The following is a 141,490-nucleotide window of genomic DNA, read 5'->3' as shown; positions in this document are numbered from 1 at the left end:
CGACCTTCTAGCTGGGTACCTGGGAAGAAAGGGAGCTCAAGGGAACAAGCGTGGTTACTTAGAGCTTCCCTGAGCCGCCTCCTTGAGAACTCCACCACCATATTGCACCCTGCTGTAGGGTCTTTCTGCCACCCACTTGGGCTGGCACAAGGGTTGAGAGGCGGTAGAGTTCCTGCCCAACACGTGCTCCCACCAGGCAGCTGAGTGGGTTTTAGCTCGCAGGAATTTGTCCAGAGACTTGAAAGGGTCCCCGAGAGAGCTAGGAGCATAGTGTCCCAGCTAGGGGTTTTTTGTTTGCCCCAGGGATGCTGCATGATCTCTGTGGGACAGCAGGGATGGTGAATCTGGGCCTGTCTTAGGGACACTGAGCCTGACTATAGGTTGAGACTTGGGTCAGCTTTTAGGTTGGGGTCCCCAGACCACTTTCAGGCTGGACTGCATACACTGCCTTCCCATGATGATTCTGGCACTGGACTTCCCTTGTTAAGCACATTCCCATCATCTATCCCTCACTCGGGTGGTGTGCCCCTCGCTTGGGCGCTGACCCAGCTGTACCTCGATTTTGGCAATAAAAGTATTCTGGATGCTGTAAGGTGCCCTGTTGTGTGCTGTGCATGGGAGGAGGGAGGTGTGAAGTATGAGGGTGCTATAGAGGTGGGCAGTTGGGCTGCAGCTTTACTGGGGACTTGCCAGGGTCTCAGCCTTATTCTTATTCTCTGTCTTTGCTTTACCCTCCTGTCTTCTCTGGAATCCATTTCTCCACTGGGACCAAGAAACAGACCCAGAGCTGTATCTCTTGGAGTTGGGCTCTTGTCCTCGCCCTGCTTCTGCCCGATCAGCGGTCCCCAAATGATGTCCCAAAGCTGATGGTGGGGATAAAGGGTGGTCCTGCAGATGAGCCTGGTTGGACTCTCCAGCCTCTGTCTTCCCTCAGCTTCTGGTCTCAGCGTCTTTTGAACTTAAAGATCATTTTAGGAAGTTGCCCTTCCTTAGATTCAGCATCTTGTCTCCCTGCCTCCTGAGTCTGGACGGGAGGTCACAGAGATCAGGCACTGGCCAGCTCAGCGTCACCACAAGACGGCTTAGAACGTGGCTTCAGATGGTAGGAAACGATTGCTAGCCCTGAAAACCCAGGAGGAAGACATGGAAGTCCGTGGACCCCTGTGAGCTTTCCTGTTCTCAAGGATCCTAGTAGGGGGAGAGAGGTTAAGACTAGGATGGGCAAAGAAGGATGCGAGAAGATGATGACTAAGACATGGGAGCACGCGGAGATGGATGGATGAAGGCAGTGTCTGAGATGGGGAAGCATGCAGAGGGATTGGGCCCCAGCCTGAACTTTGTGGTGTAGAACCTGGGGCCACTGAAGATGGTTAGTTCCAAGACCAGTTTCCCAATTGAGTTGGTCAGACTAGACTGCAGGTGTTGATATACTCTGGGGCCACTAGAGGGCGACCTAAGCCTCGCTGTACCAGGTACAGACTGCAGAGTTAGCCAGACCTGGAAGGAAGGGGTGGTCAAGAAGGGGGAACGAGCTGAGGACATACAAGCCCAGCTGTGGCACCAGCCCAAGTGTCGTCCCACCTCTTTTTAGCTCTACTGGGACCTCATTTTCAGAGATGAAGAGAAGGTACTCCGCCAGCATCAGCCAATTTTCCTGAGCCTCAGCTTCCTCCCTCCTTCCTTCTTCCCTCCCTCCTTCCTTCCTCCCTCCCTCCCTCTCTCCCTCCCTCCTTTCTTCCTTCACTTATTTATTATGTATACAGTGTTCTGCCTGCATGTATCCTTGCAGGCCAGAAGAGGGCACCAGATCTCTTTACAGATGGTTTTGAGCCACCATGTGGTTGCTGAGAATTGAACTCAGGACCTCTGGAAGAGCAGCCAGGGCTCTTAACCTCGGAACCATCTCTCCAGCGCCCCCCTCCCTCCCCAGCCTCAGCTTCCTTATCTGATTAATGAGGATAAATAAATATATCCTGCAGGGATACTCCTGTAGAACAAGAATGCATGCTGATGTTGGAAAACCTCTGATCCTATGTCTTATACATAGTGAGCTTTCAGCTGATGAGCTTTATATGTGAATGTGAGACAGCAAAGCCAGAGATCTGGATGAAAGTCAGCAGGCTTCTTTGTGCAGCTACTGCAAGGACAAATGGGTGGCTGTCACTGAATGGAGGGAGTGTTGGATCAAGCTCAACTGACCTAAATATATGCAGATTTACTTACACTTCCAGAGGTGTGTAAGGATGTAAGGGGATCCAGCTGCTGCCCAGGCTTCAATACCTATAGTACACACACCCCCAACACCAACAGGCATTGTCCTGACACCTTGTCTGTGGAGCTCTAGGGTTTCTCACATGGGGCAGGGAGTTTACATCAAAGGAGTAATGGTGGCCTCATATCCTGCTCCCCGACCCTCTACCCTGCCTCTTGCCTGGGTATCCGAGGGTCTGGCTGCAGGCTTGTGCGGGAAACCTCCCTCATCCTCTGAGTGGTGCAAGAGATCACCTGTTGATTTCTTTAGACATTCTACCATGCTCTTTCTAGATGCTGGAGCCTGAACTCTCTCCAGAGTCCCTGACATGCTGTTGTCTGTCTGTCTGTGTTGCCCATGGTGTTAATGACTCTTTTGATAAACTCCATACACCCAACCATCCATCTCAGGGCCCTCTTGAGCCTGCATCAGAGGCCTTTCTAGGGTTCTAAGCAGAGGATACAAAAAGGGATGGCACCAACAAGGGTTCCTCAAGGACTGTCATCCTATAGGTCTATAGGTGTTAAGTCTCAGCTCGGGACAAATGGCTAACTGAGATGCCTTTTGACATACCACATCAGACCCTGACTGCCAGGCTCTCCCAGAACCGTTCCTCCCAGTCAAGAGTCCTTCTCGCCACCCTCCTTGTCCCCTACCCTGACCCCTCCAGCCCTGAGCTGCTTTCCTTCCCTCAGCTTCTCTTTATAGATAAACCCAGCCGTTTTGGCCATGTGCCCTCTTGGCCTCTTAGTCCTCAGCTCGTCTCTTTGCCCATCTGTCTTTCCCTGTTTCCCTCTCTCTCTTGCTCTCCCCCACTCCCTCTCCTCTCATGGCTGGGTCTATTCTGCTGGCCATGTTCAGTCTAGAGTCTTCCAGATCCCTCTGGCTGTGCCCTCCCTTGTATCTACAATAAAAACCTCTTCAGCCATGCCTAGGAGTGGTCATGTCTTCATTTTCATTCATCAGGGAGCAGAAAGGAAGGTTTTAGGAGAGTTGTTTTTTTTTTGGGGGGGGGTGGTTTCGAGACAGGGTTTCTCTGTGTAGCTTTGCGCCTTTCCTGGAACTCACTCTGTAGACCAGGCTGGCCTCGAACTCACAGAGATCCGCCTGCCTCTGCCTCCCAAGTGCTGGGATTAAAGGCGTGCGCCACCACCACCCGGTGGTTTTTTTTTTTTTTTAAGATTTATGTATTTTATGTATATGAGTGCTCTATCTGCATGTATCCCTGCACACCAGAAGAAGGAAGGCGTCCGATCTCATTATAGATAGCTGTGAGCCACCGTATGGTTGCTGGGAATTGAACTCAGTACCTCTGGAAGAGCAGCCAGCACTTTTAACCTTTCAGCTATCTGTCCAGCCCAGTCATTACAAATTTTGCACTTAGAACAACCCAATCATGTTACAAAAGTTCACACTTTGTAGAATTTCAAAATCAGTTTACAAAACAAACATGTAAAACCCCCACCAATCTCACAGTATTTTAAGTAATTTTGGGTGGGGCATGGAGTGTGTGTGTGGCTGCAGGTTAGACTCTGAGGCAGCTGGCCGGGGATTGGCATGTAGATTGGGAAGAGAGAGGTTCAGATGCTGTTCATTTCCAGCTTCCCCACGGAGTGAATGGGAGTAAGGGTTTGCGAGCCTGAACCAGGACACCTGGCTAAAAATGACTGGGAAGCAGTCAGAGTGTGGTGAATCTTGGACAAGAAGATCATGGTACCACATTTTGGGGTACAGCATGTTCCCCAACCAACTAGTTTAGCCACACATACTCAATAAACCGATAAATGGAGCTAAATTAATAGTGAAAAGCAGAAGGAGATTTATTCAATGTGAATAAATTCACTTTGGGAAGAGGGACAAAGAGATTCAGTGTCTCCCCTAAGCCTGGTTTTTGGGGATCCTGATATGAAGATAGGATTTATTTACTTACATTTTTCAAGATAGGTTTTCTCCGTGTAACTGGAACTCACTCAGTAGATCAGGCTGGCCTGGAATACACAGAGGTCTCTGCCTCCCAAACGCTGAGATTAAAGACTTGCTCCACTTTGGGGGGGGGGGAGGTGTTTAAATTTTTTTATTCTTTGCTATTGTTTTGAGATGGGGGTGAGTGGGTGGGGAGGTCTAACTGTGTAACCTTGGCTGACCTTGAATTTAGAGATCCACCTACCTCTGCCTTCAGGAGGGCTCAGATTAAAGCCAGGTGTCACTAAGCCCTGCTAAATTTTTTTTTTTTTAGATTTATTTTACCTTATGTGTGTATGTTTTTGCTTTCCTGCGTACATATGTACCACATGTGTGCTTGGATCCCCAAGAATTAGGGTTACAGGTGGTTATATCATGTGGGTGCTGGGAATTAAAATTCCCTCCCTCTGCCAGTGATCTTAACTACTGAGTCATCTCTTCTGCTCCCAGGATAGGGTTTACATCTTAAACAAGAAGTTCAGAAACCAGATGTAGTCCCTTGTGAATTCCAAGCCTCTCTTTGAAGGTCCATCGGATCAGTTGTAAATCTTTCTGTAAGAGGTAAGTCCCTCCTTTGATGCTTCAGACACTTCCTCTCCTAGCAGGAAATTCCTGGAGGAAATAGTGGTTTCTTGGGGTCCATTTTTTTAAAAAAAGTCTGATAGCCTAAGAGGAGAGCACAACTGTCTCTTTGGAATATATTTATTCCTACCAGACAGGTCGGTTAGAGGGTCCAGTGGAACATAAAAGCAGGTCTTAGCCTGAGCGCCCGCGCTAGCAAAGAAGATAACCTAAAGTGAGATAGAGGAGGAGGCTGTTCCCTGAGGGGGTGTCAGCAGGCTTGGGCGAGACCAGGACAAAGCCCCGGGTGGCTAAGGGAGCTAGAAGTGGCTGTGCCTTCCAGGGTCGAAGTGAGTTTGAATGGCAGAGCACACAGGTCCTGGGTGTGCGTTTCTCCCTCGATTCCATAGGCGGAAGGCTGGCAGCCCCGCGGGGAGGCGGTCCAGCGGTCTTTGTGTGAACTGGCTGAGGTCCCATTGGATGTGGAGTCCCCACCAAAAGCCAAGAAGGAAACGGAGCGTGGGGACCCTTTAGAGCTCCACGCGGCAGCATCTCCACGGGCTTCAAGTGACTGCGTGCAGAGTCCGGGAGTGGCCATCCCAGGTGAGGGTGACCGGACCCCAGTCACAGTCCGCGGGGGGTCCCCGGCGCGGCCTGCCGGAGGCTGCTCCTAACGGTACGCAGATCGCCTCGGGCCCCGGCGTGCTCTGGTGCCCGGAAGCCACGCCGCCGGAGGCCCCCGCTCCGAGCCGGGTCCCCAGGCGGCGCGCGCTGTCGCGATCCGGTGCGAGTGACGTGGCGTGGGCGGGGCTTGAGCGGCTGGCGGCGGCGGCGGCGGCGGCGCGACCGAGCATCCTGGCAGCGCGGCGACCCGGGGAGCTCACTGGTGGGAGCCAGGAGGTGAGGGGCTGCCCCTGGTTCTGTCCGGGGCTGGTTGCGGTGCGGTCCGGGCCGTCCCGGGTGCCACCGAACGCTCTGCCCGGCCGCCGTCGCCGCGGGCTGGATGCGGGGCCGGAAACCGCGTGGGGCGGAGGGCGCGGGAGGGACGCGGCGGCCGAGAGGAGGACGCCGGGAGCGTGGAGCCCGGAGCCGACCGTGGTGTGAGGGAGGCGTGCGCGCGCTCGCTCGCTCGCTCGCTCGTGTGTGAAAGACCCTAAGTGTGAGGGGCGGGGGACACTTGTGTGTGAAAGAGAAAACTGCGAGACAGCGAGTGTGAGGGAGATCCTGTGTGTGTGTGTGTGTGTGTGTGTGTGTGTGTGTGTGTGCGTCTGCGAGTGACGGAAAAAACCCAGAGTGTGAGGAGAAGAACTGTGGGTGGGAGGGTAACTCTAGAGTGTGTGCGACCCTGAGAGAGACGGAGACGGTGAAGGAGGGCTGAGTGTGAGGGAAACGACGGGTGGAGAGACGGAAAGACGGGGTCCTTCGCGGTCTGTGACCGCGTGAGCCTGAGTGACCCCCGGGAGCATAGAGACGGCGGCGGCGGCGGCGGCGAGCTAGAAGCCGTTGTGAGAGGGACCGCAAGCGAGGAGGGCAGAGATTGCTGGGCGGGGTGTGTGATCGCAGGAATGCAGTTTCTGGGGGCTGTTGAAACCTCTGACTCGTGTTGGGACTTAGAGTGGCGAGGTATTGGCGTATGGGAACACGGTGCTCTTGGTGTGGCGCTTTTGAGTGTCTCCATATTTTGTCATCTCATTTGACCATCTCATTGTCACAAATGTCAAGACATACTTGTGAAACATTCTGAAAATTCTGCACTGAGCGCTAAGCCCAAAGGCTGCTCACCGTGTTGTGTAATGGGTCAGTATAAATAGAAATCAACATCTAATTTAACAAGTCGTGGGGGACCAGTGGTGAGCACGGGGCTGTGTGGGGGAAAGAATTCAGTCTCTGCTGTTGATGGGGGGAAAACCGCTCAGATTTGGGCAGCTAATCTTACAGGCTGTGTAGCAGGATGCTCAGCTGTTTGGCGCCTTGTTTTTGAGAGCTGCTGTGGGATTTGAAGGGTTAGCAGGAGCAGATCTGAAGGCTGCAGTCGCTTCCTGAGGTCATTTTTACCTCTTTACCTGGTGAGGCCCGGTCAGGAAGCTGCCCAGGCTTCCTGCTTGGTTGAGGTTCCGTTGTGGTTTCATACAGATGGCTTTTGCTCCCCGACTTTGGTCTTGGGCTGTTTACTTGAGTTATATTTGGTTTTCCTTTCTTGGCAAATGTAAAGAAAAATCACAATCCTGATGGGGATATAGTGCCTCGGACAGTACTTTCCTCCTTACTTTGGGGAAAGCTCTGAGTGTCATTTCTAGTTCCTCAAACAAGAGAGAAAAAGACAGGAAGGCAGACAAAGACAGAAAGAAAACCTTAAGCTTGATTCCCCCCCCCCCCCCCCCCCCCGCCCCTTCACCCTCTTCCTTTATTTGGCTGTGGACTTTTTTTTTTTTTTTTTGACCAAATATATGTACCAGTTATGTGACTGATCTTGGAGTATCTTGATAGAGGAAATTTCCTGATTTTTATGCATTCTTGCTGTAATGTCTAGAATGTGCAGATGTAAATGATGCTCTTAGAACCTGGGCGCGGGAGCAATAGCTCCCTAGTGACTTGAGGGTAGTTTTCGGACACCAAATTTGGGCTCATCTTGTCTGTCATACCCTCTATGTGGTAGAGTTCAATTGAAGGCTGCCTTTAATGGGTATGTAAAATTTAGATTTTGCAGGAGGAAATATCATCCTGATGCTTTCTATAAGTTAATTTTTTTTTGGATCAGTAACTAAGAACTTATTCTTTGTTACAGAGATTGAATGGCCAAAACAGAGAAGTGGAATTAACCCTTACTGTAAGCATTTATTTTCTTCTTGGTACCTGACTCATTTGTGATTAAACAACTTAAAAAGCTGTGAATTTTCACTTATTTCGTGACAGATGTTACCACTCTGTTCTTCATTTTTCCCATTTATTTATTTATTTTTGTGATTTATAAAAAAGGAATCTGTTATTTGCATACTTTGTGAATATGATGCTAATAAAAAGGCTTTAAAGGCCAGCTTGGTCTCCAGAGAGTGTTCCAGGACAGCTAGGATTACACAGACAAACCATGTCTCAATAAAAGAAAAGAGAACAAACAAACAAAATCATAGTGTTATGAAATATCATAACATATATAGTTTGTTTTGTAAATAAATTATGTATTTATGTTTTTAATTTTTTTTTCAAGACTGGATTTCAATGTAGCTCAGGCTGGCCTCAAACTCTTTGTAGATGAGGATGACTTTTAACTTCTCAAGTATTGTGATTATAAGCCTGAGCTATGATGCCTAGCTCTATTTTATGTGTGTTTTTTTGTTTGTTTTTGTTTTGTTTTGTTTTTCAAGACAAGGTTTCTCTGTGTAGCCCTGGCTGTCCTGGAACTCACTCTAGACCAGGCTGGCCCCAAACTCACACACCTGCTTCTAGTGCTGGGATTAAAGGCATAGACCACCATGCCTGGTAGGAGTCAGAGTATCTTATCCATTGAGAGGTAAATTGTATCTCAGTTACTTGATATTCTCCATAAGATAAACATAATTTTTGTTAATTGAAAAAAAGTTACAATAAATGTATTTATAACTTTCTTTGTGATTGTTTTTTTTATATTAATTTACTTTTTTCTTAAAAATTGCATATGATAGTTTCCTTGTTAAATTTTCTTTAAGAAATTTTAGGGGTCTGGTAAACTTTACTACCTGCTGCAGGATTCTGGAAAATAGGATGAAATCCTGTTAGAAACTGCTGTGTTTAGCTGCAGGGTGGTAGTTCACGCTTTTAATCCCAGCACTTTGGAGGCAGAAGCAGGCCACTCTCTGTGAGCTCCAGGCCAGCCTGGTCTACAGAGTGAGATCCAGGACAGCTAAGGATACACAGAGAAACCTTGTCTTGAAAAGCCAAAAAAAAGAAAACTAAAACAAAAAAAAAAAAACTGCTGTGTTTTTTCTTTTTTATTAGTGCTGGGGATTCAGCCCAGGGTCTCAAGCCTCAACTCTGCTAAATATGCACTCTACCTATTCAGTCATACTCTCAGCCCCAGGGATGTGTCTTTCCATGTAGGGTGTAACATTCTATTATTTTTAAGATAGATCTTTTGGGGATACATTGAATGATTTATAGAAATTGTTGAAAACAATGATTTTAGAGGTGTCAGCATGTTAGAGACTGAGACTAGTAACTATGTATGATTTTTAACTATTGTATAAAATTGAAGGCAGTCAACTCAGATAGGTGATTTGGTAGAATTTTGATAATCCACTTCTAATACCAGGCTTAATGTTGGCTTAAGATGGGTCCTTAAACCAGCAGTTTTCATCTCACTGTTTCAGAAGGCCTGCAGATCTCTGGGGATGGGATAGATAATGCAAATGAATTAAAAACTATTACTGTAGTCACGGTAACTTTTTGTCATTATCTTCCTTTATCAGCTTTTACCTGAAAAACAAGCACAATGACAGAGAATGTCTGGTCTAAATAATGTGTTCTAGGACAGTTTGGCTTCTGATTCAGAGTGAGACATTTTCTCAAAAGGAAAAAAAAAACCATATATGTATGTTTATGTGTGTGTATTTTTTTGAATGGCTGTTAACAAAAGCATCTTTTTGCTTTGTTTTATTTATATATACTTTTAAAATTCCACTTTTTAAAGATTTATTTTTATGTGCATTGGTGTTTTGCTTGCATGTATGTCTGTGTGAGGGTGCCAGATCCCCTGGAACTGGAGTTACAGTTGTGAACTGCCATGTAGGTGCTGGGAATTGAACCTGGGTCTTAGCAGCCAGTGCTCTTAACTGCTGAGCCATCTCTCCAGTCCCTCCATTCATTCATTCATGTATGTATGTATGTATGTATGTATTTATGTATGTATTTATGTATGTATATGTGAGTGTGGGCACATTAGAGCCATGGATGCATGTGGAGGTCAGAGGACAACTTTAGGGAGTTGGTTCTCACCTTCCACCTTGTTGAGGCAAAAATCTCTCTTGCTGATTGTTACTGTTAGCATACTCCAAGGCTACCTAGCCCACAACCTTCCTGCTGGTTCACCTATCTCAGCCTCCCATCTGGCCATCCAGTGCTGGGATTACAGATGAGCATCTGGCCTTTTCATGGATTCTGGGGATTGAACTTGGTCATCATACTTGTGCAAGTGCTGAGCCATTTTTCTGGCCTCTTTATTTTGAGACACCGTCTCTCTGTGTAGTTAAGGGTATTCTTTAGTTTGTTATCTTCCTACCTTAGTCTCTCTAGCTTTTAGGATTATAGCGATGTACAACTGTGCTAGGCTCCCAGCTTTCTTTTGATTTATGCTTATGTTTGTTATTTTTTAAAAGTCTTCCTTTTAAAAAATAATTTATTTAACTTTATTTTATGTACATTGGTGTGAAGGTGTTAGTTCCCCTGGAACTGAAGTTACAGTTACCCTGGGTTCAGTCCTCAGCTCCATAAATAAATAAATAAATAAATAAATAAATAAATAAATAAATAAATAAAGTGATTTCCTATAGTTTGCATATTGGGATTTGCTTTGTAGTCAATCTAACACTATTAGCAGTATCTTTTACTTGGTGTATTTAGATCATTTATATTAAGTATAGTTATATAATTTGATTAAAATCTGCTGTTTTAGATAGACTTGATGAATGCCTGTAGTCCCAGTCCTCAGGACTGCTGCAGAGGCAGGAAGATTGCTGCAAGTTTGGGGCCAGCCTGGTATATAGACCTGTGTAATCACACCCAGCTCTCTACTGTTGGCTTATTCCTTATACCTCTTTAATATTTTTTTATTGTTGCCCTAATTTTACAGTGTAAATACTTTCACTGGCCTCCAGGATATAGGGACATAATTATACATTTGGCAAGTTCTCTACCACTGAGCTATACTTTAGCCTTATGAGTCTTTAATTACAGTCTACCCTTAAATAATATATTCCTTCACTATAGTGTAAGAACTTTATAACAATATTCTCCCAATTTTTGTCACTTTTGTTTTTGTTTTTGTTTTTTCGAGACAGGGTTTCTCTGTGTAGTTTTGGTGCCTGTCCTGGATCTCTCTCTAGACCAGGCTGGCCTCGAACTCACAAAGATCTGCCTGGCTCTGCTGGGATTAAAGGCATGCACCACTACTGCCTGGCTTGTCTCCTGTTCTTTATGATAGTATTGTTAGGCATTTTTCTCCTTTGTGCTGTAAACCCACACTACATTTCTGCAATTTTTGCTTCAGGCTTCATTTATAGTCTCCCTCCCCCTGCTTACTTCATATCATTTGATATTGATGTCCTACAGCTTTTATATATTTCTCATAGTTTTCTACCTTTGTTCCCCTTACTGTTGAGCTTTTTTTTTTTTTTTTTTTTTTAAGATTTATTTATTATGTATACAGCATGTATGCCTGCACACCAGAAGAGGGCATCAGATCTCATTACAGATGGTTGTGAGCCACCATGTGGTTGCTGGGAATTGAACTCAGGACCTCTGGAAGAGCAGTCAGTGCTCTTAACCTCTGAGCCATCTCTCCAGCCCCTACTGTTGAGCTTTTTCATTAGAGCCTTTAATATATTAATCACAGTTATTTTATTGTTACTATTTGGCAGGTCTAGGATTGAACTCAGGGTCTCATGCAGTCTCTGCAAGCACCCAAACACTGAGCTATATTCCCAGACTCATTGTAGTTATATATTCTGCTTTTTGTGCGTATACATATGTGTGTTTGTGTAGAGGTCAGTAGTCATTTTGTGGGTTTTGTTTTTTGAGAAAGAGTCTGTGTAAGTGCTGGCTGGCCTGGTACTCAATCTGCCACCTGAGTGCTAGGACTAAAGGCTAGTAGCCACTATGTCTAGCCCCCTTATGTTTTTGAGAAAGTGTCTCTCATCATTATACAGGAAGCATGGAGCTATCTCCTCAGCCCCCACTAACCCTTATTTTTTGCTCTTGCTTTTTTTTTTTTTTTTTTTTTGAGATGAAGTATTGCTGTGTTATACAGACTAGTCTTGAACTTCTGGGCTTAAGTGATCCTTTTTGTCTCAGGGCCCTAAGCAGCCAGGACCACAAGCAACTGGTTGCATCTGACCGCCCCATCATAGTTATTTTAAACAGTCTATTTGATGTTTCTAATATATGGTTCCTTTCTAAGTCTGGTCATGTTGAATACCTTGCCTCTTGATAGTAGGTTGTTTTTTTTTTTTTTTTTTTTTTTTTTAACTTTTTTTTTAATTTATAATTTTTTAGTGATTACCATAGTTTGTAGAACAGGAGACATTTGGGGTGTATAATTTTTATTCTGAAAAATAGGCATGACTTTTGCAAGGCTGTTGGTAGAAGAGTTTGAGCCAATTATACAGAAGAATTGCGTAGGATCTTGTTGTTGCTATGGTGCTTTAGGTAACCTTGCCTTCAAATTCCTCTGGTGTTTCTTTGTGCCTAGGGTTGGTTTGCTTTGCTATAGGGAAGACTTTTTCTCAGTTTCTCTTCTATTCTCAGCTCCAGCCCTTCTCGGTGTCCAGTTTGCCACACTCTGGTTGTCATACTGCTGTTGCTTTTTCTGGGTGCAAACTCCTAGTCGGGGTGCAGAGAGGCGCTCTTTTTGTTCTGGTTCAGCCTCAGTTTCCTTGTGTCTGGGTGGGATTGATCTTTCTGGGTTATTTTGCCGGGCACAGATGTTGTACTTCCTAGTGGTTTTGACCAGAATTTCCTGTCCCTTTCTCAGACACAAGGATTTTTTTTTTTTTTTCAAGATAGGGTTTCTCTGTGTGATAGTCCTGGAATTCTCTTTGTAGACCAGGCTGGCCATGAATTCACTGAGATCCGTCTGCCGCTGCCTCCTGAGTGCTGGGTCAAAGGTGTGTGCCACTACTGCTCAGAGACACAAAGGATATTTTGCCGTTACTTTTCTCTCTTTTGGTTTTTGAGACTGTGTATAAATTATCTCCTAATCTTTCTCAAGAATCTGGCCCAACTTTATCATAATCTGGCCCAACCTTTTATTATGTTTGTATATATATATTTGTGTGTGCACATGAATGCATGTGTGTAAAGGTCAGAGACAACTTGTCGTAGTTTGTTCTCTCTACCATGTGGGTTGTGGGGGTCAAAATCAGGTCATCAGGCTTGGTGACACGTGTCTCTAACCACTGAGCCATCTCTCTGGCTGAAGCCTTTACATTGTATTGAAGAGTTTTATATTGTTTAGTGTAATACTTAACAGAAGGTCAGTGAGGCTTTTGGAAAGAACAGCTGAAGGTTAGGGAATGCTGAGGTACAGCTAGCTGGTGAATTCTCTGACTATGAGATTTCTGATCTCCATTCTGCCATATCACACTGTTTTGTTCTGAGGACATGATCCATACCCTTATTGATTTTGTTCATTGCTGTCTTTACATACAATTCTAGCAGATGAGGTGCTTGGCAGGTTTTCTAGAGGAATGTGAGATGGGAGTTAGATTTAGAGGAAAGGTAAGGAATGGTCTTGGGTTTTGTGGCCAAGCAAGCCAGGAATTTAGCCATCTGTCCTTAGGGAGTTTGCTGTAGTTATTTCACAATTTTGCTCTTGCGTTAAAAGAGACAGAGGTTTTAATTAACTTAGCAAAAACAGGCTCATAGTGATAATTGGAGCTGGCTATTGAATGAAGAAAAGAGCTTTCTTCTTCCTAAACTGCTTGTCCCTGATTCAGGTGCTGGGACAGCTATTCTAGGCAAGAGGTGTTCTGGGACTGTGACTGATTGTAGCACATTTTCCCAGAACAAACCACTGGGGAGTTTGTCTAGTGTATCCAGACACACTGAATAAAGCCACATCAGACGCACTAGTGCCAAGATGTACAAGTACAAAAAGGGTACCTGGTAAGCCTCACTCTCATCTAAATTCTGATGGAATGAATAGAAGCTGGAGTAGTCTCTAGGGCCAGGCTTTTCTGCCTATCTGTATGTTGAATATTGAGACCCTGAAAGTCTCTTTGTACCTCACTCTTACATGAGTTCAGACTCCTAGCTATTTACTGGATTTGTTCCCATGGAAACCTGGACTCACTTGACAGACATGTGAAACAAACATGCTTCCACATGCTTGCATAGGAAAACCTGCATAGAGCTTAGTGCCAAGAATGAGAAGTGTTCTGAAAGTCTAGTCTTATTAAAGTAGAGGTAGGCTGACTCTAATCTTCTCATGTCCCGGACAAGCCTAGGTCCAGACTCTTGGAACACACTGGGACAAGTCAAACAAGAGTTTTGGGTGGGGTCTGTGGAGGTATGAGTTTTCCCTGAGAAGTCTGCACGCTCAAATGATCTTGGGTTCCTTTGCTTTTAGCCCTGTGAAGCAGGCCTGGTATAGACATTTTGTTTTATTTTTGTTCTTTTTTCCTCCAGCTCCCTGCCCCGCCCCCTTTTTTAGGACAGGGTCACATTATGTAGTCAGTGCTGACTTTGAACCTGTGATCCCCACTGCCTCAACCTCCCAAGTACTGGAATTACATGTCTGTGCCACTCTGCCTAGCTTTATTAGGAGAGGATTTTAAAAAGCTGAAGTACTGATTCCATTCTTTTTTTTTTTTTTTTAACTTTTATTCTTCTCTCATACATTACATCCTGACTGCAGTTTCCCCTCTCCTCCTAGTCTGTCATCCCCAGATCAACTCCTGTTTCCCTTGAAAAAAAAAAAAAGAGGGGGGCTGGAGAGATGGCTCAGAGGTTAAGAGCACCGACTGCTCTTATAGAGGTCCTGAGTTCAATTCCCAGCACCCACATGGTGGCTCACAACCATCTGTAATGAGATCTGGCACCCTCTTCTGTATACATAATAAATAAATAAATCTTTAAAAAAAAAATTAAAAAAAAAACAGGCCTCCCAGAGCTATCCACTGAACATGGCTTAACAAGATACAGTAAGACTGGACACAAACCCTTATCATAGCTAAAGGTGGCAACCCAGTAGGAGGAAAACGGTCCCAAGTGCAGGCAAAAGAGTCAGAGACACCCCCCACTTCCCTTGTTGGGAGTCCAAAAAGAACACCAAGCTACACAACCATAACAAGTTAGGGTGCCCCTGGATGTCCCTTTTCCCTTCTCTCATATAATCTTGTAATCTCTTGGATTCTTGAGAAAAGAAAAGCATTGAATCAGCCAGCAGTAATATGAGGAGTAAGGTTGTATACATGTGGTATTTGGATATGTGGTGTTTTTTTTTTTTTTTTTTTTCTTTTCTTTTTTTGAGACAAGATTTCACTGCATAGTCCTTGCTGTCCTGGAACTTATTCTATAGATCAGGCTGGATTTGAACTCAGAGATCCGCCTGCCTCTCTCTGCCTCTCAGGTGCAGGGATTAACGGTGTGCACCACCATGTGGGACTCCGGATCTTCCTGATCTTGCCTCAATCTTCTGAGTGCTTCGATTACGTTTGTGTGCCACCCCACAAAGCTCTGTATTAGTGATGATATAACTCTTCTCTTAGCATCTTCTTAACCTTCTTTCCATGTAACTGCAGATTTTTCACATGTAGTTGAATGCCTGTAGAAATCTCTATTTACAGGGCTGGAGAGATGGCTCAGTGGTTAAGAGCACCAACTCTTCCAAAGGACCCTGGTTCAGTTCCCAGCACCTACATGGCAGTTTACAACTATCTGTAACTCCAGTTCCAGGGGATCTGGCATCCTCACACAGACATACATGCAAGCAAAACCCCAGTGTACATTTAAAAAAAAAAAGATAGAAAAAGAAATCCCCTTTTATATAGAGCTAAGTGGCAGGATTATCTGGTATGGTCTTTCTAGTCTTTCACTAGGGTCTCACTAGTCTTTCAGGCTAGGAAGTGCCATGTATCTGTTACAGGGACTCTGTTTTTTTTTTATGAATGACAGGTTTGAGTTTTAAGCTGTTAAATGGAGGAAGAAGCTGGATGTGGTAGCACATGCCTTTAATAGTTCAGCTTGATCTACATAGTGAGTTACAGGACAGCCAGGGCTACATAGGCAGACCTTGTCTCAAACAAATGAACAAATAGAATTAAGCAAAACTAGGGAGAATCTACTGTGGATAAATACAGTTTTGCTGGCCTCTGCTTAGTAAGACAGATCTCTTGTTGGAAGCTGTCATTAGTTTGGGGCTGAGCACTCACAGTGTCTTTCTTAGAAGCATTTGATACTGCCTACCTCCAATTCCCTGTGTCTGAGATCGAAACTGAAACAGACCTGTTGTGTTGTGTGTTGCATGCTCTGCCTAAGCAGATGGTGGGCAGGGAAATCTATCTGACAGGCAGGTGTTAACTAAGCCAGAGTCACACTAGCTCCTGCCCTAGACTTGACACACTTGTTTTCTTTGCCAGGCCTCGATAAACACAGGTGTACAGGAACCATTTACCATGGAAGCCAGGGAGATTGGGATTCCCACACCCACCTATCATCTTCTCCCCAAGGCCAACCAGCACACAGTAAAAGAAGATGCCAGCTCACCATCTCAAGGGTCTCCAGAAACTATGCAGCTGAAGAAGGAGATCTCCTTGCTGAATGGGGTCAGCCTGGTGGTGGGCAACATGATTGGCTCAGGGATCTTTGTCTCACCCAAGGGTGTTCTCAAATATACTGCTTCCTATGGGTTGTCACTAATTGTGTGGGCCATTGGTGGGCTCTTCTCTGTTGTGGGTGCCCTTTGTTATGCAGAACTGGGAACCACTATCACCAAGTCAGGGGCCAGCTATGCTTATATTCTAGAGGCCTTTGGGGGCTTCATTGCCTTTATCCGTCTGTGGGTCTCACTTTTAATTGTTGAGCCCACCAGTCAGGCCATCATTGCCATCACCTTCGCCAACTATATCATCAAGCCCTCCTTCCCCACCTGTGATCCTCCGTATGCCGCCTGCCGTCTCCTTGCTGCTGCCTGCATATGTAAGTATGGGGGTAGGGCGGGGGCATATGTGGAGGTGTGGGTGCTATATTACTTGTGGGTGCTATATTATTAGTATATTACTAATACCTGAATGTTATATTTTGCTCTTTTGGGAGTAGGGAAGGTGTGAGGCATCACACCTTTTGAAAAAATAATTTCATCACTTATTTGGTTCTGAGAGATAAGTAAACATAAAGGATGGGGATAGGAGAAGTTTGAATCTGTGCTTTTCCTTTTCTTAGCTGCCCCATATTTCTTTTCTCTTCCTTTTTTTTTTTTTTTTTTTTTTGGATTTTTGAGACAAGGTTTCTCCGTGTGTATTCCTGCCTGTCCTGGAACTCTCTATAGACCAGGCTGGCCTTGAACTCACAGAGATCCAGATCCACCTACCTCTGCTTCCTAAGTGCTGGGATTAAAGGTGAGCACCTCCGCCACTACCACCACCAGGCTAGCTGTCCCATATTTTTTTCTCTTCCTTGCTCTGTATGACAGCTTGGTGTACATGCCTCACCAAGGTTTTTTTGGGGGGTGGGGTGGGGTGGGGGAGGGCCAGGTTTTTTAATGGTGTCAGTATCACTATTTGTAACTTATCTCAGGGAACAGGTCAGAATTAAGGCCTTGTTGTGCCCTCAGTTTTTCCTAAGAAACTAGTTTAAAGGCATCAATGAGGAAATAGGCTTCCCTAGATAATGGGGTCCCAAGTCCCACAGGCCACCCTCTTTCTTGTCACCGCTGCTCTTTGTGGCCTGTTGTAAGCAGCAGGCACCATCCAGATGGCCTTTCCCGCTGGTGTAAACAAGCTCTGCCTGCTGCCACCAAAAGGAGGATGGCTGCCATCCTGTGTGAGAGATTCCAAGGGAGCCCTGTTTATTTATTTATTTTTTCTTTTAGGGGTAGAGAAAAGGATATTCAGTGTGAAATCATGGAAATGAGAGAAGATTGCTCTGAACTTAGCCAGCCTTGCAGAGCTAGTCAGCTAGCACAGAATCTTGTGTTTCTTAGCACTGTGCTGCCAGAAGTACTTAATCATATTCTGTTCTTTATCTCTGCTTGCAAAAACTTCGGATATATATATATATATATTATATATATATATATATATATATATATTATATATAGTTTATTGACAATTTTAAAAATAGATCAGTAATACCTTTGAGTTAGCAAAAAAGTGTACTATGCCTCCTGGTTTTAAGAGTTTTGTTAAGGGCAAACAATAAAGGTGATCTCTCCATATCCCTTGAGACAGGGGAAATAGATACCCCTGGGAGGAGGAAGAAAGGTGGAGTTCAGCTATGTGTCCTTTTTCTTTTTTCAGCTGTCTAATAGGCTTTCACCACGGTTTCTGGACTTGCTGAAATCTTTAAAGACCAAAGTTTTAGGCAGATGTAGTGGTGCACACCTTTAATCCCAGTACTTTGAAGGCAGAGGCAGTCATTTGTGTGAGCTGAGGCTAGCCTGGTCTCTACATAGTGAGTTCCAGCCTAGCCAGGGCTACATAGTAAGACCCTGTCTCAAAGCAATCAGACACACAAAACAAAAAGCCAATCAGTAATTTTATGAACCAGGCTTGGTAGCTCACACCCATAATCCCATTACGTGGGAAGCAGAGGCAAAAGGATTGCCAAGGCCAACTTGGGTTTCATATCAAGTACCAGACCAGCCAGGGTTACCTAGTGAAACCCTGTCTCAAACAAGCAAATAACAACAAAAATCAGGACTGGTGAGATATCTCAGCAGGTAAAGGCACTCAACTGCTAAGGCTGACAACCTGAATTCAATCCCTCAGACCCATGTGGTGGAAAGAGAAAACCTACTCCCACAGTTGTGCTCTGACCTCCGTGAGAGTTCTCACACACACACATATACACACACACACACACACACACACACACACACACACACACACACTAAAATGTAATAAAATTTAAAGACCATTTTAGGGCATCTGCATATTTTGGCATTGAGTTATACAAATTCTAGAACTGTAGAATTGTTCATGTGCTATACAGTTGCTTTTTTTTTTTTTTTTTAAGTTTTATTTATTATGTATGCAGCATTCTGTCTACATGCATGCCTGCAGGCCAGAAGAGGGCACCAGATCTCATTACAGATGGTTGGGAGCCACCATGTGGTTGCTGGGAATTGAACTCAGGACCCCTGGAAGAACAGCCAGTGCTCTTAACCTCTGAGCAATCTCTCCAGTCCCCTACAGTTGCTTTTTAGAAGGTTTTATACATGTGTGCTCCTGAGCATCAGATAGTGACTGCATTGGCTTGACAGCCTCAGAGTGAATTCAGAGAGCAGCCACATCTAAGGGGACTGGTATGTATGATTTGGATTTTTTTTTTAATTTTAATTTTTTTTTTTTTATGTTTTGCCTGCATCTGTGTCTATGTACCACATGAGTGTAATGCAGATCCCCTGGAACTGCAGTTACTGATGGTTGTGAGCCACCATGTTGGTCCTGGGAATTGAACTCGGGTCCTCTGGAAGAGCAGCCACTGCTCTTAACCACTGAATCATCTCTCCAGCTCCATGAGGTTTTTTTGTTTGTTTGAAGAGTTATTTATTTATTTATTTTTATCTTATACACGTATATAAGTGTTTTGCCAGAATATATACCCGTGTACCACACACCGTGTACCTGGTACCCTCAGAGGCCAGCCTTGGAGGCCAGACCCCCAGAACTGTACTTATAGATGGTTGGGAGCCACCATGTTTGTGCTGGGAACTGAACCTGACTCCTGCAAGTGTAACAAGTGCTGTTGAATGCCGAGCCGTTTCTCCAGCCCCTATAACTTTAGACACATAGAAGATTATTTTCATTTGCTCGCCTCCCCACCACCTGTTTTGATTCTTCCCATGTTTTCTTGAATTTATATTTTCCAAGAATTTATATTTTGATCGAAGGAGTGACATCACCTCTTTGAAACATAGCCATGGGGTTTCTGGTCCTCTTTCACTCATGGTGTATTTTCACCCAGATTCCTTAGGACCAGTATTATGAGCTCCCTTTCGCAGAAACTCAGGCATTTCCAGAATTCAGATCTGAGGGCATGAACTTGTTAGAAGTAAGGACAAGTCATACAACCATGTTGCAGTCTAACCAATGAGGTGTTAGGATTCTGCTTATTTCCTTCCTTGGAACTTAGGCCATAGACTCGACTTTAAACAGCTTGGATGTGGTGAGGTGAGACTGCTTGGAATGACACTGAGAGCAGCATGATCTCAGGAGACAAACGTTATGAGGTGAAAAATGAAAGATCTGCACTGGATCCTGCGTGAGGCTTTAGATAGGTTGGAGAATGAAGTTTGGAAATTGAGACATTAGAGTCCACCTTGTTGGTTGGGAGATTGCACAAAGAATTTCTAGCCAGAGGTTAGAGAGATGGCTCAGCCATAAAGAACACTTAGTGTGGGCTGGAGAGATGGCTCAGAGGTTAAGAGCACTGACTGCTCTTCCAGAGGTCCTGAGTTCAATTCCCAGCAACCACATGGTGGCTCCCAACCATCTGTAATGAGATCCTGGTGCCCTCTTCTGGCCTGCAGGGATTCATGCTGTATACATAATAAATAAATAAATCTTAAAAAACAAAACAAAACAAAAACACATAGTGCTTACTGTTGTTCTAAGAGGACTTGACTTCAGTTCCAAGTCCCTACATCAGGTGGCTCACATCTCAATAACTCTAGCTCCAGGGGTAACCAGTGCCTCTCCTCCATGGTTACCTACACTCAAGTACACATAACCCATATGTAGGCACACATACACATAATTAAAAATAAGTATTTTTAAATTTTATTTATTTTTCAGACAAGGTCTCATTGTGTAACTCTGACAGTTCTAGCACTCACTATGTAGACCAGGTGCACCTTAAACTGTTTCTGTCTCCCAGGTGTAGGGATTAAAAGCTTGTGCCACTATACCTGGCTTTAGGTCTTTTTTCTTTAAAAGAAGTTATATCTATGCCAGGCTAGACAAAGTTTCATTTTAGACTATAGGATTCAGGAAGACTTCATATGTTCAGTTGTGGGGCAGAGGCTGTAAGATAGTTGCTCAAGGGCCAGGCTTGGCCCACAGATAGATTTGTTAGGCCTGCACAGTTTTTATTTATTTATTTAGTCATTTGTTCATTCATTCATTCACTTATTTCTTACTCTGTAGATCAGGGTGGCCTGGAACTTGGTAAATAATCCATGTCTACCTCAGTCTACTGAGTGCTGAGATTGCAGGCATGGGCCACCATGCCTGTTTTAATTTTTTATTTTTAAATTAAGAGGCTCAGCTGGGTGGGGGTGGGGGGTGGCACACCCCTTTAATCCCAGGACTGGGGTGGGGAGGGCAGAGGCAGGTGGATCTCTGAGTTGGAGGCTAGACTCGTCTATAGAGTGAGTTCCAGGACGGCCAGGACTACACAGAAATCCTGTCTCCAAAAACAAACGAACAAACAAAAATCATTAAAAAATAATAAATAAATAGGTTCACAATTCCATTTGAAGGTCAACAAATTACAAATATGATGGCCTTCTTGCCAGTTCAGTCCCAAGACAGCACAGGATTTCACATGGCAAGAGACAGGGAGCACATTGACTCTGATCTTTCTCCCTATTTTTACTTATTTATTTTGTTTTTTTGAGACAGGGTTTTTATTATAAATCTCTGACTTTCCCCATTTTTAAAAGTATGTAAAATATATATTGGTACAAAATAATGGGTTTCATTGTGTTTTCATACATGTATGTAATATACTTCAATTGTATTCAATATTATATTTCTCTTTCTATCCTCCTTACCATTCACTGTGTTTTAAATAATTTGAATTAATTGTCAGCATTTGAAAAATTGGAATTTAGACTGGTGTAGTAACACATTTCTATAATCTCAGCCCTTGGGAGGGTGAGACAAAAGGATTGCTTTGAGTTCAAGGCCAGTCTGGGTTATACAGTGAGGACTGGGCCAGCCTGAGCTACACAGCAAGATCATGTCTCTAACATGACAAAGAGAAAACACAATACAAAAAATTAGAGCACGCACTTTCTCTTGAAAAATCAAGAGTTCTGACAATTTGAATCCAAATTCCTGCCTCTCAGGTAGTAACCTGTTTAAACAGCTGTTGCTACTTTTAAATGTAGTATGTGCGCCCCGGTCCACTGCTGGAATTTTCTGGTTTCTCACTTCATATCCAGGCTTGTTGCCTTTCCCATTTGTATTTTTTTTTTTTTTTGAGATGGGGTCTTACTTGGTAGCCCTGGTTGGCCTAGAATTCTCTATACAGACCAGGCTGGCCTGAACTTCACAGAGCTCTGCCTGCCTCTGCCTTCTTAGTGCTGGGATTAAAGGCGTGCACTTCTATTCTTGGCTATGCACTACTTTTATTTATTTTTTTTAAGATTTGTTTGTGTGTGTGTGTGTGTGTGTGTGTGTGAGAGAGAGAGAGAGAGAGAGAGAGAGAGAGAGAGAGTGTGTGTGTGTGTGTGTGTGTGTGTGTGAAGTGTAAGTGTGTGCCCCATGTATGCCAGTGCCCATAGAGGCCAGAGGGGGTGTTGGAGTCCCTGGAGCCAGTGGTAAGGGCGATTGTAAGCTGCTCACCTTCATGCTGAGAACCAAACTCAGGTTCTCTGCAAGGGCAGCAAGCCCTGCTGTGCTCTCTCTCTAGCCCTCGCATTTGTATGGCTTTGTTGACCTCTGAAGGTATGACCCTTGAATATGTTGCTGCTTCAGCCACTGCCTTCCATCTGCATCCCACTGCATTCTCATGTTACAGTGAGGGAAGTCTAAGCAATTGGTGGTAGTGGTGGTGGGATTTCAGGTTGTCTTGCTTATCCTAAAGTAGTGGTTCTCAGTGGGAGGTTAGTTTGGCTCAAAGGTGTCATTCGGTAGTATCTGGAGACATTTTTGGGATAACAATTTTTGGGAAGCAGTGCTCCTCTTATCTACTGGTAGAAGCTAGGAGTGATGTTGAAGGCCAAACAGGATATAGCCTAACTGGCCCAAAATATCAATAGTGCTGCAGATAGGTGATTATCCTAAAGGTCTATCATGGAAATATGATCAAAAGAGGGAAAGCTGGCGGGTTTGAGTGGTATCACTGGAGTCTGAGCACCTGGCCTCCAGACTGTCTGGTGAGCTGGATGGGGCTGGGTGATCTTGGAAGCATAAGGGGTGTGGGTCTGTGGTGAAATTTTGTTTACTAATTAGAAGCAGGCAAGTAGTCAAGGGACTTGGCTTCTGTTTGGTAGACTGTGTTCTTTGGCAGGACTGAGAGCATGAGGCAAGCTAGGTGCCTGGGGCCAGCCTCTGAGGATATACTTACTCTGGGATTCCTGTGCTTGATTCCCTGAGAGAGAAAGAAAGGAGTGTTTATAAAATTTTGTGCCCAAAATTTTCTTACTTCATCCTACTGGCCTGCTCCCTCTGGCAAGTGTCTTGTGGCTCATTAACTACTTTCATTGAGAAAGAAGCATATGTGCTTGGTGAATAAATGTAAAAGACTACCATAGAAAAAAGGCTCTTTCCTCTCCAGCTCTTTATTCTTTTTCTCGCAGTCAGCTTTACTGGCCAGGTGTGCTGTGTCTATTCAGCTGGCCTTTGGGCCTGCAGGGACTTCCTGAGGCATGCCTTCACTCATTCTGTTAATACAGTCAGCCACTCTCCACCGCAGGATGGATGTAGTTACTTGTGTATAGAAAGGACCGCACCTGTAGGAAGACTGCAGAAGAGTAGAGGGAGGTTGGAGGCGCACTTGGGCTGAGGGATGCAAAGCCTATTCAGGGAGTCCAGCTAGGCTTCTGTGTCTCTCCTGTGGTGTCCAGTTTTGGTCTCTCTCTCTCTTGTTCCCCTTTCTTTGTTTCTATCTCATCTTAGTCTCTTGTCTCTGTCTTTTCATTTCTGTGCATTTCCTTGTATTTCGGTCTTTTTCTCACAAGTACATGCCTTTTTTCTAATTTTGTAGTCCTGCTTCCTTCCTCTGCATGTGGTTTCTGTTCTGCTATTAGTTAGGGCTTCTATGGACTTTGACTTGGTGTATTTCTAGACTCTCAGCGTACCTTGTTGCTATTAGATAGACTGACTCTCTTGGCATTCTGGGAGGGATAACTTAGAGGTCTAGCTTGAATCCACCTCTGATAGAGGAAAAAGAGCAAGTCCTAAGAAGCAGATGCACAAGTACCTCAAAATGTGCTTATTGTATTGGTGCCTGTGGTTTACTGGTGGCTGTTAACTACGTATGTTAGCTGATCCAGGCTTAGCCAAAGAGAGAACTTTGATCAGCAGTTGATCCCCATGAAGATTTTTCAGCAGCACACATTCCTTTGGGGTACCCCTCTCCTACCAACCCATTTAACCATTGTGTCCCCAACTCCATATAATTGCTTCATTATGTGTCCACCTTAAATGACTGACTGGTGAGCACCTGTACTGTTTGGCAGCACTTACCCTCCACCTTGAGACAGGGTTTCCCTGGGTAGCCCTGGCTGTCCCTGGAACTCACTCTGTAGACCAGGCTAAGCTCGAACTTGGAGATTGCCCTGCCTCTGTCTCCTAAGTACTGGGGATTAAAGGCATGTGCCACCACACCCAGCTATTTTTTTAAATATTTATTTTTATTTTATGTGTATGAGTATATGCTGGCATATATGTGTCTGGTTCTCATCAAAGTCAGAGGGCATCAGTTTTCCTAGAACTAGGAGTTACAGGTGGTTGTGAGTCACCATGTGGGTGCAGAAAATTGAACCCAGGTCCTCCGGAAGAGCAGCTAAGTGCTCTTAACCGCTGAGCCAACTCTTGAACCCTATTTGACAGCATATTAAGAGAAGCTCTTAAAACACGATGGAGGCTGTTCTGTCACATTTGGTCATTTTCACAGCTGGCCCTGGACACTGTTCTTTTGAGTGGCGAATTGCCCCAGGAACTGGCTGTTAACTGAAAGCTGTTACCTTGTCTCCAACTAGAGTTCATCAATTCCCTTCTTTGCTGGACTATGAGCTTCATACAGACTATATATAAGCTGTTGCCCTTTGAGTTTGTGGTCTTTCAGAAACAAGACTGAGATACCTTAGGGAGACACCTGGAATCAGATGTTCCCAGGACTGGATACTAAAGTATTATGAAGTGGGAATGTGAAGATGAGAGGGAACTTGGACTGGACTGCCCAGTATAATTGGGGAAGATTTTCAGAGGGAGTAAGGGCTGAGCTAGACCTTGGAAGTAGATGTCGGTGATGGCTGTGGCAAGAGGAGAAAACCGTTTGTGTGTGTATCTGGCATAAGTAAGGGAGAGTACACCTAAAGGAGTAAGTAGGTGAGTACGTGCAAGTGGTTGAGAGAATGGACTGAGAGTTTATACAAGAAAGCATTTAATTGGGAGCTTGCTTACAGTTTCAGAGGAATAGTACATTATCATCATGGCAGGGGCATCGTGGCACTCATGGTGTTGGATGTAGCTGAGAGCTGCATCCTAATCCACAGGCAGAGAGAGAAAGACCATGGCTGGGCTTAGCATAAGCTTTTGAAACCTCAAAACCCACCCCTAGTGACATACTTCCTCCAACAAGGCCACACTTCTCAATCCTTCTCCTTCTACTCTTCAAAGAGTTCTACTCCCTGATGACTAAGCATTCAAATATATGAGCCTATGGGTGCTGTTTGCATTCAAAATACCACAAGGTATGTAATTTTGTTGTTGTTTTTTCGAGACAGAGTTTCTCCGTGTAGCTTTGGAGCCTGTCCTGGAACTCACTCTGTAGACCAGGCTGGCCTGGAACTCAGAGATCCGCCTACCTCTGCCTCCTGAGTGCTGGGACTAAAGGCGTGCGCCACCACTGCCGGGCTCCACAAGGTATATATTTTAAGTTTTTTGTTTTTGTAATCTTGGGACAGTACTTAGAAGTGTCACTATGTTCCTTCTTGCTGTAGAAGCCCTTGGATGATCTCATGTTCTTCTCTAGATCAAAGCTGTCCTTATTTTTCAGGAACAGAGTTCTCTCTCTGTGAGTTAATCCTCAATCAGCTAGCAGTTCACAGCCATCAGTAATCTGCAGGGTTTAGGTGTTATTGAGGTACTTGAGCATGGAGTTTAAAGGTAGTGGGGATGATGACGTGAGCCTAAGCAGCTCTCAGGAAGGCTCATTCTCCATAGGATTTACTGACAGTTGGCAGGTTTACATTGGCATGGGCATAGGGAGATCACTGGACCTGGGAATGCAAGCTTAGAAGTGACAGCAGCTCCTTTCAGCCTTAGTCTCCTCATGTGTAAGTGCCGCTGGGGAGCAGACACTATTCTATAGTTTCCTAGTCTTACTGTATGGGCCTGTTCCCCTCATAATGCTCCTTTAAAGGGAAAGTCCTGAAGATCTTTTCCCCTTATACTTTACCATTCTCATTTCTCTATATTTATTAGCTGAACTCTTGCCCTTAATGGCCTCAGGCTCTGGCTCTGAATTGTAGGCATTTCTTCCTTGGGATCAGGTGTGTTTAGTAAATCTCTTAACTTTCCTGTTTGGTCTAATTAGGAGGGTACATTGAATTCCTGGTTCCAAGGTGAGGGGATTTTTTCCCCCCCAAAGGATCCCCCCCCCCCCGTTGTTGTTGTTGTTGTTGTTTTTTTTTTTTAGACAGGGTTTCTCTGTAGCTTTGGAGTCTGTCCTGGAACTCGATCTGTAGACCAGGCTGGCCTTGAAATCACAGAGATCCACCTGCCTCTGCCTCTCGAGTGCACCACCACCTCCCAGCTCCAAAGGATTCTTTTGTTTAGAGAGGCTACCATTGTACACATTTTTATCCTTTACTGAAGCCCACACAAAATTTCCCAAAGGAAAAGGCATTAGTATTGAGACTCATTAAAAATGAAAGTAAAAAGGTGCTGGAGAAGTATGGTCTGCAATGTCAAAATGCTGGGACTTTGTCAAGCAACAATTGTCACCATGCAGTCCACACCATGTAAGATGGGGAACAAACATCTGTATTTGGGGAACTGTTAGAATTGATAGTGAGGATACCTCTGAAATTGTCAAGTATATAGCAGACACACACACACACACACAGAGCATGGGTGATTGATCATCAATATTCAAATTTACCTTATTTGTTAATGGGTTTTTGTGGAATCTGGATGGGAAAGAGTGGGTGAAGTGAGGCCAACCATTCTTGGTGCTGGGGAACATTTCCAAAAATGGTTCTGGCAGTTTAGAGCATACATGTGTTCATGCATGCCCTAGTGTCTTTGGATACAGCGTAGGGCATTTATAGGTGCTGAGCTGGCCTGTGTACTGCTCCTCCTGTTTACCTGTTCTAGTTCTCACTGACCCATTGTTCCTCTAACTTAGGCAGGGAGGGTAGAAAAATGCTTTCTATAGAGAGGTTGGGTCTGTGTGCTCAGCTCAAGCCTGCCAGTGATACTATGGTTTTCCTTCTAGGTCTGCTGACATTTGTGAACTGTGCCTATGTCAAGTGGGGCACACGAGTACAAGACACATTCACGTATGCCAAGGTCCTGGCACTCATTGCCATCATTGTCATGGGCCTTGTTAAACTGTGCCAGGGTAAGAGGGGCTGAGGTGGGAAGAAGGGTCAATGTCTCCTGAAACCTCTTTGGCTCCCTGAGAAGGATATGGGGACTTAGCTAGCTTCATCTCAGCACGTTTTGAGTATATTCTAGAGTGTTGTCAGTGAACATGAAAGATGGTTCTGAATCTCTTCCTGGGCTTTGTCAGCCAGGTGATTTGGCCAACTGGACATGTCAAATGTTAGGTTCTGGTCAGGACTTCTTTGGAAACAGCATTTCAGGAAGCTAGCAAAGGTCCTAGGAGTTCTTGAAACTTGGAGTATAATTGGGTTAGTCATGGAAGTCATTTAGGGGGATAGATTACTGGCTCCTGGTTATAGTCTGTGAGTGGGAAAACTTGACTTTCCTAGAGGAGGGGCAGTAGGGAAGGGGTGCATGTCATTTTGCAGTATTTTATTGTTTATCTGGACTTGTATTAAACATTGTGTTGAGGAATCTTTCAAAGCCAGCTCTTGACAAAATGTCAGAATGTTGTGAAATGAGCATTGTCTTTCCTATGTTGGCTTTTCTTTTCTCTTTTTTCTTTTTCTTTCTTTTTTTTTTTTTTTTTTGAGACAGGGTTTCTCTGTGTAACAGCTTTGGCTGTTCTGGAACTTGCTCTGTAGACCAGGCTGGCTTCGAACTCAGAGATCCACCTGCCTCTGCTTCCCGAGTGCTGGGATTAAAGGCATATACCGCCATGCCTGGCTCCCTTTCTTTCTTTCTTTAGTTCTCTTTCTTTTTTTTTTTTTCTTAATTTTTTTTTTTCTATGGATGTTACCAGGACCATGTGCATACTATGTTTTTCGTTTGTTTGGTGTTTTTTTTTTTTGTTTGGTTTTTCAAGACAGGTTTTTTTTTCTGTGTAGCTCTGGCTGTCCTGGAACTTACTCTGTAGACCAGGCTGGCCTGGAACTCAGATATCCTCCTGCCTCTGCCTCCTGAGGGCTGGGATTAAAGGCGTGCACCACCACCACCTGGCTTGTGTGTGCATACTATGTTAACTCAGCTAGTCAAGATGTCAGTATATTTTGGGTTGGCCTGTAATTTACCACATAGCCCAGTGGCCTTGAATATTTGATTCTCTTGCTGCAGCTTTCCAAGTGCTGGGATTACAGGCATATACTACCATGTTCAGCTACATACTAGCTCTTGAAAGCTTTTTTTCATTCTGGGGTTAGAGTAGACTGAGGCTAATGGGCTTCCCTAGATGTTCTGAAAGGTCTTTATTGAAGAATATCTTCTGCATTTAACAGCCAATTCCCTATTTTATCATTCCCAAACCTGGGGGGCTGAGTCCTTCATCTCAGACCTATTGATTTGAAATTGAAAAGTGTAAAAGTTCTTGTGTGTACATAGTCCTGAGAACCAGAGACCCAAGTCTACATGCATGCTGGACAAGTGCTTCTTCCAGCCCAAAGCTATGCTTTTATGAAGTGCCCTAAGTAATTCTCAGGCAGCTAGCCCAGGAAATTTGTGTGCACTACTACTGAGTAACTACAGTCAGGCATCTAGATGTCTTTGAAATCTCAGGAGTATCTTAGAGTAAAATTGGGCTACTGAGTAATTTTTCTTCCAAAATGTGTGCCTTAGAGAACCACTGCTGTGTGCAGTGGGTGCTACCCCTGGAAGTTCTTGCTGCACTCTTACATCTTTTTGCCACATTGAGATCTGGGTGTAGGCTCTCTTTTTAATACTCCCCCCCCCCCAAGACAGGGTTTCTATATAACAGCCCTTGGCTGTCCTAAACTAGCTTTGTAGACCAGGCTGGCCTTGAACTTACAGAGATCCACTGACCTCTGCCTCCCAAGTGCTGGGATTAAAACGGTGCGTCACCACTGCCTGGCCTTTTTAATAATTTTTTATTTGTGTGTATGCCACATGTGTGTGGGTCCTGTGGAAGCTAGAAGAGGTGTCAGATTTCCCTGGAGCTGGAGTTATAAGTGATTGGCCATTGAGCCTTCTTTCTACCCCTAAGTCTAGGCTTTTTGCAGCAGGTGATGACAAGCTCCTTAAAAGGCTTACTCTTGCTAAAAACTCCATGCTCCCTGGGTGTCTGTCCTGAGCAGCTAGGTAGGCTTTCAAGTCTGCAGTCTTCAGAGGCCTCTAGGGAAGGTGGCAGTTGCTTTGGCTTGTGTTGGAGCCCCGAAGGCCCAATAAGAGATAAGAAGACATCAGTTACTCTATAGCCTCCGATTTCCTGCCCTATACAACCACACCACAACCACTGCAATGGAGTGATGGGGTCTTCCCCAAGAGGCTGATAAACCCGCAAGTCCAAACTGTACAGTGATCTGAGCTAAGGCTACCCTCGGGAAGGTTTGGTTGTCAGTAGAAATGACTTCTTTGTGTCAAATGACTAGTGAGATCAAAATAGCAAGAACTGAGGTCCCTTTCTGGAAATGGAAATTCCTCAGGGCCTTGGAAGAAGTGTTAACGGAGTGCAGTCAGTAATGCTTTTGTTTCACTGAAGAAAACTCAACCTGAGAGAGTAGGTGGGGTGGTGAGTGCAAGGAGTTTCTGATTGTTGTTCTTTTGGTATTAAACGATGTTTTTTGTTTTTTCTTCCCCTGCCCTGTTCCCCTCCTCTCTCTTTTGTTTCATCGTTTTAATTCTCCCTCTAAATCCTTTATCTTCTCCATATTCCTCCCCTCTCTCCCTTTTACCTGGTCTCCCACCCACTTTTGCCCCACAGGACACACTGAGCACTTTCAGGATGCCTTTGAGGGTTCCTTGTGGGATGTGGGAAACCTCTCTCTTGCCCTCTACTCTGCCCTCTTCTCTTACTCAGGTTGGGACACCCTTAATTTTGTAACAGAAGAAATCGAAAACCCAGAAAGGTAAAGGCGAGATCACACTCTCCATCTTGGCTGGAACTCCTGCTGATGGTGGGCGCAATTGCCCTTTTCTCGTACCTCCTCCCTCTCCCTCTCATCCCCTCTTCCTGCTCTCCTTCTCCAGTTAGGAGGCATTAGGGGCTAGGATGGGAGTGAGTGAATGTGGGAAAGCCCTTGGCTTTCATCCTCATGTTCCATTGGAAAAGAACCCAGGGTCCTCCCTAGAGGAGAGGTCTTTAGTGGGCAGCAGCAAACCCAGCTAGGACTGAGGTGGCAGGACTTAGCCCTGTGGTAGTGAGACTGTGGCCTCAGCTGCCTAAGTTGTTTCTAGCTTACCGAGTCCCCAGCCTATCTTCTGGTTCCCAGAGGATAGTGCTCTTGCATTTATCCCGAGATCATAGATGCAAGAATGTGATAAAGCCACATGTGACTCCTTGAACCTAATCTGGTAGGATAAACTAATCATGCGCCCCCTTTCAGAGAAAGTGCTCTCCCTTCCTCAGTGGAAAGTGCCCAGGAGCACGGGAGCATACCTACCCCAGGGTATGTGGGGAAGAGGAGCCCATCTCAAAGACCTGGCAACAATGAACTGTTTAAATGTTAGAAAATTCCAGTAGGTGCTGAATGAGTTTTCATTCTCGGGGGAGGTTGGTTCTAGGTAGTTTTATTTCACTTGTCCTGACAGAAATTTGCCCTTGGCCATTGGGATTTCTATGCCAATTGTGACACTCATCTACATTCTGACAAACGTGGCGTATTACACAGTGCTGAATATTCAGGATGTCCATAAGAGTGATGCCGTGGCTGTGGTGAGTCTCTTGGGGGTCCTCATTTGCTCCTGTTCATCTCATGAGGATCACATGGTGCTTAGCTTCTGAATGGTCCAGTTCTTTTCTGCAGCTACTCTAGCTCTACAGTGTGAGGGATTGGTCTGGATGGGTCAGAGGGTAGGCAGTTAAGCAGTGACTGCCTTTGTCCAGAGATCATAGATATAGGAGGAAGATTACAAAACTCTGTCCTATATTGAGTGTCCCTTCTTTGCTCTGCCTCCAGACATTTGCTGACCAGACATTTGGCATGTTCAGCTGGATCATCCCCATTGCTGTTGCCCTGTCCTGCTTTGGGGGCCTAAATGCATCCATCTTCGCTTCATCAAGGTACTTTGGCCTTTCTGATGATAGCCTGTTCTTAGCACCTGTGTGGCAGCTCATAACCATTTATAACTCTAGTTATAGGGGCATCTGTGCAAGAGTAGTACATACTATTAACTGGGTACTATCTCTCCAACCCCCATGATTGGCTTTTAAAACAAAGACTGTGTAAATACCAGTTGAAACAGGAGGATCTCAAGTTTGAATCCAGCCATACCTACATAGGAGACCTTATCTTTTAAAAAAGGCTGTTGTGGAAGCTGTAAATTTGTACTATGGCAGAATAGGTGTATTCCTAGTGGGATGGATTGGAATGTCATTAGGTGGTGGAAACACAGTGTCTGTGGGATGTTGGTGCATTATCTGGTTCAGAAGTGCGAGTGTTGGTAGGTGGTAATGAGTTTTGTTGCTGAGGGCCTGGAGTGGTTAATGGATAATGGTGGATGAGCATTCCTGGATAGTGGTGACGTGCTAATAGTTGAAGACATTGTGGGTAGTATGAGGAATGGGCTGGGTGTGTATGAAGCATGAGAGGCTGTCCCCTGGCTTTTTTTCTGGGGCTCTGAGCTCAGTTTGTCTGAGGAGTGAGGCTGAGTAAAAGGCTGCTGCTGCTGACACATTTCATACTCTTGCAGGTTGTTTTTCGTCGGTTCTCGTGAGGGCCACCTCCCGAACCTCCTCTCCATGATACATATTGAGCGCTTTACACCTGTGCCTGCTTTATTATTCAATGTAAGCTTTGCTGGGAGAATGTGGGCTTGGGCAGGTTTATGCAGGATTCCTAATTTACACTATACTTTAGGCTTTGTTCTAAGATTTGAAGTACAATTCATTATCTTTTCAGTAGTATTTGGGATGGAACCCAGAGCCCCATATATGAGACAGGCATTCTACCACTGTCCTATACTCCTAGCCCACTATTTATTAATTTTCCCCTGCCCCAGACAAGGCCTTCTTACATAGCCTAATCTGTTCTAGAGCTTTAGATCAGTGGTTCTTAACTTGTGGGTCGAGACTCCTTTAGGGAAGGGGGATTGAACAACCCTTTCACAGAAGTCACCTAAGACTATCTGCATATTAGATATGTACATTATGATTCATAACAGTGCAAAATTACAGTTATGAAGTAGCAACGAAAATAATAATATGGTTGAGGGTTACCACAACATGAGAAATTATATTAAAGGGCCACACAGCATTAGTGAGGTTGAGAACCACTGCTTTAGACTTCTTGCCCTCAGTCTCCCTTATATTGCTTCAGAAGGGGCTTTTCTTTTTTTTAATCCTGTATTGATGTGTTGGGGTGAAAAGACAGGTGGGGAAATTGTCTATTTTTTAAGTTTAAGTAAGTCTGACTTTGTCTTAGAAAGCTAGTCTCAGCCGGGTAGTGGTGGCACCTGGGAGGCAGAGGCAGGTAGATCTCTGAGTTCCAGGACAGCCAGGATTGTTACACAGAGAAGCCCTGTCTTGAAACAAACAAACAAACAAAGCTAGTCCCTGCAACCCTATCCACTAGGTTATTTTCATATAAGGAAACAAGTAGTTGTCCCTCTCTCAGAGTGGATATAGATCCATTTTGCTGATCTTCCTTTCAAAAGCTCCAGATCACTATGGTGGTTTTATCGTTTTTTCCATTTGCTTGTAGGTAGTTGGGGCCAAGGCCTAAAGAGCTCTAGGTTAACAAGGTAATTCCCACTATGGTTGATGTGTTAAGGACCTCCCTGTCTGCCATCAGAAAGGAAGAAGAATCTACCTTGTTAACCAAAGTGCTTGCAAAGGGGGTTGCTGAGTAAAGGTAGAGGTGGAGATGTTGTCTTGAAAGTTAATGTGAATAATGAATCTATCTGATGCCAAGTAAGAGTAACTGAAAACCAGAGCTAATAATAGTAAAGCTATTTCAGATCTGACAGACTGCTGGATAGTGGAATCCCCTGGTGGGGCTGGAAGTAATGATACTCACTTCTCTTCTCCACCACCTACCCCACAGTGCACCATGACACTTATCTACCTCATCGTGAAAGATGTCTTCCTGCTCATCAACTACTTCAGCTTCAGCTACTGGTTTTTTGTGGGCTTGTCTGTTGTTGGACAGCTCTACCTTCGCTGGAAAGAGCCTGACTGGCCTCGACCTCTCAAGGTCAGCACTTCCCTTTTTAAAAAGGAAAAAAGAAGATAGGGCCTTATGTTGTCCAGATTAGCTTGGAACTATGTAGCCAAGAAGGGCTCAACATGCACAGCTCATGCATACTAGCAGGGGCAGGCTCTCTTCTTTAACTGAATTTATTATTTTTTTAAAGATTTATTTATCTAGTTAATGTACATTGGGGTTTTGCCTGCATGTGTGTCTGTATGAGGGTGTCAGATCCCTTGGAATGAACTGGAGTTACAGAGTTGTGAACTGCTATGTGGGTGCTGAGAATTAAACCCAGGTCCTTTGGAAGAACAGCCAGTGCTTTTAAGCACTGAGCCATCTCTCCAGCCCCCTTTTTAGACTGAATTTTTTTTTTTTAAGATTTATTTATTTAGGGTCCTCATCTTTTTTTTTAAAAATAATTTATTTATTTTTAATTTTATTTGAATTGGTGCTTTTGCCTGCATGTATGTCTATATGAAGGTGTCAGATCTTGGGAGTTACAGACAGTTGTGAGCTGCCATGTGGGTGTTGGGAATTGAACCTGTGTCCTCTGGAAGAGCAGTCAGTGCTCTTAACCACTGAGTCATCTCTCCAGCCCCTAGGGTCCTCATCTTAAAGCGTCTTTTGATCAGGCTGTGTTCTTTCATCCCACCCTACTAAATCTTATTTACCTCTATTTCAGCTGAGCCTCTTTTTTCCCATCGTGTTCTGCATATGCTCCTTGTTTTTGGTGGCCATACCCCTCTTCAGTGACACCATCAATTCTTTCATTGGCATTGGGATTGCCCTCTCTGGGGTCCCTGTCTACTTCATGGGTGTTTACCTGCCAGAGTCCCGGAGGCCACTCTTTATTAGGAATGTTCTGGGTGAGTGTTGGCTTTGACTCCGTTGTTTACTGGCTGTATTCTTCTGCTCAGGTACATGCAGAGGCTACCAATGCTTCCTCCTTACTTAATGGCAAGGGGATAAAACCTGGCTGCCCAGCATACTTTTTTTATGTTCTGTTCTAGTGTTAAAGCACTATCTGTTTTTTGGTGTCGGGTTTGTTGTTGTTGTTGTTTTTTTGTTTGTTTTTTTTTGGTTTTTTGAGACAGGGTTTCTCTGTGTAGTTTTTTTTGGTGCCTGCCCTGGAACTCACTCTGTAGACCAGACTGGCCTCGAACTCACAGAGATCCACCTGGCTCTGCCTCCCAAGTGCTGGGATTAAAGACGTGGGACCACTGCCCGGCTTGTTGTTGTTTTTTTGAGATAGGATTTTGTGTGACCCAGGCTAGTCTTGAACTCACTGTATAGCTGAGGATGACCCTGAACTCCTCATCTTCCTGCCCTCTCAAGTGCTAGGATTATAGGTGTGAACCACCACACCTGGGGAGAAAAGTCTGGGTGTGGATAGAGAGGCTTGTTGGTTGTAAAGGACAAAGCTAGGCGTGGTGTGCCAAAGGGACGGGTGGGAAGGAGTCACAGACAAGCTTTCAGCCATCTAGTATTCAGATTGGAACTGTACCACAGTATGTTTGCTAAATCCTGTGTTTCTTATTTTCATTTAGCTACTGTCACCAGAGTAACCCAGAAGCTTTGCTTTTGCGTCTTGACTGAGCTAGATGTAGCTGAAGAGAAAAATGTTGAGAGGAAAGCTGATTAGAAGCCAGAGATGACATTCCCTGAAGCCCAGAGGCTGTGACCACAGCCACCAAAGACCAGTTACCTAACCCTTCTGAATTAAAGGAGCCTCTTGGCCCACATTCTGTAAGGGGGCTCAGGGCCAATGCTCTCTCATTGGTAAGCTATGGGAAGATACCAATCAGGCCAGCCTGAAGATGGGGACTTCAGTGGGAGGGGAGATTGGGGTAGGGGATTGATTTAGTTTGCTTCTTCTGGCAGATAGGTGCAGCCCTGTTGGTATGGTACATTGTATGAGCAAATGTTAGGTTGACAGCTATGGCTCACGACGGTTCACAGCTATTTGCAGTTTAAACCAGGAGTCTTTACAGTGGAGCTCCTACATGGGAAGTTTTCCTCTGACCAAGTCCAGCTACTTGATTTTAGAGGCCTGAAATGCTGCCATTTCTTCCTGTGGCTCAAAATTCTTCCTTAGGGAAAACATTGTGTTCCCTTTTTTTGTTTGTTTGTTGAGTAGCATGAACAGCAAGGCTTTTATTTAACTGACATGGGATCAATGTGTGCCCCCTTTCTTGAATTCCACAAGAGGAACATCACTCCCTGCCCTGGAACTTAATGTTCAAGTAAATAATAAGCTTGATGGGAAGAAGAGTGTTCAGGGTCTTGGTATGAAAGTCCTCCTGCTGAGGACTTCTCATTTGTGGGTCCGAATGTTGGGATACCCTTGGGATCTTATTGTGTACAGAGAATCCATCTCCTTGAGGAGGTAGGTACTGCCTGTCTCATTGACTTTGCTCACATTATATTAGCACTATGGTCAAAATCCTTAAGCAAGGAGGTGAGCTTCTGGCTCATAAAGAAATTGTCTTGGCTGCTTGATAGCCTCCTTCCTAGCTGAAGCCATGGTGCTGTGGAGCCTTTGAAATAAGGGCTGAAAGAAAACCTCATTACTTTAGCTGAGTGGGAGTATCTCTGCTACTACCTGGACAAGTCACTCCTGTCACCAAATTCAAACTCCTGTATTTCATTATTTATTGATATTTAATCCAGGACACCAATTGTAGCAAACCATTAGTGATTATTTGTCTGCAGGATGCAATAAATGCGTTGTTTAAAAAAAAAACAAACTACCTTAGCTGGTGTGGTGGTAGACACCTGTAATCTGAGCACTTGGCATGGTGATGCAGGGGGAGTTTGAATCTGAGGCTAGCTTTACGCTACATAGTAAGTTCCAGGCAGCCACTCTGGGCTCACAGGATCTTGTCTTTAAAAAAAAAAAAAAAAAGTCCAAGTACTCAAAACATTATCTCCCGGCCCTCAGCAATGTCTCAGTGTGATAGTAGGTCACATTCTGACACTGTTTCTCATAATGTGTCGAGCATTATCTATGCAGCTGAAGTTAAAGGGTTTTTAAAGCCGGACGTGGTGGTGAACACCTGTGATCCTAGCGCTCAATAAGCTGAGACAGGCCAGTTGCTGAAAGTTCAAAGCTAGCCTGGGGTTACAAGTGAGTACCATATTATCTGAGCTTTCAAGAACAAAAACAAAGGGCATTTTAAAACATGTACCTGTTATGCTTTAATATATAGATAAGTCACATGTTACTGTCATCTGGCTCAGCTCCAGCAAGGACAGATGAGCAACTTCATGAGCCAGAAGTCTGGTAATATTGTTATTTTGAAGGATAATCCTTCGTTTTATTAAGACCTTTGGCCTTTGTTCTAGTTGATAGAAAGTAAATCTCTGGATTTCTGTTATGAAGTGTAAGAGACCTGGAATGTTTTTGGAATTCAGGTAGATTACCTGATCTATCAGTTGTTAGTGGGCTTGGAGAACATCTCATGGATTCAAGTCATCACATAGCTTGTTCTGTTAAGGGCCTGTGTGAGGTTTGCTGTGTAGACTCATGCAAGCCCACTCTGGTGCTGGAAGTGGTCGTTAACTTTCTGAAAACCACGTCGACATCAGGCTTTGTTCACACTCTGAACCATTTTGGGTTGTGGGATAGTACACCTGTTTGCCTTCTCTTGTCCAAGAGCTGGTGAGATTGAAATCTCAGGAAGTACTTGGTACTTGTGCATCTGTTATTTTCTCCTTGTGAAGATCAGTGAAGACTGGGAGAAAACAGCTTCAGCCTCAGTCTGGCTCCTGGGAAAGGGTCAAAACAGCTAATTTTGGTGATCAGACTAGGCTGTCAGTTGAGGCCAAAATAACAGGCTTGGATCTTTGTGGAGCAGTATGTCTACAGTGGATTGCACAACTGTCTTGGGATGCCCTTAGACACCGTCATCTTGGACACAGAAGAACCTGCTGTCTTGGCATTCCCCATGGACATTTCATCTTTAAGTTTTGGAACTCGTGAATCATACAGATAATACTATGAGGCATTCTCGCCTTCTGATCCTTTTTATTTACCAAACTGGCCCTAGTTGCAAAGAAGTAACCTTGGATATGTTTGCTCAATAAAGACTTAGGGGAGTGTGATCACAGTTGCCTTTGGTTCTGGGAATGCGTCTGTGAGAGCTTGTGGGTGACATTCTTACTGCCATGGGTTGGGGATTTGTAAAATCCTGCCTGATAAGGTATTTTATGCATAGATGGACTTGCCTAAACCATACAAACATGATTCATGTCTGAGCCAACCTGGCACCCATTCCAAGGCTCTTTTAGAGCTAAGTTTTCAAGCAAGGGTCTTTGGCCCTTACCCAGCTAATCCCAGGAATTTGCTGCCCTCCAGTGGTTTCTGGGAGGAGGGACCTCACGCTCAAGATGCTCAAATACTTGCTTAGTGAGCCATGTTGTCACTTGACTGTGACAGCATATTTTCCTTTTGAGCTGAACACAGCTTCTCCCAGGAACCCTTTTTTGTGGGAAAGAAGCCAGACTTCCTGCAGCACTCAAGCTTCATGGTGTAATTCTTCCCACCAGGCCTTTGTTTCTTTGAATCTACCTCCTGGTGTGCTAATCCCATTTACAGTGAGTGGTACAGTTTGTTCCCCTTTTGCATTAGGTACAGTCTGTGAAGTTGTTGGCCCTTTAATGTTAGCAAAACTTAATGAACACATACACAGCAGTGAGCACACTATAGTGGCGAATAGGATTTTAGTCCTGTTTGTATGCCTACGGATCAAGATGACTGGTGTTAGAATATTGCTGCTTATTACTTGCCACACTGAATTGTTTCTTTATTGATACTCAGAATAAAGTAACTGGGATAGTTTGAGTACACAAATAGATCACTTTGACAAGTTTAGTAACTCCTTGTAGGTAGGAACTACCATTTAGGTAAAGGCTTATAGATAGTGAAAGAATGAGTACAGAGAGCCGGGCGGTGGTGACGCACACCTTTAATCCCAGCACTTGGGAGGCAGAGCCAGGCAGATCTCTGAGTTTGAGGCCAGCCTGGTTTACACAGAGAGATCCAGGACAGGCACCAAAACTACATAGAGAAACCCTGTCTCAAAAAACCAAAAAAAAAAGAATAGAGACTTATGAACTTGTAAGTAGTGGTAAGAAGGCATCTGTGTAATTTACTTTCCCATGATCAGCTATCACAGGACGAGAGGGCATTTGCTGAGTGTTATTTCCCTAAACCTGTAATATCTATTACAGTAACTACTAGCCACATGTAGCTATTTGATAGCTTGCACCTGTAATATTAGCACTTGGAAGACAAAGGCAAGATTGCTAGTTTTAAAAAAAAAAATCAAAATAGTCGGGGGTGGTGGCTCACACCTTTAATTCATGCTCTAGGGAGGCAGAGGCAAATAGATCTGAGTTTGAGGCTAGCCTGGTCTACAGAGTGAGTTCCAGGACAGCCAAGGCTATACTGGGAAACCCTGTCTTGAATCTCCCCAACCAAAAGAAGAAAAAAAAAACTCTTAATGTTGGTGGCTCAGACTTTTAATTCCAGTTCTTGGGAGGTAGAGGCAGGTGGATCTCTTCTGGTTCGAGGCCAGTCTGGTTTATACATTGAGTTCCAGGATAGCCAGGGCTAAAAGACTGTCTCACCGTCCCTCAAAACAAAAATCCCCAAGGTTTCTCAGTTGCACTAATATTTCAAGTGCTCAGCAGCCATACAATCGCACAGTGCATATATAGAACATGCTGTGGAAAGTTCTGTTGGACAGTAATACTACATCTAGGGCTAAGGAAGCTGAGATTTAGAAAATGGGTAGGGGGAATGTTTCTAGGAGTTCTGGCAACAAAAGTGGTCCTATTGATGGTGGGTCTTTCATGTATGTGAGCCCTGTCATCTATGAATTCAATTCATTGAAGATTTTAAAAAATATTTTGGGGAAAATGTGCCTATTCTAAACCCGTACATATTCTTGTCCTTCCTCACCAGTGGTAAAATTTAGGTAGCATTTACATTAGATTTTTATAATCTTAAGACAGAGTACGTGCAAATACTGTGTCATTTTACGTAAGGGATTTGAATAGATGGTGGATTTTGCAGTGCTGAAACCAATTGGCCACAGTATACTGAACTGTAACTTGTTTTTTATGAGTGCTATAAACAGTTAACTTAGCCCATAGTGTATCAATGAAATGTCTGCCTCACTAACCTCTCCCTGTTCTGTGGGGAAAACACCTAAGATAATTAGATTGAAAAGGATTTAAAAGAATTGCTCGCTTCTGTGTATAAAGTTATTTTTTTTTATTAAAGAATATCACATAATACTGTTCCTTGGCACCACTGCCAAAAGATGAGAGCAGTCATTACAACCATTATCAGAGTCCAGGGGTGGGGTGGGGTGGGGTGGGATCTTCCATTGTTCAGGCAGGGGAGCCACTGTTGCCCTTGTAGAGATGACCTCCATCAAAGAAAACAGGCTTCACTGGAGGCAGGCAATCCAGTAGGGAAGGTAAATTATACTGCTGATGAAATAAAGAGCTTCCTCTCACAAGCTCCTTTTAGGCTTGAGCACAGAAGCAGAATGACAGAAAAACCACCTGAGCTGGAGGTTTTACATCATTTTATTTTCCAGACGGTAGGATCACTTACTATTTTTGTTCTTTTAATAGAATCTTATTTTGCCCAGGTTAGCCTAGAACTTTCTATGTAGCCTAGGCTAGCCTTGCATTTTCAGTGCTCCTTTTGCTCCCAGATTCTTGAATGCTAGAGATTACAGGCATGAGCCAGCATTCTTGGCTTCACCTAGCACTTACAAGTAGAAGAGCCCTTAGTTAGTCTTGACTGTGCTGGGGTAGTTTTTCTTTCTACATGTTCAGTTAGGCATCCTAAGATGATGGTAGTGTAGTCACTGAGCCCTCAAGGGCTTGTGGAAGAATCTCATGAGACCATCAGTCTGAATCCAGATCATGGGGGTTATCATAGCCAAACTCCTTCTGCACGTCCAAAGGGTACTTGCTCCACACCAAGTGCCTGCTGTCTCTTTCCTCCTCACTGAAGCTGTTGTATTCATTAGAGCCTATAAGGAGATAAGGATTTTATTATCCATTATAAAATACATGCTCGAGCCTATATATATATGGAAGTTGGTTCTCCTTCCACAGCAAGGGTTCTGGAGATCCAACTTGTATTGCCAGACTTGCTGGCTGATATGTTAATACTCTTTTTTGAGAAAGGGTTTCTCTGTGTAGCCCTGGTTGACCTGGAACTCACTTTGTAGACCAGACTGGCCTTGAACTGAGATTCACCTGTCTGTCTCCCAAGTGCTGGAATTAAAGGCTTTTTCTTACTTTTTAATGTATTTGAGTGTTTTTCCTGAATGTATGTGTGCGCATCCCATGTAGGCCTGGTGCCCACAAAGGTCAGAAGAAGGTTCCCTGGAATTAAATGGAATTAAGGATGGTTATGAGCTGCCATGTCAGTACTGGGAACAGAACCCAGATCTTTCTAAAAGCAGCCAGTGTTCTTAGCCACTGAGCATCTCTCCAACCCTGTTAATACTTTCTTGCTTGATGGGACTAGGGAAAAGAATGGGCTATACCGTTTACTAAATGGTAAAGTTGATCCAATATTGTCTCATTTTTAGAGAGAAACTGATGTTCAAAGAAGTGAAATAACTTCCCATACATAGGCAGTAACAATTAAGAATTAGAACCTAGGACTGAAAAGATAATATACCCTCGCAGTTCCCCTGGAAAGAGAGGGAAAGCCAGCCATTTGCAGCATACCCATGAATTAATTACATCTTCATCTCAATCTTGACTCCTATCAGTCCCTCCCCACCTGGGTTGCTACCTACCTCTAGAATCTTCATCTCCATCACTGCTTTTTTCATCTGGGTACTCATTGCGCCAATTATTTTCACTGTTTTCATCATCATCATCATCATATGTGTCTTCTGGTTGCTGATCATCATTCACCTGAACATCTCAACATAAACACAAGTTTAAGTCCAAAACCTCTAAGTTATGCTCCTTAGGAGAAGCTACTGGCATACCATCTTGGGGAGATTCAAGTAAAGGTACAATGTAAAAATGGCAGTTCATCTGACTGCTTTACAAGAGACTATGTAATCTTAGGCTATGAAGGGGTTATAAGAGCCTAACTTCACTCAAGAGATATCACATTCCAATGTCATTAGAGGGGAATGAGTAAAAGGAGGTAATGGCATCCATCTACAAATTCCTGAAGGACTATCAGGTGGGAAAAGGATTTTATGACTGGGTAATGCCAAAGGTCAGGATCAAAAACAGTAAATGGTACAGGAAAGCAGGATTAGAGACCACATAGTGGTCTAAGGTGGGTGCCATCTGCAAAATTGGTTAACAGAGGCCCCCAAGGGCACCCAGAGATACATGCACATCCACTCAGACATAGACATAGACTTCTTTATACACAAAAATTAAAAAAACAACAAAAAACCCTCAACATTTGTTTTTTGAGACAGGGTTTTTCTGTTTAACAGTCCTGGCTATCCTAGAACTTGATCTGTAGACCAGGCTGGCCTCAAACTCAGAGATCTACCTGCTTCTGCCTCCTGAGTGCTGCCACCACCTCCCAGGAATCATCAGCACCTCCCAGTAAGCACTTGATATTTTTGAGGAGGACTTAGGTTCAATTCCCAGCACCTACATTATGGCTTACAATTTTCTGTAACTTCACTAATACCCTCTTCTGTCTACTTTGGGCATCAGCATGCAAGTGTTTTGAAAAGTGGTAGGCTGGAGAGATGGCTCAGCGGTTAAGAGCACTGGCTGCTTTTCCAGAGGTTCTGAGTTCAATTCCCAGCAACCATATGGTGGCTCACAACCATCTGTAATGAGATCTGGTGCCCTCTTCTGGCCTGTAGACGTAATAAAACTTTTTTGTTTTTTGTTTTCTTTCTTTTCATTTTTCTTCAGGACAGGTTTCTCTGTGAAGCCATAGCTGTCCTAGAACTCGCTGTGTAGACCAGACTGGCCTGGAACTCATAGATATCAGCCTTCCTCTGCCTCTCAAGCGCTGGGATTCTTGACACCATTGCCCAGCAAGTATTTTTGTTCTTATTCATGTCAATGTCTGGTTTTGACAATTCTAGGAATTTGACCTTTTAAAAAAACATGACTCAAAAACACCTGAAAATTCATTATGAACAAAACTTTCAATGTAGGTAGCCCAACAAACACATTAGCTATTAAACAAGGGTTTTTACAGAGGATTTAGAATTTTCCTTCTAAGCAAAAATAAGAACTAGAACAATGTTTATTAAGAGTGGAATCCAGGGCTGGAGAGATGGCTCAGTGGTTAAGAGCACTGGCTGTTCTTCCAGAGGTCCTGAGTTCAATTCCCAGCAACCACATGGTGGCTCACAACCATCTACAATGAGATCTAGTGCCCTCTTCTGGCCTGCAAGCATGCATGTAGGCAGAAAACTGTATCCATAATAAATAAATAAATAAATCTTAAAAAAAAAAAAAAAAAAAAGAGTGGAATCCAGCCAGGCAATGGTGGCACACACCTTTAATCCCAGCACTTGGGAGGCAGAGACAGGTGGATCTCTGTGAGTTTGAGCCCAGCCTGCTCTACAAAGTGAGTTCCAGGAACAACCAGAGCTATTACACAAAGAAACCCTATCTTGAAAGCCAAAAACAAAGCAAAAAAACTCTCAAACATCAAGAGTGGAGTTCACAGCCATGTGTGGTGTTAGATGCTTGTAATCCCAATATTGGGGAAGCTGAGGCAGTTTAGACTGCCAAAATTCAAGGCCGGCCTGGACTACATAGTGATACTGTTTCAGAAAAATAGGGACTAGAAGATGGCTTAGTGGATAAAATACTTGCTGTACAAGCTTAGGCACCAGAGTTTGGATATTCAGAACCCATGTAAAGCTGAGTGGGCTAGGTAGCCTGCCTGACACCCCCCCCCACCCCCGAAATAGGAATCTCTGGGACAAGCTGTCTTGTTAGTTTAGTTGGAATTGGAGAGCTCTGGCTTCAGTGAGTACCCTGCTTCAAGGAAGACACTCAATGTTAACTTTGGGCTTCTGTGTGCTCCAATAAACAGGAACATGCATTTACACACACATGCCCCACAAACTTTTTAAAGGAGGGGGGATGAAGGAAGCAAGAAATGGTGGCATAAATCCCAGCATTTGTGTTTTGGAGACAGAAGAATCAGAAATTTATTCTTAGGTACACAGTGAGTTATAGCCTGACCTATACGAGACCTGTCTTAACAAAAAAGGATAGCAAGATGACTTAGTGGTTAAAGGTGCTTGCCACCAAGCCTGATGACCTAAGTTTGATCCCAGGAACCAACATGGTAGAAAGAACAAGTTGTCCCCTGACTTCACACATGGACCATGGCATACACACTAAATAAAATTAATTTTAAAATTTAAGAACAAAACCAAAAGAGTAGGGTATAGGAAGTCCAAATACCCTGATACGCGTCCTTCTCCTCCCAGACCCCTTACCAGCTCCCACTCCTGGCTGTAGGGCTGCACAGACAAGATGTTTTCGATCCATCCTGGAGGGGCCATCTCCATATAGTAAATGTCATATACATAGTCATCATTATGCTTTGGTTCCTTTTGGTGTTCCACTTGTGGTCCATCTTCAGATACAGTCAGCCTCTCACGGATCAACTCTACCGAATTGCAGAGGATCACATCTGGATCAGATGTCTACAAAGAAGACAGATGATAGCAATAAGACTTAATGTTCGTTCTGCTGGATGGTGGTAACGCACACCTTTAATTTCAGCACTCAAGAGGCAGAGACAGGCAGATCTCTGAGTTCAAGGCCAGCCTGGGCTACAGAGAGAGTTCCAGGACAGGCTCCAAAGCTACACAGAGAAACCCTGTCTGGAAAAACAAAAAACAAAACAAAACAAAAAAAAAACCAAAACAACAACAACAAAAAACCCTTAATGTTCTAAGGATTAGGTAAATGAAGGCCTGTTATTGTTTTTCATGCTGTGTACAAGATACATTTTGTTGTTTTGAGACAGGGTTTCGCTATGTAGCCCTGACTGGCAGGGAACTTGCTATACAGACTAGACAGGCCTCTGCCTCCCAAGTACTGAGATCGCAGGTCTCTTTCTACCTGCTTCTACAGGTCTTTTTGAATACTCTTTGCTATTATGTTCTTCCTTGGGGATCCATAGGTCCACATAGGGCCTACTAAATCTGTCATCTGGCTCATCCTAATTGACCAATATCTTAAATTTAATAAAAACTAGACTCACCTATAATCTCTCTGCCAGAAGAAAGAGCTTAAAAACACAAAAATCCCAGAAAAGAACTAGCCCAGGTTAAGATGTTCTCTAGCTGACTACAGGGCCTGGGTCATCTGGAAGCTGCAGGGAAATGATGGAGATGGCCCCTCTGAACAAGTTCATCACAGGAAGCTACATAGCTCAAACCAGCTACCATACAAAAGTAGGAATGTTCCATGACCAAAGCACACAGAGGGAGACTGATGATATCACATACAAACCAAGGGGAAAATTTCCCTTGCTCTAAAGTCACAAAGGAATTAGTGGTACAAGCTTTTGTGTAGGCTTTTGCTCCTCAAAGATTTTTTAAGTGTATGAGTGTTTTGCCTATATGTATGTATATGTACCACATGTATATGTGGTGCCTTCAGAGGTCAGAAGAGAGCGTTGGATTCCCTGGTACCCGAGTTACAAATGGTTGTGAGCTGCTATGTGGGTGTTGGAAACTGAACCTAGGTCCTCTCCAAGAGCAACAAGTGCTCTTAACCTCCAGCCCATCATAGCTCTTTATGAGAGAGTTCTGGCTCCAACTAATGGATCCCCATCTGATCCACTAAATTATGTCGTCATTAAGTTTCTAAGACTAACAAAAGTGCCAAACAATTTTATAGTCAGAGTAAATTAACCAGCTTCCTTCTAGTTACTTTCGGGTTGTAGGTAAACTAAATGATTTTTTTTTTTCAGTGCTGAAATTTGAATTGAGGGCCTTATACAAGCTAGATAAAAGTGCTTTATCACTGATCTTTACCCCTAAATTTCTAGTTTACTTTTAGGTTGCTGTGTTGTTTTTCATGAACTCTTATAACTTTTGTTACTGGTCTGAACTATGTCAGCCCAGACTGGCCTCAAACTCTTGGAAATCTTGCTTCACTTTCCTAAATGCTGGGATTATAGGCATTGAGCCACTATACTTTGTAGAAAAATTAAATTTTTTATTACAATTGTATGTGTCCTAGTTAGCTTAAACTGTAAATTTCACATAGCTTAGAGTCACCAGAGAAGAGAATCTCAATTGAGGGACTGTGCAGACTGGCCAGTGGCCCTGTCTGTGAGTGATTATCCTGTTAATTATAGAAGGGCACAGACTATGTTGTACCATTTCCTGAACAGGAGGTTTGGCTACAAAAGAAAGCTAAACATAAGCCTGAGAGAGCAAGACACTCAGAAGCACTTTCCAGCATGGCACAGTGGTGCACAACCTTTAACCCAGCACTCAAATGACAGAGGCAGACATCTCTGAGTTCAAGGCCAGCCTGGTCTATATACTGAGTTTTAGGATAGCCAGAGCTACATAGTGAGACCCTGTTGGAGCGTACCTAGGTTTCCTAGTGGCTTTACCCAGCAGGACTGCATAAGAGGATGATTGGACCACGGGCCTGAGTACCAGGTGTTTGGAAGGGTCTACACTTGGCTGTACCTAGCAAGGGGAGGCCTTTGCCCCTCCCCTTGGCATTGTTATAAAAAGCCCTTTTGAATAAAGCTCTGGATCCAATGGACAAGGATTTAGGTCCTTCTGAGGCTATTCTGTGTTTCTGTCTGTCTCTCTAGCTATATTTCTATCTAATATTTCCTGCTGCTCCTGCTCGAGTACCCTGGGGAGAAGTGGGGGTGGGATGGCCCCCCACAAGACCCTGCCTCCAAAAAACCCAAAACTACAAGGAAAGAAGCATTTTACATGGTTTCTGCTACAAGTTCCTGCCTTTCCTAAAACCTTTACTACCCTGTTACTTTTGTTCAAAATGCATCACAGCAACAGAAAGGAAACCAGGACAGTACTGCCATGTGCACAATCCTAGGGATTGAACTCAGGTTGTACCTTTACCTGCTGAGCAACCTCACCATTCTTTGGAAAAATTATTTTTAATGTCTGCATATATGCCCTCATATTTTCAGTTATATCACACAGAGCACGATCTACTGCTAAACATGTATTTCCCATGTTGTTCTTAAAACTCCAAACCATTGTGTATGTCTATTCCTTTAAAATTTTTGTGTGTTATGCACATATGCCTGTTTGTCTATATGTATACCACTCGTACACTGTGCCCAGATTACAAAAGGTACTGGATCCACTTAAACCAGAGCAACAGGAAGTTTTAAGGGGCCTTATGTGGGTGCTTGGGAACCAAACCCAGGTCCTCATGATGAAACAGCAAAAACTGCTGATCCATCTCTATAGCCCCATGTATATCTATTTATTGAATTAATTATTAGCCTCTATAAGCAGTATCACAATGAATGTGTCCTGCATTTGAAAAATGGTGATAATCTTGGAGAAAACAAGCCCTTATCTAGTTTCACTGCCACTCCATTTAAAAAGTAGAGATGACCCTCAGAAGCACCAACACTTAACACTATCGGAGGGCTGCATATCAATCAACCAATGGAAGGAAAGGAACTTGTTCTGGCCCACTGACTATAGGTGCAAATTATCTTTCCTAGGAAAAACAAACACACACGTGGCTACCTGCAATACTAGATTCTGTTTCCTTAGCGTAACACAAAGCTTAATCACCTATAACCTATGGCATGCAGAAGACCTACAGCTTTACCATGCCTTCCTTCTTTCCCAGCTGTTTTACTTCTAATCAGTGGTTCTCAACTTGTGCGTTTTTGATCTTCTTGGGGATGGCATATTAGATATCCTACATATCAGATATTTACATTACGTTTCATAACAGTAACAAAATTACACTTACGAAGTAGCAACAATTTTTTTTTTCCCCATTTTTCCAGAGGCAGGTTTCATTGTGTAGCCTTGGCTATCCTGGAACTAGCTCTATAGACCAGGCCTGCCTTTACCACCTGAGTGCTGGGATTAAAGGCATGTGCCACCACTACCTGGTTCAACAAAATAACTTTATGGTTGGAGGTCACCACAATGTGAAGAGCTATATTAAAGGGTCACAGCATTAGGAAGGTTGAGAACCACTGCTCTAATGTGGTATTATCTTCACAAATTAAGGTTATCTACTTTTCCAAGGTTCACCCTAAGAAACTCCAGTTTTTTAAGTTAATGCGATCAACCTAATTTTTATCAAGCACACAAAGCAGCTAGTACCAATAGTTAACATTTAACAAGTATTTATCATATATTCATCAGGAAGCACTGTTCTAAGCCTTCCTGTATATTAAATTATTCACCTCTCCAGAAAGGAGGCATGTGGTCAGACATTAATAAAATATACAAAGCCAGGTGTAGCAGTGTATGCCTTTAATCCCAGTACGTGGGAGGCAGAGGCAGGCAGCTCTCTGTGAGAACTTGGTCTTCATAGTGAGATCCTATCTCAGAAAGAAAGAAACTGACACAAAAGTCCAGGTAACACAGCTAGAAACCTCTCATCCATGCTTCTGTAAGCAATCCCAAATAAATTCATGGGAACCCAGACAAATACAAACGAAGACCATAGTAATAACAGTAGAATAATCAGGGTTCATTGAGAAGAGGGGTTCAGAAGGAGTGAGTGCAACAACAAAGGGTAGAGGGAATGGATGTGATCAAAAAAGACAGCATAGATGTACAGAAATGTCCTAATGAAATCTACTATTTTGAAAGAGTAAAAACAAAATGGTGATAAAAGGACCTAATTCATAGTATTTGTGAAGATAAAACAAATTAAAGGGAAATACAGAATTAGGGATACAGTTTGGTGGAAGAACACTTGCCCCAAGTTTGCTCCTTAAGCAATGCAAAACAAAGCCCAAGCAAAAACTTGGCAAAGTATATAGCACAATAACTTAGGAAATCAACAGTATCTTTTGTTAATGCCATAGTTGTGTACTTTTGTTGAATTATTTATCTAGGTTGAATCCTGGAAGTATGATTATTAGGAAAACATAAACAAACTTAATTTTTTTTAATCTGCTTGCTGGCCACTATAGGGTGATTGCTCTGCTACATACTTCTGTTGCCATAGTATTCTGCTACAATACAGATCCATAGCAATTGAGGCTGACCATGAACCAAAACCTCTGAAGTTCTGAGCTAAAAAACAAAACAAAACAAAAACAAGAAAACCAAAACATTCCTTCTTTCCTTTACTTCATTTGTCAGAACAACAAAAGTCTAACATAATCTCTAAATAATAATAATGTATATATTTTAAATAGGCTCAAATCTACTTTTCAAAAGGCCTTACAACAATTTTATTTGGAGACAGGGTCTCACTGTGTAGCCCTAGCTGGCCTTGAACACAAAGAGATATTAATATTAATGCCTCTGCCTCCTGAGTGTGTTGCTATTAAAGGCCTGGACAACCACACCCAACTTTTTTTTTTTTTTGAGACAAGGTCTCACTGTGTAGTCTTGGCTGGCCTGGAAACCCCCTCCCTCCCCCCACCCCACTAAGAGACAAAGGGGAGTGGGGGGAAAGGAGAGGGAAAGAACGAACCAATCGTGAGAGGTGTGGTGGTACACACCTGTAATCGCAGTGCTGGGGCAGCTGAAGCAGGACTGCGGTGTGTCAGAGGCCTGCTTGGGCTACATAGCCAGTACTCGGTCAACCAGGACTACACAGCAAAACTCTAACTCAACAAAACAAAAAACCAAACAGGTAATATAAAGCCATGTTTTAGAGTGGACTAGCCATCCTTAAGCTTATCGTGTATGCTGTCTCTGCCTCTGGGAGCAGAGCAGAGACGTTCAGCACTCACTTGGCAGCAGTCTGTGGCAGCAGCTTCTGGGTCTCCCTCCTCGTGGACCAGGTCCAACAGCTGGAAGCTTGCATCCCCGACAGCTTCTGACACACACTGGGGCTCCAAACTACTAGAGATCCCTGAAGATCGGTGGCTGGAGACTACCTTGTAGCGGCCCTCTTTACGGACCTCGCGAACTGAGGCACGAAGATCGCGGCGAATACGCAGCTGGCTGCTCCGGGACGGGCGCAGGGCAGCCCGCACAAGCTGCTGGATTGGCTCTTCCTGAGGGGAGACAGGAAAACTGTTTGTATACGGGCAGCGTTCAAAGATCCTTTCCACACATGGTCCACCCCCATCTCCTACCTGGGAGCGCACGGTAGCAACCAACTGGAAAACATTACTCTCAGCCGCTGTCTCCGGACCCTCTGGCGTCTCCGGAGCAGACGACGCGACCTCGCCGCTCCGGAGGCGTTTACAGGCCAGCACGAGAGCCTCGGCGGGCTCCGCGCTACGCTTCCGCTTCACGCGCAACACCGCGGTCCTGCCGGCCTCCATAGCGACTCTCGTGGAGCACTGTGGGAAGGCGCGGGGTGCGACGGGAGATCTCTTTAGTCCCGCAGAGGGCCGCGCCGCGGGGACGTCACGCCTACGCACGGAGGCCCCGCCCCCGAGCGGAGGGCGAGGCAAAATGGCCGCAGCGTTGGCGGCGAGTGGAGTGCTTCCCACAGCGGGTGAGCTGTTGGCGGTGCCGAGGAGGTAGGGCCGTGGCTGGTCCTGGGTGCAGCCAACTTTCGGACCTCATTTCTAGGGCTCTGGCGGAGGGCCCTGGCGTGGGTATATTCGGGTTTCCGGTATACTTCTGGACTTTTCCAGAGTCCACGTGGAGTTGTTCAGACACCCTGGCGGACAGGTCTGCCCAGACACAGCAGTCCGCTTGGGTGATTGTCCTTTCTCAAAATGTGGCTGAGCACAGAGCAGGGTGTGGGGCACAAGGGAGCCTCGCTTCAGCCGCAAACCCGGACCTCAGTTGTACGCAGCCCCAGCCTTCGGTCTCCGAACCGTTCAGCTGAGACAGGGTTTCGCTGTAGCTTTGGAGCCTGTCTTGGAACTTGCTCTGTAGACCAGGCTGGCCTCGAACTCACACAGACATCCTCTTGCCTCTGCCTCCCGAGTGCTGGGATTAAGGGAGCATGCTACCACCGCTCGGCCCAGGATGGCTTTTTTAGTCCCTGTTCTTAGTAGTTGGAAACGGTTCGATAGTTCACACCACTTGCCCGCAGTAGTGTAGTCAAAGGTGTGTACCTACGTAGACATGCTTTTAATTAAAACTCCGCAGTGGACCTCAGTGCGTTTCTAAGTATTCTTAGTTAAACCCCAGTGACACCACAGAGGAGTGTGTTTAGTGTGCTGAGGAATGTCCACTTCACTTCGGCGCTCTTGCTCTCCTCTGTTAGCTCGTTGCTTGGCTCACTTTGCCTTCTCACTTGCCTCACCTGAGGGCTGGACCTGGATGAACTTGTGAGGCACTTCTGATTCTGTTGGAATTTCTGAAGAGTGCCAAAATTTCCAGACAGTATTATATATTTACTATGGGATTCCCCTCTCACCCCTTTTTTTAAAAATAAGACAAGGTCTCACTGTGTAGTTCTGACATGCGTGGAACTCAGAGATCCTCTTGCCTCTACCTTTCTTTTTTCTTTTGTTTTTTTGAGACAGGGTTTCTCTCTGTATCCCTGGCTGCCCTGGAACTCACTCTGTAGACCAGGCTGGCCTTGAACTCAGAGATCTGCCTGCCGCTGCCTCCCGAGTGCTGGGATTAAAGGCGTGTGCCACGACCACCACTCACCTTTGCTTCTACTTTTCTAATGCTGGAATTAAAGACATGTACCATCACGTACTTTGTTCTGGTTTTTGTGACAAGGTCTCACAGCGTTGCCCAAGCTGGCATCAAACTTCAGATATTTCTATCTACTTCAGCCTCCTAAGTGCTGAGATTGTAGACATGTGCTACCACACCTGACTTTTATTATAGTTCTTGATAGTATATGCTGTATATAAAATGAGATCACCCTTGCTGGAAATATTAAAATACTGATTAATATATTTTTTGAGATGGGCTATCACTGTAGTTCTTGCTGGCCTAGAACTTCCTATGTAGACCCTGCTGGCCTTGAACTTAACAGAAATCCCCCTGCCTCTTCTCCCCAGAGCTGAGATTGAAGACCTTGTCATCATTAATAAAATTTTTAAGTGACTTTGACATTTTTGTCTGTTTCTTGATTTTTTCCCCCCTTTTTGTTTTCTTGTCCCTTGCCTTCACCATAGGCATTATAATTGATTAGGTTTCTGATATCCAGATCTGTTCCTAAGACGTAAATTGACAAGACCACATTTCTGTGTAAACATTGAGGAAACAGTTGGCACCATGAAGGTCTTCTGTGGTCGTGCCAATCCAACCACGGGATCCCTGGAATGGCTGGAGGAGGATGAACACTATGATTACCACCAGGAAATTGCCAGGTAACAAGGGATGCTTCTCAGTTGGCTGCAGGTAGATAGGGCTCAGTGATGTTAATTTTGTTTTGTGGAAGATTTTGGACATTGTTTTCTGAGCTGTTGAGATGTTAAATAGGAGAAGAAAACATTTGCTGAAAGCAGTGTGGGAAGTGGGTTGGAGAGAAAGGGGGGTGGGTGGTTACTGTAATCCTAAAGTAGAAACAGTGAAGGTGAGAGGAAAAAATAGCTTGGAGGAGCTTGAGTTTAGTAACTCACTGTATGCAGTTAGGGCAGAAAAGTTCAAGAAGGACCAAGATGTCTTCTGGTTAGAGTGACTAGGTGGATGGAGACGTTATTCCCTGAGAGGAGGGATCATTGGAAGAATGGCAGAGTTCTAGAGGGAAAGGTATTGGACATAAGATGTTAAGGTTTGGGCATTCAGATGATGATGCCAGTAGGTAGAAGCATGGGTCTTGAGACAGAATTTGTAGAACTTGGGAAAGTTGAAATTGAGAAAAGTTGCGGGATCTCAACAAAGGAGGGTATGGGATGTCAAATCAGGATTAGCTGAGGAGGCAGAAGCAAAACCAGAAGGAAAGTTAGGATGGAAAGAAAAGGGAAGTTTAGGAAAGAGGGAGTAACTGTTAGGGTCAGGCTGCTAAGAAGTCCTGAGTGCTGATGACCATTAGCAACAGCAGTGAGCAGGTGGTGATGAGGGTGAGTTATGTCAGTGGAGTGGTGAGGAGTGAGTGGCTGATAAAGCCAGGAATCTGGTGAGTGGACATAACTTTTAAAAAGTAGGTAGGGAGCTGGAGAGATGGCTCAGCAGTTAAGAGGACAGACAGTTCAACCTCTTGTAACTAGCTCTGAAAGATCTGATGTCCCCTTCTGGACTCTGTGGGTACTTGGACTCACAGGTGCATGTATCCTCACACAGATAGACTCATACATATATAATTAAAATAACTAGCTTTTAAATTTTATTTACTTATTTTTTTAAGATTTACTTAAGTATTTTATGCATATGAGTGCTCTATTTGCATGTATTCCTGCTTGACAGAAGAGAGCATCAGACAGAAGAGGATAGTGGATCCCATTATAGGTGTTTGTGAGCTACCATGTATGTGGCTGCTGGGAATTGATTTGAGTGCTCCTAACCACTGAGCCATGTCTTCAGCCCCAAGATTTTATTTATTTTGAAGACAGGATCTTACTATGTACCATTAGTATGTAGACCAGGCTGGCCTAGAACTCACAGAGTTCTGCCAGTCTCTGCCTCCCAAGTGCCACACCATCTGGCTCTTAATTTTATGTGTATGCCTGAATGTATGTCTGTGCACCACATGTGTACAGTGACCACAGAAGTCAGAAGAAGGTGTCAGATCCCCCGGTACTAGAGTTAGACAGTTCTGAACCGTATGTCGGTGCTGGGGATCAAACCTTGGTCCTCTGGAAGAGCAGCCAGTTCTCTTAACCATTGAGCCATTTCTCCAGTTCCTAAAATAAATTAAAAAGAAAAAAAAAAAAAAAAAAAAACCCTGGGTAGGGAGGCTGCAGTCATAGCTCAGTTGGTAGAGTGGTGGTAGGACCTTAGTTTAGTTTCTAGGCCTTTTTTTTTTTTTTTTTTTTTTTTTTTTATAGATGGAATCTCACTATATAGCCCTGGCTGTTCGAGAATTCACTATGTAGACCAGGTTGGCCTTGAACTCATAGTGATCCACTTGTTTCTGCCTCCCAAGTACCAGGATTAAAGGCTTGTGACACCATGTCTTGCGTTGTTGTTTGTTTTTGTTTTTGTTTTTTTAATGTGTGAATGTTTTACCTGCATGTAGATAGGTGCCTGGTACCCACAAAGGCCAGAATAGGTATTCATATTTCCTGGAACCAGAGCCACTGGATGATTGTGAACCACTATGTGGTTTCTGGGAATCAAACCCAGGTCCTTTGTAAGAACAGCCAATGCTCTTAACTGCTGAATCATTTCTTTAGCCCCCAGCATCTACATAAAAACAAACAAACAAAAAATGGGTGTGGTGACACCTGCTGGTAATGTCAGCACTGCAGAAGTGGAGACAGAAGGATCCCTGGGGCTTGCTGATCAGCTAGTCTGTTCTAATCGGTGAACTTGGCCAGTGAGAGACCCGGACTCAAAGGGGGTGCACAGTATAAATGAAGATGACTGGAGATTTTCCTACGGTTTCCACATGCTTGTACAAACTTGTGCACACATACACACATGAATGTGCACACAACATATAAAGTGGGCAGGGAGCACATTTTCAATAGTGCATGAATTTATCTTAGGCTGAAATCCTAATTAGCACCAAATAGATGTAGTTTTCTTTATTCTTGGCTTGGTTGGTTTTATTCTGAGTCAGAATAAATATTGAAAATAACATGTCTATCAACATTGTTAGGCAAACCTGTGGTGTATCTGTATTGCAAAATGCAGTCCAACTGGGAAAACAGAAACGAAGTTCTTTATTTCATCCTCCACTGGTAGAGTGATCTTCAGAGTATATTACATGAAAAGAGCAAGTGTAGAGTTATACTGCGTTTGTGTCAGAAATAAGGTGCTGCTTAGTTTTTGTAAAAAGAAGCACTGGAAGAGGAACTGGAAATTGATGAAAGCTGCCTGTGGACAATGTAGATGGGACTGGGTGGCTATTAGTTATGGTTGGTTTTAGCGTTACCTTGCCACAGTTAGACTCACCTGAGTAGGGAGCTGCACCTGAAGAATTTTCCATGTTGTCTTGGGTGAGGTGGGAAGAAGCACCCTGGTTGCAGTGGCACCTTCTGGCAGACTCTGATGAAAAGGGCTTTTCAGAAGGAAGCGTCTCCCCTTTACTGGCTTGGCCTTTGTCTTGCCAGTGTGTCAGTTTGGTCTGCTGCTGCTGCGTCCTTCTCCTGCAGCAAGCCAGTTTCCAAGCTTTCAGGGTGGAGTAGGAACCAGCCACTTTGCAGCAACCACTCCAGGTGCCAGACTGGGACTACAGGGGCACCCTACCTTGTGGACTAAGTAATTACTGGCCGTAGCCCCCAATGAGTGACAGCTATTCTAGGACTACTCTAACTGTTGAGACACCCAACTTTAAGGACCAGGTAACTTCTGGTTCTCAACATCTCAGATCTCAGGTGTGACTTAGCTATTGTTACTATTTTGGTTTTGTTTTTTTTTTTTTCTTCTTTTCTTTTCTTTTCTTTTCTTTTTTGAGACAGGGTTTCCCTGTGTAGTTTTGGTGCCTGTCCTGGAACTCACTCTGTAGCCCAGGCTGGCCTCGAACTCATAGAGATCCGCCTGCCTCTGCCTCCCGAGTGCTTGTTGTTACTATTTTGTAGCTCACTCACTTAATGAATTTTTTCAGGCGGGGGTGGTGTGTCCAGAGGATTTTCTTCAAGTGCACACTTACAAACCTTTAGATTGTTTATGTGCCTCTGGAGCCAGTCAATTTTATTACCCAACTCACTTTTGTCTTTTGTAACTTTGTCCAAAGGTGCTTAAAGGAATGAACCTGCATCACTGTCTTTATTTTTTCACAAATGGTCAAAGGTTTCATACACAGAATCACTAAGCTTCCTCTACCTCACAAGAGGAGAATTGGGAATCAAATGCATTTATCTCGATAAGTTCTTTAAATAGTGCACACCATGGATTTTCAGTGTTCTCAATATATCTAAGGTATTTTTTGTTTGTTTTTCAAGACAGGATTTCTCTTTGTAGTCCTGGCTGTCCTGGAACTTGCTCTATAGGTCAGACTGGCCTCCAGCTCAGAGATCTGCCCACCTCTACCACCCAAGTGCTGGGATTAAAGATGTGCACCACCATGCCCAGCTATTTGAGGAGTTTTTAGTGACTATAGATTCTATTCAGCTGAAGAACCTGTTCTAGACACCGCTAAGCCTACAATTCTGTTTCTCCAGAACCACAATTTGTTTTAGTCAGGGTCCTCTAGATCAACAGACTCAAAGGCATGAAAAAATTAATTATATAAGAATATCTGTATATCTCAGAATTAAAAAAAATTCTTTAAAATTTATTTTACGTATATGGTGCTCTATCTGCATATACACCTGCATGCCAGAAGAAGGCATCAGATCTCATTATAGATGGCTGTGAGCCACTGAGTGGTTGCTGGGAATTGAACTCAGGACCTCTGGAAGAGCTGCCAGTGCTCTTAACCTATGAGCCATCCCTCCAGCCCCTAACTCAGAATTTATTAGGGAAATTCTTCAGGTGCAGCTACTCAGGTGATTCTAACTATGGCAAGACATGCCCCCACAGAGTACCTATAGGCCACTGATCTGGATGATTCCACGCTTAGATTCTTTTTCAGGTGATTCTAGCTTGTATCAAGTTGACAGTTAAAATCAGTCCAAGCTGGTGGTGGCATATACTTTGAAGCTGAGCACTTGGGAGGTAGAGGCAGGTGGATCTCCTTGTGTTCAAGAACAGCTTGGTCTATGTATCAAGTTCCAGGCTAGCCAGGGATACATAGTTGGGGACCTGTCTCAAAACTAAGACAGACTTTGAAAAAAACTAACCAACACAGTGGGGTAGATGGGGAATGAAGTAAGGATTCTTAGGATTATACCCTTGTCTTCATTTAAAGCATGCTAGGCAAGTAAGTATTCTATCACTGAGTGGCACCTGTAGCTCCTTCCTAAGCTTGGGGAGAATAAAGCACAGGAAGGACTGTAGGTGGTTCTGAGGAAAAGTGTTCTTTCAGGGTAGTGTTGTGCAAGTATAGAGTATATACAGCCGGTGTTGAAACTGCCTGCGGTAGAGTTGGTTCAAATGCAGCTCTCCAGACTCCATTTTGACCTGACTTGATGTATGTAGAGAATCTGCATTTCAGATAAACTTTCCCAGCCAGCTGGCAGAAAGCTGGAGGCCTCTTTAGTGCCTCAGCTTCCCCTGGAGTTCCCAGAGAGCATCTTCGGGCTATGGCCTGAGTCCTGGGTATTCAACTTGACCTTGCACAGGGTTTCCAGCTTTTTACTTTTCTTTATTTATGTACCTATGTATGTTGTGTTGGGGATCTAATTAAGGGCTTTACACATCTAGATGCTGGGCACGTGTTATGCCACTGAGTTCCACCCCTGGCCCCGGTTTCCAGAATTTTTTTAAATTTATGTTTATAATGTTCTGTCTGCATGTATGCCTGCAGGCCAGAAGAGGGCACCAGATCTCATTATAGGTGGCTGTGAGCCACCATGTGGTTGCTGTGAATTGAACTCAGGACCTCTGGAAGAGCAGCCAATGATCTTAATCTCTGAGCCATCTCTCCAGCCCCTAAGTTTCCAGAATTTTTAGTTGCTGTAGTAGAAAATATGGATGTGATTTTCTCACTTTTTTTTTTTTTTTTTAAATTCATCTAAGCTGGGTAGTGGTGGCACATGCTTTTAATTCCAGCACTCAGGAGGCAAAGGCAGGCAGATCTCTGTGAGTTCGAGGCCAGCCTGGTCTACAGAGTGAGTTCCAGGACAGGCTCCAAAGCTACATAGAGAAACCCTGTCTCGGAAAAACCAAAAAACCAAAAAAAAAAAAAAACAAAAACAAAAACCAAAAAACCAAAAAACAACAAAAAACCCCAAAATTTATCTATTTATTTTACATCCCTGCTACAGCTCCCCCCCCACACTACATCTTCCCCTCCCAGTCCCTGTCTTCCATCCCCCCCCCACCCCCAACCCCCCACAAATCCCCTCCTTTTCTGTCTCCATCCAGGAAAGGGCAGGTCTCCTAGGAATATCAGTAAAACATGGCATATTAAGTTGCAGTAATACTAAGCACCACCTCATGTGTTAAGGCTGGGCAAGGTGACCCAGTATGAGGAGTAGGGTCCTAAAAGCCAGTAAAAGAGTCGGAAAGAGCCCCTGTTCCCACTGTTAGGAGTCCCATAAGAGGAACAAGCTACACAACTGTAACATATATGCAGAGTACCTAGGTCGGTCTCATGCAGGCTCCTTAGTTGTCAGTTCAGTCTCTGCGAGCCCCTGTGAACCCAGGTTAGTTGATTGTGTGGGCCTTCCTGTGGTGTCCTTGACCCCTCTTGTTCCTACTCTCCTTCTCCGAACTCTGCATAATGTTTGGCTGTGGGTCTGCATCTGCCTCCATCAGTTGCTAGATGAAGTCTCTCTGATGATAATTGGGCCAGGCACCAATCTGGTCATAGGAGATGGCCAATTCAGGCTATTTATCCACTATTGCTAGGAGTCTAACCTGGGGTCCTTCTCAGACTCCTGGGAGAGTCCCCTGCTCCAGCCTTCTACCTGACCCTGAAGTGCCCCCCATCAGTCCTCCTCAGCACTCTCCCCTTTCATGCCCCCCGTGATTGCTCATGTTCCCATTCCCGTCTGCCCTTAGTCCACTCAAGAAATCTCTTGTATTTGATTCTCTTCCTTTTATACACCATATTTAGCTTCTTGTTTCTCCCGATGATGTGCTGTGAACTAAAGTATGGATGTTACTTTCTTCTCTTTACACAGTGCATTTAGGCAGTCATTTCCCCTGATGGGATGTGAACTTCTGAGGCTGATGACCCTCCCATAGACAGCAGCCTGGGCTCTCCCTTTCCCATTCCTCTTCCCAGTGTGAATGTATGGGGTTGTTCTAAGGTGTATAAGGGTTATTCGAGGGTAAGTCAAGGGTTAGGATTATTGAGTTCTAATATGATCAGGACGTTCATAGTTACAGGTTTCTATTACAGGCTAACTGGTGGGCCAGTGAAATGGGTCAGCAGGTTAAAGGTGTTCACTAACAACACTAACAACTTGAGTTCCATCCCCAGGGCCCATGTTAAAGTGGAAGGCAAGAATTGATTCCTGCAAATTGACCTTTGTTCTCCGGATGCACACATAAATAAACCAACACTTAAAAATTACTTCTCTAGGTTAACTACTAGAGCATTTTTGGGTGTGAGAAGAACATCTGCTCTGAGATGATTTTTTGCAATAGCAGAGAATGATAGTAACTGACCATATTAAAATAAATTTTGAGGCTGACAAGATGGCTCAGTGGGTACAGGGTCTTGCTGCCAAGCCTAAAGACTTGAGCTCAATCCTTGCAACCCACATGGTTTAAGGAGCGCACTACCTTCCACAAAATTGTTCTCTGACATCCACACTTATGCCATGGTGTATGCATTTCTTGCCCCAAATAACTAAAATTTTCATTTATTTATTTATTTGAGACAAAGCCGTACTGTATAAACCATGTTGGCCTCACTCACAGAGATCCACCTGCATCTGCCTCCCAAGTCCTGGGAGAAAAGGTAAGCGATACCATGCCTAGTTTAAAATTTTTTTTTTTCTTGAGACTGTGTTTTGCTGTTCTTAAACTCATTCTCTTTCCTCAGCCTTGAAATGCTTGAGATTATAGGTTTGAGCTACCACACCAGGCTATTAAAATATTTTAAAGTGGATGACACACTTGTTCCATCCAATTGAAGACTACATTTATATGTGGGAACTCTTTGATATGTTCATGTATGTCTTTATTAGCAAAGGTTTCTGACTTACCTTTTCTTTCTTTTTTATCTTTTAAGGTCATCCTATGCAGATATGCTGCATGACAAAGACAGAGTAAGTGTAAAATAAACCATATTTAACACAGGATTTCACTGTATGGCCATGGTTGGACGGGAACTTGCTATGTAGACCATACTGACCTCAGCTTGGAGATGCCACCTTTCTCTGCCTTCTTAGTACTGGGATTAAAAGGTGGTGTACCACCATGACTGGTAGAAACCATAATCTGGATGTGGACTTCAAAATCTTAGATTATAGGTCAGAAACTCTCCCAGGAATCAGGATGTTCAGTGATACTGAGAGATGTATGGTAAATAGATAGAAAATCTTTCAGGATGCTGGGTTCTACCTCTGGCTGTTTTTCTCCCCCTCAGCTTTATTAAGGTGCAGTAGACAAGGGCTGGGTAGATGGTTCAGTGGATAAAAATACTTGGTTCATAAGCATGAGGACTTGAATTTGAATCAGCCAGCACCCGTGTAAAATCTGGGCATGACAGTGTGTCTCTAACCTCAGTAGGAGTGGCAGAGACAGGTAGACTGTGGGGGCTTGCTTGAGACTTGGTCTCAGATACCCTGGAATTTGATAGAAGACAACACCCAGCTTCTGGCTTCCATATGGATACATATGAAAGCAGGCACATGCATACCTATACATATATACAGTACAATTAATTGAACATCTTGTATATTTATTGGTACAATGTAATGTTTTAACTGTGTGTGTGTGCGCACATAAACACACATTGTTGTGTGTGCAGATACATACTGTGTGCAGGTGATTTCAGAGGCTGGAAGAGGGTGTCATACCACTGGAGCTGAAGTTGTGTTGTAACTGCCCAGTGTGGGATCAGCAAGCATCCTTAACTGCTGAGCCATCTCTCTAGCCTTAAAAGGACATTCTTGAGCACCTTCAATGTACAGATTATACTAAAGGTCTTCTAATTTTTAATCAAATATCTGCGTGTGTTTGCTAAGCTCTTTGGGAAAAAGCAGCCCTGTTTTTGTTTTTTGGTTTTTTGTTTTTCTAGACAGGGTTTCTCTGTGTAGCTTTGGAGCTTGTCCTGGAACTCACTTTGTAGACCAGGCTGGCCTTGAACTCACAGAGATTCACTGGCTCTGTCTCCCAAGTTCTGGAATTAAAAGTGTGCACCACCACTGCCTGGTTGCAGTCCTGGTTTTTTACTAGACTAAGAACATCTCATTATTGAGTCTTGTGCTTATGAGATTTTTCTGATTTTAGTGTGACCCATATAGAAAGGGTCTTTCTTATTTCAGAGGGAAGTTGGCCAGATGACATTCCATCCAAGCCAGAAAGATGGCTCTCCCCTCTTTTTGTGAGCCTGTAATCTGTCATCAGGTTCTGCTGATCTTCCAACTGCAAATCCTTGCTCAGCCCTCATTTGCTTGCATTGAGCTCCTCTTCTCATTCCTCTGCATGATAACCCAAGGGTCAGTCTGACTGTGTGAGCTGCCATGTGGATACTAGCAATTGAATCAGGTATAAAAGTACTAAGTGCTCTTAACTGATGAGCCATGGTTCTAGCCCCTAGTAAGTAGATGTTTGTCACTTTAAGAAATTGTTGAAACTTTTTTAGGATGGCTGTGTAATCTTATGTTCCCGTTATTGATGTATGGAATTTCTAGTTTTTTCAAATTTTTGTCAACATTTATTATTTTAAAGCCTGGTATATAGCTCAGTAGTACGTTTGACTAGTATACGTGAGGTCATGCGTGATACCCAGCATTGGAAAAAGAAAAGAAATCAACACGTGGTGTTTTAAACTTAAAAACAGACGAACAAACAAACAAACAAAAACCAACCACCAAACCAAAAAAACCCTTTTTAATCATTGGGTTGGCAGGATGGCTCATCAGGTAAGGGTACTTATTTCTAAACCTGAGGACCTCAGTTTAGTCCGTAGAACTTAACATGGTACAAGGAGAGAACTGGCTCCTGCAAATCCTATTTTGAGGTGCACATGTGCATGCACATACATTCCCCAAGCCACACAAATAAGTAAATAAATGAGAAAACAATTTAAAAAATATTTATTGGGGCTGTAGAGATGGCTCAGTGGTTAAGTCTCGAATATTATTAAGGACTCACCTTAATAATATTCTTCCCAGGGGCCTAGAAGAGAAGCTATGAACAGTGAGAATTATTTTCAGGAAAAGAATCTAAGTACACCAAGCTCTTTTGTCCGTCTACTTTATTCCTCTGGGATAAAATCCTATCTACCCTGGATGGTGGTGGCGCACGCCTTTAATCCCAGCACTTGGGAGGCAGAGCCAGGCGGATCTCTGTGAGTTCGAGGCGAGCCTGGGCTACAGAGCAAGATCCAGGATAAGCACCAAAACCACACAGAGAAATCCTGTCTCGTGTGTGTGTGTGTGTGTGTGTGTGTGTGTGTGTGTGTGTGTAATCCTATCTACACAGCTTCAGTTCTGTTCTCATGCCTAGCTTCTTTCTTGCCTGATTTTTCTTTAGCTTTATCTGCTGTCCCCTCAAAGTTCTATCTTAATTCTCTCATCTCAGTTCTGCCCCATCTTGGTCTTTCTCATCTTGTTCTTACCCATCAGACTTTTCTTCATCTTCCATCTCATTCTTCTAGTTCTCTATCCAGTTCTCCAGTCAAAATCCTCAAAAATCCTCTCTAAGTCTCTGAGGTTTACAAATCTATACCCATGCAATAGCAGTGCTCTAACTAAAGCAGGGCCACCAGGCTTGAAAGGCAGACAAGAGTTTTCCTCAGGCAGTGACTGTCAGGCTTTCTTTTATAACCCAAAGGGGGAGTGGTAAAGGAGGAGGTCAACTAAGAGCTGAAATCGGTTAATATATCAGAAGAAGGCCGGGCGGTGGTGGCGCATGCCTTTAATGCCTCAAGAGGCAGAGGCAGGCGGATCTCTGAGTTTGAGGCCAGCCTGATCTACAGAGTGAGTTCCAGGCCAGGTGCAAAGCTACACAAAGAAACCCTGTCTCAGAAAACCAAAAAATATGTGTGTGTGTGTGTGTATACACACACATCAGGAGAAGGGAATTTATGTGTTCAAACTACATTCCTAGAGGTGGTTAGGTAAATGTTAGGAGTCTATAATGTTAGTATAAATACCACTAAGGCTGTATAAGAAAGGAGGGTCTGAGCTTAATTTGCCTTAATTCAGCAGATCGTTTGGCCTTGGATACTTGATAGGTATTTCAGATAAAATACACTGTTATGAGTTCTTGGAAGCATACATAGCATACAAGAAAATTATTTCAGGAATCGGCTAATATATATACAAAAGTTAAAATATCACCAAGACTTCTTAAGCCATGGCTTGACATTTGGAAAAGTCAAAGTCCTTGACTTTTCCAAGTAGTAGCTTTTGTGATAGTAGCTGGATTCCATTACATTTTCCTGCAGCCTGCAGCAGTTAAGAGCACTCCAAGGACCCAGGTTTGCTGGAGTATTTAATGAGAACATACCAAAATAAGTAGGAAGCCCTGATCTAGGACTGACAGAAACTTCCAGAAGTTGACAAGGAGGCCCTGTGGGCTGGTGCTTTCTGAGATCAATGAACTTGGGTTTGGGTGCTACTCTGAGGCACCAGAGGAGGCTGGTTGTGGGGTACTGGGAGAAGAGGGGGCCTGGAACCAGCTGCCATTTCTGAAAGGAAACAGATTAGAACAGTGTTCCTTAGGAAGGACATACTTTCTTGCTGCTCCTACCTGCCATTCACCCTCTTAATTTACCTATTGGCTATACCTATCAGCTTAGAAGGACAGTGGTTTGCAGTCTCCAGCATTCCTCAATAGGGAATAGAAGATTATGGCAGACAGAGAATCACTTAATACAGGGCAGGAAGCTGAGTCAGTGATCTTGGAGTCTTGTAGTACCTATCTAGCTCAGCTGGGAAGTGCTGCTGATCTAGGGGCTAGAAAGGATATAGGGTCCTGACTTAAACTGGTGCTGTCAACCATGACTCCAATTCTGTAGAGCACCTTTTCACTGAATTATAACAACACGTGACATGACAGTTATTTTCCCTTTCTCTTAGAATATAAAATACTACCAGGGTATCCGGGCAGCTGTGAGTAGGGTGAAAGACAGAGGAGAGAAGGCTTTGGTCCTTGACATTGGCACTGGCACGGGTCTCTTGTCAATGATGGCAGTTACTGCAGGTGCTGACTTCTGCTATGCTGTTGAGGTATGTATCCTGTATCTTAAATGGGAAAGCCTTTAGGTCCTTTGGTTTCCCCGTCTGTTGACAAACACATGCCAAGCACGTGACCAACTTCTTCATACATAGAGATGAGTCAGACAGGGTTCCTTTCTCCAGGAGCTTTTTTCTGCTCTGAAACAGTGATTCTCAGACTTGGCTGTGTCAGATTCCCTGAGGAGCTTTCAAAAATTGTTATGTGGGCTGGAAAGGTTGCACAGTGGTTAAGAGCACTGGCTGCTCTTGCAGAGAATCCAGGTTTGATTCCCAGCACCCACATGGTGGCTTATAACTCCAGTTCCATCCTCTTCAGACCTCCTCAGGCACCAGGTACACCTATGATACACAGACTTACATACAGGCAAAACAATCATTCACATAAAAATAAATTTAAAAGAAAAAAACTTTAAGAGATACTTCTGCTTTGCGCTGAGATTTACATTAAAGTGTTTGTTGGGGATATAGTTTAGTCTCTAGAGTATCAACCTGCCGTGTAGACCTGGATTCAATCCCTAGCACTCCAGAAACTGGCTGTTGATACTCCAGAGGTAGACGTAGGGAAATCAGGGTTCAGGGTTATCCTGGCTCTCCAGCAGGTCCTGTCCAATCTGAGTTACCACAGTCTGAAAACAACAGTTTTAAATTAATGCCATTTTAGTGCATTTCCCGGAGTGTGACCTGCCACTGCGATCTAATGTGTAACGAGGTTCAGTGTCCCTAGAAAACGAGCTGCTTTTTACATTCTGGCTTTTTCTTTCTTCTTTGGGTTTTTTAAAGAGACATGGTTGCTCTACGTAGTCTTGGTGCTCCACAAGCAGACAAGACTGGCCTTAAACTCACAAAGATACTACTGCCTCTGCCTCCCAAGTGCTGAGATTAAAAGGTGTGCTACCAGGCCTGTTCTTTTTTTTTTTTTTTTCCTTTTTGACACAGGTCTATCTACATGTCCTTAGCTGACTTAGAGCTCACTATGTAGACCAGGTTGGCCTCTAATTCATAGACATCCATTGTTTCTGTCTCCCAAATGCTAGGACTAAAAGTGTCCACTACCATACTCTTAAATTTTTTTTTTAGTCACATTTTTATTTATTTGTTTTGTATGTTGGAGGGGGGCATTTTTGTGGTGGTTTTCAGGACAAGTCACACCTCTACACCTCTGCCCACTGATCCATCTATCACACTATCCCAAATGCTCATCCTTCTAGACTTTGAGATTAGGGCTACACTGTAGAGATGACAGGGTGGGCAGCTATCAGGAGCCTAAGTAGAATACATTCTACTGTTGACCTTTAGGAGTTTGTTTTCTTTTTCCACTATTCAGACCTCATGATTGAATTCAGGTCATTTCATCAGGCTCTGCAGCAGGCTCCCTACCCACTGAGCCATCTTGTCATCCTTACCATTTATTTCTTTAACAAAACATTAGGCATGTTACTATTTTTTTTCTAAGATTTATTTATTTATTATGTATACCATGTGTTCTGCCTGCATGTGTCCCTGAAGACCATAAGAGGGCACCAGATCTCATTATAGATGATTGTGAGCCACCATGTGGTTGCTGAGAATTGAACTCAGGACCTCTGGGAGAGCAGTCAGTGTTTTTAACCACTGAGTCATCTCTCCAGCCCCAAGCATGTTATTTTTATTATAATGTAAATAGTATACACTATAACAGGGAATGTGGTAAATGAATAATAACAATATCTTAAATAAGATAAAAAAAATTTTAATCACATAAAAGCCTGAGGTCAACAGTAGAAACCCTGTCTCGAAAAAACCAAAAAGAAAAAAGAAAAGGGGTATGACTGGGAGAGTAAAGTGGTCTACTTTGTTTCATAACGGAATACAGACTGTGCTTTTAGTCTGGGTCAGTTCTGAAAATGAAGGTGGTCTTGCCATACTTTAGCTGTGTTTCTTTTCTCTGGAGACTAAAGCACATTTTTTCAGGTCTGTGGAACAGCACTGCTCTTAGCATATTTAGTAAGGGCAGCGACACCTAATGCCCTTACTATGTAGTACAAAATTCCTTCATTTTCACTTGGTGGGCACGAAATGGGAAGTTGTAAATAGTACCTTGAATTTAAACTTATTTTTGTGCAGGTGGGGGCAATTGAGACAGGGTTTCACTCTATAGCTCAGGCTTTCCTCTAACTCATGATGATTCTCCTGCCTCTTAAATTCTGGGATTAGACACAAGCTAACCACACCTGGCTGAATTTCATCCTTTGATGTTCATTTTCACACATTTGGAGACTAAAACATTTTTAGCATCAAATTATGGGACCAGAATCAGGTACTATCTTGCTAGCTATGAGTCCTTGAGCGGTAAGTGGGTTTTTTTGTTTTGTTTTAGTACATTGCTCATTTTCCCTCCCTGTTATCTCTCCTCTCACCCCTTCTCTGACTTACAGGTTTTTAAGCCTATGGCTGATGCTGCTGTGAAGATTGTGGAGAAAAATGGCTTCAGCGATAAGATTAAAGTTATTAACAAGCATTCCACTGAGGTGACAGTCGGACCAGGTGAGGGGTGTGAGGACCTTTGTGTGAAAAGAAGAGCTAATGAAATATCACAGCAGTCACACACAGCAAAGAAACTTACTGCTTTAAGCAAACTTACAGTAGTAAGAAAAGTCTTCATAGTCAGGAGTTTGAACTTAGAAAATTCTACATGCTCTTTGAAACTTGGAGAACACAGCTAAAACATTTGGGGCAGGGGAAAGACTAGCTTTTCTTTATGGCCATTACCACTTTTTAAGATGCAGTATTTTAGGATTGAAGGATCTACTTATTTTAAGTTTAATTTTGGCATTATCATCATCAGGATCTAATATAGTCCAGGCTGGTACTGAATTCACTTTGTAGCTGAAGTTGGCCTTGGTCCTCTTGGGTACTGGAATTACAGGCAGATCAACAGATCACCATACCTGTTTTTTTTTTTCTCACATTAAAAAAAATTACTTTGAGGATAGGGATGTAGCCATTGGTAGAGTACTTGTCTTGGGTATATAAGGCCCTGGGTTTGATCCCTAAGATCCTAAAGCTAGGAGGTGTGGACAATCCCAAACATTTGGAAAGCTGAGGCAGAAGGAAGATCATGGGTTTCAAGCCTGAACTACATAGCAAGGCTGTTTCTAAAAACAACCCAAATATAGGGCTGAAGAGATGGCTCAATGGTTAAGAGCACTGTTCAGTTCCCAGCACCCATGTGGTGGTTCACAATGACCCATAACTCTGGTTCCAGGACATTCTGTGCCCTCTTCTGACCTCAGTGGGCACAAAGCATGTATATCATGCACAGGCATATATGCAGGCAAAACATTCAAACATAAAGTGATTATATTTAAATCTAACTTTTAAAACAATTTATTTTTTTATGTGCATTATTCTATGTATGTCTATGTGAAGGTGTCAGATCTTGGAGTTACAGACAGTTTTTAGCTGCCATGTGGGTGCTGGGAATTGAACCAGATCCTCTGGAAGAGCAGTCAGTGCTCTTAACCACTGAGCCATCTCTCCAGCCCCTTAATCTAGTCTAAAAAAAAAAAAAAAAAAACTGTGTGTGTGTGTGTGTGTGTGTGTGTGTGTGTGTATTTGTGTGTGTGTTGTATGTGTTGTGTACATATGTATGTGTTTGCATGTGTATGTGTAAACACAACACACAGTTTAGGCTGGCCTCAAACAAACTCCTAACTATAAAGATTCTTTTAGCCAGGGAAGTGGTAATCCCAGCACTCGGGAGGCAGAGGCAGGTGAATCTCTGAATTTTTCAGTGCTGGGGTTAAAGGTATGTACCACCACACCAGGCCCAACAAAAAAACTAAAAGCCCACTTGAGAAACTGACACTCTCTTTTCTCTTCTTTTTTTTTTTTTTTTTCAGGACAAGGTTTCTCTGTGTAGCTTTGCGCCTTTCCTGGAACTCACTCTGTAGACCAGGCTGGCCTCGAACTCACAGAGATCCACCTGCCCCTGCCTCCCGAGTGCTGGGATTAAAGGCGTGCGCCACCACCGCCCAGCCTCTTTTCTCTTCTTACACACCATTCTCTTTCAACACTTGTTTGTTTGTTTTGTTTTAAAAGACAGGGTTTCTCTGTGTAGCTGTAGCTGTCCTGGAACTCACTCTGTAGACCAGGCTGGCCTTGAACTCACAGAGATTTACCTGCCTCTTCCCTCTTGATTAAACTGCCCAGTACTAGTTCCCCATCTTAACAGATGGCTTGGCAAGGTTTTTGTTTTATTGGGACAGAGTCTCTTTATGTAACCCAGGCTAGCCTCAAACACATTGACCTCCTGCTTCTGCCTCCCAGGTGATGGGACTACAGGTGTGCACTGCCATATCCTACCACAAGTGGTCTCCTCATTACTAAGTTAGAAGTCTTCTGTTTCCCCACTCCAGGTGCCGCAGTGTTGGTGCTTCTGCATTCCATCCTTCCTGAAACTTTCAAGTTCCTGGTGATGTTTCCTAATACTAGTTCTCCTTTTTCACTTCTTTTGTTTTTGTTTTTTGAGAAAAGATCTGTTCTGTAGGCCTGGCTAGCCTGGTACTTACTAGGTATGGCCTATTGAATGTTAGGATTAGGCATATACCTTTGTTAATTTATTACTTTCCTTCTTACTCCAAATGTGAGTTCCCCAAGGGTCTGTTCTGAGGCCTTAAAATTAGTATCTAAGTTTGGAGTCTGTTCCTTAGATGGATTACCCTGAGTATGTGTGGCAACAGTTGTTCAACTATCCATTGCATTCATGTGATAAATTAGGACACACCCAGTATAATTGCCTTTCTTCAGGCTCCTATACACCACCCTGTCATAAATTCACACTCACTTTGATAATACTAGGCTCTAAGAAGTATTTATTAAAATTCACTGGGTCATAAAGCTTTGTTTTTATTTTAATGAAGCAAACTTGGATGGTAAATCATTTCAAGTCTCATCACCTTAAAATTTATTTAGAAGGTAGAATTGACAAGGTTTGATGGTGATTGACAGGGAAGAATCAAGAATTCAGCTGGTGTTTGCTGACTCTTCTTACTGGTTGTAAGGCATTGTTGTAGTCATTGAGATATGGTGAATAGGACAGTCCTAGACCTGACAAATGATGCCCCTTTGTGTGCTGTGTGACAGGTGCTGTTCACTAAGGCAGAGGCTAGCGAGTGTGTGGTAGTGCAGTGGGATGGATCAGGTGGAACAGTGTGTTCCAGCTGGAATTTAACGTATTAAAGACAATGGACACTTTCTAAGCCAGGAGATGGAGTTTGCTCTTAACTTCCATTTACTTACACTTAACTTCCACTTTACCGATGTTTAAGTAAAATGGGCACATGGAGCCCATGTGTGTGTCATAGGAGAGGTACTTTGCTAACCCTTGTTCTGGTCCTCGTTTTACAGTTGAGGTGCCTAACTTGATGGTAAAAACCCAGGCTCCGGGGCTAGAAAGTGGTATCTAGACCAGGTCTACAAGACTCCAGGACTCCTTGCACTGCACTTAACTCTAAACCACTTTAACACATCTCCTTTTCAGTGTCCGCTGTGAAATTTGTCCTCTTTGTAGGGAAGATGAGTGGGCTTTGTCTAATGTAATTCATCAGCTGTTAGAAATGTTTACAGTTAATTCTCCATGATAAATAGCTCTTTCCAAGGTCTACTGGCTCATTAAAAATAATAATTGTAGCAGTATATTATGTTTTAGAGGTTTAGAAAACAGTTGACAAAAGAACTCCTCAAAACCCAGAAGAGGGTGTCAGATATCTTGGAGCTGGAGTTAACAGGGGGTTCTGAGCTGCCTGATATGGGTGCTGGGAACTGAGCTTGGGTCTTCTGCAAGAGCAGCACATGCTATTACCATTGAGTCATTTCTCTATCCCCTACTTTTTGATGTGGTGTCTTTAACGTATTTGTCATAAATATATTTTCTAGTCTGGGCACGTTTCTGACTCTATTCACTTGTTTTCAGATGGTGACTTGCCGTGTCGTGCTAACATCCTGGTCACAGAGCTGTTTGACACGGAACTGATTGGGGAGGGAGCACTGCCCTCTTATGAGCATGCACATAGGCATCTTGTGCAGGTAAGTGGCTCAGAGCCTTCAGGAGTTATGATTGAAGCCTTTGCACACAGTCACTGCTACACCATGCTCCGTACAGCCCTTGAGAATCTTTCCATATACCGTGGGCCTCCCTTCAGTTCCTGGTAGGCATCTAGCTCAGGTGGCAGTAGTGAGGAGATAGAGAAACTTTTGTTTAAATTCTGAGCTGTGAAAATTCTCTTCACTGCTGGGTTTCCAGGGCCTGGTGATGGACACAGAATGAAAGGATGAATGAGGTAGGAGGATCATTAGACAAGGAGGTAGAACCACAGCCAGCTAGGTGAGAGGGACCCTGCAGGTGTCCATGCAGGTAGTGATCTGTGAAGGGATGTGAATGCTTCTGCCTTACTCAGCAGCTTCCCACTCAAATGAAAACCAGTTCTCTTCATTCTGTTTTCTTTAGGGGAACTGGACTCCATGGGCAAGGTGCAAATCAGTGGAGGATGTAGGTACATGAATATTTCTTCCAGTACACATATACAGACAAACATAAACAACACAGACACTACATATAAAGTTATACCCATGCTTGCAAACATCCATGCTCCCATAGATTCCCTGACATTCATAAGCAGGACAGATAGTTATATCTGTATTTCAGGGAAATTGCCCTTTTCAATTTCGAAATGCTTTTCTTATCCCAACAGGGAGACTTCCCCTTGCTTAGAACTGAGCCTGCAGAGACTATCTCCTCACTATTGAGGTCTTTGGTGATATCCAGAGAAAAAGACCTCTCACTCTGGGACTTGAAGACATCCTTTTCTCCCTCTGTACTAAGCAGAATCTGTAGAGCTAATTTGTTACTGATAACTGAGGTCACTGCATATTGACATGTTCTGAGTTCTCTCCAAAAGCAAATTATGTATTTCAATGAACTGAACAGCTGCTATCCACAAGTTTGCCAGCTTTTGGTCTTATCTGCCCTCACACAGTAGACAACTACCCTGACAAAAGTAGATGCCTCTCCTCTGTGATCCCTGCACACCTGGGTCAACTTGGGATTTTTTTGAGGATTGTGTCTGTATGGGGATTCCACCATAGAACAATCTTCATTCTTTGTTTAAACTTTGAGAGGGCAAGTAGTAGATGTGCTGTCCTACATCTATTACATATATAACACACTGCCAGTAATTCTGCACCTGTTGAAGATTGGCTTCGTCTCTAGGCAGCAAACACAGAGTGCATGCTTGTTCACCATTTCATGGGCTTTCTGAACCCTACCCCTATCTAGTTTACAATTAGACCCTTTGCAACCCATTCTTCCATCTGTGAACAGGGAGTATCTCGCCAAGGAGGACTGTCTAGACTCAGAACAGGGTGGCTAGAAGGCTTTCTCAACCTTGATCCTGACAGTTCTCCAGGGGATCATGACCAAGGTGGAATGAAGTGCCACCATATTAAAAAAAAGTCAGCTGTTACAGGATGTGGGTTTGTAACATAAGGCACAAAGGGAGTAAAACCTGGACACATGAAAATCTTCCTATTTGACTGGTTTTAAGCAGCATTCTATCCCTGCATGGTGGTCTCTGCTTCTGGTCATTTTCGCCATGAGGAAAGACTCAGATTCTGCCACTTGATGCTACACATCCACTAGCTATATGTGATGCCCAGTCTGTATACTACACTACAGTGCTCACAACACTTTGTATTAGTGATAGGGATGAGGTTCTTTTGCAGAAACATTGTCTGACAAGTACAAAGAAGAGAGGAAGGAAAGAAAGAAGAAGGAAGGGAGGGAGAAAGAGAAAGATGAAACAAAAGAGGCAGAAGGAATAATAAAAGATAAAGGATGGGAAGTGTGTAGGGAGACAGGTAGGTTGGGAAGAAGAACCAATGGAGAAAGGATGAAATGAAGGAAGGACAGCTAACCAGGAAGGTTGTATTTCTTTAGTTAAGGGTGTATATTCTTATATATATATATATACATAAGTGTATATAACATTTTTTGTGTCATACCTCTAATTATGATGTCATATTTACATTGATGTCATACCCTTCCAATTACGATATCTATTTACATTGATGATGTCGTGTCCCAACATTAATGATGTCATAGTTTTCCAATTGTAATGTCATGCTAGTCCATTTATGGTGTCATAACCTTCCAGTTGTGATGCCATATATTGACACTGATGATGTATACTCTCCCCAATTATGATGTCATAATTCCAACCATGATGTGCCATCCCATTGATTATGTCATACTCTGAATTGTGATATCATAAATTTACGCTTATGCTGTCATATCTTCCTGTTATGATGTCATAGTCATCCAATTATGGTGTCATGTCATATTTGTGGTGTTATACCTTTCCAATTATATATTTACATTGATGATGTCATATCCTGACAATAATGGTATCATAGCCTTCCAATTATGCTGTCATATATTTATAATGATGATATTATAATCATTATGATATCATGCCATTATGATATCATGGTATCATACCCTTCCAATTATGATGTCATACCTTCTACTTATGGTCCCATACCCTTCTGACTATGGTGTCATATGTTCACATTGATGATGTTATATCCTTCCAAGCATGATGTGACATTCTTCACATTATTTATTTATTTATTTTTTTAAGACTTATTTATTTATTATGTATACAGTGTTCTGCCTGCATGTATCCTTGCAGGCCAGAAGAGGGAACCAGATCTCATTACAGATGGTTATGAGCCACCCTGTGGTTGCTGGGAATTGAACTCAGAACCTTTGGAAGAACAGCTAGTGCTCTTAACCTCTGAGCCATCTCTCCAGCCCCCATTCTTCACATTATAATATCATGCATTTTCTATTTATAGTGTAATAACTTTCCAATTATAATGTTATATATTTACATTGATGATATCATATGACAATTTAATATAATTTTCAAATAATGATGTCATATATTTACATTGATATCATATCCTATCTAAAATGATATCATAGTCTTTCAATTATGATGTCATATATTTACATTAATGATGCTATATCCTTCCAATTATAATGTCATATCCTTCTAATCATGATGTCTTCCCATTATTCAAAGAGTCTAATGCCAGGTGGTTCATTGTCAGCATATTTAAAACATGACAGTTTGGGAAAAAGTTTTTTTCCCAGTAATCATTCCCATTCCAAGTTTCCAGGTGACAATTATTCCAATTCCAGGTGCACAATAAAGCTTAAGTTGTGACTACATATAGAAACTTGTTTGCAAAGTACATGTGACCATGAGAATAGGTTCTATAGCTAAAATCTAATGTGGTCTCTAATGGTAGCATGAAGGTCAGCAGGCTATAAAATACATGTGACATCTCCCCTAAGGATGGGTTCTATTAAAGATAAAGGAAGGAGGGAGAGTCTGGGATAAGCATTCTGGTGAGGTCTGCCTCTAGAGCAAAAGGGGGAGTGCAGTCTGCCTCCACAAATAACAAAGATCACCAGGTCATTAACAATATACACTCTCAGCCTTCTGAGCAGGAAAACAGGTATTTTATCTCCTCCATTAAGGAGAGGCCCCTGTGTGTTTAACATTCCTGGTTCCCTAGTGATCTGTGGGTAAAAAGACTTTTGTACCTCCTACAGGTAGGGAGAATGATCAGGAGTGCTGGATAAACCCAGCAGGCCAGTCAGATGAGAATGGGCAGCTGTACATTGGGTTTTTGTCCTGGTGTGCTAGGCAGGGGTTTTACCGAAGGGTCATTCTGAGGCTAAAGTGGCTACTTTTCAGGAAGACTGTTCTAGGTCTATGTGGTAGTTCATGTCAATAAGGTTTTTTTTTTTTTTTTTTTGAAATATTTAATAATTCTAGGTAACTAGGAACTCAGCTTTAAATCATCTTAGCACTCAAGGCCGAGGCAAGAAGACTGTAAGGTTAGCCTAGACTATATAACAAGACATTGTCTTTAAAAATAATGATCATTTTAGCCATGATGTACTTTCTTAAGACACAGGGCAGGAAACAGTTCACTCTTATTACATGAGGAAGGTTACTAAATCAGCCAAATATTTGTAGCAAGTCATTTTCTATCCTGCCAGCCAGCTCCCAAATAATGACATGGAGACATCAATTATGAAAGCTTGGCCTATAGCTTAGGCTTGTTCCTAACTAGCTCTTATAACTTAAATTAACCCATATTTTTAAATCTACATTCAGTAGCATGGCTTGATATTTCATTTCTCTGTACTGCCCATTCTCCTTCCTCCCAGCTGGCTGGCAACTCTGCCTTTCTTCTTCCTAGAGTTCTCTCTGTCCCTGGAAGTCCCCAACCTCTTTGTACCTGGCTATTGGCCATTCACCTCTTTACTAAACCAATCAGAAGGCACCTTGGCAAAGACACAGCTTTACAGTGTAAACAAATATTCTGCAACAAATACTAAAGCCTTTGGTGAGTGTGAGTCCTTGTAGATGAGGTGCCTGACTCACTGTTATTGTTGTTGTTTGTTTTGATATAATCTTAGGAACACTGTGAAGCAGTGCCTCACAGAGCAACCGTCTATGCCCAGCTGGTGGAGTCCAGAAGGATGTGGTCCTGGAACAAGCTTTTTCCTGTCCGTGTTCAGACTAGTCTCGGAGAGCAGGTCATTGTCCCTCCCTCAGAATTGGAGAAGTGTCCTGGTGCACCTTCAGTCTATGACATTCAGCTGAACCAGGTGTCATCTGCTGACTTCACCATCCTCAGTGATGTGCTGCCAATGTTCAGGTACTGTGGCACCTCCCTGGGTGGCAGTTTTTTGAGACGTTTGATCAGATTTCTTCTTCTTCTTCTTCTTCTTTTTTTTTTTTTTTTTTTTTGGTTTTTTCGAGACAGGGTTTCTCTGTGTAGCTTTGCACCTTTCCTGGAACTCGCTTTGGAGACCAGGCTGGCCTCGAACTCACAGAGATCCGCCTGGCTCTGCCTCCCGAGTGCTGGGATTAAAGGCGTGCGCCACCACCGCCTGGCCAGATTTCTTCTTTTATGGAGTGGAAACCTACCTGAATCCTCTCCACATCAGTACCATTGTTGGTCAGGTGTCTGTAGAAGTTTAACAGTGGAGTGTGTGAGTTAAATTATGCCTCAGTTCCTGAATATTCTTCCACAGCGTGGACTTCAGCAAGCAAGTCAGTAGCTCGGCAGCCTGTCATAGCAGGCAGTTTGTACCCCTGGCATCTGGCCAAGCACAGGTGGTTCTGTCCTGGTGGGACATTGAAATGGACCCTGAGGGGAAGATCAGATGTACCATGGCACCCTTTTGGGCACAGACAGACCCAAAAGAGCTTCAGGTAAGAGTCAGGAGCTGAGCACATTTCATGTAAGTCAGGAAATTTCTATTTTTGTTTCTTTTTACCCCAGATCACTATATCAGTCAAAGGCAAAGAAGCAGTTTTCTTTTGGGAAAACACACATGCATACACACAAGCACAAGGGACTAGGGATGTAACTCAGTGATAGAGCACTTTCCTAGCATGCATGAATCCCTATACTATATCCCCAACACTACACAGAAAAATAATAATAAAAAATAAAAATTAGAAAGCACTCCAGGTGGTGGTGGTACACGCCTTTAATCCCAGCACTTGGAGGCAGAGGCAGGATGATCTCTGTGAGTTCAAGGCCAACCTGGTCTACAAAAATAAATCCCAGGACAGTTAGGGCTGTTATATTGAGAAACCCTGTCTCAAAAAACAAAAATAACAGCCTGCCAGTGAGTAGTAGATCTCTCTGCGGATGAGTTCATGGTTGACACCAGTGGCCATAGTGAACAACAGAAGTCTTAGTGAATTAGTTCTCCTATTCTCCTTTGTTCTGACATAGTCCCTCACCTCACCACCTTCTGCCATAAGTGATCCAGGGGGCTCAGGTCAACTTGGAATGGAGAACTACTACAACCTCACTTCCTTTGGTACAAAATCCACCTTCTCCAGCTCAGGGAAAAGGAGCAGAGGAAGTACAGAGTATTATTCAGCATATGATAAGTTTTTACCTTTAAACTGCTATGAAATAAAAGAAAACAACATAAATGAACTTCAATGAAATACTGTCTTTACCTTTAAGTAAATAAAATTCATAAAGTTTGGTGACACACTGTTGGTCAAGCTTGAGTATTAACTGTCAGAACATTCATGGAACACTGCATAGCTCAGCCCAACCTGGTAGAAAGTGATAGATGCTGGAGCCCTGGCTTAAGGCACACATGCAAAGTGACTCACATGTAGGATAATCATATCTTTAATTTAATAAAAAGAACAACAGACCACCTGTAAGGACTCAAGTCATCCTGTGTCTTTCAGTAAACAAGGTAGCTCTATGCAGAGTAGTCAATGTTGATGTATTGTATTAATTTTTCTTGGATTATGAGGATTAGACCAGTGGTTCTCAAACTTCCTAAAACTGGGACCCCTTAATACAGTTCTGGTGACATCAACCATAAAATTATTTTCATTGCTATTTCATAACTAATTTTGCTACTGTTATGAATTATAATGTAAATATCTGCTATGCAGATGGTTTTAGGTGACCCCCATGAAAGGTTTGTTCAACTCCCAGGTTGAGAACCACTGGATTAGACATTTGGCCTCACATGTGCCAGGCAGGCACACTACCACTGCATTACAGATATACCTAAGTGCTTTAAGTACTCCTTAAGTACTCATTTTTAGTCAGGGTCTTACTGTGAACTCAAGGTAATCCTCCTGTCTCAGTCTCTCATTCCTGCTATTAGAAGCATGTGTTACCACCTGCAGTTGCCAGGCCTCCTTTTGCTTTTGTTTGTTTGCTTGAGGCAGTCTCATATAGTCCATGCTGGCCTCAGACTACCTATGTAGTCAAGGCTAACCTTGAACTCTGATCCTCCTGCTTCCACCTTCTGGTTCTGGGATTACAGATTATATATCATTGTGGCTGGCTTCTTCATTTTACTTTTTGAGACAGGATCATACTAAATTGACCAGGTTGGCCTTGAACATTAGATATTTCTGCCTCAGCCTCTTTAGTAGCTGGGAATACAGACCTGCACCATTTGACTTAGCTACCTGGTATGTTTTCTTCTTGAATATAATGTTGACTCAAGGAAAAATATATATGTAGTAGCTCCCATGCTCTGGTTCCTGATTTACTGCCTAGGCCAAAGGCTCTCGCTGCTGTGCGGCTGCTGTTACTAGCCAGATCTGTGAGCTCCTCAGTCTACCTCTTCTTTCTAAGTGTTTGACCCACGTGTGGGTCAGTCAGTACATACCGGCTTCCTTCTGCAGTCTTGGTCCTCATAGGCTGTGTTTGTGAGATTTCAAAAATTAAATATTAATACATTTTAGTTGCATGTCTTCAGAGCGCTACAGTGTATATTTTCTCCTTGAGTCTACACATAGATGTACCAGGTAACTGTACCGATGCCCAGAGTGCAGGGTCTTGTGTCCAGGAAGTGGAAGGGTAGATGTGGATCCTAGATCTTCTCACAGTGGATCATATGTCCTTTCTAAACTGCTGATAACTTTTATAGTATTAGGAATTTGAAAGCTGAAGGAATCTCCCTGATGAACTCACAAAACCACTTTGATCCCATTTAGCCTGCTTCACTTTGAGACAGAGGTACTGTCTCTAGCTCTTTAGCATCAGAACTCAGAAACCTCCTTGTATAGGGTTCATGGGAGGGGCAGATGTTAGGGAAGCACCCTGGAGCACTCAAATTCCTCCAGTATAGGAAGGAATAATAGGGAAAACGTAACCTGTTTTATCCTTTGTTACTATATATGTGGCTTTTGGACTTTTACTTTTAAAAAAAAAAATTCTTTATTTGTTTGTTTTATGTATATGAATACTTTGTCTTCATCCATACCAGAAGAGGGAATCAGATCCTATTACAGATGGTTGAGAGCCACCACGTGGTTGCTGGGAATTGAACTCAGGACCTCTGGAAGAGCAGCCAGTGCTCTTAACCACTGAGCCATCTCTCCAGCCCGGACTTTTACTTTTTAACCTTTATATTTGAATAGACATCTTAGGTACCTGCCTTTATGCTAAATTCAGGATCAAGTGGATGAGTTATGTCCCAGGCGAGTGGAACAAGCCTTGTCTTCATTTGCATATGTGCTATTGGAGTCTGACAAAACCTAGTTTCTTTGGTTTTTGGAAATCTCAATAAACAGGTGGTCGCCCCATCAGAGTTGAGCCAGATTTTTTTTTTTTTTTTTTTTTTTTTTTTTTTGAGAGAAGATCTTACTATAGAGCAAGCTGGCCCAAACTCAGAAGGTAACCCAGGCTGGCCTCAAACTCATGATCCTCCTACCTCAGCTTCCTCAGTGCTGGGATTACAGGTATATGCTACACATTTAACTCAGGCACCAACTTTTTAGAATAATTATTCTTCTTAATTTTTTCAAATAGTATCACCTTATTTTCTAAAAAAAAAACAAGACATAAAGGTTATAAGAGTAATGTGCCAGCCAGGTGTGGTGGCATAGGACTTTAATCCCAGTACTTAGGAGATAGAGGCAGGTGGATCTTTTTGTGAGTTCGAGGCCTGCCTAGTTTACATAACAAGTTCCAGGCTAGCCAGGGCTATATAGTAGACCCTGCCTCAGGGGGAAAAAATGTACTTCCTTTGGTAAAATAAAAGTGTATAAAATTTACATTGGGCCCTACCACCCAAAATAACTGCCTTTTTTTGTGTCTCTTTCCAAATATGAGTTTTTACTAATGCTTAACCTGTTTTGTTTTTTGTTTTTGTTTGGTTTGTTGTATTTTTATGCTGTATCATAGTCTTTGTCATTTTTCGTGTCTTTGAGTACTCTTCATAAATATTTAACCTATTTCTGAGCTGGACATTTGTGTTGGTTTTGGGTTTTTGTTACTATAAATCTTTTATACACATATTTATGTGAATATAGCTTCTTTATCTTTTCTTTTCCTTATATGTAGGATTTTTAGTAAGCTTTAATCACAATTTATTAAAGATTACCTTGTGCTCAAGTGAGCTCAGTGATAGAGTAGTTGCCTAACATGTATAATGCTCTGGGTTTTTAATCCCCAGTCAAAATCACTGTAAATCATGTTTCACACTTTAGAATATTCTAGTTCTTAAAAACAAACAAACAAACAAACAAACAAACAAAACCCAACAACAGAAAAACTCCATTTAATTCAAAAGAGTAAGCCAAACAACCTTTCTCTGCTAAACTTTTGGGTGTGTGTGATATAATGTGGTATGTGTATGAGCTTGGTGTATGTAGTGTATGTATTTGTTAGTATTGATATATGCATATGTGCCTGTAGGTGGGCCTGTGCATGTATATATGGAGGCCAGAGGTCACCATCCATCTTTATGTTTTAGACAAGGTCTCTCTCTGAGCCTGAAACTCATTGATTTGGCTAGGCCACTCAGGGATGCATCTGTGTCTGCCCCCTCCCTCAAGTTATATTATAGACACTCAGCTTTTCACCTTTTTACATGGGTGCTGGACATTCAAACTCAGGACCTCATGCCGGGCAGCAGTCACTTGACTGATTAAGCCATCTTCCCTGACTCCAATTTTCCCAACTTTTGTTTTGAAAAACTGTAGAATCACAAAGTGAAAATGGACACTTTTACTTCAATTTACTAATGGTTAATATTTTCCACACTTGCTGTATGTATCTTTGTTTTCTCTCTCACTGCACACACAGTTTCTGCTTAATCATTTGATAATAAGTTACAAACACCTGACTCTTGACTCTTGATATTTATAAGAATAAAACAGTTTCTTCATAAGCAAAATATCATCATCACAACTAAGAAAATTAACAGTATACTATTTCATAACATCTAACATGATTCAAAATAAAATTTCTTTAATTGTCTCCAAATGTCTTTGATAACTTTTGTTTTCTTTTTTCTTTTTTCTTTTTTTTTTTTTTGGTTTTTTTGAGACAGGGTTTCTCTGTGTAGCTTTGCGCCTTTCCTGGGACTCACTTGGTAGCCCAGGCTGGCCTCGAACTCACAGAGATCCGCCTGGCTCTGCCTCCCGAGTGCTGGGAACTTTTGTTTTCCTAGTCTAGGATCCAGTTAGATATTATGTATTCTATTGGGCCTTTTGTGTTTTGAAGCCACTTAAAGACAAAAGAAATTCTGTGTATATAGTAAAGCCTTGGAATATGTCCCAAGAGGTTCGTAGAGGAGAATTTCCCCCAGATTACTAGGTCAGCCTTGGTTGTGAGCCAGAGAATTTTTCCTTCCAATGAAAGATGGTTTATAGTCCAACAGGTGAAGGAAAGAACATTGGCACTTGTGCTGACTAGTTTTATGTCAACTTGACACAGGCTAGAGTTGTCTGAAAAGAGGGAGCCTCAATTGAGAAAATGCCCCCCCCCTATAAGATCCAGCTATAGGGCATTTTCTTAATTAGGGACTGATGGGGGAGGGCCCAGCCATTGTTCATGGTTCCATCCCTGGGCTGGTGGTCCTGGGTTCTATAAAAAAAAGCAGGCTGAGCAAGTCATGATGAGCAAACCAGTAAGCAGCACTCTTTCATGGCCTCTACATCAGCTCCTGCCTCCAGGTTCCTGTCCTGACTTCCTTCAGTGGTGAACAGCAATGTGGAAGTGTGAGACAAATAAACCCTTTCCTCCCCAAGTTGTTTTTTTATTTTGTTTTGTTTCTCAAGACAGGGCTTCTCTGTGTAGCCCTGACTCTCCTAGAACTCCCTTTGTAGACCAGTCTGGCCTCAGACTCAGAGCTACACCTGCCTTTGCCTCCTGAGTGCTGGGGTTAAATACATGAGCCACCACACCTGGCCCCCAGTTGTTCTTGGTCATAGTGTTTCAATCTCAGCAGTAGTAACTCTATGATGGCACTTCTCTGTGAGGAGAGGGCAGAGTTTGCACTTGTCCCTTCTTCTAAAGCTACCTCAGAAGACCGTTGCCCCAACGATGTCTTCTAAAGTCAGCAGGGTTCCAGAAAGCTTTTTGGGACATGGCTTCTCTGATTAGAATTGTTTTCTTTATCTTATGGCCATTATAGGCACTTGCTATGCCATGTGTCTATGCAACTAATATTTGGTTTTGGGCCTTTCGATGGGAAGTGTTGTTGTCATAGCTTAGTGAAAACTGATTCTCTAATCCTCATTTCAGTGGCGGGACCACTGGATGCAGTGTGTATACTTCTTGCCAAAGGAGGAGCCCATTGTTCAGGGCTCACCCCGATGCCTGGTAGCCCACCATGATGACTACTGTGTGTGGTACAGCCTTCAGAGGACCAGGTATACCTTTTTGTTGTTGAGGTGGAGGACCAGCCTTCAGAGACTGCACTGATGTAAATTCTCCATTGGACAGCTCTTGTAGAGACTTGAATGGGTAGATTTATATCAGAACAGAATAAAATAAGAGCAAGGGCCAGTAAGATGGCTTTATGGGTAAAGGTGCTTTTAGTCAAGCCTGATGACCTGTGTTCAGTCCCAGAATCCACATAGTGGAAGGAGAGAGAACCTGTTCCACAAAGCTGTCCTCTGATGTCTACATTTTTTCCACACACATGCAAAAAAAAAAAAAAAACAAAAAACAACTAATAATAATAATTTAAAAAGTGGACGTTTGTAGCAGGATATATCAATGTGTTTGTGTATATGTAGAAACTGTTATGGATTGGTAAGTTCTATTCAAAACAAATATATGAAAAGTGTGGAATCACAGGGCTCTGTAATGTGCTGGTGTCCAGAGTCATCTAAACTCTTCTAGAGATCTATGCATGTATCTCTCAGGGCCCAGGCTCAGTTCTGGTATTCTAGTCCCCTGTGCCATGCCCTCATGCTCTCTAGTTTCCAGTGTGGGGTGTTTATCACTTATGTTTGGCTTTTCACCTCCTTGATCAGCACTGATGAGAATGAGAAAGTCTACCAAGTGCGCCCTGTGTGTGACTGTCAGGCTCACTTGCTCTGGAACCGGCCTCGGTTTGGAGAGATCAATGATCAGGACAGAACTGACCAGTATGTCCAAGCCCTGCGGACTGTAAGTGCCTTGTCTTTGTGTTTAGGTCTCACTGCTCTGCTTGTGGTTTGCTCTTACTGGTTTGTCTTTCCTTGTCAATAGCTCCAACTGGCTCCACCTGGAGCAAACACTGGAGAGCCTGAGAACCTGTCTTGGACTCTCATTGTTCTCTGCTCTGTGAGAGGTTCCCTGGGTGTTCACTGTTCCCATAAGAGCTCCCCTGAGAGCCTTTTCCCAACCCAAACTTGTTCTGCTGGATCCCTTTACCTCTGTAATCACCAGCAATTGATGTGGGTGATCACACCATAAGCTACACCTCTCCTGTTTTCACCTGTTGTAAATCTGACTGTGGAACTCTCTGACCTGGGGTTCAGCCTGAAATCCCCAGATGGGGTTTAGAAGGAGTCTTCTGGACCCATTGGAGTTGTGTATAGAAATATATCTGCACATGCATGCAATTTATGGGGGAAGAAGACCCCAAGCTGCCATAAGTTCCTCTCCAATAGATCTGTGACCCATAAAGGCATCCTACCTTTGGGGAGCCACTTGAAGGGCACATGGGCCAGATGGGGATGACATTTGCCACCATAGATTAGAAGGTACCGTCCTGCTAGTGGAGCATGTCTGTCTTTAGCTGGGCCTTCTGGAAGGGTGTGGGGGGTCTTTCCTAGCAGTGGGTTCTGGTGGGAAAGGTGAGTGAGGGCCATAGCTGCTTAGTGTGTGTGCTGAGAAGTCATATGTGGCAGTGTGGGGGCAGGAAGGAAGATAGGATGAGAACTGGTGTATTCAGAGATTTGTTGGGTCTAGAGAGAGATGGCTTAATGGTTAAGAGTACTTGTTGCTCTTCCCTAGGACCTGGGTTTGATTCCTAGTACTCACAGTCTGTGACTCCAGTTCTAAAATATCTGATGCCCCCTTCTGGCCTCAGTGGGTTACAAACCCCACAGGATACAAAACACCTATACACATACTTAAAAAAAAAAAAAAGATTATTTATTATGTATACAATATTCTGCCTGCATGTGTCCTTGCAGGCTAGAAGAGGGCACCAGATGTCATTATAGATGGTTGTGAGCCACCATATGGTTGCTAGGAATTGAACTCAGGACCTCTGGAAGAGAAGTCAATGCTCTTAACCGCTGAGCTATCTCTCCAGCCCAAATTTTTTTAAAAAAGGAGAATGAAGTTGTGAGTGAAACTAGGGGAAAGACAGCATGTCTGTGAGCTTGTCGGGAGGAAGCTCCTGGACTAAGGTAACCTGTGCTGATCCTGCTCTTTTTCCACAGGTGCTGATGCCGGGCACCATCTGTCTGTGTGTCAGTGATGGCAGTCTGCTCTCTGTGCTGGCCCATCACCTGGGGGCAGAGCAGGTACTGGGTCATGCTTCTCTGTTGTCTCTGTAAGGGTCGTTCTTCTCCCTTCATTTTTAAATTGATTTTTCTTTTCTATTTTGTTGTTTTTCACCTTTAAAAAAAAAAAAATGTTGGCATGGTGTGGTCCAGGCATGAGTTTCTATGATCAAAACATTTTGCGGATGTAGCTTTTGTTGGTGGAATGGCCTTGGTTTGGGGGCAGAGGAACTTTACTGTTTCCATTCATGGTCAGGAACCCAGTCATGGCTACCACTGCCAGGGAGCTGCAGCATAGGTTCTGAGTTGGCCCCTTCCCGAGTGAATACCCAGGATAGTTGCTGCCCCAGGGAGGTAGTAAGGCCGGGCCTTGTTTCAGTCCTCTTGACCTTCTTTAAGTCCATCTCCTGTGTTCTCTTCAGGTGTTTACAGTTGAGAGTTCGGTAGCTTCCTACAGACTGATGAAAAGGGTAAGTGACAGTTGTTGCTGAATTCATGAGGGACTGTTGGGCCTGCCTTCTTGAGCTTGGGAGGTGACTTTACAGCAGCATCACAACCAGGAGCTAGTAGAAATGCCCTGCTTCATGACTGTAGCTCCTACCTGGAAAGCAGGCCTTTTGGCTTTGGGGCAGACATCAATTAGTAGAATTTTTGTTTGTTTGTTTGTTTGTTTGTTTTTGAGACAGAGACTCACTGTGTAGCCTTGGCTGGCCTGTAACTCACTTGGCTGGCCTCAAGCTCATAGAGATCTGCCTGCCTCTACCTCCCAAGTACTGGGATTAAAGTTGTGCGCCACCTTGCCAGGCTTCTGACATCCAATCAGAAGCAAGTGTTAGCACTCTGGTTTTGGTTTTTGTAGTTGAAGAAGTTTAGCTTTTTCTCATTTCATGCAAGACTAAGAAACTAGCATCTCTGTGTAAGCAGAACTGAGTGATTTGTTCCTGGGAGTAACCTGCTCCACCCAAACTGCAAGACCTTTGTAATAGGTCCTGCCTGATAGAGATCATTTCTTCATGACCTCTTTCGAGGTCTATAGGAGTGCTCAAAGAGATGTTTCCACAAGCAGAGAAAGTGGTGTCCTAGAGCCATTTGGCCAGAGAACTCAGCAGAGGAGGTAACTTTGAGAGGTGTTAGTTTTTAACTTTTTATGATGCCACGGATTGAACCCAGGCCTCAAGCACAGCAGGCAGGCACTCTGCTATGGAGCTATACCTTCTGCTCAGTAGTTGTTTTTCCCTGGTCTGAAACAATATGTGAATATAAACACAGTTATATTCTTTCTTTTGAAGATCTTCAAGGCTAACCACTTGGAAGATAAAATTAGTATCATCAAGAAACGGCCTGAGTTGCTGACATCTGCAGACCTGGAGGGTAAGAAGGTAAGGAATGGGACTTTGTTGTGCACTGGGGCTGTGTGAGTGTGGACAGAGTAGCACTAAGGTAACCTAAGCTCTGCCTTGTCGCCTTGGCTAAATGCTATGTGATATCACTCATGCAACTTGGCCAGGAGAGACCTCACTACTCTGAGGGTGGGTGAGGGTTTGAATAAAGGCCCACTGAGCATAGTACTGGGCTTCTGTGCCTCTCAGATGAGAGCAGAATAGTTTGTTGAGGTTAAGGAACTTGGTGGACTGCCTCTCCTCTTCCCCTTCAGTAAAGTCTTTGAAGAATTCTTCCTGCTCAGATCTTTTTACCCCCTCAGAGCTGCTCACAAGGAACCCTGGGGTTACTAAGCACCAGCTCCCTACAGGCTTTTGTTTGTTTTGAGAAAGGGTTGTTATGCAGACTAGGTTGACCTTGATCTCACAGAGATCTGCCTACCTCTGCCTCCTGAGTGCTGGAATTCAAAGCATGTGCCACCTTGACTAGCTGCCTTTAACTTCTTCAGAAAGCATTGAACTGTTGTCCATAGGTGCTGGGTTGTTCCTCTCCAGTGTGTGAGGTGCGTTTTGTGCTTCCTCCCCTTTTCAGTGTAACCATTTTAGTGGGACGCTGGCATATCATTGTAGTTTTCATTGTATTTTCATGACTGCTAGTGATATTGAACATCTTTTCATGTACTCATAAGCTAGTTATAAGTCTCATCTGAATATCTGTTCAAATCTCTTGCCTATTTTCCCTCATGCCTTTTATAAAATGACAGCTTGAGATGTAATTCATACATTGTACAAAGCACTCGTTTAAAGTACATGGTTGAGTGTAAAGTAGGCAACCATCACCAGGTCAACTTCAGAGCATTTTTATTACCCTAAAAGACACTCTTATTGTTGGTGGTCACACTCATATGCTCCCAAGCCCTAGACCACCACTAGTTTACTTTCTGTGTGGGTTGCCTATTCTGGGCAAATCATGTAAATGAAATTATACACTATATGGTCCTTTGTAACTGACTTCTTTCATTTACCCTAATATTTTCAAGGATCATCCATTTTGTAACCTAAGTCAGTGCTTCATCTCTTTTTATTGTTGAACAATACTCCATTCTATGGATATACCACATTTTATTTTTTCATTTACCAGTTGATGGACATTTGTGCTATCGGTATTTCTTGGCTATTTTGAATAGTGCTACTTTGAACGTTCAGGTACAAGTTACGTTTTCTTCCTCTTCCTTCTTCCTCTCTCATTCTCTTATTTTTTAAATTTATTTACGCATGTATTTTATACATATGGGTCCTCTGTCTTCCTGCACACCAGAAGAAGGAAACTAATCCATTACAGATGGTTGTGAGCCATCTGGTGGTTGCTGCGAATTGAACACAGGACTTCTGGAAGAACAGTCAAGTGTTTCTAACCGCTGAGCCATCTCTCCAGCCCCTCCTCTATCATTCTTAATGCAGGTTTAGAACATAGTTAAACTTATAAGGCATTTCTGTGGTGTTGTGGCCAGAGTCCAGGTTCCTTTGGGTAGAAATGATGAAACGGTAAGAGAAGGCATCTGTAGGATGTTCTTGATGCTGGGGGAGGAGTGAAGGGCAGGGCAATTTCAGGGCTGGTCTCGCTTTCATTGTACCTATTGCATGTCCTCTGGTTCCCATCTACTGAGGCCCTCGAAAGTCTACTCAGACTGTGCCCCAGTGTCCCCAACTTGCATATCAGCCTGAATGCTGTGGCATCCCTTCGAATACCTCCAGCCACCACTTCCACTTGCAGGGTTGCCTGCCTGCTTCATGGTCCTCAGAAGGATCTCTGCAAATGCACGTACATCTTCTATCTTTTGAGTCCCTGATTAAAGCGGTTAGGCGCCCCTCTTGCCTTCAGGGCAAGTGGACCTGCTTAGCTATTTGGCCATTTAGATTCTGGCTGGTCTGGCCTCCTCATCCTCTCCTGACAATTGTCTAGAAGGCCTTGCTCTCGCTTACACCCTCACTTAGCCTCTGTCTATCTGTCTGACTTCTAGTCACATAGCTCTTTGCTTAGTCCACAAATGTGGACTGAAGTGTAGACTGCCAATGTCCACATTGGTTTAGTGCAGTGAAGGTGACATGGTCATCTGGTCCTGATAGGCTGGGGTGAAACAACTTGATTTTGGGGTTGGAAGATCCATTTTGGAAGCCCTTTCTGAAGCCCCTGCATGCACCTATTCCCTGCTTCTTTCACACGAAGACCATCCTCTCCCTTGTTTGTGGTGTTCTTCATCCTTTGTGTCTTCAGGGGCACGCTCTTCTGTTGACTGAGTGATGAATGAATGAGTGATCGATGAATGAATGAATGAATGAGTGAGTGAGTGAGTGAGTGAATGGCCTGTTACATGCTCCTGTGAAATTGCTGAACTTCCCTTCACTTGTTAGCTTCACTCCTGATACCTGGCTTCTTCCTGTTCTGGTTGCCAGGTCTCCCTCCTCCTGGGTGAACCCTTCTTCACCACCAGCCTACTGCCATGGCACAACCTATACTTCTGGTACGTCCGTACCTCCGTGGACCAGCACCTGGAACCTGGAGCTGTGGTGATGCCCCAGGCCGCCTCACTGTATGCCATGATTGTGGAGTTCAGGGTAGGCCATCCAGGACTTTGCAAGACACCAGATCAACGGGAGGGTGGGGAAGCTGTGTTCTTCAGAGTCCTTGAGTGTCGGTGGAACAGCTTGTTGGGTCCTGGTGATGGGCCTTTCTTTTCTGCATCAGTGGCTGCAGGACGGACTAGAGGAAGGCTGCGTTTTTTAAAAGGCAGTAATTTGACATGGGAAATGGAAATGACTGTGTGTTGTCATTTTACAATTGTGGCTTATCAGAATAATTAAAAACATAAATTAAGCATTTCAGGAGGCATGCTGTGCAGCTAGCTGTGTTCTCGTAGAGAATGGAGGCTGCATTTGTTAGAGCATTCTGAGATGGGGACTGCTCTTTTTTATGCACGGAGAAATAGAAAAGCTTCATTTTAATTCTCTCATCGAAGCAGAACCACAATCACCAAGTCATTTTGGAAAAAGCATTTTTTATTGAAAGGATTTTGAAGTGCTTTGAACTTGAAGAGTGAATCACATTTGATATTTCTTTTACAAGAATGGTTCCCTGTTTGTTGGTAGCCTCATGGCTTCATCACTTAATTTCTGAGCATTTTTTTCTGTGTTATTTACCTGATGGAATTGCAGTATGGATTGTGGCTCTCATGACTAGAGAGTGGCTATAGAAAAGGATGCTTATTCCCAGGCCCAAGGGGCAGGGGGTAGAAGATGGACTGGTCAGACAGTGGTCTGGGGCCTTCTCCTGTCCCTTTATGCAGTATTCACAGGCCCCAGAAGGCTACTTACAGAAACCTCAGCCTCATGGTTGGGAACTTAGTGTCATGTCACTTTACACAGTCTTATACCAGTCTGTTACACAAACCATTCTGGCTCTTCAATGTCTTTGTCACTTTTTCCTGGGGCTGGGTGTGTGTGTCTATGTGTGTGTGTCTGTGGTGTACAGGAACAGCAAGCTATGCTTGTGATCTCTGTGTTTGTTTTGAGTCAGTGCTGGCCTGGAACTCACCGTGTAGCCTCAGTTCACAGAGATCCACCTGCCTTTGCCTCCCAAGCACTGGGATTAAGGTTTTGTGTCACCTCGACCAGGATCCCTCCTGACCTGTATTCATGTAGCCATTTTTTGTGGCCTAGTTGTAACATGGGACTGTTCTTCCTTCATAGGATCTGTGGCGGATCCGAAGCCCTTGTGGTGACTGCGAAGGCTTTGATGTGCATATCATGGATGATATGATTAAGGTAAACAGGACTGGCTAGACCTGCTGCTTGTAATACTACTTGGAGCTGAGATGAGAGGATTAAAAGTTCAACAGCCCAGGATACTTAGCAAGACTGCCTCAAAATTTAAAAAAAATTAAAAAGCAAAACAAAACAAAACAACCCTCAAAGGGCTGGAGAGATGGCTCACAGGTTAGGAGCACTGGCTGCTCTTCCAGAGGACTGATGTTCAATTCGCAGCTACCACATGGAGGCTCACAGTCATCTGTAACTCCAGCTTCAGGGGGTGTGATGTTCTCTTCCAGCCTCCCTGAGCACCAGGCATGCAAATGGTAAACAGACATACATGTAGACAAAACACCTATACACATAAAATAAATATTAAAAAAACCTCAAAACCAAAGTCCATGTGATAGAGGATGCAGGGGACTAAGAATATAGCTTAGTGATAGAATACATGCCTAGCATCTGTGTAGTCTTGGGCGCTCAGTCTCCAATGTCACTAAAAACACAGATAGGCAGGAGTACAGCTCTGAGTCCTGTTCCAGCCAACAGTTCATGAAAGCCGTAAACCTCTGGCAGGACCTGATGTGTAGTATATACAGAGAGAGCTTCTGTTTTGGATGGCGAGGCCAGTGCTGCCATTTTGTTTGGCCCACTGTGAGCATTAACCTGAATACCATTGCATGGTACCAGCCCCATTCATAGCTCCATGCTCTAATGTCTGGACTGGAAGAGTCAGTTCAGACTTGACTGTCACTGGACTGTGGACTAGACCGACCCTGCTAGTGCCCAGAAGCTTGTTTTCTGTTGGGACAGCCTTTCCACGCGTGACTGGCTGATCCCTTTGCGTGGCAGCCGTTTTCATCTGGGGCACCGTGCTCCAGAGGAGAGTGCTAGAGGGAGCTGTAAGGAGGTTTCTGCAAGGTCATTTTATGTAACAGATGCCACCAGTTCCCTGAATGTTCAACCAGAGTAGGTGACCTACAGGGCCTATGTCCCCTGGAAACATGTCATGACAGCGACTGGTTAAAAAGGGATTGAGTTGAAAAGTCACAGGATGAGTTCATAGGATGAGGGCAGAAACATGGGCCCATTTTTGTGCTTGAAAATTCGTATGCACACAGAAAAGAGAGTGGAACTCATAGTTTGTGTTAGATGGAGACCTTGCTCCTTTTTGCTTATCTTCTAGATTACATTTTTCTGTGTCAATGTAGGTTGCTTTTTTACATTTTTAAAGTTAGCCCCATAGGTGTTTTCCATTTGTATCTTGCTTTCCCTGCAGTAGACCACTGACTGTTGATGCTCCTAGACATGTATGTGTTGACACTCCTCTGGGTCCTCCTGACCCTCTGGCCACTCCTCAGGCCCAGTGTTGGCCTCTCTCACTCTGCCATCCTCGGAGGGGTCATGTCTGGTCTCCTTCAGCCCTTATTCCTGACCCTGTATTTCTAGTCTACTGCCTGGCTAATGGGCCCATTTCTCCTGAGTGGAGAGCTGCCTCTTTCAGAGGACCCTAATTCAATTTCTAGCACCCACATAGGGTGGTTCACAATTACCTGTAACTCTAGCTGCAGAGGAATCTGACATCTCTGGCCTCTGTGGGCACCTACCCCCAATACCATACAATTTAAACTATTCAAAATAAATCTCGAAGAATATAGCTGCAGGGCATGGTGGCCTCTGCCTTTAATCCTAGCACACTGGAGGCAGAGGCAGGAGGATCTCTCTGAGTTCAAGGCCAGCCTGGTCTACAGAGGGAGTTCTGAGACAGGCAGAGCTGTATAAAGAGACCTTTCTCTGGGTGTCATCGTCGGTCCTTGTGAGTTTCCTGCTTCCCCAGTACTCAGCCCTTCCACTCCCCCAGACCCGCAGACCCGACACCCTCCCTGCCACTCCCCAGACCCGACACCCTCCCTTCCACTCCCCAGACCCGACACCCTCCCTTCCACTTGTGCTTTTCTTTGTAGTGCCTCCTCTCAGCTTCCCAGGGAGTCTCCAGTTCAGGTTCCTGCTGCCAGCCTCGTCAGAAACACTCTGATCTGTGGCTTCCTACCTCCTCTACCTCAGCCTTCCTCTACGTGGTGTCCAAGGAAATGCACATCCTGTAGGGCTCCATCCTCCTGCACGCAGCCTCTTGATGTCCTGTGTGGCCGCGGCTTCTCCTTCCTGCTTGACTCTTGTCTGTGTCCCACTTCCAGCCCTCTGGGCTCCAGTTTTCTGCCCAGAGTCACCTCTAGGCAGCTTCCCTGTCCTGCTTCTGCCCACACAGCCTATTCTCACATAGGTACTAGTGCTTTTCCCAGGCACTGGACTTGCTTATTTACGTGTCCATTTCCCTTGCTTCTCAGCCCCCTGTCAGAGTGGTATCATGGTAGCCGGTGAAGACCGGAATCACCAAGACCAAGTTCTCAGCACAAAGGAGATTTATTTGTCCCAGAGGGACAAAGGGCAGGGAATATGACACAACGTAGGACAGGAGGTAGAGGAGGAAGATCGGGAAGGGACAATGGAGAGGAGGAAGGGATATTTGCCCTGGAGGGACAGAGCTGCCTCTGGATTGAGAGGAGACAAATGTGACCCATAGGCAAAGGCAGTTTATAAAGGGAGAAAGGGAACCCCCATGTTCGGATGGGTTGGTTAATTTTGATTGGGCATGTTAATGGGGATAGCCTAAGGGGGACTTTTGACTGTTGGACGAAAATGCTTTGATAGCTGAACCTTGGTGGTCAGCCCCGGGAGGAGGCAGTGAGTGGCCTTGGTGGCTCGCTTTAGGAATGTAATCTAATGGTTTAGCAAGGCAGAGGGATTGGGGAAGGGCAAGGCCGGCCAGAGCCCTGTTTGCCGTGTTGGGGCCTGTGTGGCCATGCTTGGGCCTGCTGGAGCCTTTCAGCGGGCAGTGTTAGTGAGAGGTGAGTGAATGCCTACCTTTCTATTTTTATTTTTTCTTCCCCAACAAAGACATTTGGTCCTCAGAATAGGTCAAGAGTAGACATTGTCATCCCTGTTAAAGGATGCTGGGGCTTGGGGAAGTGAAGTGGCCTTCTAATGGATGGACAGGGAAGGGAGAAGCTGGTGCCCAGTGTTAGCGACAACATGCTGCTCCCTATGACTGCAGTTTCACAGGAGGACTGGGCCACAGAAATGAGGGTGACCCTGGCTGGCTGCAGTTCATCTCTACAGAGCTGTTCTCTTCTTCTCTAGCATTCCCTGGATTTTCGAGAGAGCAGGGAGGCAGAGCCCCACCCATTGTGGGAGTACCCCTGCCGAAGCCTGTCTGAGCCTCAGCAAATTCTGACCTTTGATTTCCAGCAGCCTGTCCCCCAGCAGCCTGTGCATGCTGCGGGCTCCATGGAACTGAGAAGGTGAGTGGAAACTGAAATGAGTGAAGACAGTCGAGGGCTTGCTGACCACACAGTTGTGAAGGACAAACAGCCTGGAGACTCTTACTCTTGGCTCAGGATATGTCCTTTAATCCCACCCATCTTTTGCATTATGGAGGGTCTCACAGCCTCTGGACATGTGCTGGTGAAGGACAGCTGGAGTGGGCCTTGCTTACCTCCCTACCTGCGGCTCCTTGTATCAATCTGCTGCACACAAACATGAGTTTGGTTACTATGGTTACCCACTGGCCCATTTTCCTGAATTCTCTTGGAAGTTACAGCAGGTCAGGATTGGTGAGGGCCGCTTGCTGCAAGGTGTGTGAGACCCCACCCAGCTCTAGCTCCCTTCACCGTAGTGTGTTGCCTCCTTCGTAAGGGAGCCATAGGTCCAGAGCTCTTTTTACACCAGGGACAAGCAGCAAGGGCAGGGCAGATGCCACTGCCCTAGGGAATCTTCATTGTCAGTCCCTGGGAGCAGCTGTGCTCAGAGGTTTCTGTGCTCAGGCTGTGAGGAGTATGGAGTTAAGAGCTCTGGCTCAACCTTTTCTGTCTAGGCTTTACCTACATGGGTGAGCAGTACATAAACTCCTGACTGGGAGGGATGGGAGTGGTAGAGGTTTCAGGAAAGCAGAAAGATGTGTTGGTTGAACTCATCCGTATCTGTGTGACTGTTTGACTCTATACTCTCCAGACCTGGCAAGAGCCATGGGGCTGTCCTGTGGATGGAATATCACCTGACTGCAGACAGCACAGTCAGCACCGGCCTCATGAACCCTTTGGAAGACAAGGTAGTACTGTGGGCACCAGACCCTGAGTATGTGCCCGCTCTAGAGCCACGTGCACCTCCTTGTGCTTTGATTATCCCTGTTCTGTGCCCTTCAGGTCACATAACTCCCAGGTGGTCCAGGTTACTTCCCACCGTTAGTTACTTGGGCTGGAAAGGTAGCTTGCGTGCCCGGGACCCTTCCCATCCTTCTGCTATTCATCCTGCAGGGGGACTGCTGCTGGAACCCCCACTGCAAGCAAGCTGTGTACTTCCTCAGCGCCACACTGGATCCCAGAGTGCCTCTGGATGGCCCTCAGTCAGTCAGCTATGCTGTGGAGTTTCACCCCCTCACTGGAGACATCACCATGGAGTTTAGGCTTGCAGACACCTTGAACTAATCTTCCCTTGTTGAGAAATTAAATGGCCAACAGACTGCAGACTCTGAATGGCTTGGGGCTCAGTGGGGAAAGAAGGCCAAAGAACTTACTTCCTTGCATGCACCTGCTTGGCGTCTGCACAGGAGACCTCTTTTGTTTTTGTATCTTAGTGCTGCTGGCTCCCAGCATCAGGTGTGGCAGGCAGCATAGGCTGGTGACTTACCGAAGAGTTCTGAATCAACCAGGGAGAATGGTCTGTGGTTCAGAGTTCAGGAAGCTCTGGTATAGTAATGCTTTCTGTCCTACCTGGAGGAGCACTGAGGAACAACCTTCACTGGGACTAAGGTAGGACTACCCACTTAGCTGGAACCTACCCAGCCTGTCTGCTTTCTAGGAGTTTCCAGGTCTCTGCTTAGAGAACGGCCTTCTAGGGAGTTCCTTGGGGCTTCATAATCCTAGTAAGTAAGACTGGGTTGAGAGGACCAGGCTCCCCTGCTAAGTAGCTTTACTAAGTCACATTCATAAACATTTGGGTATCTGGCCTCAGTGCACACCAGCAGGTGGCCTGATAAGCCATGAGACCTGGACATCAGGGTGCTGCTCACAAGCCAGGGAAGAGGCCATAAGCAGTTCCCTGTGGAAAGCCACTACAAAGAAAACTAGGAACAGCCTTTTCCTGTATCTGTCTGAAGGCCCTTGCTTTGGTGGCCTATCCTTGTTGAAACAGGAAGTGCAGAGATTCCCCAGTTGGCCACAGCCTTGTCCACCTCTCACTTCTCACCCACACTCTTGCTAGTGACCTCTCGGTTCTGAAGGCTCTGAGAGGGGCCCAGTAGTAGAACCTAGATGGCCAAATCCCTAGCATTTTGGGGCAGACATGGGCTGTGTCCCCATAGTCGTTCCCCAAAGCCCCTAGGCTGGGATCCACTCTGGAAATCCATGGCCTCCCCAGTTTGTCACGTAAATAAGTACAGAACCGGAACACCAGCCTGGAGCCTCACAGTTTTATTTTCTCTTCATTTTCCACCCTTCCTTTCAGCACCATAAAGGAAAAATCCACCTCTTTTTTAACATTTTTTTTTTTTAAATCAGCCGTAAAGATTGTTTTTCTTCTAGGGAAGAATCGTCTGGATATATATTTGATAATGTTTTACCAAAACCTTAGGTATCTTACCATATAAAACCCCTAATGTCCCATGAGGATACAATACAGAAATTAAAAAAGTTTCTTCTTTTTCTTTTAAAACAGTATTTCTAAATCTGAGCAAGTTAATACAATAGTTAAAAAGCATCAAGGTTAATATTCATACTTAAAACTCCAGGTGGTTTTGGACAAATAAAGATGAATGAATGGTCCTTCCTAAGCTAATGCACTTACCTAGCGCTTCCCTTGAGGGGTCCCGGGCAGGCAGAGCTGCGGTTGGGATTCCAGTGGTCCCTGTGATTACCCCCGTTTAGGCCTTAGTTGTCATAGACTCTGGAATACTGGCAATGTCTCTTCTTTTTTAAATAGAAAGGCCTGGCAGTACACATGTCTTGAGTCCATAAGCAAACCACAATGAAATTTGGGCAGATAGTCATGGCCTCAGTGCTGAGGGATGTGTAGGGGAGCTGGAAGGCAGGCTATCCCTCTTCTGGACTCCAGACCCTGCCTATGTAGAGGTGACCTTGTAATAACAGAAGATGACAGAGGCACAGGGCGGTACAACTTGCCTAAGGCCGCCCTGGAGTTGGGAAGGAGAGAAGCATGTGGCTCTGACTCCAAACATGTTACCGTAACCCAGGTTTGGGGACCTGGCCTTGACGTCATCTACTCTCCATGTACACAGTGCCATTGGTATAGGGATTGGGCCTGCCCAGTGGTACCCTGCATGAACAGAATCCTGGTTGTTCCAGGAGTGGGACCTTTCATTCCATGAGGCCTTCCCAGATTGTCGGGAGGCCAGGCCCTGGCAGGAGAGGGCACAGCAGAGAAGCCACCAAGGCTGACCTGGCTCTGGACACTGGGGCATGGGGCCAGGGCTCTCCAGGCCAAAAGGTTCAGACAGACCAGTGTCACCAGCTATACATGCCCTAATGCCAAACTGCCTGTGCTCTGAAGGATCACCCCCCGTGCAGGGCCTGGCATCTTCTTGGACATGTGCCCCTCTTCTTGATCCCTTTTGCTACTTAATGGGTGACAAGGCACAGCTTCAGAGCACCAGCAGTTGGAGGTCCCAACAGCAGGGGCCTGATGCTTCCTCCATCCTTACCAGGCAGAATTGGCCTTGAGCCGGGCTGGATACAAGATAGGGCACTTTGAAGAGACCAGTGGGGTTGTCAGAAACAGTCCCTCAAATTGGAGCTCAGCACCCTGATACAGACATCTTCCCTTTGTAGTCAGGGGTCAGCCTCTGCTCCCTGAAGGTAGGTGGGCAGTCAGCGCTGTCTTGGGCCCCTAAACAGCAACTGGAGAACAGTGGGCTTCCAGCAGCCTTACTGTGCTGAGCTTGGGGCTGGCTCTTGTCACACAGTGGCAAGAATGGCTTCTGGATGCAGTCTGGAATCACCCCTGCCCTAGACAAGCAGTAGCTGGTGGCTAGCCACCTGAGCTTACCTGGTGAAGAAGCCATTCTCTACACCTTGGTTCCCTGGCACTTTGTCCAGGGTACCCTCCTAGACATGGCATTGGCTGAAGTAGCTATTGAGGGAGAGTGGGCCTGGGAGTCCAGAGCTGCAGCCCAACTTGGGGGCGGGCAAGTGGTTCCTGAGCTCAGCCACACATGGATGAGGGAAGTCCTCAGGAAAAGGTTGAACCCAAGGGGCCGGTAGAAGAAGAGGACATATTGGCTTGGATAAAAGAAGCTACAAACCTTTCATTTTCAAAATCAACCCTCCCCCCTTTATGTTCTGAGTCCCCTTTGTGTAAAAAAAGTGATGCCCTCTTCTTGGATTTCCTGTTACGGCCCCAAGGCTGGCATCAGTCTCCTATAGGAGCTGCTGGGGTGGCCAGAGCCAGCTGGACCCTGCTGTGTGGGCTGGGGAAGAGCACAGTTCTACCCAGTGACTTACAGACCCTAAGTGAAGGGTGAGTTTGTATTTAACATTTTCTGTTTTCTTTTTAAAATGTAATCGCCCTTGAATGCAAGACCCTGGGAAGAGCCCTGGGCTGGCAGGTAATGACAGCCTTCACATCCCCATCAAGCTGGAGGTGGAGAGCTGGCAGCTGTGCCCAGAAAGTGCTTCTTTGGCTGTTTCTGATTGTGTTTGGAGTTTGGCCTTGGATGAGGCCCGAGCAAGGGGTCTGGGTGCTACAGTGTGGCACATGGCATGCGGGCAGCGTGCATGCGAGGGTGCAAGCATGCGAGACAACATTGGCAGCAGACAAAAGTAATGAACCCTGGACAAAGCTTGAGAAGAAATACAAAGAGTACATAAACCCGGTCCTCATACTAACCCTCGGGTTACAAACTATGTTGTGCTGTGTAGATCTGTAGAAAATCGTGATTGGAAAGAATGGCACTGGTTAGGCAGCCAGAGGCTCCCAGACTGGCCTGAGTCCTCTGTTCTTAGAGATGGCCCAGAGGCACAGAGCAGCCTGGCTTCCAGGCTCCCAGGGGACTGACAGGCTCTTCCCTGTCCCCTGCCCTCCTACCCCCAGCACTGGGTGCTCAATGGAGGGGACACAGCCCAGACATGGGCTGTGGCTTGAAGGGCTGGCAGAGGCCCACTTCTTGAGATGCCAGTGGCATGGTTGGTCTATGCCTCCTCTTCCCCTGCAGATACCATCAGCCGCATGGCCACAGGGAGGTGGTCGGTCAGGCCAGATAGCTGGGTGATAAAACTGAATTCTTCCACCTCCTAGGTTGGGGGAAAGGAGTGGAAAACAGAATATTCTGATTAGATCCAGAGAGAGGGTGTTCTGTAAAGGGGAGTTTTGGGGGCAGGAAATGACAATCTGGGGCGGAGGTTCCAGATGGGGGGCCAACTGGGCTAGGGTACAGAGGGTATGTGGAGGGTTTCAGGTTGTAAAAATGATGGCTCTCATTTTAAGGGAGCAGGGACTAGGGTTTGGGTTCAAAGTACTATACGGGGTTACAAGGCCCAGCCTCAGACTCACAGCCTTCCAGTCAGGGCATAGCCCCTCCTCAGCATGCAACATGTAGTCGATGCGTCGGCCATTGCCCTTCAGCAGATCCTTCCGCCCCTTCTGCCCAGCCCCTGGGCTCTTGCTGGTAGGGAAGGCCAGATACTCCCTGCGGCCTTCCTCACTCTCCAAAACCCTGTTAGGCAGAAAGGAAACAAGGCAAAGTCTTACGCCAGCCCTGGCCTGTGGAGCCATGCTCTCCACAACATAAGAGGGAAACGGAGACCAAACCTGGGTTTAAGATCTGCCTGTCTTGTGGCTCCACAAAGGGCCTAGCTAGAAGGAAGAGTTCCTAGTGAGGAGCAGAGTCCTCCCTCCATCTGTCACAGGCCGACTCCACCTTGGGCTAACCAGTTCCCATTTCCCTTTCTATACTCTGATACTGGTCATGGCATTCCTGGCTGTGGCCATGTTGGGACTGTACCTCTTCTGATCTCTTCTTCGATGTTTGAGCCTGGCAAGGCTATTGAAGATTGGCAGGGCTAAGAGAACCAAGAGAGGACTACATTGGAGGTCTGTCATTTTTGTCTCTGTCTTTAAGCAGTGATGTGATCCAGCTTGTGCTATCATCTGAGTGCTGTTTCCTTTGTAAAATGAGTGGTCGATGTGGCCCCTGACTTGGGGGAATGGGCTGTTGTCCCATTTCTCAGAGTCATCCCAGGAGACTCATGGGGGGCCTAAATGCCCAACATAATTCCCGTTAGCCTTCCCCGAGAGCCCAAGTAACCCTGGGAGAGCCGAGGAACCCTGTAGGCCACCTTTCCCCAGTTACTGAGAGCAGGCTCAGGCCAGGAGCTGGCATGAGAGACACTGCCCAGGCCTCCAGATGGGTAGCACTGGAGAGATTTAGTGTCTGGAGAGACCAGGATGGCAAACACGGTTTTCTACAGGTTTTTATCAGCCTTAAGATAAATACACTAATGACATTCAGAGCATTGCTAACAGCTCAGAGATATAATCCATTACTGTCTGTTGCTTTGATAATTAATTCTAGCATCAGTGATCTGAGAGTTACTGGTAGTCATTTTTTAATCATCATCTCATGAAAAGATAATTTTCTCTGCATAGGATGATGTTTCAAATTTAGTCTATAATCTAATTAATTGGCTCAAATTAGCTACAAGGAGCCATGGCAGTGGCTCTGCAGTCTCGGGCTGTGAATTATAAATCCATTCTGCTGTTGGCCTTTCTACTGTGTCCTTTATGGAAGCCTCGCTGGGTTCAAGGATGAAGCTGGGCTGGGGTACAGCTGTCTTTGAAGACAGTCAGCCTGTGTCCCTCACCTTCTAATTGGTGGATAGAGGCCATGGGCTCCCTCCTCTTCCACAGACCCCTTACCCAGCAGCTCTCTAGGTCTTGACCCTTGACCTGATCCTGGAAATTCTGGCTTCTTTTCCTGTGACAACTATACTTAACAAGAGCCTTTTTCAAAGTGAGTCTAGATCCTGACTGCTGGCTTAGGATTTGTCCCTTCCAGACCCCGTGAGCCTCTGAAATGTCTAGACTATGAAGATGGTGACAGCCTCCATCCAGCTGTCCTCTCCTGTGTAAGAGCTTCCTGATAACACTAAAGTCCTTAGTGGCTCGAGTGAGTTGGCCCTGCTGGAAGCTGCCCAGTCCCCATCTCTACAACCTAGTAAGGGCTCGATGCCTCCTGAAGGCCTGGGAGCTTGTTAGGACCAGGGGTCCCTGTCAGCCTGCAGTCGTACGGTCTGGGCACTCACTTTTGAAGATTGTCAGGGGTACACACATCCTCATCATAGAGACCGTTGGTGTCCAGCAGGGTTCCTGGGGGCAGAAGAGGAGAGTGGTGACTGAAGTAGGGTCCAGCCAGCCTGAAGGGTGGCCCCCATGGAAAGATTAGGGAGACACCAGGACTTGGGGAGCCTCCAGACAGCTGCCCAGGGCATGTTCCCTTCATCGGGAATCAGGTTCTGTTGGCCTCTTGGGAAGTCCCTGGTGAGCCCAGGCCCTGCTTACCAATGGCCCACGGCTTCTCCTCCCCAGGCCCCAGGCGGCAGGGGTCCTTGTAGCGAGTAAACAGTGAATGCTGCTGCTCCAGTTTGTCATCTGTGTGGGAGGAATGAAGAGACGAGTGCTGTGTGGCAATCACCTGGCCTGGTTCGTGCCAGTTACTCCTACCATGTGCCACTATGTTCCTGTCTCTTTGGTAAGCGCTCTGGGTTTATGGTTCTTTCGATGGTCCTATGGTTGGTACTGTGGTCAAATGTCACTGGTTCTCTCTGCCCTCAGGATGTGCCCCAACACACTGATCTCTGTCCTCTACGCCTTCCCAGATTCCATGGCAAACTGTGGGTGAGGACCGATGCTGCAGCTAAGACCTGCTCTCTTCACAGATCTGGCCACTTGGCCCTTGGGGAGGAGTGGCTACCACATGGCTCCTGCCTACTCACTGGACCAGTAAAGTCTTTGTTTGACCCCTGAGCTGGAGGAAGAGTACTGGGTTAGGGCTTCCTGGTGGGATCTTCTCCAAAAGCCTCTTCCTGTATGTGTTGTGCCAAGAGTGTCATGACCAGAACAGAAAGACTGTGCTGGGCAGAAGCTGGTGTGTTGAATTTGACAGCCTTGCTATCCCACACAGCTGTAGAGGAAAATCATTCTGTGTTGGTGACTGTGTGTTCCATGCTGGGCACTGCATTCTCCTCCTTGCCATGCTGGAACTGCTATTATCAGAAATGCCTTCCTGGCCATGAAGTTAAAACAGCTTTTACCGTCTGCCATCAGGTGAGGGTACCATTGTGGACTCTAGGTAAGACCTTGAGATTTCCTGTTCTGAGGGTGAGGCCTGAACTCAAGGCTCCAGGTTCCACCCTACCTATAGTCTCCTGCAGGAGTGTTAGAACCTTGAAGCTCCCAGGCCAAGGAAGGCTCAAAACTACTCCTACCCCAAAGGAGGTCTTCATAAGTGCATATTCAAATCTGTTTAAAACTTCACAGATGATTGGCTTTTAGTCTTCTATCTAAAAGGTTTGTTTGCCTGTGTCTTGAGACAAAGACTCATGTACCCTTGGCTGGCCTAGAAGTCACTGTGTAAACCAAGCTGGTCTCACACTTGCAGCAGCCTGTCTGAGTGCTGAGTGCTGAGACTGCAGGCATGGGCCACCAGACCTAGCACAGTCCAATAGTTTAAGCCAGTCGTTTTTTCTATTTAAAATATTTATGAGGGGCTGGAGAGAAGGCTCAGTGGTTAAGAGCCCTGGCTGCTCTTCCAAGGACCGGTGTTCAATTCTCAGCACCCACATGGCAGCTCACAGCTGTCTGTACCTCCTGTTCCAGGAGATCTGATTCCTGCATACAGACATACTTGTAGGCAAAATACCAATGTATATAAAATAAAAAAAATAATAAAAAATAATTTTTTTTTTGTTTTTTTTTGTTTTTCGAGACAGGGTTTCTCTGTGTAGCTTTGCGCCTTTCCTGGGACTCACTTGGTAGCCCAGGCTGGCCTCGAACTAAAAATATTTTTGAGTGTGGGGGTGGGTGGGGTGGCTACATATGCCACAGCAAAGACAGGGAGGTCACAAGACAACTTTTGGAAGTTGTCTCTCCTGGGGATTAAATGCAGGTCATCAGGTTAGTGCTTTTACCTGCTGAGCCTGTTTTTAAATTTTTTGATATTAGTTTTATTTCATGTGTATGATTGTTTTGTCTGCATGTACATTTGTGCACCACTGTGCCCTCAGAGGCCAAAAGAGGTCATTGGATCCCTGAAACTGGAATTACAGACAGTTGTGAGCTACCATGTGGGTGGTAGGCATGGAATATGGATCCTCTGCAAGAGCAGCCAGTGCTCTTAACCCCTGAGCCACCATGGAGCCATCTTCCTGGCCCAGTTTAAGCCAGTGTTATTGGAAGTGTCTCCCTTGTCCTGGGTTCATTTTTAGGGTCTCTCTTTCTCCAGCTAGAGGTCTCTGTACTTGTTTTGGCAGTGTACGGGTTGGTCTATGCTAGGACTTCAGTGTGGGGCAGACACATCAGTCTTCTAAATTTCCTACACACATTCATGAGGAACTGGCAGTTCTTCAAACTACCCAGCTGTAGTCTATGACTGTGCCTGGAGCGTCACACCTGACAGGGGAGGAGTGTGGCCTCACCAGAAGAACAGTTATCGAAGTTCAGATCTCCACAGATGACGTCAAACACCACCAGCTCCTCTGGGTTGGCTGTGCTGGACGAGGAGGTAGATTTTCGGAAATCAGCCAGCCAGTCCTGAAGCAGGTCCAGCTGCTCACACCGGATGGCACTGTCCTCTGCAGACAGGACAAGAGACTAGACTATGAAGCTTGACCTGGACCCCAGCCAAGGCCCAGGTATTGAACCCATCCCCAGGAAACCTCAGGCTGTAGCCTACCTGGTGGGGCGTGCAGGTGTGTGCAGGCGATGTACCCAACAATTCTTTGGTCCTGAGGTGTGTTTCCCACCTGCACCTGGGGAAAACCAGCAGAGTGTCAGTGTTGCTACCAGCCAACCATTGCTGCTCCAGGTGCAAAGGGACCCTGGCAACATCTAGAGCCCTCTGCTCAAGCTCTCACCATCCTGCTCTGTGCCAGGCTCCTGACTAGAGTCGGGCCCAGGTAGAGATAGGGCATTCCCTGTCTAGAAGTGTCTGGCTGGTTCTAGAAGCAGATTTGTAAAGAAAACATCAGCCTACAATGTTACATTGTTGGCTTTATGGAGGAGAAACAAGTCACAGGCAAGTTCCTCCCCAGTCCCTGGCATCTCCTACTCACCTACATGACTTTCAGGTTGTTTTGAGACAGAGTCTTGGTATGTAGCCCTGACCGGCCTGGGAATTGTTACATAAATCAGGATGATCTCAAACTTACAGCAATCCTCCTGCCTCTGGTTTTCAAGTGCTGGGATCACAGTTATGTACCACCATGCCCAGCCTAACATTCAGTCTTTTAAATATTTGTTTATCATCATCATCATCATCATCATCATAATCTGTGATGAGAGTGTGTGTGTGTGTGTGTGTGTGTGTGTGTGTGTGTGTGTGAGAGAGAGAGAGAGAGAGAGAGAGAGAGAGAGAGAGAGAGAGAGAGAGAGAGAGAGAATCCACAGAAGCCAGAATTGGAGCTGTTTAATGAGGATGCTGGGATCCCTAACTCTGGTCCTCATGATAAAGCAGTAGATGCTCTTAACTATGGAGCCATATTCTTTATCCCCCTTTTAGTCTTGTCCATTCTCATTTAGTGACTCTTTCCTTTCTCCTTTGGCCACACTCTCCACCTGACCTCCTATTGACCCTCCAATTTGAAATCACAACTAGAAACCACTGGAGGGACCTTGGACACTGCCAGCCTCCTGCTAGTCTGTCTTTGCCCCATCTGGCTGCATGGCCCATTGCTTCATGAGTTTTTGTTGGTTTGTTTTTCAAGACAGGTTTTCTCTGTGTAGCCCCTTGGCTGTCCTGGAACTTCTCTGTAGACCAGGCTGGCTTTGAACTCAGAGATTCACCTGTCTTACCTCCCTAGTGCAGGGATTAAAGATGTGTGTCATTACCGCCCAGTGCTTCATGAGTTTTTATAGGACAAGGTCTCCTGCAGTCCCTCAGTCTTAGACCAGAGTTCTGGCCTGTGTCCCTGGTTCTGGGCCCCTGGCCACACCTTCGTGCCTCCACTTTCCCCAAACCTGACCCTTCTTTACTAGGGCAGAGTTACACTGGGTGGGCCTGGCTCAAGAAGCAGTTGACTCAGGCAGGTCATCTCTAATGCTGGCTTTATAAAAATGGGCATCTTAATTTATCTTATCAAAGATAACTCAGCACAAGAATGAGCCCTTGTTTGTGCTGTGGCTCTGGAGGTGAGACAGACCACACATCCCCTCCCCTCCCCCACCCAAGGCCTCTCCCAGGCCCACTTATCACTATCCAACTGCTGGAGGCCACTCGAAAAAGTCTTTAGGGACGATTATGGGCCCCTGTCCTCAGAGGTCTCTATCAATAGCACATCTTCCTATGTGAGCACCAACTGCCCTCCCCAGATAATCATTAATCCAATCCCGCTGGTTTCCTGTGTTGCTGAACCCCAGACCAGGCACTTCCCAGAGAAGTGGACCACAGAAGGAAGCCAAGCTTCTTGTTCCATCTTGTGGCAAAGGACACAACAGTTACCTCTCAGTCAGTGTTCTTTCTCTTTGCTGCTGAAATTGAGTGGGTCTTCTCAGTCCTGTCCCCTGGATTTTTGTAACTCCATCCTCCTCCCCTCAGCATGCCTGCCTATCCTCCTCAGTGCCTATGGGTGAGTGTCTGGCTATTTGGTAATAGGCTCCATGTCCCGGACTGGGCTGTTTCTAGACTCACACATTAAGTTCAGACCCAAGGTGCAGCCATCTAGCACCCCTGTTCTGGGAATTAGCCCTGTAAAACCATGGACCACTAATGTGTCTTGTTATAAAAGCACATTTTCAAAGAATGCAGTGCTCAGAGGGGCACATGACATGGCTGACCCTCTGTTCCTCAGACAACAGGTTTCTCCCACTGTAATCTTCAGCCACAGATACTTAAGCTTAGTACGTCCTTACATGCTCAGTGTGTACCATTTTATAGATGGGTACCTGTTAGTCCTGTGGCCTCCACATGTTGTTTTTTTGCCCCTTTCTAGGCTGTTGGTGTCTTTGTCAAGATGTTAACAGCCACCCATTTGTCAGACTCTCCCTTACTATCACTTGCCCTGTGCTGAGTTCTAGACAAAGACAAAGGCATCCCTGCTGGCCCTGCTGCCAAGAAGAGGGAGGACACCACAGTAGCAAGTCCACAGTTGCCTCCTTCTTAACACGTGTGTGATCTTGACAGTATCCACTTCATTATTTGCTGGGACTTAGTGATTCCTACCGTGTGTCTTCAGGACCTGCAGAGTCGTGTGTGTTTCTCTTATAAAAACAAACAATCATACTGAGAGGCTGAGCCCTTTAGTCCTGCTGGCACAGAGTATCAGTAAAAAAGGTGCTCAGAGATTAGCTCTACTGTGCTGAGGCCAAAGGGAATCTAGCCCCTTCCTTCATGGAGAGGCCCATTTCTTCAGGAATCCATGGAATAAACTAGAAGAGCAGGACCCAGTGCGGGAGGTGGCAAAGAGAGGGACTGCTGGCCTCGTCCTCCCATGTCCACAGCTGCTCTCCAGATGGACCTGGGCCACTTCTGTGGCAGGAGGACCATACCCTAATCCAGCAGGGCACAGCTCTGCTCTCAAAGGCAGCATCTGACCGGACAAGCAGTCCAAAAAATACCTGAGCACAGAGTCAAGGAGCCCACAAAGGGAGAACTGGCTTGTGCTTAGCAAAACTGAGACTGGCAGAGCATGGGTTAAGGAGGACCCTCAGGATGGTCTAGTAAGGGCAGTAAGGGGAATCAGACCTAGTGAGGAGGCGGCCTCCCTGGAAGAAGTCAGCCGAATCTACCGTGGGCAAATGTGGAGAGGAGGTTCGCCAAGATGGTGAAGTTGGAACCAAGGGCATTTTGAAAGTGAAAAACCTGGGATAAACTGAGCAGGCACAACCAAGGTGGCTGATCTGGCTTCAGGATGGGAGAACCTGAGTGAGGCTGGCAGAGCAGATGCTGAGCTTGCTCAGAAGTAAATCAGATGCACAGGCAAGGAGTCAGCCAGATTCAGGGATAAGCTCTGGGGAGAGATCTAGGCTGGAACAAGGATGAGGGTTACCAACAAGGGCAGAAATGGAGGCTGTAGGATACTGGGCCCTGGGGGGACAGAGTTGACAGTAGGGGACCCTGAGAAGCAGAGAGAGCTGGCTACATGGCTTATCCCAACCTTCAGGTATAAGAAAATGAGATTGCCGGGTGACACCTTTAATCCCAGTACTCAGGAGGCAGAGGCAGACAGATCTCTGTGAGTTCGAGGTCAGCCTGGTCTATATCATGAGTTCCAGAATAGCCAGGGCTATGAAGAGAAACTCTGTCTGGAAAACCAAACCAAAACAAAAAACTGAGACAAGCTGGTACTGTCAGACCTATCAGGGTGTTTAAGAAATGTTGCAAATGAAGTTTGATATGAAAAATACTGGCCAGCTCAAGAAAAGTTTTGGAATGGCATGAGTCAACATATTTGCCACGATATAAAGGGAGACAAAAAACATGAATGATAGAGCCACAGAGGAGAGGCTCTCCCAAGAAGGCAGTTGCCGCCCTTAAAACTGTTTCAGAGGATCAGATGAAGGAGGAAGGTCAGGAGGGGTCATGTGGGTTCTTTGCACAGCAGTGGGGGGGGGGGGGCGCGGGGCGGGGTAGACATCTCTAGGCTTACAGCCGTCTGTATCAGGCCAAGGGTGAGAGGATACACCTTTCCACTGATGACATATCTCCTTCCTTCCCAGAAGGCCACTCTGGCTACCAAGACAGAAATATACCCACGAATGCAACACAAATGAGTAACATGTCAGAATAGGAAGGCTGGAGCTGCGTGTCAGAGACAGGAAAGCTGGGGACCCTAACTCTGGCAGAGCCATGCAAGGGGCCATGAGCACCCCAGGGTGGGGCCTATGAGTGCCTGCCTTGTCCTTAACCGGCTCAGATGGAGTCAATGTGCCCTTACCTCCGGGAGGCACCGGCTCAGTATTTCCTGCACAGGCTGGGCTCAGTTAAGACGAACGGAGAAGTGAGAGAAGCCTGCCCTGAGCCATAGTCAGGGTCCTCCGCTAAAGCAGCCCTTCAGTCAAATCTCACTTTTAGGGGAGAACCACAGGCAAAAGAGCTGCTGCCCCTGGGGACAGAAAGCCCCATCAGCATCAGATGGCCAAATGATGCTTCAGGAAACTGGATTCACCAGCAGTGGCTTTTAGATAGAGAACAAAAAGTTGACACTGAGTATCTCAGGCTCCGTCGAAGATCATGTGTAATGACCAAATTACCATGGTCTAAAACCTCCTCCAACTGCATCCAAATTAGCAGAAATAATCATGATTCACTTTAATTAGTGACTATGGAAATGAAGCCAAGGGCTGGTGGGCAGAGAGCCTGGCATGGCAGCTGCTGGCAACAGGAAGGGGGCCTGTGCTGGCCAACGAAGCTAGAGGCCTCGGTGGCTAAGTGTGGTCTTTGGCCTGGGGACCTGAGAGCCCATATGCCGGCCTGCACTCGAGTTCTACTCTGGTCTCTGCCACGTGTGAATGGAGATGGGGCTTGTCTCCTCTTCCATCCCTTATCACGGCGATCAGTACCACCATGGTACTGCAGTACAAGAGGCTCTGAATCCCATCTGGATCACAACATACTGGGTCACCCTCACCCCACTTTACAGATGAGTAAATGTGACTCAGATCTGAGAAACTGGCCAGATCACTCAGCGTGAGCCCATGGGTTTCCTGTGCTTGAGCTGGGGGTCCTGAGTTCAGTTCCATGGAAAGCTTTGTCTGGCTCCCAATTCACCCCATCAAGGGAGTGAGGATTCCCAGGGAATATGGGTTGGTAGGGGCTATGGCCCATTTTGTTATGTGGTTTGGGGACACTTGGTTTGTAGCCCTCAGCTGCGGATGCCTACCTTGAGAAACAGAGCTCCCTTGGAGGCCAGGGCATCGAAGCTGCACCCGTTAGGGTAACAGTGATAGGCCACGTCCATGACAGGGTAGCGGCTGGCAAAGAGGAGACCGCTGTTGAGACACTTGAAATTGCAGCAGCCATGGCAGCCGTAGACCCCGACGTCATACAGGATGTACTCAAAGTAGCCATGTAGCTGCTCTTTCAACTTAGCAGCTGCACGCTTGTCAAACACCTCCTGCAGGCACAGGAAGTCCAGATTGGCCGGGAAGAAGGCCGAGACCTCGTGGTCAAAGGCTTCATCAGGGTGTCGCCTCCTGCGGGCTGCTGCCTTCTTCACCACTGATGTCTTATACAAGAGCTTGCTGTTGACTCCCGGCTCTCCGCTGCCGCCGCCATCTTGCCCAGCCCGTGCCTTCACCAGGGACTCCCTGGAGGCTGAGGGGCTGCCCAGGCTCCCAGAATCCCCATCTCGCTGATTGTGGTTGGGCGTCTGGCCCTTTGGGGTCCCACCAGCCCCATTCCTCATTTGGCTCCCAGTAGCAGGGTCATCAGCTTCCGGGAGACGGCCTCCTTCATCACCTCCAATGCGCACAATGCAGCTGTCCTCAAGGCTGCCATCAGCCGGGTCCCCAGAGGCTGGGCCGTTGGCAGCCTCATCACTGGGGTGACGCCCACCATCCCCCTTGTATTCCACAGAGGCCGTCCTCTTAATGCTACCAGGGACAGCTCTGGCTCCATCACTGCCCTGCGGAGACACCAGGCTGCTGAAGCTGGCTGCACTGATGGAGGTGTTGGTGGGAGAATCAATGTAGATTTTGATCTGAGGCCTGGCGGCCCCATTGCGGATTCTCTGCCCAATCTCTTTGGCCCGCGCTTGGGTGTTGAAAACATTGTTGAGCCTCGCGAGTGAGTCAGGAAGGAGGCAGACATTGGCTGTGGCAAAACAAAAGCTTTTGCCAGCCCCCGTGCCCTTCCATTCGCTGAGCAGGGCTGCCCCTCCAGCTGGGCTCTTGTCCTCTAACCGGGAGTAGGAGTAGGGCCGGCGGGCAGACTGCAGTGGAGACCAGAAGATGAACCCAAGAAAGGCAAAAGGCAGTGCCGCCACGAGCAGAGCCAGGTAGACTGGCGTGAAGAGCACAGTGCAGAACAGCTGCAGGCAGCAAGGGTCATCTGCCCGCTGACGCTTCTCATAGGTGGTGGGGATGAAGGAGGCCACCAGCCGGTCCACTAGCCAGTAACATGGGAAGATGAGGGCCCAGGACACAGCGTGGAGGGCGGACAGACAGCTGTTAGGAAAGGGGGTCGTGTACAAAACCATCGCAGCTCACTGGGCCAGCCGGCCCTACTACATGATGTCCGTGGCAGCACTTTCCCAGGCAGGGGTGGGCAAGCTGGGGACAGGTGGAGGATGGGTCACCTCCTGGAAGGATGCGACTCTGGATAGTTAGTGCTAAGTGTTCTGCAGACATTCATGGTTCACCTCCAGGGGCCATGCTGGGTCACCAAAGCTTGTTGAGAACCTGTAGAAACAGTGAGAGAGGCCATTACTAAATTGGACTGTTGTGAAAACCAGGGAATCAGTTTTACATGGAGTGTTTGGGGGCCAGAAGAATGCCCCAGCACATCCCATTTGCCTATGTAGTTTTGTTTTTGTGGAATAAACAGCTTTGTATATGGTTGTCCCTAACTGACTGCCTTGACTCTGTAACTTAATTGCTTAACAACTGGCTCATGTGTACAGAAGGGCATAGCTTCGTCGGTACAAAGAGGTGTGTTAGGACTCGAGTGTGCCTGGACTGACGCCGGTTGGAATCAGGTGAAGCCGTTTGGTTAGGCAGTGGCCTAGGTTAGAGGAGCTGCAAACATGCTCACCTTTTATCCAGTGCCAACCAGGCCGGGAAAGACAAAGGGGGCCAAAGGTTACAGGGCAGAGGGCAGTGTGGCTAGCTGGGCAGAAGAGCAGGGAAGCCTCATTCACATGCAGCCCTGCTCTAACCATGGTCCAGCTTCCTGAGCGACAGACTAAGCTCTATGTTCTACCCCACGGTAGAACTCTAGCCAGTGTGTATGTGTGTGTAGAGGGGACCCCGACATAGACCGTTTCACCAGCTTCTAGAATGAATAGTTTACCCAGTTGCCCTGACAGTCCCCTGGACACTTAGAGAAGCTTCCTGGGGCTGTGTGGGTCCGGGCCAAAGCTTTATTAGTTCTCCAGCTTGTCCTCCAAGGTGCAGCTTCAGGCAAAGCCAACAACTGCCTACATCCATCCATCCTGGGTCCCTGGCCTACAATGTACTGAGTCACAGTAGTTTTCAGAGCAGGCATGACCACACCCAGGCAGGTGCATTGACTGTCCTGATTACCCAGTCAATAAAGACAAGAGTCTCGTGTTTACCCAGCCTCCAGGGACCCACACTGCTCTCGTCCTGAGGGGAAAGTCCTGGATGTATCACCTGTATTTTGATTACTAGGCCAGGCAGCTAAGTTTAATGGTGGTTTCTCTCACCGATCTACACCCCTTCTGCCCGTGACACCTCGTTGGTCTGGACCCAGGCTGCCATATTCATCCTGGCCCCACATTCCCTCCTCCCTCCTGAGACGACAGTCACCCAAACTAGAGACCTAGATACCATTCATACTACCCTCCCTCAGTCCTCCTGTCCCATCTGTCCCTCTGCCTCCAATGAAACAGCTCAGTATGGACTGAGAACAGTGTCGATTGATCAGCTTTGGCTGGAGGGACATTTCCTCAGCCCATCTACAGGCTCTGCAGCCTGTCCACCCACTATGCTGGGCCCCTGCTCGCTCTGACAGTGGTGCCAGGACCTCACCCTGAGGAGCTCCCATAGGGCTACGTCCTGCTCCCTCACCCTCTCCACAGCTCAGCTTAGATGTCGGCTTTCTAGGGCGGACTCTTCACCTCCTTGCCTGGGTAGCTTAGGTACTTCCACTGGGGTGCTTGTCCCCCAGAACAGCAGCCTGGTCTTTGCAGTTTGTGTTACTTGCACTTGGGGATATGTCTACCTCCCCAGAAAATGAGGGGCTTCACGAGAGAAGGGTCCACACAAGAGTCCCAGGGAGTCTCAAGGCGAAAGGCAGGTAGGTGCCTCAGAGATAGGATAAATCAACAGAGGCGGATCATGATGCTAGTGCCAGAAAGGGGACAGCCATCTCCTCCAGCCGTCGGGGAGGTGGGGTTTTCCACACAGTTGTCAGAGGCCCAAGAGTCCTGCAGACACCATCCCCAAGGCTGATGAAGGAGGACCAGGGATTCATGTCCAAAGAGGAGCTTAAGCTGGTGGCTGTGTCTAGTTCTGATGAACAAGAAGCACGAAGATTTTTACTTTCCTCAAGGGAAGTCCCTTTGAAGCTAACACTGAAAGGTCACAGTTTGGAGCACCAAGTGTGTCCACACAAGCACAGCCAAGTGAGGACTCCTCAATGAATGCCACAGCCTGGTCTGAGTCCATCCAGCAACCTCCCACACCTGATGTCTGGCTTGGGTGATGCCAGAGCACTGTGCTTCTTGGTTACTATCCCAACCACTCACCAGAGGGAGGACTCCAGCTTGGAGCCAGAGCCATGGCTCACTCCTTACCACACTTGGCTGGGTGTGCTCAGCCAATTTATGGCTCTCAATGAGGAGCTGGCAGAACCCTCCTGGCTAGAGGGGGAAATACAGGATACGGAGCTGCCCATACCAACCTATCTCTGCCAGATCTACTGGGGCCAGAGGCAGACCCTGCAGGAGCAATGGGCAATGCGATGAGGTCTTCTGAGGCATCCCAGACACCAGTGGTCCCTGAATTCAACACCAAGACCCCAGGGGATGCCCCAGCCATATTCCTTGGGCCACTTGAATGTCAACCGAGAGTCTTGAGCAGACCCACTTCCAAGTCTCCCTTCCTCTTTCCTTCTTATCCCCCGTTGTCTAAGGTCACTAGTGCCCCCTCTCACATCTGTGCAGTACTCCGAAGGATCCACTTAACATCTCTCTCTTCTTTATTCCTTCTCTCCCTTCCTCTCTCCCTCCACTGACCCCACTGTTGTGGGAGACAAAGTCCAGGCTCACAGTCTCTGTCTGGGCCCTCTGTGCTCTTGTCTCTGTGCTCCCTTCCCCCTCTCATCCTCGCTCCAGCCGCAGCTTCCTTTCCAGCTGCAGCTTCTGCCAGACCCCTCTGCACCTGCTTGTGGCCATTTCCTGCAACCCCTCCCTTCCTGACTCCGGCCCATCCCCTCTCCCTTCTGTACCTTTCAGGGCTCAATTGAGACTTCTCTCCTTCAGGGGAATCTCCCTTGACCCTGTCAAGGCATTCTGTGACCACAGCCCCTCCCTACACCAGGCTATCACTAGGCCTGGAGCTGGGGCTGTTTCTAGGATTCCCTCCAGCATAAGCTCCATGAAGAGTCTGTCTGAGGCCAAGCCCTGGCTCTTGGCCACCCTGCTTGGGGAGGGAAGTAACAAATGTAAGAATAAACAGACTGCTGGGTTGAGTGCCCACTCAGGGGCAGAAGATCTTATGAAGTCAGTCTTTCTGCAGTAAGGGTCAAGTTTGATCTGTGGGCAGTAATGTGGGCTACATGGATGACACTGGAGAAAGTATCAGGGAGGAGGTTTGTTTGTACCTCCAAAAGCCACTGCGGTGTCTACAGCACCCCTGTGAGTCAGGCTTTCCTTCATCAAAGGCTTCCTGAGAAAAGTGACCCATTCTGTCATCCCATGTGGCTCAACCCTGACATTGGCTAATCAGATTGGAATCGGCTATTGGCTGGGATGGGGCTTTAAGGGACGAGGAGAGAGAATCCATCCTCAGATGCCCCCACTCTTGTGGCATCTGGCAAAGTCTCTAGTTTGCAGTGACCTTCCTTTCTGCCTGCCCTGGGCAGGCATGGGCATGGTTTTGGTCTCCACTGTAGGGCTGATGGAGGGGAGGATCTGGGGTGGCAGCTCCCGGGGCTAGTGGGAGCTGTGCTACCACAGTGACCCTCTAAGATGAGGCAGCTTTGAGTCCCTTGGCCCTCCATGGTGCCACTCCAAATCCTTCACAGCTACCCCAGGCCTCCTCTCCAGCGGTGCCATGGACAGGAGGAGGACCCTCCTGGGTGCCGCCACCTGCTCTGCCCTGCGCAGGCTCCCTTGTCTACACGTGGAAGCTGCTGCTGCAGAAGACGCAGGAGGGACTGCCCTGGACGAGGCTGTTTCTAAAGCTCTGGATAATTATTTTGTCTCAGGGAAGTGAAAGGAGGGTAAACAAACAGCACACATTAATTAGTCTGATCTACACTTTCCTCATGAAGGAGGAGCGCTGCAGTTAAACACGAGAGGCTGGTAACTTCCCAGAGTTTTCCAGTGCTCCGAGGAGAGGCCATGGAAGGGTGTGGCTTCTCGGGTTTGCTCACCACAGGCAGGTGCTCAGCGGCACCTGCTTGTCTCCCTTTCTCTTGTCTGCACTGTTCAATGGGGTCAGGCATGTGTCTGGCTTTGGACATGGGACCCCATTCTCCCTATCATTCCTTCTTCTCTTTTCCATGTCCTTGATCTGATAGCTTTGCAAAGCAAGGCCTTTCACGGACACCCTTAAAGGGTTGGCAGGTCCCTCTAAGGCCATGCATGCTGAGCTTCTGTACCTCACCTCTTTTTTTTTTTTCTTTTTTCTTTTTGGTTTTTCGAGACAGGGTTTCTCTGTGTAGCTTTGCGCCTTTCCTGGAACTCCCTCTGTAGCCCAGGCTGGCCTGGAATTCACAGAGATCCACCTGGCTGTGCCTCCCAAGTGTTGCGTGTGTCGCCACCGCCCGGCTACCTCACCTCTTAGATTAAGTGGATCATTCAAGGTTTCTTATGTTAAGACCAACAGTCGCCCTTGGGTTGGTCCCCTTTGCAAATTCTAATGTACAGTTTCCAGGGTTACTAGAAGCCACATCATACCACAGCCATACCATGGTCTACATAGCTGACCTGGACTCCTGGATACTCTCAGGTCCTCAGTCCTCAGGGATTCCAGCACTGTGAGCTGTGGAGTTGTGACTGGGGGCTATAAGGTGCCCCAAGGCAGGACTCCTGGGAGCCAACCTCTCAGTCCTAGATACTGAGACCAGGCTTTCCTTCTCACCTGAGCTTTGTGGTCTTGCCTGGGAGGTCTAGCCTGGGAGGCAGGCTAGCCCGAGTGTCATCCTAGCACTGATCATGGCATGGGGTAGCAGTGCCTACCTCTAGTGTTTCTATGAGGACTAGAGGGAGCCAGGCTGGTGGCCTGGTCACCTTTGCTTCCTCCTCTCCATTTCCGGAAGTCACTCCCCAGCTTTAGTTTCTGAATGTTAAGGGGCTGACTTGAGCTCACCCACAGGACTTCCAGGATCCTGGCTGAACCAGAGGGCCTTCTGGATCCTCACAGATGCCACTCACACTGTTTGGGCCAAAGCCAAATCCTTCACTAACTTGCCCCTCTCCTCTGCAGTGAGGACTGGGCTGGGCTATACATGAAGAGAGGGGACAGAGAGCACTGTGGGTCACAGACTGATGCAGGTGGAAGAGGAACTTGCCCTAGGGATGTTTGGGAGCCCAGAAAACCCTTAGTCCATATGGAAGAGGAAAAGGTGGACAACTCCTCTGCAGGACCTTAAGAATATAGTCCCAGGCATTCATGGGCAGCCCAGGGCATCAACAGCAAGCAGCTTCCGTGTGGCCATTCATACAAGTTACCCTGAAGGCACCTGACTCCTAATCAGTAATCTGTGTGACCAGAGCATGGGAAGGGGACTATGGCTGCTCAGAAGTCTGAGTTAAACCAAGGTCTCACCCTAGATATGTGCATGTGGGCCCAGGGTGGCTGATCTTCCCTCACCAGTGAGGGGACTCTTTAGGAATGGTCCTGTCAGGGCAGACTGTGGGAAGTAGGACTGTTCCCATTGAGCATCCAATGACAAGGATTGCCAGACCCAAGAGATGACCTGGTTGGTATGCTGATTCGGAGAACACACCTTCACAGTAGCCCCCAGGGACCTGTGTGGATGTTGACTTGGAATCTGAATTTCTCCTGCAGTGGGAAGGTAAGAACGCCATCAGTTTTGCTGAGCAACGCAAGTCCTGACCCCTGTGTTGAAGCCCATGCATCTCTGACAGCTCTCTGAACTTAGAGGGCTGGTAATCGCTCCATGTGGCATTGTCTGGGGCTCATCCCTCCTTTACTGCCCTGTCTTCTGATCGTCAGGCCTGCTGAGCTCTCTCTTTCCCTCTGTAAGCTTGGAGTCTTGGAGCAAAATGTCCTCCAAGTCTTTGATTCTAAACAGGAGTTGGACCAAGCTCCAGGTTTCCACAGGAAAGGCCTGTGGACTGCTCCAATCCAATTACCTGAATGTGTCTGCATTCACCAGCGGCTGTGAGATCAGGCCAGCCCATTCTGCCTAGATGCTGCTGCGGAGGAGTTGGCATGGCAACGTGTGCTCTGAGCTGCTGAAACTTGGAGTCAGCTCATCGCTAGGAGGACAGAAAGACTGACGAGAGACAGATGCTTTTTTGAGTTGGGGGAGGGGTTGAAAGAGCCATATGCCAGACAGAATTGGGGTTTAGGGTCTACCACAGATACATAGTCTGTAGCAGTGATGTGCACCCCCACACACACACACACACAGGCAAATGCCTATTCACATTTCTCAATCCAAAGCACCCCAGCTCCACCTACATCCTCCTGCTTGACTTCAGTTCTCTGGCAGTGGCCGACACTGCCCTGCTCCACTCCAAGGTGATATAACAGCCAGCCACAGTGAGCAGCACCATAGTCCCCTGACACCACTGGGACCATTCTAAGTGTTCCCTGGAACTCCTATCAGACCACTTAGGAAAGAAGTCTACATTTTCTCTGAGCTAGAAGACCACAACGAGAGCCCGCAGCTTCTAGAGCCTTCCTTGAGAATGAATCCAGCTCAGGGAGAAACAGACCTTAGGGCTAGAATGGAGAATAGGCCAAGTCTTCATAATCTATTTGAGCTCTGATCTGTCTGTCTGAAGCCACACAGCCTGTAGACTTCCTAGTTTGTGAGCCAGAAAATCTCCTTTCTTTGCTCCAGTCGCCTTTGAGTGTTTCTGTCACTTAGCACTAAAGAGTTTGTTTTATCTGTGTCCACCAGGTACATGACGTTTCTAAAGCTATGTTTTTCTCAGATGTGCATTAACTCCTGTGCTGCCCTGGCAGAGAGTAGAGCCATCATCCCGAGTCAAGGCCCTAGAGGTCTGTGTGCCCCAAGGCATCCCTTGGAGACAGCAATCTGAGCAGACAGAAGCTGCAGTCACAAGCTGTAGGTATGTGGGGTCAGGGGTCCTGGTGAGAACTAGACAAGCTGACCGAGGGATGCTCTGAGCCTTAGTTTCCTTTTGTATTAGATGTGGATGAGAAGTCCTTGGGTTAGTTCAGTGGTTCTCAACCTTCCTAATGCTGCGACCCTTTAATACAGTTCCTCATGCTGTGGTGACCCCCCAACCATAAAATTATTTTTGTTGCTACTTCATAACTGTCATTTTGCTACTGTTATGAATTGTAATGTAAATATCTGTTTTCTGATGGTCTTAGGCGACTCCTGTGGAAGGGTCATTCGACCCCCAAAGGGTTCGCCACCCATAGGTTGAGAACTTCTGGGCTAGTTGGAGATGGCAAGATTTTCAGCACTTAGTACAGAGCCTGCCTTGTTTCTGTGTTATCACGAGCACTACCACTACTGTGACCCCGGGCCTCAAAGGCCCTGAGAGAGCTGGGCTGCAGGCCCTGAGTTTAGTTCTAAGAACCAAAAAGAAAAGAAAGGGAAGGAAGGGGAGAAGAGGGGAAGGGAGGGGGAGGGGAGGAGAGACTCCAAAGCCTTCGAAGATTTCTCATGAGGCTGGTTGGCCCTACAAAAGGGCACCTGCTCTCCTGGATGATGGGGTGAGGACACCGGGAGATGGATGTGCAGGCTTCCCTCCCGGCATGGCTGCACCAGAGCTGTCTGTCCTGGGCTGCTCATATAAGCCAGAGTCATAGGCTTCTGTAGAAGCCAGGTGCAGGCCAAGGGTCCATAAAATTTTCAAAAAGAAACTTTCCGCGGGAGCTATTAATTCATGGTGTGGTTTCTGAGAATAGGAATGGGCTGAGAGCAGCTCTGAGGTGTTCTTTCCACCAGCCAGCCGGGCATTTCCATGGCAGAATTCAGAAAGCCCAGATGAAGCCAACTAGTGTGTGCTTGGAAGGCACATCTCAAGCTAGGTCAGAGGAGGGATGCGAGGGTGCTCAGCCAGCCTGGCCACTCCAATCCCTGCTGCTTACCCTTCCAGATTTGCAGTTAATGACAAAGAACACTATTAGGGAAGCTGAGATGTAGCTGGGTCCTAAAGCTTTGCCTGAACCTCCTCTTTCCCACGGTTCCTGATATTATGCTCAAGAACCTACCTGATAGCCGGGTGGCGGCGGCGGCGGCGGCGGCGGCGGCGGCGGCGGCGGCGGCGGCGGCGGCGGTGGTGCACACCTTTAATCCCAGCACCCGGGAGGCAGAGGCAGGCGGATCTCTGTGAGTTCGAGGCCAGCCTGGTCTACAGAGTGAGATCCAGGACAGGTGCCAAAATAACACAGAGAAATCCTGTCTCAAAAAAAAAAAAAGAACCTGCCTGCACCAGATCCATCTGATAAAGTTGGCTGAAGTAGAAGCCAAAGGGCTTCTTCTACCAGTCCTATGACTTTGTGGAGGCTGAGACCAGTACAGCAGAGGAGACTTAGGGTGAAGGCTTTCTCAATGATGAGGATGGGCTCTGAGACCACCTGATCCTCCCAGACCTTTCACCATATGGGCATCAGCGGGCACAACTGGAGCGGACATGATTCAGGGGTAAATAGCTGAGCACAGAGCCACGCCTGAGCCTGTGCCTTCTAGAGTTCTGAGCCTGCTTGCCACTGGAGTCTGGGTCTGAGTCCAAGCCTAAGAACAGCCACAGCAGGTGCTCTTGGAACTCCCCAGGGGATCATGTTATGGCCTCTGGTGAGTTCTGGGGAATCCAGTGTGAGAGAGGGGCTGCCTAGCTGGTCAGGTGCCAAGGAAGCAGCACTGGCCCTAGGATGCCCCACCACTACCAGGAATCTCTTCTTGGGGACAAGAGGAGCCTCGAGTCTCTCAGACCCTGGGGTTGAGGCCTCTCTCTCAGCAAAGCTGCTGATCCCTGACACAGAGGCTGATGTCAGTGGTGTAAAAGCCAAAGAACATGCTTTGCTTAAGAAGAGACAGCAGCATACTTTCTGGAGGAGGAGAATTTTAAAAACAAGTCCATACAAATGCTAGAATTATGCAGACCCTGTGTTCAGCTCAAGTTCAAGAACAGAATTTATTCCTGGAATGGGTTAGCTGACTGAGCAGCATACAGGCATGTCAGGCACTATAGAGTACAGATGAAGACCATAACCCTTCCTGAAACAGAACAGACTTGCTGACAGTCTTCTGAAGGACCACTACCTATCCAGCCTGAAATTTTCTATGCAAAGAACATTTAACAAACTGTGTCCCAGAGAATGTATGCAGAGATTAACCAGTGAGTGAATTAAATCAGTTATACAGCATACTACCAACCTTGCTACAGCCCTAGGCAGCTGAATCTGGGTTTTCTGGACTGAGGTCAGGTGTCACTCCCTGCTAAGGGTCAAGGCCTTTTATCTTGGGCTCTTTCAAAGACCTCCGACCCCTGGCCACTGCTATACTCAGATACCTCTGCATACACCACTGTAGAAGCCCTCGGCTCCAAGAGAACCAGCCATAATTCCCTCCCCTTAAGAAAGGGACGCACAGAACAGGCAAGGGCCTCTGCATAGGAAATCCTCCGACCCATGTGTGAGCCTGCCCAGGCACTAGTCTATCCACTTGGGAGGGAGTCGAGGCTGCTGGAGTCTGTTGTCTTAAGACTGCAAACCAATCTTTTGTCCACATCAAAATGGAGAGGAGCTTTTGGGGTTCTGTGGTTCTTCCCGTTCTTTTAAGTACTGCCACCTTTGCTATTCTCAACACTAAGGTCTTTAGGGGCTCTGGTTTTCAACTATGTCAACTGGTCAGCTGCTGGCAGTGACCCTATCTATACCTGCTTTTGGCTGTTGAATTCTGTACTTCATTTTTTGATTATTACTTTACGTATACATGTTTGTATGTGTGCATGTATGTGTGTACTGTGGTGTATGTGGGGCGGGGGGGCTTGCCCATGAGGATAGGTAAGTATGGAGGCCAGAGGCTGATAACAAGATTTCTTCCTCTAGTCTTAACTTTTTGAGATAAAGTTTCTTACTGAACCTAGAGTTCACAGTTTTGGCAATGACTGCTGGCCAGTGAGCCCCTAGGATCCACCTGTCTCTGTCTCCCAGCACTGGAGTTACAGATGTGTGTTGCCACACCTGGCTTTTACATGGTGTATTGGCTAGTTTGATGTCAATTTGGCACAAGCTAGAGTCATCTGAGAGAAGGGAACCCGAATGAGAAAATGCCTCCATAAGATCCAGCCATTGCAGGCCTGTAGAGTGAGTTCTAGGGCAGCTGGGGCTACACAAAGAAGGTCTCTCTTAAAAAAACAGTAGTAATATAGGGGCTGGAGAGATGGCTCAGAGATTAAGAGCCACTAACTGCCCTTCCAGAGGTTCTGAGTTCAATTTCCAGCACCCACATGGTGGCTCTCAACCATCTGTGATGAAGTCTAGTGCCCTCTTCTGGCATGAAGGTTCACATGTAAGCAGAACATTGTATACATAACGAATACATAATTTTAACAGATCATACACCCAGCATTTGCGGAACATCCATTCTTTAAGAGACACTTTCCCAACTGGGTGGTAGTGACACACACCAGCCTGGTCCACAGAGCTAGTTCTAGACAGCTAAGGCCTTTTCTTAATTAAGAAATTAAGTAATTGATTGTGGAGAGCCCAGACCATCATGGGTGGTGACGCCTCTGCACTGGTGGTCCCGGATTCTGTAAGAAAGCAGGCTGAACAAGCCATGAGGAGCAAGCCAGTAAACAACACTCCTCCATTGCTTGTGCATTAGCTCATGCCTCCAGGTGTCCCATGTCACACACCCCCAACCCCATCCCTGGTTTGAACTCCTGTCTTGGCCTCCCACAGTGGACTGTGACTCAGGATATTTAAGCCAATTAAACCCTTTTCTCCCCAACTTGCTCTTGGTCATGTGTTTCATCACAGCAACAGTAACCCTAAGGCACATGGGTTCTGGAGTTCCAAATTCAGGTCCGCATGCTAGCACACCAATCACTTTACACACTGAGCTACCACCCCAGCCCTGCTCGTTTGTTTTTTTGAGACTAGGTTTCGATGTTCTGGAGTTTATTGTGTAGCCTAGGCTGGCCTCCAACTCACAATCCTCTTGCCTCCCTACTGAGTACTGGGCTTCAAATCTTGTACTCCTGAAAGGATGCAGGGACTCTTGGCTCTGGTTGCACCAGTTACATGTACCCAGATTGCTAGTGTGGACAGAGATACATTTCTACACAGCAGTGACTTCTTAAAGGGATGAGCATGCTTTACTTGGGTAAAAGTCTGGGCAGACTTTTCCCTTTTGTCTCCAAAGCTGGGCTAGGACTTTTTAATCTCTAGATCAGCTAGAGAAAGCAGGCAAAGTAAGGTTGCATTTTCTAGTCCCTCTGGGAGACAAAGCACTCAACAGCAGGCATGAGAACTTCCATAGAGTTCTCTCTTTCTTCCACAGGACCCACAGTTTGAGATTATAGCTATTCCATCATCCAGAGCCCCAGATTACTCCCCTGCAATGGGACTAACAAGACATGTTTAATTTTTAGCTAGAGTTTCATATATCCCAGTCTGGCTTTGAACTGTGTATGGGAGGATGACCTTGAACTTCCTGCTCTCACATCTCAGATATGGGGTTACAGGCATGAGCCGTCACAGTTGGTTTATACAATTGTAGGGACGAACCCAGGCCTTCATGCCTGTTAGACTAGCACTCTACCAACCGACCTACATCCATAACCCGGGACAGCTTCTAGTTATAGCCACAGCACTGGCCATCCAGTCTTGGCCAACGGAGGAAGGTAAGGTTTGCTGTAGAATCAGTCTCCTTGCTTGATTGCAGAACGCAGCCTTAATGAGTGACAGCCTTTGGTTTCCAGAACAACAACCAGATCTACCTCTGGAAGCTACTTTCTTAGTCTCCATTTCAGTACTGATGGTAATGTTGCTCTGCCGAGACTCCAGGCTAGTTAGGAGGCTCACTCCTCACCTCTTCACAAAGTCCACGCCTGCTCTTTGTACCCAGACCTTTTGGGATCACGAGGCACTCGGACTTCTGAGCACGAATCTTTTCATTTTTAGTGGAAACTTTTGCTCAGGGAGAAACAGTTTGACACCAGTAGACAGTCAATCTACAGACACGGAGAAGAAAACCCATCTGAATGGACAGGAACCTCTAGCCTCTGTGCGGGGTGTGAGAGGCTGGACTAGGGACCACCAGGGCCTGCAGAAGACAGGCAGGAGACAGGATCAGGTTCTCCCAGGTGGACACATGTGGAGACAGAGCCAAGAGCCTATGCTTCAGGCTTGGAATCAGAGCCAAGATGTTGGGTATGGTCAGATACTATGGGGTCAGTACTGTTGGACAGCAGACAGGGCTGACGCAGAGAACTTAAACAGGGAAATTGGATGTCAGAAAGTCAGATACGATTTCTTGGGGGGCATTTCTCTGTAAGGGCATGAGAAATACTGGTGATCATGTATGTACTGAGGGTACCAGTGTCCTCTATAGGGTGTGGGGACAGCAGGGTGTTGGGTATTGGGTAGGGCAGGTAGAGCAGAGAAATAGTCAGGGAACTGAGAGTAGACACAAGAGGGATGGAGCCACTCAGGAAGTCCTGCCTGCCAGGGCCGTCCCTTAGTGACCACAGTGACTGCTTACAGGCAAGAAGGAGCCAGACACAGAGAAACATCTCCATACTGTGGGCATGAGAGGGGGCTTCTGTACTCAGTTTCCTCTAGATGGTTTGTTTAGCTTAATTTTATTTGCTATCTATCTATCTATCTATCTATCTATCTATCTATCTATCTATCGAGACAGGATTTCTCTGTGTATCCCTGGCTGTCCTACAGTTCATTTTGTAGACCATGCTAGTTTCAAACTCACAGAGATCTGCCTGTCTCTGCTTCCCAAGTGGTGGTATTAAGGCGTGAATCACCACGCCTGGCTTATTTTTTTTATTTATTTTATATGTATAGGTGTTTTGCCTACATATATGTCTATGTACAATATACATACCTAGTGCCCTCGGAGGCCAGAAGAGGCAATGGATCCCCTAGAGCTGAAGTTACAGATGGTTGTGAGCTGCCATGTGGGTGCTGGGAACTAAACCCAGGTCCTTTGGAAGAATAACCAATGCTCTTAACTGCTGAGCCATCTCTCCAAGCCTGTTTTATTTAGTTTAAAGACAGTATCCAGATAGTACACTCACCATGCATCTCAGGCCAACCAACATAACCATTCACAGCATGCTGGTGGTATCTGGAACCTGCCCTCTGGCTGGCTGAGTGCCCTCTGGCTGGCTGCACTCCCATTCATAGAGAAAAAGTGGACAATGTATCTTGGTGGACTTGCTGGTAAGTTTTGAAAAGAAAATCTCCATAAAGATGTCAGCACTAATGAAAACACCGTTCATGCAATTTTGATGAGAACTGCTTTAAGAAATTACCCCAGGAAGCTGGGTGTAGTGGTGCACACAATCGCAACACTGGGAAGGCTGAGGCAGGGCAGTGTCAGGCTAGCCTCAGCTACACAGTGGTGAGACCTTGTCTCACACAAACAGCAATAACAATTAACTCCAGGAGCTGGGGATGTGGCCCAGTGGTTGAGTGCTTAGCATGCTCATGACCCTGGATTCAGTACCCTGCACAGGAGGGCAGGAAGAGAGAGGGGAAGAAAGGGACAGACTCCAGGACTTTCAGCTGCTTGATTTCTAGTTCCCTACTCTCTGCCCTGGTCCTCTGTCACCATACTTCTCGCCCTCCCTTGTCCTGCTCTCACAACTGTTCCTTCTCAAAGCTCTTTGAAGCTGTTACCCTCCCCTCTCTTAATGCCAAACTTGCCCCTGTCTTCCCTCAACCCCCCTCAGGTGATTCCTCATAGGATATCTGTTCCCAAGTAACAGCCAGCCCAGATGCCTCATGACTTTTGACCCCATGCGTTTGACTGACAAGTTCCCCTTCAGGTTCGTTATTCCTCTTCATTTTATTCCAACACCAGCTCTGTCTCACCAGAGCAATGGGCCTCTTCCATATCCACCTGCTCTCAGCAGCCTACAGTTCTGCCTCTGGAGCCCTTGGGCTGGATTCCCACAGCCATGCCCCAGCTCAGGCCATATCCTCTCCCACCTACCACAAACTACAGCCTCACTCAACTTCCCTGCACCTAGCCCCTTCTCTGGTTCACCTGGTCACTGGTGGGATCTTTCTAAACTACACAAAAGACTACACTGCCTCTTCTTAAGTCCTTTGGTGGCTCTTGCTGATGCTCCATCAACTTAGCCCAGCAGCCTGGCTTCTATGTTTCTTACTTCTGGAACCCCAAGAGCTCAGACCTGAGCAGTTTCCCATGGAACCTCTGCAGGAGCAGTTGCCTTGCCCTCATCTGTGCAGAAGGATTTGGCTTCAGCAGAGGAGCTCAGCTTCCAGAGCACAGTGATGATTCTTTTGTCAAGTTTCAGCCAATCCCACCCATGGCTCCCAAGATCACTACAGCCCTTTGGCCTGCCTAAAATAGACACATATGTCTTGGCAACTTTGCAGTCCGTACACCAGACACCAGAAAGGTGACCAGCTCCTGTCACATAGATTTGCCCAAATGGCTCTGGGAAGGAGCAGACTTGAGAGCAAGAGGACAAGAAGGAAGGTGACACAGGACCAGGGCCAACGAGCAGGGAAACAGGAATGAAACGAACCAAAACTCTTAGTGAGTCTCTCCTTCCCTCCCCTGATTCCTTTCCTCCTCCTCCTCCTCCTCCTCCTCCTCCTCCTCCTCCTCCTCCTCCTTCTTCTTTCCCTGACTGGAGGCTCAACTCTGTCGGCACATCCCATACTTTAAGTGGGGCCTGGTGGGTTGTCTCTCAGGAGCATTTTCCATTCCTCCCAGAGAGTGAGGGCACTGTTTCCTAGTTCCGAGGCCTGATGAGGAACGAGGTGGATGTCACCTCACTGCCCATAGACCCTCACTGTTTAATTCTACTGTCTGCTCCTAGCTTAGAAAGGTAACAGGAAGCCTGCTACCAGACTGGCAGGTGTGCACTAAGGACCTTGAACCACAGCCAGAATGGCTTCAGGAAGCCAGCTTCCTGAGTCCACCTGCAGCCACCCAGGGCCTCAGACTTCTTCCCTTTTGCTTTCTTTCTCTCTCTGTGTTGAGACGGGACACAGCCAAGAACCAGGGCATGGCAAAGACATGGGAAGACTGAAATGAACATAGAAAAGCAGAAATAATGGATCTGCCTTTGGGGCCATGTGAACAGTTGTCAAGCTCCTTCAGGAAATATGTTCTCATCACTAAGGGTGCACTTAATACTTCACAGCCACCCCAAATGGGTACAGTTGACCCCCCTGTATAACGAGGAAATCGTGATTCAGAGAAATAAATGGCAGATCCTGAGAAGTGGCATGTGACTTCAGTTTCACTTTTCTCTCTACTTTTCTTCCAAAGACTAAGTATAAATGATAAGCAAACATATTCACCCAGCACCAGGCCCCTGTCCTGGGGAAGAGGAACACAGTTCCTACCCTGTCTGTCTTGTCCTCACTGCTTTGTTTTAGTCTCCTAAAGGTTATATCCATCACCTGCTGCCCTAGTGTAGACTGCAATGATCTTCTCTTTCGGGGGGCCTGGCTTCGCCATTCCCACTTTCATTTTCTCATACAGTCACCCCTACCTTGGACCCCAAGTCTCCTTGCTCCTGGCCTGGTGACCTCCCTGGCAGCCCAGAAAACATTCGTTCTGCCAGGATTGGAAGGGTTCTTACAGTGGCCTTGAGGTTAGTGAGCATAGCGGGTCACTTTGTGTTCCTATGTCTGCTTTTACCCCTGGATTCTGAATGTTCCGTAGTTTGAATCCTTCCCCTGGTGTGATCAAGAGCATGAGTGAACTTTAAAGCTTCTGATAAATATTGCCAAACAGCTTTCCACCAATGTTGTGTCAGCTCACCACTTATTTGAGAATGACCATTTCGCAATACTCTTACCATTTCTGGGTTTTAGAGTAAAAAACATTATTTATTTATAGTTTACTGAGCAATGTTAATCTGGTTCATTAGTACATTGCTCGGGATACTTGTTACTCTACCCTGAAATACTTTTCTTCTTCACACTTTCTCCACAGCTGTGGGAGTGCAGCCACTCCCACTTTGTGCTCCCACTACCTTCCACGGGAGGGCAAGCCCACATAGATTTCTTACCCCAGAGCCATCAATTTCAAACTTCTTTAGAGAATCTTTCTTAAATGATTTCATTTAGCACCTCTTTATATAAAAGTACTAACACACAACCCATTGCTAAGCATGATGCCTGTAAATTCCAGGTCAGCCTGGGCTACATACTAAGACTGCATCTAAAAACCCAAAACAAAAGAAAGCAAGCAACAATATAAAACAAAACAAGTAGCCCATAAGGCAAAGCCTAAAGTCCACTTCCTGTAGTTCCAGAAGTCTGTCTTACCTAAGGAGGGGCCTTTTGGGCCTTGTGTCCTTGCCTCTGGAGAAGAGACGAGCATTCAGGACCTGAAAGGAGATGAGCCATTCACAGTAGTGACTGGAACAAGACAGCCACACAGGTGAGCCGGTACAAAGACCTCAGTGCGCCGCCTCCCTTGGAGGCACTGCCACACCCTCCCTGTCGCCAGGACCGGAGTTTGAGGTCTGGCTATCCTAGCAGAAGTGAAGCCAGAGGGGATGAGGGCGGGGTTTATGCAACAGAAAGTGAAGATTGACAGGTGGGAAGGGCCCCGCGGGAGATGGATGACCCTTCCACGTGGACTGCTGCACCCAGGCAGGCCCTCCGTGTGCAGGTTGAAAGGGGCGCAGCAAACAGGCAAATTCCAAGCCCTGTTGTGGACCCGGATCTGATTTTGTAGGCGAAGCCCGAACAATCAGAGTGCTCTCTGGTAGCTTTGTGTAATCTCTGCCTCTTACAGATGGGGGGGGGGGGGGGGGGGGGAAGGTCCGCTGAGGCCGAATCCGATCGGGAAAGACAGTTGGTGGCCACCTTGGCTGGAGTTCAGGAAGGAAGCAGTTGCGAGGAAGAACCAGAGGGATATTTGTAGCAGTTAAGAAGGTGGGCAGAACAGCGGGAGGAAGGCTGAGCGGGGACATTTCATGAACCCCACGGTCTCGTCGGAGGGGAGAGTTGGGAGGGTATTCGTGTGAGTGGAGGCCTTTAGGCATGATGCGACAGACTCTCTATATCCCTCCAGCTTCCACAGCCCAGGGATGCTGGCCTGATGCCCTAGAGAAGTTGTCCTCTCCTGTAGGTCCCGCCCCTGCCCTCTAGCTCCGCCTCTGGCCTCGTGTGAGGGCCACGCCCCCTAATCACGGGCCAATCCTTGGCTGTCGCCACTTGCCTCTTGATAGACACTGGTCTATCAAGCTCAGCCCCAACCCAACGCAGCCAGAGAGACTCTCCTCTTGCCCTCCTCCTTCACCAACTCCACTGTCCTGCACTGTCTTAAGCCCTTGTATCATCCGCGCATCCTGAGTAAGGCTACCTACCACTCTCCTTAGAGACACCCCCTGCCCCCAAGACCATACTCAGTCATTGAATGAATCTGAAATCTGAGACTGAATTCATCTTTATCCCATGACCAAGTACATCACTTGGAAGCACTGGTGCGAGTGTCTTTTCTCATAGCTTGGCTCCCTCAGGTTAAGACGTCGACTCCAGGGAAAGCCTGGTTCTAGTCTAGCGGTCCTCCAACATCCCTCCCCTGGAACACTGGGGGATAATGCAGGATCTTGGCTCACCATGGCTAGCACCAAAGGAGCATCAGTACTTGATACTCAAATCAGGGTGGGTAGAAGGAGGCCCATAGGTCTAGGTTCTATTCAAGGTGACTCTGAATTACCCAGAGGCCCTAGTTCCATGTGGTACCTTGGCCTTTCCTCTCAGAGAGAAGATCTTGCCCCACCCCCAAACCTTGGGACTCCAGTCCAATGGAAATTGAGAGGTTATCTTGCTGACCTGGCCTTCTGGAGATGGGGTGGGGGGAATCCTAATTCCTATCCTTGGAATCCCACCTCCTTACTCTTGACAGGTGGGTGATTCAGGAATACAGACTAACCCTGGAAGTAAACTTTAAGGAGCAGGCCCCACCCCACCCTCCTGAGCTGTGTGACTCTCGGTCTCCACTGCCCTTTGTGCAGTCCTTCCTGCTGGAGAGGGGATATCAAGGCAGTCAGGACCTGAAAGGAGATGAGCAAATCACAGTGGTGACCAGAACAATGGTCTCTGGAACTCAAGACAGCCACAGTAGGAGGAGCTCACTCCAGTCCCTCAGTAAGATGTCAGCCAAGCAGTCTCTGACCTCCTCCAGTTTACCAAACTGTCCCCACCAACTGCATAGCTCCCTAACTCCCAAATTCCCAGCATGTATTTTCCAAGTAGAACTAAATGACAGGAACTGGCTCTAGGGAGGAGTTCCTGAAGGGAAATGGAATCTTGGTATCCTTGACATTCTAGGCCCCCTTTTCAAAGAAAAAAATATGATAATTGATATTCTGAGCCAGACCTTGTTTTGAAATATGTTCTCTTTTATCCCTTCACAAACTACAGTCTTTCTTCCTCTTTGAAAATAGGGTCATATCAAGTCAGGTAATAGAAATGGGGAAAATCCAATCAGAGCCTCCCTCTGCCAACTACACATCTCAATATACCCCCAGGTAGCAGCAGAATCAGTTCCTGCCACAACCCCCCTCATTGACATCATTTAGTACACACCGGTTGGAAATGGCATCAGTTGGAAATGGTGAAACAGAAGGATCTTTCATCCCTGGGTGAACGGAGCAGCTGCATTACTCTCCTGGTTCTGGAAACTGGCTGTGTCTGGCTGGAGTCAGGGCCTCTAGCTTAAATAGGCAGTGGGAGTGGGGCAGGGCAGGCCTGTGGGGCGGGCATGGAAAGTGGGCCATTTACCCAGCACAGCAAAGCAGTGTCTGAGGAGCCAGCAGTGGTCTAGACACACGCCTGTCTGCCTGTCTGCCTGTCCACCAGGTGGCCAGGAGCCCACAAGCCCTTAGACCACAGACCAGCACCTGGGGTGACCCTTGATGGATGTGTAGCTCCAAGTGACACTACAGTCCCTGGATGCTCCAAGTGTAGTCAGGTTCCTGGATGCCTCTGCCTCTCCTGGATAACAGAACCAACTGGGGTAGAATGGACTGTTCCCCTGAACCACCAGCAACTCAGGCAGAGTACCTCTCCAAACCCGTCTGTATGTTTTTGAAACCAAGATAACTCTGATTTCATGTCTGCAGAAATAATGCCTTCAACACCCAGGCAAGGGGAAAGGCGAGCACACTCAGGCTGCCTGTGTGTGTATTTGGTTGAGACTGTGAGTGCTGAGTGTGCAGAAGTGCCCAGAGCAACTGCTAGCAGGATGCTGGAGGAATACCCCTTCAGATCTCAGCAGTGTCTAAAGGACTCTGGGGGGAACTGAGTGGTTCACCTGGTTGGTTCAATTTGACCTTCTGGTGAATTGAGGCAGTACCACTGCTTCAGCAAATAGAAGCTAGATCATCAGCTAGCAGGAAATTAAGATGAAGTAGTAGTTCATTTGTTATTTCATGCTGGTAAAATTTCTACCCTTAAAAGTAAAAGTAAATTTGTTAATGCGTAATTGAAGTCACATATAAGAACTCTTCCTTAACAGGAAAATACAGATTTTCAGTTTGAGTTAAAAAAATATTTACTTGGGCCGGGCGGTGGTGGCGCACGCCTTTAATCCCAGCACTCGGGAGGCAGAGCCAGGCAGATCTCTGTGAGTTCGAGGCCAGCCTGGGCTACCAAGTGAGTTCCAGGAAAAGGCGCAAAGCTACACAGAGAAACCCTGTCTCGAAAAAACCAAAAAAAAAAAAAAGAAATTTACTTGGGCTGGAGAGATGGCTCAGTGGTTAAGAGCACCGACTGCTCTTTCAGAGGTCCTGAGTTCAATTCCCAGCAACCACATGGTGGCTCACAACCATCTGTAATGAGATCTGGTGCCCTCCTCTGGCCTGCAGGGACACATGCAGGCAGAATACTGTATACATAATAAACAAATAAATCTTTAAAAAAAAAAATATATATATATATTTACTTATCATTTGCAAAGAGGTAGCAACTCAAAGGTCCTGAATTTCTTGATGGAATCAGAAAATAAATCAGCTTTGCCATAAATACTAATGAAGGAGAAGCTGAGGTTACATTATATACAAATTCATCTGCCCATCATTAATTGTCCTGGGTATTTGAGTCTTGAACCCTTTCAGGTGCTTGGACTGCACTCACGGAAAGAACATGCATTTCAGAGCTCAGTTTGGGTTCAGATCTGACCCTGAGTAACACTAGGCCTTCACTTAGCCTCTCTGAGCCATCCTTGGCTTACTATCACTTTGCTGGGTTGTTGGGGAGAATGTAGAGATGATATATTAGGAGAAATGCTTAATAGATATCCAGTGATCTGTTGTTTACTTTGGAAAGATAATTCTACAGGGGGAGGGGCAGGAAGGGCAATGATCAAGAAGGCCAGTGCAGGAGCTGAAGTAGGGAGACAACAGAACAAAGAGTGGTCTGTTACAGGTGTTATATGTTATATATATATATATATATATATATATATATATATATATAAATATTTATATATATATATAAATGTGGGACATCTAAGAGAGTAGAATGACGTCATAGACCGAATGTGTCCCTCTCCCCTAGGTTGAAGTCCTAGGCCTCCAGTGTGACTGTGATTGAAGACAGGGCTTGTAAGGAAGTAATTACAGTTAAATGAGATCATAAGGGTAGGGCCCAGATCAGATAAGATTAGTGTTTCTTTAAGAAGAGAGATACTGCAGAATATTCACACCCAGTGAAGGCCTGTGGAGACTCAGAGAAAGTGCTGTCTATAAGCCACGAAGGGAGTCCTCACTGGACTCTAGCAGACCTTGATCTCAGGACTATGAGAAAACAAATGCCATTTGTTTAAGCCACCCAATCTGTGGCACTTTCATGTCAGGAGAAGCAGACTTATACCAGTGGGTGGGATTAAGGGGTAGCTAGCTGGGTAGCTAGGGGGACATTCTGAGGTAGTTCAGCCAACTACTGATGGTGCAGTCACTCCCCACCCAGGGAGGGGGTCAACACTGTGTAGCATTCATGTGTATGCCAGGTGGCAATAAGACTCAGAGCTGAAGCCCAGTGGTAGTGGCACACACCTTTAATCCCAGTACTCGGGAGGCAGAGGCAGAGGCAGGCTGATCTCTATGAGTTCGAGACCAGCCTGGTCTACAGAGTGAGTTCCAGGACAGCCAGAGCTATAACACAGAGAAACCCTATCTTGAAAAAACAAAACAAAACAAACAAACAAACAGAACAAAAAAGACTCAGAGCTGAGGTCTGGGCTGGAGCAGAAATTGGGAATTCTTAGATTGTCGATGGAGTCTTTGGAGTGACAACATTTTGTCAGATCATTTATTCTTTCCTCTTCAGCTGGTTCATTCTAATTCTAATTCTTGTTACATAAGACAGCTTTTGTCTTTTACACCTTTATAAAAAAAGCAGACATCCACCTTGGCTTTTAAAAAGCTTAACTGTATACTAATTCATCCTGGTCCCTCTACATGACTATTTTCTTCCTACTTTACAGCTCTGATCTTGTTTAGGATCGTAACTGAGTTAAAACCCACGTTTGGTTAGAATCACCCTTTCCCCGGCTCACTGTTTATTCAATATCTGTGATGTCAACCCTTCTGTCATTGTTATCCAGTTTCACAAAAGCGTACCTTCTTTTCATTTCAACTTAGTGGATAATTTACAATTCAAGATTTTAGCTAGCAAATGCTCACTTCTTCTCCTCCAAGTTAAACTTGAAAGGCACCATGTATGTTCTTTAGCTGGGGTGGAGGTGTGCTGGTTACTTCCCTCTGCCCCTCTTTCCCTCGGTGAAGGCTGCATCCCTTCGCCTCCCTCCATGCTCATTTTATCCCTGTGGTGCCACTTACCCCTTTCCAAATCAGTTATTTGCTCCTGTTTTCTTCCCTGCATTTCTGGTTTGATGTCTGATTTCACTCCCAGCACCACAGGCTCCTTTGTTCTATTGTTTAATTTTCTGTCAATTACTCCTTCCAGGTGTTTCTGGTTCTTTTGTGTTTTCAAGTTGGAATTACAGCCATTATCTGTTCTGATCTATTCCTCTTCGGACCTTTTTTGAGGAGGGGTTCATTTGAGACTTTTTAAGTTATTACCAAGTTTTTCTACTTGTTCCTTAGACCTTTAAGAACCATCTTTTTGGTTATTTGGGGGTTTGTTTTTTGAGACAGTCTCATTCTTTGGCTCAGGTTAGCCTTGAATTCAAGGCAGTCTTCCTGCCTCAGCCTCCCAAGTGCTGAGATTACAGGTGTAAACTGCCACGCCTCGCTCAGGCTCCATCACTCAAAAGGTAAATTAATGGATATTTAGTGAGGGCCTACTATATATAGATGCTGCTGCTCACTAGTTAGCGTTTGTAGTCATCTGTTTCTCTTCCAATTTTAGGGCTGTAACATCAGAGTCTCCAGTTAGGGCTGCTTTGGGGGCCATTTCTGACTAAATCATTCATTTGTTCTATCTTGTTCCTAAAAAGAATGGAAAGGATTTCAGCTATGCTCTGTGTGCAAACGTCATGTTTTCTTTTCCCTCCTTCCCTTCCCCCCTTCATTTCCTCTACTTTCCCCTCCCCTCAATAAAGACAGAAGCCCCTAGAGGCCTCCAGGCAGAGTTAGAAACAGAGAATGAGGGAGTTAGGGGGCCTCAGGCGGACACATAGGTGATTTGTCTTATGACTGAGGCCTGTCCTATTGATCTTTTGCTGGTGGTTTTGAAATGACCCTTTGTTTTAAGTTCCTGCTTGAATGGCTGGAACACAGAAGAGGCCACTGGGGTGTGACTCACTCCATCAGCCCTGCGAGGGAAAGCTTTTGTTGTTGTTGCTCACTGGGGATGGAATTGAAAAGGCAGAGAGACACAGGTGATAGTGTCGGCAGGCTGAAAGTAGACAGTTCTGCTTCCCCGGCCTCCCCACACACTCCTCATCCTCCCAAAGTCAGGACTGAGTGAGCAACTCCTTACAAGTGTCTCCTGGTTTCTGAATCTGAGATCTCCCTGTTTGGAGGGCAAATGGAGTCTGGAGAGAGGAAGGTTTCTCTGGCCCTCTGTTCCCAAAGAACTCCAGAGTGGCCTCATTTCACACTTCTTGGGAGCCAGGTTTTGGAGTGACAGATTGATTGCTGTATGGGTGGTTACCAAAAAAGAATCTATTTTATTAGCTGTTTGTCTTGCAAAGTGAAATCGTTTTTTTAAAACCTTATCAAAATGTCATCATCCCAGGGATTAGAACATTGTCCTCCAGCTCTGAGGGAAGAGTTCAGTCCTGCAGGTAAGGAGCTGTCATGTCATGGTCTAGCTAAAGCCCCTGAGTGACAAGCTAGTTAGGACAGGTGAGCTTAGGCCTGGCTTCCTGAACCAATGGCTGTCATGCTGATACTTTTTAATTGTTTTTTTTTTTTTTTTTCAACACAAGGGAAACAAAAGTCTAGAGACTTATATACAGGAGAGACCATGTATAGGTAACTTTGTCTTTTCTGTTTAAGGAAGAAAAATAAAATATCTCACTTACTGATTTTTTTCAGATTAAAAATTAGAAACCATATTAAGAAATTAAAAAGTATTTTGTGCTAGGTGGTGGTGACGCATGCCTTTAATCCCAACACTCAACACAGGAGGCAGAGGCAGGTGGATCTCTGAGTTCAAGGCCAGCCTGGTCTACAAAGTGAGTTCCAGGACAGCCAGGGCTGCACAGAGAGTCCCCACATGACAGGGAAGGGGGTGAGGGATTGTTCTTCTGTCCTTGATCAGCCTCTTCAGATCTCCCACCACCCACAGGATAACTTCTCTACCTGGCCTCCTGGTGATCAGGCCATGTCCTCTCCAGCATCATTTCTACCCTTTTTTCCTCCCACTGACTCATTGTGAGAACCCACCCTCTAGCCCTCCTCTTTCCTAGAAACATCATGTTCTTCATGATCATGTTCTTCTGTATCTATGCTGTCCCTTGTGTCTGGAACACCCTTCTTGGGTGGTCCACTTGGCATCTGTTAGGAAAATAAGTGAAATCATTTTGTGTAACTTGAAAACCATTTTGTGTGACATGGAATAATTTAATGACTGCAAGATAGGAGCCAAACACAGGGTAGCTCAGATATGAGCCAAAACTAAGGCAGGCTTTGATATGGTAATGAACCAGCCTGGAGGTGGCATTGCTCTGTTAGTGAACTAGCCCTAAGCCATGAATCCCAATAGTGCAAAACTAACACACATTGAAATAATACAAAAACTGAAACTTTGGAGACGGCCCCTAGGATTGTCCACTGTGCTCCCAGACACATCTCAAGACTCTGGGCTGATACACATCAGCAAGGGGACATTGAGGCTGGCCTCTGTGTGGCTCTGGTTTCCAGCACTGATGCTGTTTACACATGCTTGCCTGTGAACACTAGCTGTGGGCTGACATTCTCCACAACAGTGCCATCCTCTCAGCCTGCCATAGCTGAAGGAGTTCATGGCAGATGCAGGTAGAGCGTGCAAGCTCCTGAAGGATTCTCGCTGCAGAGGATTCCTCCAGCAGTTTCTGTTCAACCAACAGTCCCCAATCAGTGAAATGCCTGTTTACATGAGATTACCGTAACCTTTATAATAGCATGGTATTGTAAGGAATGTTTGTGTGACCAAACCGAGCACACTGGAAAGACAAGCATCATGCAGACATCCTAATTATTGAATGCTTCACTGTCCAGCAGCAGTGCTCTCTACAGCACCCATCCCCCAAAGCTTAAATCGGAGGCTGTCAATCCCTCCTTAGACTGGCATCTCTAAGCTTTGGTTTTTTTAAGCTTTATTTTTATTTTATGAGTATGAATGTTTACCTGAAGTGTGTCTATGCACCATGTGTGTGCCTGCTGCTCACAGAGGCCAGAAGAGTGCATTGGATCCCCTGGAGCTGGACCTCTGGGTCCTCTGCAAGAGGAGCAAGCACTCTTAATCACTGAGCCATCTCTCTAGCTCTATGTTTAAGCTTTTTATGAGAGCCAAGAGTGTGAGTACCAAACCCAGCAGGGCTCAGTCCCTGAGAAATGATTGGGGAACCTTAATGGGAAAAATAAAATGATTTCTAGCCAGGCTAGCATGTCAGTCACCAAAATGTTAAATTCTCTCTGTATACACCAGGAGCACAATGGGAACCATGAGTGACTGCTCCTGACTGCTTGAACTAATGCATCAATTAGGCTGCTTGTCATCAAGAAAGACTTGCCAAAGAGGAGCCTTGAAGACTCGAGGTCTTGTGTGAACTCATGTAGGTGGTATTGGCACTGGCAGCCTGCTGGGATCACTGCCATCCTCATCCTCATCCTCAAGAATATTTTGGGAGTACTTACCATGTGCCAGGCATTGTGCTAAGAACATTGTATGTGTATTTTCTTGCTTTAGAACCTGAAATGGTTTGGGAGTTTTGTCCCTCTACTCAGAGGAGAAAATTGATAGAGTGGTGTAGAAACTTAAGTGGCTTGTCCAAAGTCATATGGCTATGAGTGGCACAGTCTAGATTCTATGGATAAGCTTCTCTGAGGCCCTATTCGGATGACTCTGAATGGTTAACGAATATACAATGGTCACAGGAAAGGGAGAAAGACCCCGGAGCAGTGGGAAAGCTTGTTGGCAACTACCTTCCCTTCCTTCTTGCCACTCTGGTCTGTCTAAAAGAGATATGAGGTAGACACTGCTATGCTTTGTTGTTAGTACTTGAATGTGAACATGTCTATCATCTGCTGTCCCGGGTGTCTAACCAGAGAACTGAAGGGGATACCTCAGAAGGTGTAAATCATGTAGAGCTATTGCTGTGGCTGTGGGATAGGAAGGGATACCTGGCCAAGCCCCACATCACTTACCAAGTCTGTCGACCTTGCCTCCTGAGCCCCACCTCTGTATGCACAAGCCAGTGTGACCTTTCCATACACTGCTGAGCACACTTCCAATTGAACCACTCTCATGGCCTCAAGCAAGATCCATGCCCTGTGCTCACTTGCCTCTCCTGGCTGTTCCTTGGCAATCTTATTATCATCTGCTTGTTCCCAGAGTCATCTATGTCTTTCTAAGGTCCCTTCTTCAGCTTGAAATTGACACCTTGTCTAGCTAGTGTATACTCACTTGAATTTCAGCTCATCACTCTCTTGAGGAGAGGCCCTATTAAGGGGTAAGCTGTGGTAGGGTTAGTCCCGGATTAGTCCGAGGTCAAAGAATCCCACCGACCTGCAGACAGGTAAGGCTGTAGGGTAATGACTGCAGAGAGTAATACTTGTGCCTCAAGCATGCCTCTCCACAGGTTCTGGGATGTGAGGGCCTTGTCGGAGAAAGAGATCATACAAGGGTGCTGTGCTGGACAGTGTCAGGGTTATGATCACTTAGATGTCTGCTAAAGCTGTTGATGTGGATACTTATTCTCAAGTCCAGCAGGTAGAAAAAAATGGGGGTGATGGTCAAGGACAGAACATTAGGGATCATCCATTTTGGTTTAGTGTGGAAAGAAGAGCCAAAAAGAGCACTGAGGAAGGGGGAAGATCTCAGGGAAGGTGGCTAAAAGGTAGCACTGTTCTTATTTAGTTCTCAAATTTTTTCTTTCTCCTTAGAATAGCTGAAAAGGAGGGCCCTGTGTGGCAATCCTTGGGATGAGAGAACCATGTGTCAAAGCTGTAGCTGAATCCCTTACTCTATTTTTGCCTCCCCACACTACCTCTTGGAGCCTGGAGGAGGGAGGGAGCCTGACCTGAGGTGGCTTGCGCTGGCATCTCCAAGGCAGTTGTGGCTAGCCCTTGTCTCCTTCTCCAGAAACCACCCAAACACTGGCTCTTTACTTCTCTTGACCAGAAATAAATGCACCAGACCTGTGTTCTCAGGCCATTCCGAGGGAAGTGAACACAAAATTGCTTTTGTTTCTTTTCCTCAGTTCAAAGTTGTGGGGTTTTTTTTCATGCTAACTACATTAAAATTGAACAGCAATTATCATTCTTAAAATAGAATCCCCATATTCCCAAGTTGGGAAAGAAAACTACCACCTAGAAATAAAAAGACATAGCCATATGTGAAATGCCATTCCATTAGCCACAGAATCTTTTTATGAGCCTCGGTGGGCAGTGCCTGTCAAGTGAGATTTGTGGCAGAGCACACCATGGCGATGGTGTCTGTGGCTGCTTTTCATTTTGTCCCTCCAAGTTAAGGAAGCCTTTGACATCTGTGGCCAGGAACACTGGGGCTTCACCAAACTCTAATTACAGTTCTTTTTTTAAATATTGGTAAACAGTCTCTCTGTTGTTGTTTCAAACATTTGAAAATACTGAGTCTGTAGTTGTTGGCTCTGGACAAAGAGAGCAGATCCTAGGCCTGTTCTGGCCAAACCTTTGCCTGCTCCTCTGGGTTTTTAGATTTGATTTCAAATGCTGAAGCCAGAGAAGTATCCCCCAGGTCAAAGCATGAGAAGGTCACTTTAGGATTCAAAATCAGGCCTGACAAGCTAAAGCATGAGGCCCTGCCTCCCCAGATGAGGATGTCTAGCCTCTCCTATTGCGTGGCCCTTCATCTAGCTTCAAAGTGGAGGTCAGGGTATTAGGGGCAGAAAGAATCACCCTCTGACTTCCACTGCCCTTCTGCCTAATGGCCCACTGCACATCTTTGTAGTGGTCACCACTTGGCTGCTTGTAAATGAAGGCACAGGGTCCACAAGCTATAGATGTGAACGAGTAACACTGTTTGCTGTGCATGCCCTGCATCACAACCGCTGCCTGGGATGGAAGTGAGCAGGAATTGGAGGCATTCCTTCTTGGCCCTTGGAACCAAGAAAAGAGTGTATCTATCTCCTCACATGGATACATACATAGAAAGACCTTTCAGTACCTCCCCTTTAGAGGCAGTACATATAATGTAGGGTGGATGCATAGTGGTCTTTCTCCCTGGATGGTTCAGAACCAATTAGCCACTTATTACTAAGACTGCCAGGGGTTCCTGTCCTCACTGACCAGAAGATATGACCAGTGGTTAGGTATTAACATTACTTCAGTTGTAGCCACACCCAGGGAGGTGCTCCATGTTACAAATATAGCATACCAGTGATGTCATGATGATCCTGAGCCCTATATCATCTCAGGGATAATGACAAATCAGCTGGCGCCTAGCTTCTCCTACCCTAGTTTCCTGCTCTTTGGGTGAAGGTCACCAACATCTCATCAACACCATAGCAGGGCAGCTACTATCTATCATTTTGTAGATGAAGAACCTGAAAGGCCAGAGCGATCAAATATGATGTTCAAAGATCACAATGGAGGATCTGGGATTTGAACCTGACTCCATCTGACTCCTAAACCAGTGCTGTTTTTAACCTACTCTGCCACAGACTCTTCTGGTTCGACTTCCTGCTTCTGACAGATAGTCTCTAGAAGGAGCCTAAGGATCAAAAGCTCTGATGAGATGCCAGCAACTATGGTGCCTATTACCAAGCCCTGCCAGCCCTGTTGGGTTGTCCCTTTTGGGTGAAGGCCCTTGTCAGCATGACCGATTTGGACTGTAATTTTAAAAGATGATTATGGATGAGCTTGGTGACCATTAGACCTTTCTGTTACATCCCAGGAAATGGACCTAACCTTGTTACAGGGTAAATCAGATATAATGGGTTTCTAATTTGATATGGTGGCTCTAAGTAACATTTATCAAGGTACAGAAGCTGTTCTGTGGCTAGACAGCTGTGGATGTAGGATTGGACCCAGACAAGAAGACTAAGCTTGCATCCTGACAGCTTTCTAAAACTTGAGTGGAAATGATCTTTTTCAGTACCATATCCTATAGGTACATGAATCCATAGGTCCTAGTCCCAGGTGGGAGCATCTTTTAGATAGCCATGTGTATATCTGGTAGCCTCATTCTGCCATGGTTATCTTCCACAAACCATGACAAAAAGTATTTAGATGTCTGGATTTGATGCTGTGCTTAAAACTGAACCCAGATGGGCATGGTGGCTCATATCTATAATCCCAGTACTCAGGAGTCTGAGGCAGGAGAATCACAGTTGAGTTCAAGGCCACCCTGGGCCACACAGTGAGTTTCAGCAGCCTGGGCTTCAGAGTGAGATCTTGCCTCAAAACACTAAAGCACAAACAACCCTCACAAAACTGAAACAAACCAACTCCCCAAAACCTGAACCTAAAAGATCAGCCAATGTATGGGGCCCCCTGTGTGTATGTAAGGACATAACTGAGCACATGTACATAGAAAACTACTGACCAGCTCTGAGTGGTAGAGTCTTCTAACTTGTCATGGAATGGGGTGTCACAGAAGTCAAATGATAATCGATTTATTTGATGGTTGTGATTGGATATGTTACTTTTAAAAAAGTGAGGGAGGGTATATGTGTATGTGCATATTTGGGTGCAATTGGAGGCTATAGGTTGATGTTGGGTGTCTCTCTCTGTTGCCTTCCACTTTAATTTCTGAGACAGGGTCTCTCACTGAACCTGAAGTTCACTGATTTGGCTAGGGCACCCGGCATCTGGGATCCAGTCATTTCTTGCTCAGCATTGAGATTACAGGTGTGTGCTGTCACACTTTTTAGGTGGGGTCTGGATTCAGGTCCTCATGCTTGCAAAGCAAACACTTCATTGACTGAACCGTATCTCCAGCCCTGTGAGTCTTTTGCTTTTGCACTGGACTGAACTTGTGTGCCTACTTCTCTGTCTCCTGCCTTCATAGTAACACCAAGAATATGAACAAATGGGACCCATAGCTGAGCCCCAGTCCAGCCCTGGCTGCCATCACAGGTGGCAGCTGTACAAGGACGGGAGGTTAGAGAAGTATCTCATCTCTGGGTCTAAGGAAGCACTGAGATGAGTGTGGAAGGGGACAGGGGAGAGGACTCTAGGATAGGGGTGACAGGCAGAGCAGAGAGGCAGTTTGGGGAGGCCTGTCTTAGGGCCTTGTCCAGGGCTGCTCATCTCTGCTGTGTCTCATTGGTTATGTTCACTGGGCCCACTCTGTGCTCAATAGATAGTGCTGGGCACTGAAGAGACAGGAGCTGGGATCCCTGCAATCTTCCTATATCACATGGACAGTGACACAGAAGCTCATTCTTGGCTGGAGCACCCAGGTCAGTGGGTGTCAGAACTGAGACTGGAATTCTAAATTGTCATGCTTCAGATTCTGAGTACTTTCAGATTCTCTGTGTATCACCTGTTTTCTGGCCAGTTCACTTGTGATATTGTAGTGGCTGGTAGAGATATCTACTGCTGAGGGGTGGGGGTCTCTTCAGCTTGTAGCTGACTCACTTACTCTTGGAGTAAATGATAGGGTGTTCTCAGCAGCCAGTCATCAGTGGTGGTTTCATGTCAATGCCTTTGGTTTGTACTGATCATCAGTGGCAATGTCCAATAGAGAGGCAGACACATGGAGATACCAGGAGGATAATGCCAGAAGGTGTAGTCTTGGTACTGCCTGGGAGTTTCAGGGAAGATTTCAGAGGCAAAGTTGCTGAGCCAGATAGTTTTTTAGATATCTAGAACCATATAATTGCTCCCCAAAGACCTTTAGCATTTCAGCAGGTTTCAGTTTAACTCTGCTGTCCTTCCTGATTGCTGTCCCAGCTGACCCACAGCAAGCCCAGGCCTACACCAGACACGGCCCTACTAACTCACTGGTGGGAGCAACAGATAGGTAGCAAGGTTTCATGAACTCCTCTCCCAGCATCCCGTATTGGGACACACAATCTTCTAGACCTCCCTGCAGGCGGTGACTCCTTCCCCCCACAGGGTTGGATATGGATCTCTTCTAATGTGCCATGTCTCCCTTTCAGATTTGTTTCCTTAATGACTCACATTACTGATGAGGTCTAATTTCTACAACAAGTTCCCAGTTCCATCATGCTTTTAGTGGCTCTTGTTCCACTGTTGAACCTTGAATGCCAAGCATCCCACCACTTCAGGTTTTATATTCTTTCTCCTGTAAAATGGGGACAGTATATGATATCCTGGGGCTCCCTTTAAGTGCTAAGGTCTACCAGTCGGGGGTTGGTTTTGTGGAATGTTTATTGGGCATAATCAAGGGACAAGCTCCAGGCCAGAATCATGACACAGCTGGGATTTTTACCTTGGAACCAGCTGAAGGAGTCCTACCAAACAGACCCATTAGAACCAGAGGATCCATTTACTCTGGTGATGGAAGGAGCAGGGGAGTCAGTGATTCCACTGGTAATGATGGGTTATACAGTATGGTAGATACAGGGACTGAGTATCTGAGGTTCAGCTGATCACAGCTTTTCCTGACTGGATACTGTATTTCAGTCAGAAGGGTAACTCCCAAGTGTAATGTTGTTCCCTTGGGAAGGGGTATGCTGAGTGAGATGGCTTCCAGGAAGATGCTGAGAAGGGCTAGAATGACTCCTGGGGACTGAGATGTGCTCGTCTGACTTGCTGGAGAGGCAGTGTTCCTGTAATGATGATGAGCTAGTCTGTCTCCTGAGCTTATACAGTGAATTTGCAGATGCTGTGTCAGGGTGTAGTACACAGAGCCCTCTTTGGCCCCAGTGCCTTGCTTTTGTTGTAATATTCTACCCTTGGCTATCCATGTAACTCAACCCTTCCTTGCCGGGTCCCTTCCTACCCCACCCCACTGCCAGAAGCCCTGCTGTCTGGGAACTCACTTCACCACTGGGGAGGGCCCTAGTCTCAGACCTTCCCAAAGGCCTTGGACAAGCATCCTTCCTGTGGCCCCACTGACAGTCTTCCCTCAGCCCAACTCACTCCCTTAGGTTATGTGAGTCACTTTTCCTGTTACTTCCTTGGGATAGCCTTCCCTGGATCACCCTCTACACCCAATGACCCCCAGGTCACCCTCTGACCCCTTCCCTGCTTCATTTTTCTTTCCCAGCATCACCACTGAACACATTCTGCATCTTCATATTGTCTTTTTTCTTTTACCGGAATGTGAAGCAAGGCCATGTCTGTTTTGTTGCTGGATACGTGACTCCCAGAACTTTGCCTGCCTCAGACCACTCAATACAAATTAGTTGCAGGTCAGAACTGATCCCTGATGAAAAGCAGTGGCTTGCCCTGGTCTCGACCTCCATCTCCATCTTTATTTGTGTATGACAATGCTGATGAACATGTCCCAGCTCCAGAAGTGGACGACTCTCAGTGTCTGGAAGAGCAGTTTGATAACTATGTACCTAACAAGAGTCTCAGCATCCGGGAGTGTTCAGTCTTTTCTTCTAATCACTCTTCTCGATCCTGGATCTGTAACTATTTTGGAAGTGGATTTGCTCTGATTAAATTCTTTCTTAGTCTAATCCTTTATGGAAAACGAAAGTTTTAAATGAAGTGAATTAGGATGGATTTGCTTAGGTTTGATTGTTTGCACAATGATTTAACTCTGAATCATTTCCAAACCAGGTCCCTGAAGATCACTCTGATGGACTTCTTGTGACAGAGGGGAGCAGATCTCCATTATCATGTGACAGCACTTACTCAGTGCCTGGGACTAGAGGATGACCACATACACTAGAGTCACAGGGACCAAGGCTATTGAGAGGGGCTGTCACAAAGCCCATGTCACTGTGTTTTACAGGGAACCAGGTTCTGGCAAGGCTGCACTGTAGATGGAGTCTGGGCAGAATTACCTTTGGCTTTGTTCTTTTCTCCTGGAATCCCTGTGGGCTGCATCTTAGCAATTGCAAAAGTGGGTGTTCAGGAGTTGGGGCATAAGGAGTTTCTGGCATGCAAACTTTAGAAGCAGGGCTGAAAGGATGTGTTTGAGGTTCTTCTGTGCTTAAATCTACTTGCCACTGAGGTACTAACACCCACACTTTCCAGGCTACTGTTGGCAGTCCAGCTTAATACAAAACATGGGGGCAAGGTGATGGCCAGCAATGCCATTTCTGGGAGTATGGTGTCGTAAAGGCTTCCACTCAAACCAGAAAGGGAAAGGTATTGGGGACTAACTGACCTACCATATTGACTTAAAACACTGTAAAGGACCCCAATCTTGGAAACCCCAGAAACTGACCTGAGTTTGCACTCTGAAATCTCAGTTATAGGGTGTTCAGACTTGCCAGGCCCCATGGGATGCTGGAACAGAATCTGGGTCTTACCCATTTGCTAACTCCCTAATGGGAATTTCTTCTGCTGCCGACTGGATTAACTCTGAGACTGTATGGCTTATAGAATTTGTTTTTTGGGATCTGCTAATATCTGCTAATAGAGGCCTCTGCTTAAGTACAGACAGTTTCTTTTCCAAACAGTCATTTTGAGGAGAACTTGAGATCACAGTGTTGGGACTTGTGGCTATCTCAAATTTTCTCATCTACCTGGATTACTCAGTCCACCTGGTTCTGCTGGCCTCCTTAAGAGAGATGCACAGAAAAACTGGCTGGGAGGTGACCATGAACTCACCAAACTCAGATGAAAATGGTGGCTTCTTTGGATGAAATTTGTGGCCCCAAAGTTCCTTCTCTGTCAGAAATGAAAGTTGTCATGTTGTGGGCCTTGGAGAGATGCCAGTTGAGCTACAGGATGGCATGCCACAGGTGCTGCCCTTTCACTGCTGGATGTGAAACATCTAGAACAGCCTAGCTTGGAGTAGACACAGCACCAATTTTTGGCTGCAGGTTGCAGGTTAGATGTGACCTGAGGAATAGCAGTTTCCTGCCCCGCCTCGTCTCTGCCCCTCTTTATTCATGCATGACAACACCGGAGAAAGGGTTCAGTGCCAGTAAAACCCTGACTTCATTGCCGTCCTCACCACTGGGTGCTGTTTGGAGGGTGACGGGGACACATGTTCCTCACTCAGCAGGGCCTGGCTCCTGGAGTGACAACTTACGCAGGTGGAGAAAATTTTTCATGCTAGACAGTGTCAAGTAGTTAGCTCACTAATCCTCAGCTTTGTCACTGTCTGGGAAACCCTTTAATATTGTTTTCCTAAGCTGGGTGGTGGCAGCACGCACCTTTAATCCCA

At 45.8% G+C, this 141,490-nt stretch overlaps 4 protein-coding genes across 7 annotated transcripts; 2 read left to right on the top strand and 2 right to left on the bottom strand.

The window, feature by feature from the left end:
- The first annotated feature begins 5,558 nt into the window (after positions 1-5,558).
- Positions 5,559-36,069, top strand: Slc7a6 (solute carrier family 7 member 6). 2 transcript variants are annotated; one of them, XM_059264076.1, is made up of 11 exons: positions 5,559-5,674; positions 7,560-7,601; positions 16,102-16,660; positions 27,077-27,202; positions 29,996-30,044; positions 30,727-30,850; positions 31,095-31,198; positions 31,828-31,924; positions 33,180-33,329; positions 34,009-34,192; positions 34,874-36,069. In XM_059264076.1, exons 3-11 carry the CDS (start codon positions 16,138-16,140, stop codon positions 34,966-34,968), a joined length of 1,452 nt encoding a protein of 483 aa, XP_059120059.1. In that variant the 5' UTR covers positions 5,559-5,674; positions 7,560-7,601; positions 16,102-16,137; the 3' UTR covers positions 34,969-36,069. The 2 variants fall into 2 exon arrangements, with proteins under 2 accessions (XP_059120059.1, XP_059120058.1); XM_059264075.1 differs by having other exon boundaries at positions 5,560-5,674; positions 29,900-30,044.
- A 3,839-nt stretch (positions 36,070-39,908) lies between these two features.
- Slc7a6os (solute carrier family 7 member 6 opposite strand) lies at positions 39,909-49,842 on the bottom strand. The gene is made up of 5 exons (XM_059264078.1): positions 49,621-49,842; positions 49,273-49,539; positions 43,817-44,026; positions 41,162-41,282; positions 39,909-40,381 (listed from the first exon to the last, which is right to left on the bottom strand). Exons 1-5 carry the CDS (start codon positions 49,810-49,812, stop codon positions 40,254-40,256), a joined length of 918 nt encoding a protein of 305 aa, XP_059120061.1. The 5' UTR covers positions 49,813-49,842; the 3' UTR covers positions 39,909-40,253.
- Positions 49,843-49,849: 7 nt separating this feature from the next.
- Positions 49,850-92,604, top strand: Prmt7 (protein arginine methyltransferase 7). Of its 3 annotated transcripts, none has more exons than XM_059264073.1 (18): positions 49,850-50,013; positions 51,583-51,777; positions 59,301-59,337; positions 63,322-63,471; positions 65,895-66,003; positions 69,434-69,546; positions 74,018-74,259; positions 74,639-74,819; positions 80,638-80,765; positions 81,375-81,510; positions 82,776-82,859; positions 83,261-83,308; positions 84,128-84,217; positions 86,672-86,833; positions 87,965-88,039; positions 91,331-91,383; positions 92,093-92,189; positions 92,395-92,604. In XM_059264073.1, the coding sequence occupies exons 2-18, from the start codon at positions 51,683-51,685 to the stop codon at positions 92,563-92,565; spliced, it is 1,971 nt and encodes a 656-aa protein (XP_059120056.1). In that variant the 5' UTR covers positions 49,850-50,013; positions 51,583-51,682; the 3' UTR covers positions 92,566-92,604. The 3 variants fall into 3 exon arrangements, with proteins under 3 accessions (XP_059120056.1, XP_059120054.1, XP_059120055.1); XM_059264071.1 differs by having other exon boundaries at positions 91,223-91,383; XM_059264072.1 differs by having other exon boundaries at positions 49,851-49,988; positions 91,223-91,383.
- Positions 92,605-93,533: 929 nt separating this feature from the next.
- Positions 93,534-107,544, bottom strand: Smpd3 (sphingomyelin phosphodiesterase 3). Its single transcript, XM_059264074.1, has 7 exons — positions 106,186-107,544; positions 101,043-101,118; positions 100,786-100,941; positions 98,651-98,740; positions 98,395-98,458; positions 96,644-96,806; positions 93,534-96,384 (listed from the first exon to the last, which is right to left on the bottom strand). The coding sequence occupies exons 1-7, from the start codon at positions 107,500-107,502 to the stop codon at positions 96,283-96,285; spliced, it is 1,968 nt and encodes a 655-aa protein (XP_059120057.1). The 5' UTR covers positions 107,503-107,544; the 3' UTR covers positions 93,534-96,282.
- Positions 107,545-141,490: the final 33,946 nt, after the last annotated feature.

The sequence above is a fragment of the Peromyscus eremicus genome, chromosome 5, assembly GCF_949786415.1.
Source record: "Peromyscus eremicus chromosome 5, PerEre_H2_v1, whole genome shotgun sequence".
Classification (NCBI taxonomy): Eukaryota; Metazoa; Chordata; class Mammalia; order Rodentia; family Cricetidae; genus Peromyscus; species Peromyscus eremicus.
This window is presented reverse-complemented; position numbering and strand designations above follow the sequence as displayed.

Excerpts from the sequence above, each read along its gene's own strand:
- Slc7a6 (XM_059264075.1), top strand. The coding sequence starts at position 16,138 with ATGGAAGCCAGGGAGATTGGGATTCCCACACCCACCTATCATCTTCTC. Across the intron at positions 30,045-30,726 it reads GAAATCGAAAACCCAGAAAG|AAATTTGCCCTTGGCCATTG; the intron begins GTAAAGGCGAGA and ends TTGTCCTGACAG. Across the intron at positions 33,330-34,008 it reads ACTGGCCTCGACCTCTCAAG|CTGAGCCTCTTTTTTCCCAT; the intron begins GTCAGCACTTCC and ends CCTCTATTTCAG.
- Slc7a6os (XM_059264078.1), bottom strand. The coding sequence starts at position 49,812 with ATGGAGGCCGGCAGGACCGCGGTGTTGCGCGTGAAGCGGAAGCGTAGC. Across the intron at positions 41,283-43,816 it reads ACAGCCAGGAGTGGGAGCTG|GTGAATGATGATCAGCAACC; the intron begins GTAAGGGGTCTG and ends TGAGATGTTCAG. Across the intron at positions 40,382-41,161 it reads TGGAGATGAAGATTCTAGAG|GCTCTAATGAATACAACAGC; the intron begins GTAGGTAGCAAC and ends ATCTCCTTATAG.
- Prmt7 (XM_059264071.1), top strand. The coding sequence starts at position 51,683 with ATGAAGGTCTTCTGTGGTCGTGCCAATCCAACCACGGGATCCCTGGAA. Across the intron at positions 80,766-81,374 it reads TACAGCCTTCAGAGGACCAG|CACTGATGAGAATGAGAAAG; the intron begins GTATACCTTTTT and ends CTCCTTGATCAG. Across the intron at positions 91,384-92,092 it reads GGCTCCATGGAACTGAGAAG|ACCTGGCAAGAGCCATGGGG; the intron begins GTGAGTGGAAAC and ends TATACTCTCCAG.
- Smpd3 (XM_059264074.1), bottom strand. The coding sequence starts at position 107,502 with ATGGTTTTGTACACGACCCCCTTTCCTAACAGCTGTCTGTCCGCCCTC. Across the intron at positions 98,741-100,785 it reads CTTCGATAACTGTTCTTCTG|ATGACAAACTGGAGCAGCAG; the intron begins GTGAGGCCACAC and ends CCTCCCACACAG. Across the intron at positions 96,807-98,394 it reads ACCCCTGACAATCTTCAAAA|GGTTTTGGAGAGTGAGGAAG; the intron begins GTGAGTGCCCAG and ends TCTGCCTAACAG.